A 144,179-nucleotide genomic window follows, 5' to 3' on the forward strand; every position below is an offset into this window, starting at 1 on the left:
CTAGGTCATGTGGGGCCCTAGAAACCATGCTAAGTTAAGACTTGATTCTTAGAGCAATGGCGAGCCATTCCAGGAACTTCTATTTGAAGCACGTGTATGTTATGTATATTCCCCTTGTTATCATGGGCAAGGAAGGGGAAGAGGGACAAAATTCCTTTTTGACAAATGCCATATTATCCTCGTCCTCTCATTATGCTTCTCTCTCTCTCCTCTGTGGGTGTGTGTGTGCGCGCGCGCGCACGTGCACTGGCAGAAAAGAATTTCCCATCTGGAAAACTGGGATTCTCTCTCTCCCGAAATGGTCTTCCAAAGGCCTCTCTGTCATCTTAAGTCCTCCAACTCTCTTTTCTAAAGTGTCTTCACTCATTAAAAATGTATATATTTTTAAGCACTTACTATTGTCAGTCATTGTGCTAAGTATAGGAGATAAGATGGTGGGCAAAAACAGACACGCTGCCTGCTCCGTTGGAATTTACATGTTTGTTATATTTCCTAAAGAAAATCCTAAATAAGTAAATAATGGATATTTTCCCAGTGATAAAGGAATAAAAGTTTAGAAGCAGAGAGCAACTTTTTCCCCCAAGAAGAACACTTCAGAGAATACAGATCTGGATTGAAATGAATTATTGGCTCATGTTTAAGCCCTGTTGACATGATGATAAATAAATATTTAGGCAAGTTATAAACTGATGTGTGAAGGCCACAGCAGTATCTTAACTTCCCCATCTCCTCTCCCTGCTTCACTCAGAAATGTTTTGTGAAAATGTTTCAAACTGCTGTAGTATACTGTCACACCAAAGGCAAGTTTCCAGAAAAAAAAAAAATAAGTGGCAGCAGCTTCTCTGCCACCACAGAGATTAATGTTTTTCAGTTATTTATATCCCATAGCATGTGACTCCATGGCATGCCTGAAGGTGTTAGAGAGCAGGGAAGAGCAGGGGATTAAAACACACGGCTAGAAAAAGAGGAGGCCTGAAGGTGGGAGAAAATAAAATGTATACATTTTTTCATAGGATTCAATGAGGAGGCATATTAATTAAATCAACCGCACTGGCTCAATTCACATCTCATAGGTGATATGTATTAAGGGCTGATGTAACGGGAGGCTGACTCTTTCTAAGCTTACAATAATTATTCAGTGAGTATTTATTGACTACCTCTGTACTAGATAGCGCAAGGAGATAGAAAAGAGCAGAAATCCAATGAGGATGTGAAAGAGTTTTGTTTTCTTTTAACTCCATGCCACTTGTTCTAACGTTCTGTTTGGGAAGAGCTGCTGATCTCTGGGTTGGGGGCACTGATACCGTGGTACCCTTCCCTATGGTTTCTCTGGTGCCGTGGAACTGCCTCACATTGGCCAAACCTTTAGAGGGTTGAAAAGGACATTTCTGGAATGAGGCTACAGGTGCTATCATATGGACATTCTTTAACCAGGGAACTCGTGGGATCTGGTTTCCATCTACTGGGGGCTCACCTGGCCAGTAGAAGTACCAGGGAAATTTTTACTGAATTGAAAGTGCATTTGGGACAATGTTCCCAAACCTGGCTGTATATCAGAATCCCTGTGGGGCTTTTGAAAATATGCATTCGTGGCCTAATCTTAGACCTGAGTGACTCAGAATTTTAAGACTATCAGAATCCTAAATGTTCAAAATCTTTCCGGGTGAGTCTTATGTAACCAGTCTTTGAATATATTGGGGAAACACCAAATAGCAACTCACATTAAGACTAAGTTGTTTGACTCTAAAACAGTTTCCCTTCTGAATTTCGATTGAATTCAGCAATGATAATTTAAACATCTACTAAGTATTATTTGGGAACCATTAATAAACAGGGTTGGAAGTTGTTTTTTCTTCATGTAGATTAACAGTTACAGTCATTAACCTGTTGAGCACTTCACAACTATTATCTTATTTAATGATTACAACAGCCCTAGGAGGTAAAGACTGTTATTATCTCACTTTACGATGGAGACATTCAGGGTTAGTCAGCTTAAATATCTTGACTAAGTCATGTCAGGATTTGAATCCAGGTCAAAATAACTCAAGAGTCTGAGCTCCCAACCCCTCAGCCTACTGAATCTGTCTGTGCATTTAATATGAGACTTAGAAGGAAATGCTGTTCAATACTGTGCAGTGCATTGTTTAAACAACTGAAAAAATTATCAGCTTTCTGAGTAAAATGCTTTAAGTGGACAACTTCCCTAAAGATTTTTTTAAGTTAAATTGGTCAGTGAGCAATGTGTAAACTCCACGCAAAGATAAGAATCCAAATTTAAAATACTGCCGAATTAAATATTTATGAGTATGAGTAGACTGTTACTTATTTACATAGGTAGATGTGAACATAGCCAAATATAGACGCCTGATTTTTTTCCTCAATCAAACTTTTCCTAGAATTCCTACTTTGATATATTTTAAGTGATTTATATTTACATCAATGCTGTGGTGTTTATGCATTTCGAGGTTGGCAGATGCTAAGGTATCTTCTAAATTTGCGTGTGTCCGATAAAAGCAAATAACAAAATGACCTTGATGCAAATGACAACATTTATTGAATTACAGGAAAAAATATATGTGACCTCAGACGTTCCCTCCATTATTTAATTGTGCTTTTAGAAATTATCTATTTTTGGTACATATCTATATAAAATAAGTGTTTTCATATAAGATGATGTTTGCTAACAACGCTAGTTTGGACCAGAAAAGAGGGTGTTCAAGATAAGAAAGCATTTACAACAAGCCAATAATATGTGTCACGATCTTGGGAGCTCCTTAACTTGTTTTCACCACTTTAATCACAGTGTGACTCTGAGCAATTACTTAACCTCTTTGTACTTCAGCTCCCTTATCAGTAAAAGAGGGCTGATAGTAGAACCCTCTTCTTAGAGTGGTTGAAGAATGAAACAAAATAATAAATGTAAAGCAGTTTCAACAGTACTTGGTACATAGTGAGCACCCAATACTATTGGCTTTTGTTATTAATTCAATTCAGCAAATATTTGCTGAATGCCCATCATAACAATAGCTGACCATTTTGTGGATAATAACGGTGTCCGGCATTAAGCCAAACACTTCACATGTATTATTTTACTTAATCTTCACAGTAACCCTATGGAATCAATAAATTTTTTTATCCCATTTTACAGATAAGGAGACTGAGGCTTAGAGCGGTGACACTGGTAGAAGATGCTCATGCCAGTGCTCCAACAAGCATTCTAACCCCAGAGGTGGCCCTTCTCACCACCAGGCTACAGCTCCATGCCAAGCACTGTGCCAGGCACTGGAAGGCAACGGTGAGCCAAAGAACCAGGGTCCCTTACCCTTGGTAAGGCCATGGTCTAGAAGAGAAGACAGCCATTAATCAAAGCGTTACAAAAATAATTACAGTCTGGCACCTCTCTGAGGAACTGACATTTGAACTCATTGAAGAGCCAAGCAGAGTTGGCCTGGTGAAGGAAGATGGCAATCACTGGGAGAGCGTTCCAGTCCAGAAACACAGCATAAGCAGAGGCTCCGAGATGAGAAGGAACACCGCTCATTCTAGGGAATGAGATGTTAGTTTGAAACAGCAAAACATCAAGGCAAAAGAGCAAAACACTTTTAACCCATGTGATAACCAGATGGTATTGGGAGACAGTCCACAGATGAAGAACTGAATAAGGGGAGAAGAGTTTTCCAAATCATGTCCAATCCAGAAAATACATAAAATCTAAAACTAAGAGAGTTATAAATCCCCTCTTATCATGGGTACTACAGACATTCATGGACAAAAGAAACTCACAAACTCTAACAAGAAGCAGGCGTTCTGTAGGAGGCATTTGCAGATGAATTTGCATATAAAGATCATGCCTGTAGCCCAGGGAACAGCAGATGTGGTTTGCGGGCTATATCTGGCCATCGACCTGTTCTTTTACAGCCCAGAAGCTAAGAAGGGTTTGCATATTTTTTAGTAGTTGAAAATAAATCCAATGGGGAACAATATTTCATGACACATGAAAATCACACGAAATTTACATTTCAGTGTCCATAAGTAAAATTTTAGTGGAACACAGCCATACCCATTTACTTATGTATTGTCTCTGGCTGCTTTCATGCCCCACAGACAGAGTTGCATAGTTGTGACAGGGACGGTATGGCCCACAAGACCTAAAGTATTTACTATCTAGTCCTTTAGAGGAAAAGTTCGCCTAGCCCTGCTTGAGCCTTTCATCATTGGTGGAAACTATGTAGTTGCAAAAAGGAATTAAAAAAAAACAATACTAATGCCAGAATGTTTATATTATATAAGGCAAAAAGTCTTTATATTTTAAAACCTGGAAACTTTGCAACTTTGCAGACATTGAGAGGGCAAACTCAGTGTATTTAGTGTCTAATCTTCTATCCAAGGAAACAACCAGCCCAGCATGTTCTGCTGTGGACCCACGACACAAAGCAGAGACTGTGGCTGTCTTGTTCCTTTGTATATCCGGTGACCAGCACAGGACCTAGTTCATAGTGTTATAGGTTTAGTAAATGTTTGTTGAATGATTCATTAACATGTTAAACAGATGATGCAGAATCAAGATAATGAAATTTAAGGCTTCTGGCCAGCGTTAGAATAGCAACACCAACCTACACCCTCCTAGCTGAAAGTCTCACTGATTTCCCAGTGAGGAAAGACCACGATTATACCTGCAATCAATTGTTGAACAGTCTGATGCTGACAGAGTAGAAACATCATCTCTTTTTCCCCCAGATCACAGCCTTTAACTGTAGTCTGCCAAATCCTCATTTTTCATCATTCCATAGCACTTTCAACAGTCTCTTTCAGATAAAAAGGAAAAATCCATTCTAATTGAAGTCTTTAGTTTCACATTCAATTTAGCATTCATCCATTCTTCCTTCTCCAGAAATGGCTTGGCTTCTTCTCCCACTGAGTCTCATTCTCCTCCCATAGGTTGGCACAGGGAGGAGGACAGTGGGAAAAGACAAGAATCTCTTATTTACCCGGGTGTGGCCCTGTTCCTTTCACGGCTGTCTCTGCTTGTTCGCCAAGAGTGACTGGCCATGAGGTTCTCTGGATGGCAGGTGTCTACGTGCTGTCTCTCTCAGGGGATGAAAGTGTTCCAGGCCTTCTACATGAGAGTTCTAGCTCTTTGGGAAGGCCCTGCAGGGATGTCACAACTCCCCACTGCACAGTGCCCTGACCTGGGAGGTCCACACAGCTCAATCTCCCAACCCCTCCACCTTCATCTCTAGGACTAGCCCCTGCTACCTCTTGCTTCTATGTCTTCTCACTCCAGACTTCAGCTCAGCTATCTTCTGTTGCATCTGTTTGATCCATGGGGAACTCAGCCATCCTTGCCACACCAAATGGTGGGAGTCAGGCCACTCTTCTTTAGTCCTCTCTCCTCATTCTGCCATTCTTCTCTTTTTTTTTTCTACTCAAAAAGGCACCCAGGGGCCAGCCCGGTGGCGCAAGCGGTTAAGTGCGCACGTTCCGCTGCGGCGGCCCAGGGTTCGCCGGTTTGGATCCCGGGTGCGCACCGACGCACCGCTTGTTAGGCCATGCTGTGGCGGCGTCCCATATAAAGTAGAGGAAGATGGGCATGGATGTTAGCCCAGGGCCAGTCTTCCTCAGCAAAAAAAGAGGAGGATTGGCATCAGATGTTAGCTCAGGGCTGGTCCTCCTCACAAAAAAAAAAAAAAAAAAAGGGCACCCAGAGGGGCTGGCCAGGTGGCGCAAGCGGTTGGGTGCGCGCGCTCCGCTGCGGCGGCCCGGGGTTCGCTGGTTCGGATCCCGGGAGCGCACCGACGCACTGCTTGGCAAGCCATGCTGTGGCAGCGTCCCATATAAAGTGGAGGAGGATGGGCACGAATGTTAGCCCAGGGCCGTCTTCCTCGGCAAAAAAAGAGGAGGATTGGTGGATGTTAGCACAGGGCTGATCTCCTCACAAAAAAAAAAAAAAAAAAAAGGCACCCAGAGTAGTAAGCTGCATAGTACATGTTCAACCAGAGGATGAGAGGCCAGCCTCTTCTTACAGACAACCTCAATCTCTACAAGCAATTCTCTTAAAGCCCTCCTCCTAACTTCATAGAGGAGTGGAGGGCTAGTAGGAAGGATGAAAGAAGAAAACTCACACAGCACTCCTCACTGAGCTGATGACTTCTGACTCCAAGGATCCCTTTGACTCCCCCCTCCCTGTAATAGTAAAACCAATTTAGCCAACTCTTAGCTTTGAAGAGGTGTTTGTTTCTAATTGTTTTCTGCTGTCTTTATAATATGGGGTAATTAATTCCTCTTTTGTGTCAGTCTTGGGTCCTAAATGCCAATTACAGGGGAATAAAAAAAATTTCTGATCAATATCTTGTTATATCCTACACATTTGTTGCAGTTTGCTGTTTACAGATTTATGCTATCACCTGATATTATGGGGGGGAGTGGCAAATCACAGCTTCTGGAACACAGGTCTCTCTTGTAGTTCTACAAGTCATCCATCATATACATTCGTATTCTTTCTGCTGGTATTTTTATGTGCTTATTAGTTCCAGGTGCTCCTTGGGGGCAGTGAACAAAAGAGACAAACTGGCTGCCTCCATTGAGCTTACATTCTAGTGATGGAGCAAACATTCTATATGTAAGTAGATTATTACAGATAAGAATCTGAAAGGAATTAAGTCTCACTGAATGCCTTGGGCTGTTCTAGATTCTGCTTTTTTTGCAGAGACTTCTGCTTCTCTCTCTCTCTCTCTCTCTCTCACTGATTAATCCTTAGTCTGTCTGAGCTATATTCTTGTGGCCTCCTACAATACCCTTCTTTCTAAAACTATCCTCTGCCTCTTGACTCACTCCATTGACTTTAATTTTGATCTCTTGTACCCTGAGACTAGAACATTGGGCTTCTCCTGGGTGATCCATACGTCTTCCTTATCTTTTAGAATGGATGTCTCCTCCTCTTTGCTCCCACAGTCTTTCGCTGTGCTTCCATTATAGCATTTCCACACTTGAGGGTAGAGACTAGGTCATTTCTCTTTGTAACTCTCTCCCCCTCGCAGACACACACACCCCACTGCCTCCACCTCCATCACCACCACCACCACCTCCCATGCCTCAGCTGCCAACACTACCTTCTTTGTGCCTATACAAAGTAGGAATTCAACAGAAATTGTTTGAGTTGAATTGTTTATCCATTAGCAATTAACCTGTCACAATGCCAGTGCAGTCTTTTAATAACTCTGCCTGGTCAGGCAATATAAGGGCTCCTCCACTTCTGAGCTGGCAACAGGAACAATTCATCACAGATAATTCTACAGGAAGTGAACTGACCGTCACTGCCCAGCTGTCCGTTAGCTGTGGCTATTGTAAGAATAACCAGAGGCCTTCAAATCCCATGTCCTCTCATGATCCATGAACTGCCAGAAAGATAGATACATAAAGGAGAGGTCTGTTTCAAAAAGCTTTGCAGTGTTAGCCAATCTTTAAAACCTTATTTATTGTGTTCATAATACGTCAATTTAGGACTCATGTTTGGTCAACTCTGCTGAAAAATGTTAGAACTGCAATCTGAGCTTCCTTTGTTGGTTTGAATTTTCCATAAAAGAATTTCTCCTATAATGAAAATAACCAAAAGGGCTTTCATTCATGAAAATATTTGAGGCATCCGAAAGCCTAGTACATGTAGGAGTATTTTTGTACTGGTCTTTTTGAGGAAAATTTCCTTTAACTCTTTTTTAACTGTATCAAAAATGTTATGACAGATCTTTCAGCGATTGCCTCTTCACAAACGACCATCAAATAGACACTAAGTTTTAAAAACAGATATTTTCATTGGGAATGGACAAAAGTGGAGGGTAGATCAAGGTTGGTCTCGGTCAAAGAAAATAAAGATGAAAAAGCCTCCTGGGGTAATGAGCTGGGAAAAAAAAAAAAGAATTTTCCAAGGCCATTTTAGGGCAAATTTTCTATGGCAATTGTTGATGAAACAAAAGAATAAATAAGGAGCTTTACATGTCATTTGTTCTCCATCTGACTTGGGGAAATTGTGAACCATATTTTCCCTGATTTTATCCTTTGCTACTTTGAATCTCAGCTAAAGACTTGGTCATCGAGTTAGAGCATTAGAAGAACAATTGGGCCTTTAGCCACTCAATAATTTCTAGAAAGATGGTCTTTTAGGAGATCTTGGAAGAAAAAAGTAAAATGCATCATAACAAAGGGGAATGTAAAGGAGGATTACATTGGGGATAGGAATGGATAGGATTTAGTGATTAATTTAAAATGGTTTAGAATAGAATTAGATTTTATTTGCTCTTATTTGAAACGAGAAAATAGTAGTTGATTCCCCCATTAATCCATTCAATCAACTAACAAATGTTTATTTTGCATCTACTATGTGCCATAATGAAGAATAAGAGTGGATAATTAAGGCTCATAGAAAAAAACAGCCAGGTAATAAAATTAAACTTATTTTGAAGATCCTATTATCATATTATCAGCATATCATTTACCTTGAAGCATTTCATAATCCTTTGAATTAAGGATTCCTGGAAGGTTTTTAAGTCTAATTCAGACTTAAATTCCAGCTTCCATAAAACCTTTAAAAATTCCACATTTCTGGGATTTTCTAAGAATCATGAAAGGTGAAGCAGTGAAGTTGTGCAAATGATGTTGGAACCTGCAGGTCTGGAGATTACATTCGGTATTCTATATGTGGTAAAGTTTATGTCATAAAACAAAGTATCTAATATATTGAAAAATTAAGATTTTAATATAAAATTGTTACCAGCAATAATGTATGCTAGGAGGGACATTTATTCCTTACTATCCCTAGAGAGTAAATCCAAAATAAACATAATTCATTAGTTTAGTAATTAAGAATGCAAATTAAAATAGCAATTATATATCTTTTTGTCTTCAAATCAATAAATATCATTTTATAATGCTAGTGCCTTTTGTTGGTGGGAGTTCTTGAAAATAGGCAACCTCAAATAACTGTCAATAGGAGTGTAAATTTATACAATCTTTCTGGAGGACATCAAAAACTTTTAAAAAATATTCATTCTTTTTGATCCAGGAATTCTTCTTTCAGGAATGAGAGCTACTCAAAAAGATAAATCCAAGGATATTCATTACAGCATTATTTATAATAACCAAAAATTGGAAATCATCAAACTGTCCAACAATGGAGGATTGTTGAAATTTAGGTTGCATCTATGTTTTGTTATATTTTAAAGCCATTAAAAATCACATAGTAGAATAGTTACTGCATGGAGAAATGTTCAGCATATACTGTTAAGTGAAAAAAACACAAACGATATCGCAGTGTATAATACATGTGTATTAGTCTGCTCAGACTATCATAACAGAATACCATAGACTGGGTGGTGAAACCACAGAAATTTATTTCCCACAGTTCTGGAGGCTGGGCAGTCCAAAATCAAGGTGGTGGCCAATTTGGTTCCTGGTGAGAACACTTCCTGGCTTGGAGAAGGCCATTGCCTTTTTGCTGTGTCCTCACATGGTAAGGAGAGAGAGAAGAGACTCTCCAGTGTCTCTTCTTGTGAGTATATTAATCCTATCAGATCAGAGTCCCTTGTGATCTTGTGACATCACTTAACCTTAATTATCTACTAAAGGTCATATTTCCAAATATAGTCACTTTGGGAGTTAAGCCTTCAACATATGAATGGAAGGTGGGGCACAAATATCCAGTCCGTAACAACATGTATATTTACAAATACACAACATGTATTTGTGGGGGATCAGAATTGGCCACCTCAAAACATGTCTCTTTACCTTGATTATTTTTCCCTGTAAGAAACTTTGACCTCCCCCTCACTCCCCACTATCTGCCTAAAAGAATTTAAGATAGAAGGCCTGTCCCCAGAACAGGCCATCACCATAGATAACTCTGGGTATGGATAGACTGGGAGGGTCCTTGCTAAGCCCATTCTTATCAAAGCTCTGAAAACCAAGTAAAAGTAGAAGTTACCCTTTGTAAGAAACATTTACATTCATAAGGGAAATCTCCATTTGTAAACGTACCTCCCTCTCTGTACCCAGAAGAAGGGGGAATGACCATATCTCTAGAAACTCTTATCAATGCGGAAGGCAGGATTTAAATCTGCATACTCTTGTTTACTGTGCTTTTCTGGTAATCTCCCATAGCTGACTCCCCTCACACCCAACATCCTCCTATGTCTTTACCTGAATATGCTATTTAATGTGAGAACCTCTGCCTTTTGTTGAGTTACTCAGTTTCTCTGGACTCTCTCATGTGTATATGTTATAAAGCTTTGTTTGATTTTCTCTTGCTATTCGGTCTCATGTCAATTTAATTTGTAGCCCAGCCAGAAAGGACCCAGCGTGGGTAGAGGATAGGTCTTCCTCTCCTACATATTATATATACATGGAAAGAGGCCTGAAGGATATACATGATATACATCAAAATATTAACAATGCTTGTGTTTAGGTAGTAGGATTGGGGTAATCTATATTTTTTTTTCTTTCTTTGTGAGTTCCTGTCATTTCAAAATGTTCTATTAAGAATGTATATCACTTTTGTAATCAGAAAAGCACTATAAACAGTATATGTATTTTTAATCTCATCACCATAGCACCAATCCTCAAGGAGCTGACCATGCACAGAACAGGCCATCCATTGCAGAACCACTTGGGTTCACTTGGGGCAATGTACGCACAGCACAGTAGGGAACAGACAGACTTGCTGAACTTCCAATGGAACCCATAAGACATAATACAAAGACAAAGCTTTCATGGGCTTTCAAGAAACAGCTACTTCTCCAAGAGAGCCTTATTATAAATGGAGTTTCCAAAGAATATGAAAGCCAAATAAGAATAACTAATGTTTGAGTGGCACTTTTAACTTTTCCAAAGCACTCTCACATTAATTCATTTGATCCTCATAACAACTACGCAGGCAGGGCAGCTATTAGTATTCCCATTTTAACAATGAAGACATAAAAGTAGAGAGCAATTAAGAGATAAACCCGAACCACCAATTAACAGAGCAGAGCTGCCCTGCGGACCCAGGTCTCTAGCTGTGGGTCCATAACTTCTCCTTCCCATGTACCCTCACTCACAGGACTTTTTCCGCAACAGAGCCTGGTGGAAACTCTAGGATCTTTTCAGTTCTTATTAAAAGAAAAAAATTTCCTAGTTTTTTTTGTGAAAAGAATGAAGCCAAGTAAGGCTGTAAGAAATAATATAATTCAAAAGGCAAAATACAGCCTGCTTTTACCCAGACTGAAGGCTTTGCACCTGTGGTGTATTCCATGGTTGTTTCTGGGCTTATGAAGGTGTCACTTTTTCCACTGATCATATACTATTGCTCATTTGCCTTGAGACCTAGACAGGTAACAAGTCTTTAGAAGTTAAGTGTAGCAAATACAACCATGGTAAAGTGCTTAGGGACAATGCTTATCTAATCCTGGGTTGAGTGACTAGATGTATAATATAAAATTACATAGTCCTAACCTTTATCTTCATTAAGAAAGGATTTCCTATCTAAGGCGATTGTTTTGTATACTAGACGACTTCACAGTTCTACCCAAATGCAGTGTAAGAGTATGATTTAATCCTTCTGTTTTAAACACTCAAATATGGCATTTGGGGAGATAGTGTACAACTCTATTTTTAATGAACTGACTTAACTATAGATATTATAACTGCAAATAAAACACATTTACAAAAAGCTGTTGTCTTTAGAATTGTAAATCTGGCAAGGTTTTTAGCAGTAGAGTCTCAGATAAATAAAAAGCTGCATCTTTTCAAACCGCGGGTGTTAATTGGGCTTTTCTTATCATCAAGAGAAGCAAAAGCAGATGTGATCTGAAGCAACCCCTTATCGTGTGTAGTGGTCCTAAGAGATGGCATTTTCTTTGATGCTCTTATTTTTTCTTTTTTATTATCTACCAGATTTACCTGCTGGTCACATACTTATTCTGACTTGGAAATACCAACTAATGATAAGTAATTCAGGAGATAGCTATTACTAGAGAAGAAGTATCCAACAAGAATGCCCACAAACGTGTTTTGTCAGTGGACGATAGCTGTGTCAAGTTGAGATTAAACTCATCGTTTCACCTTGACGTGCTAAATTAAGTAGTGAGAAGAAATCAGAAGACAATGGTGAATAAAATGAGCTGAGTGAATAACTTGCTATTTCCTCGCATAAATAAATTTTTTGCGATGATTAAATCTTAGTGAATAAGTTGAGGGGTGGAGGTGGGAGAGGCAATTATTCCACGTAACAGGAGAAAGCATCTATAATTATTTCATGATAACTAGTTAGAGTCAAACAGGAGAAGTTATCAGAAGGGTTGTGGCTGTGTATTTATCCAATAGGCTAGGAAAGGCAGAATTTGTCATTCTCAGAAAACCTGGATTCAAATCCATCCATTTCAAAATTAAAAAGAAATATAAATGTGGTCATTTAAGAGAGGTTCAAGTACAAAAAGAATGAATGCAAATACTGGAGGCTGCTGGGTTTCAGGCTAGTAGTTGAGGAATGAACTACAATAAGAAATCTTGCTCTCCTCTTCCTCTCTATCCTGACTTTACTCTTTCTCTCTCCCTTCTTCAGTGTATTCAAGAACAATAATTATCGGGCACCTTCTAAGTTCCAGGTCCCGTGCCCATGGGCACTGAAGATGCAGTGGAAGCAGTTCCTGCTCTCAGGGCACTTCAGAGTAGGGAGGTAATTCCATTAGGTGAGTTTCTTGCTTTAGTTGAGTGCTGCCCAATCAGAAGACTTTCCACAACAGATTGGATATGAAAAGCAGTCTCAAAGCAGCTAATAAAGGCTAAACAGGAAAAATACACATTATTAGGTAAAGTGTTAATGAGTGTCAGTCCCTTCTGGGATTGTCCAGTTTGCCTCTCCCTCAAATGCAGTGTATGCATGTACATGCATATGTGTGTACAGGTGTATAAGTGTGAGAATGTGTGCGTGCATGTGTGCATGAATATATGTACGTGTGTGTCTCTAGTAGACCGGCAGTCAACATGGCACGGGATTTTGCAAGTCTGAGGCCCTGAGTCCAGGACTTTAACAATCCTAATTTTCATTTGATTTCTCAAGTTGGTGATTTTCCGTTGCATATGTGTTCTAACCACAGAACTTCCCCAAATTTCTCTCTAACTTATATTGTTCTCACTTATGAGTTGACACATGTCTTGCTTTATAAAACTCTTTAGTTGCAACTTTTATTGCCTACCCTAACTCTTTTTGGTTTATGCTACTTTTTTACCAACCCTAATTAAGAAAATGTCTCACCAAAGCTAGTACAGGGTACATGTACTTGGAACTTTCTTGCTTTCTTACAGAGGAGCAAGCTGCTGATGTCACTAAGATTTGTATAATGCATTTTTCCACTGAAATTGGGCAAGGCAGTGTCAAATGTCAAATCGATTAGCCTCTGGTTGCTGCTTCCTAGAGTTCCAACTCAGGTTTACTGCTTAATGCGATATGATAAGAGTTATGACATGCTGTTGAGCCCAAAGGAGGGGCACTATACCAGGAGGGTATACCCAGTGCCACCAGTCCAGGGCTGCACAGTGAAGGAAGTCTTCCTGGAGGAGGTGTCATCTAAGCTGAGAACTGAAGAATGAGTAGGAGTTAGCCAGGAAAAAGACAGGGAGGAAACACATTTTAGGTTGAGGGCTGGGCAAGGGCTGTTTTAAAGGTAAGAGAAAGTGATACATTCAAGGAACATGTATGAGTTTGCTAGGGCTGCTGTAACAAAATGCCACAGATTGCGTGGCTTAAACAACAGAAATTTATTTTCTTACAGTTCTGGAAGCTGGAAGTCCCAGATCAAGGTGCTGGCAGGGTGATTTTCCTCTGAGGCCTCTCTCCTTGGCTTGCAGACGGCTGCCCTCTCATGGCCTCTTCAAGTGGTCTTTTCTCTGTGTGGGGACATCCCTGGTGTCTCTTTTCGTGCCCAAATTTCTTCTTCTTATAAGGACACCAGTCAGATTGAATTAGGGCTCCCCTAACAGCCTCACTTTAACTTAATCACTTCTTTAAAGGCCCTATCTCCAAACTCAATCACATCCTGAGAAAATGGAGGGTTAGGGCTTCAACACAAGAATTTTAGGGGCACACAGTTCAGCCCATAACAGAGCTTAAAGCAAGATTTAATATTATCAAAGCATTGATAAAAGAGAAAATACTTGTGTAAATTCTACAACCAAACTATAATGTCAAATACATAAGTATTTTGGGATAATTCAAGAGACTGCATTAATTGTCTCAAAAGGAACCATGAGGCTTTCTCTTGTCCCCTCCAAATGGAACTGAAAACAATCCTTTGCGCACATGAGTTGAAGATCTGGTCTTAAAAACATCTCAGCAACTTGATAGTAGCAGTCCCTGGAATATTTTGTTAAACAACAAACAAACAAACAAACAAAAACCCCTACCTTTTAAAAAGAACATATTCCCCTTACTCTGTTAGCACAGTGTCAGCCAATTCTCCTTTGGTAACTGGGGAAGAACTGACAACACTCCATGAATGATTCTTGTCCAGCTCCTAGAGTGACATCCTCACTAAAAGATCTGTTGACCAAGAGCAGCACTGTGTGGAATCATTTTTATTAACATGAAAGAAATTTATGCATGTATGGGGCATGTGCCTGTGTCAACTTGTAATGTAAAGGTCCTCACAAGTAAGGTTCAAGCTGTAGGGCGTTTCACTGTGGTCTACCTCTAGGAGAATACCGTAGGCTGTCAAGAGACCTGGATTCAAGTACAAGTTCTGCTGCTGACTGTGGTCCTGATGTTGCTCCTGGCGCCAGCATTCTATGATTCTCTATCCTTCGTATATCAAGTTGTGTCTGAAAGGGATCACAGCTAGAGTTAAGGCTGCACGTATTCTTTGTCCACGTCTCCAATCGTAAATGATGAGCCAGTGTCACAAAGCTGTCCTCACACGCCCTCAGCCCCGAGATCCTGAGGATGCCACTCTTAAAGGTAGGATGCCTGCTTTTCTTTTCTGGGCCTCTGGGCACTAGGCAGTGAAACTGTGCAAAACTTGGAAAGCTCTCGCCTGCATGATTTATGGCTATAGCCAGGTCCTTATTCCTTCTCTTTCATAAGCACCAAATTCCGTTAGCAAACTTGGGGGAAAATCTGCCAATCCTGGGCTATTTTGGGGTTTCTTCATCATCTCTTGACCTTTGATTTGACAAGCCAAATAACAAAATGAAAAATGGGCTCTGTAGTCTTGACCATGATTACCAACCAAGGCAGGCAGCATGAGGAAGGAGAAACAAAAAAGCCACCCCGTTCGGAGCAAAAGGTTCCGAGCTGGTGGCAAAGGAGAAACTGGAGAATTTGGACATGAAGTCCCAGTAAAGGAAAGTAAATTATTTTAAGTATGACAAATTATGTTTCTAATTCACATCTATCCTCGTGGGATGGAAATGGAAGCTTAAGGAATTGTATGCCATTTTAAGTGGCCCCCTATATCAGGTAATCTTGAAAGGTAATCTTGATGTCCTTGACTTCTATGAGAGATGGCTATAAGGTCTATCAAATCTACTTGGTATTACTAATATCCTTAAGCTATTCCACAAAATTAACATCTTAAGATTTTGCTTACCAATGATCGCGACTTTCCTGTATCATGTTGTGATTTTGTATGAACATCAAGGTATTTCAGTATTGTTGACGGTTTTCCATTCCTGCTATATATAACATGTCTAAATTTGAAAGTGAAAGCAACATAATGAGGAAATTTGCAAAGCACAGAAATATATTCCATTCGTTTCCTTCCTGAATTTTTCCTTGCAGGTAAGGAAGAAGGTGCGATGTTCAAGTTAATCTATTTAAATGAAACCATAGCTTTTTAAGCTTTGAGGGCAAATATTTTTCAGACATTTACATGCATAAACAATTGCACTATGAAAGCTAAACTTAGTCATACAATCTACCTAGATCTTTAGAACATGCGCATACATTAAATCAGCTCAAAATTAATAAAACACTCTAAATTATGCATGGTGCAGAGGGTGAAAAAGGTTGATAACAGGAAATGCTGCCTGCCTGGTGCTATGAATTTGGTAATGCACTGAGAGCAACCCGATGGCTATGCACTGAGGAAGATCATAATAAGGTATAATTGTTGCTTGCTCATTTGTTTGAACTCCAAAACTATATCAAATAACACTTAATTATACACGTAGAATACCATTACAGCAAAGAATTCGCACTTGAATAGCTCAGCATAAGTGAGGACATTTAATATTATTTGGCTCCAATAGGTGCAAAAAAGATACCGAGTAGCAGCTGTGAATTAATCTGGAGTTCTAGGTTTGCAACCTCAAAAGAAAATCCAAAGAATATTTCCTGGAGTTTGAATATGTACAGTTTTAACAGCTCCATCTGGTCCATGCCCTCTGATTACCCAGAATGTTGGCTGGCCGTTGGAGGGACGCATTTGATATCTGGCCAAGTTTAAAGGTCTGTTGGAGGTAAAACAATGCCCACCCTTTAACAAGGGCGCCATTGTTCCTTAACAATAAAGCTCTCTGGCTTATTTGAATGTCAACAATTCAGAAAAGTTGATGTTTGGAGCCATCAAATAAAATGTTTTTGTGAAACAGTTTATTATTTCAGTGGTAATTATTTGAATCATTCATGGTAAAGGATGTTTGCTAATGAGAGCTTGGCTGCTGTAAATTCCAGGGAGACTGAATGCTCTTTGTGCTGACAAAAAGACCCAAATCACTGGAGAGCGACTGACTGGACAAATCATTCATCTATGCAAATGCCAGCCGAAATGGTCAGATGCATTTATTACCCTCCTCATTATAGTAAACAAGGCAGGAATCGTGACTGGCAGTTATCAACTTGCCCTGAAGTATGATTTGTTCTCCTACCACTATTTAAATGAGAGGAAAAAAGGCATGCCACCAGGGACTTTGTTGGTTTATAAAAGAGTAAATGTCACATAGCTCAGTGCTTAAAGACTTTTGATTGACAAATGTTTTATTTGACATATCAAACAATGATGGTTTTCATATCAAATAGTCCATATTTGTTAGCAAAAATCTTAACCCCTTGAAGTTTGGCCAATGCTTTCAGCTCACTTCTGCCAATGCTTAGAAACTAGAACACAGATGGCAAGTTACATTAAAGGCAATACCAAATATCTCTACACATAATGTGCAAAGACCTAAAAATACTCTGCATTGGGTGACAGAAATGACACAGTGTTTTATCACAACACGTATAGTGTAAAATGTTCTTCTGAACTGATAATGCAAATTAAAGTGATGTTGACCTACTTGCACTTACTAAGTATTCTTCTGCTGTTTAGTGCAAGATAAGCTAAACATTAAAGAATTTATACAGCATATGTCACAGTGAAATCTAAATTGTCTGGTGTAACTCTTCTTAAATGTCACAACAGTGTCACAACACACTCAGGGTTTCAGGGCTTACAGTTAAAGCCACAGTACCCTCGTATAACCTCTCGTTCTCATATGCTCAAAACTTTTCCCTTCTTGTTTCCTGTGACTTGGGTTTTCTACGCTTCATTTCTGCCCAGTTGATATTTACAAGTGTACCTCAAAATACAGAAGCACGCCAGGCAGATAAGTGGCTTATGGAATTTGTAATTAAGGTCATGACTTGATAAACGTCACACGACAACCTGCCTTGGAGACTCTTAGGATGATGTATTCCCACATATATTCTCTTTTTCTTTGTTGCTATATTTCAGGCTGTTACCGCTGCTGGAGCTTGGTCCCTCTTCTTTCTTAAAACCAAGATGGAATCATTCGTTTTGAAAAGCCAGAAAGTAACTACAATCACTAGAAGACGTTCTAAACAAACCCAAAACTGTGCTATGTTTTTCTAGCATAGAATACAGTATGAAATTTTCACAGATTAAACTAAGGGTTAGTCAGTCCATTGTGTTTCAATCAGGTAAGGCAACATATTTTTAGGCATGTTTCTTATTACCCTAAACATAAAAACACATTTAGTCATTTTCCTTGATATAATTTAAGCATCCTAGTGAGCATTTTATCAAAAGGAATAATAGTATTCCTCCTTTAAATATATGATTGTAAACGTGGTGGTTCTCAAGTAAAATCATACCATCTTGAGCCAGCCCTGATGGTCCAGCGGTTAAAGCTTGGCACCCTCTGCTTCGGTGGCCCTGGTTCAGTTCCCTGGTGCGGAACCACACCTCTCATCTGTCAGTAGCCATACTGCAGCAGCGACTCATGTAAAAGAACCAGAAGAACCTACAACTATGTACTGGGGCTTGGGAAGGGGGAAAGGAAGAAAAAAAGGAGGAAGATTGACAACACATGTTAGCTTAGGGAGAATCTTTCCCTGCAGAAAACAAAAAGATCCTAGAAAAGAAATCATACCATCTTCAATCTAAACTTTCTCCACAGAAACATTTCCTCTTTTATAAGTTGCAATGACAAAAGAGAATATGATTATTAGGGGAGAACACTTATTTCCAATGCTGCTGTTTCCTTCCACGTGGAGGGCCATCCATTAGGAAACTCTTGTCCTGTATCTTCCTGTCACTCAGTGTCTTCTCTGGCTGATGCACTTGTGAAAAGGCTGAGCCCCTTTCTCTGCCTGTCCTTTTGGGGTGCATCTGCCTGGCTGCTGGAGAAAGCAGGAGCTCCGACCTGCCCCTGGAGTGCGAAGGTTGGATCTCCAGATCCGTCTGAGACTGAGTGATTAAATCTGCCTAATTCTGGGTGTTGCACTAGGAAGCCCATTATTGAATTCACAAATGAATGTCACCGTCTTCAGGAGCTTTATCAGAAGTTTTATCACCTTCCCCTGACCCCTTTATCTCTCAGTCAGTTCAGAACTTGGGTGATCAGGGGAAATATATTAATATTAATATAGAATGAAATTTGTTTCATTAATAAGATTCTGGGAACACATTTCTTCTGAACAAAATGATACAAATGCATAAAGAAAGGCTGGACTCAGCTAGCTCTGGTAAGGTCAGAGAGGTCAGGATTGAAGAGAGAAAGACAGGACCGCGAGAGGCAGTAACATACAACAGCTTTATTGGGGAGTGCTCGGACGGGGTTGCCTGAAAGAGGAAGCCCCTTCCAGCAAGAGACCTTCCGGAGACAGCAGCACGAGGCCACCCCCCAAAAGGAGAATAGGGCAGAGGAACTCCCAGGGCAGAAGGGGAAATTGGAGGGAGGTTTTGTGTCTAGGAGATGGTGCTCAGCAGTAAGGTGGGAGATTCTGGGTCAGAGAGTGCTGAAGGGCAACAGTGGTTCCGTGTCTTTTGTAGCTACAGGCTTTGTTTTATCTACGGTTAGCAGATATTGGGTGCGGTTTCATGGGGTATGTAAAGTAGGTAGGCTCCAAATGGCTAAAAATATGTTTATTTGGACTCTATTTAAAGCAATTGGATGTGTGAGAATTTGAGTTTGGTGAGAGCAGGCTTTGGGCTAAGGGCCTCAGCCTGCTGTGAAGTAAATAACACTGGGGCTGTTTTAGGCTGACACACAGGGGCTGTCTCTGACTCATTTACACAACTCTGGCTCCATCAATTTTTGTTACTTTTAGAGGTAAAAAATATCTTTTTAAGACTAATGCACTAGGCCTTGTTCTCTAATGCACAGAAATGTCTCTGGGGTGGGACTTTTTGGCTCAAGCAGTATGGCATATAAAAGGCCCAAAGTGAAGGCACTTTTCTGATCAAATGAAGACTTGAAGTCCTGAAAACACACTACGTACATGGCTGCCTATTTCACTTCCCATAGGGGCTGAGAAGCACATTTTTTTTTTTTTTTTTGGTGAGGAAGATCAGCCCTGAGCTAACATCCATGCCAATCCTCCTCTTGTTGTTTTTTTTGCTCTGGAAGACTGGTCCTGAGCTAACATCCGTGCCCATCTTCCTCCACTTTATGCGTGACACCGCCACAGCATGGTCTGACAAGTGGTGCATCAGTGCGCACCTGAGATCTGAACCTGGGCTGCCAGCAGCGGAGCGTGTGCGTTTAACTGCTACACCACAGGGCCGGCCCAGAAGGACATTTCTTGATGGGAAGCTTCCTGAGGGCAGGGAAGCCTCAGGGACATTTAAACAGATCTTCCCCTTCAGAGCAATGACTTTTGTCTTGGCTTTTCTAGTGACTTTGCAGTTTTTCTTTGACACTGAGATAACGTGAGTGGATTTGTCTAATCAAACCTGGGCTAGACTAGCCATGTTTCTTATGCTGTCTGTAGTCAAATCTTGCTTTTTGGTTTGGAGCTATAGTTGCTCCTTGCAAGAAATCATCATCTTTGCCACAGGGCTTTTGCCAGAGAAATTGTTCTACCTTGAACGGTAGTTGCTGTCTATTGCTATTGATGGTAAGTGTTATACGATGTTGCTGTTCTGGTTTGCTCCTCAAATATATCCCTCATTTTCCAGCTGCAAACTTATCTTCATCCAGTTGACTTTGCCAATTGAAATTCTGCCCTCTGAAATGTTAGCATGGTTATCTCTATATGATAGAATTATGGGCAGTGGGATTATTTGCTTCTTTAGCCTTGTTTATGTTGTCTTTATGCTTTGCCATGTTTGTTTTGTAATTAGAGAAAGACTATAAAGTTATCAATAGAAAATACTCAGATTCAAACAATATCATCAGTTGCTCTCTGGTTCCTCACTTTACTGTTGGACTGTGCTTTATCTCTGTTGATCTTATTCTCAGACTTGCACTCTTTTCGTGGTTGCAAGATGGCTGCCAACTGCCCTTGGGTTATAATCTTCTTGGCTCATGCCCATTGGAAAAACGGTAAGAGTATTTGTTCCAGCATTCTCATTTGAAGTCCTGACATTCACTTTCATTGGACCAAATTAGGTCATGAACCCATTTTCCAACCAATCACTGGTCATGAAATTTGACACTGATTGGCTTAGGCCTGAGTCTACCCTCTAAGGCTGGGAGAGGAGCCCCATCTCACCCCTGACAATGAGAACTGAGAGTGGAGGAGGGATGCATCACTAATCAAAAATTATCCAGGCAGGCAAACAACAAATGTCCATTCTGCCTTTCTGGCCACCTTCATGTGAAGTTACCAAGAGAATAGTTACTAAAGCCACAATGCTGATAGTATCTTATGACTCTCTGACCATATATCTGAATTACCTTTCCTGTGTTGGCTACCATGACTTTTGTCATGGAGAGTTTTGAAAGTGATTTCATTTTCCAGAAATTTCGTATTGTTTACTATATAGCACCTTGAATTCCAGTTACAGTTTTTTATTTCCTGTCAGCCTTCGAAGTATATGAACACACATATATATAGTTAGGTCAGCCTAACTTTTTTTGGAGGGCTAATTAACAATGGTAATAAACTCTTTAGAATGACTTTTCCACCTTACATATATCATCTAATGAACCATGATGGAAATTTTAGGTCACATTTGGAATATTTAGCTAAAAGTTTTGACAAGAAAAGGAAACACTCAAAATATTAATATATCAAATTTAGTGAGATTAATGCTTAGAAAAATTGGTACATGTACTCTAGATGATTCTGGAACTAAATTAAAAAAGTAGCAATTCATTAAAGCACATATAAAGTTCTATACATCATAGACATCTGGTAAATCAACTGTTGATAGATCTACATCTGAATACACAAACACATTGAATATATTAACAGGCGGACCAGGCCATATATAAAAATAAAACTCTGACCCACCATCTGCAGCAACCAGCCCAGGAAACCAATCCATTATCTGCAGTAACTAGTCCAGGAAACCAACCTGCTGTAAGTCAGACTTGTAGGAAGTCAGACTACTATCTCTAGCAACCAACCCAGAAAGCCAAACAATAACCTCTGTAACAAAATGGCCAGGACTTGATTGATAACCGGCAGCTTCCCTAATTTTCATTCCTGCTCCCCACTAAGGACCAACTAGAGAGAGCCAAATAAACACTCTTAACCAATCACATAGGATGCCCCACTTCTAGTTAGCCTGTCCACCACTTCCCCATGCCAACATTCTGCTGTCAGGGCACACCTGAATGTTCCTTGTTTCCTATTATAAAGTTTTCCCACTCCTCTGCCTGCCCTTGAGTCTCTGCCAAAGTGTAAATGATGGTGGCTGACTCCCTTGCTATAGCTAGCTCTGAATAAATAGCCTCTGTTTGTTCTCATTTGTATGGTCTTAGTTTCTTTCCACGACAGTTACTTGAGAAGTCACACAATTGTCTAATGCATGTATCCTATAGTATTTTCTATGCATGCAAGGAAAACAGTAATTCTGTTCACTTAAGTAACATTTTTCAGTTGCATAGGTTCAGACGTTTTAAAAATATTAATTAACTCTACCAGGGTCCTCATATTGGTATCTCTATTTTACAAATGGAGCAACCTAAAACTGCTAAATTGAGTAACCCATAATAAATAAAAGGCAGGGTTAGAATTTGAACTTGACATTTTCGTTTCACACCTGATCTTTAAACAAACATATAATAGGAATTGTAAGAGAAAAATATAGCTAGAACTAGATTGCATTTTTTTTTTAAATCAAGGTCTGAGGAGAGACAAGGTTGAAGTTTATAAAATAAAGAAAAGTATGTTTACCATGGGCATTCTCTAATATTTGTAAGGCAACATAAGGACAAATGAAAAATCGCTATTTTATTTGACTGGTATAAAACATATTTCTTAGTTGCTCTGTTCTTTGGACTGGGAAAGGAAAACAGGCAAGTGGAAGAATTGGGTGGTTAAATGAAAATCAAGGCCTCGTTCCTGTCCCAGGACTGACCACATCTACCTGAGTAACCATGGTCAGGAAACTCGACCTCTCCGGACCTCAACTTCCTCATCTTCTAAAATGAGGTATATAACCTCTATCTGCCACACTATTGCAGGAACTAAATGAGATGACGTGTGGCATCTAATAAATGTTGGTTCCTCTTTTCCTCTCTGTTCAGAGTGCTGTCACTCTCAGAATCATAGCTGTACATTGATCGTATAGCATCATCTTTATTGATTTGCCAGTCATTTTCTCTCCAGATTGAACTCCTCCAGGACAGAGATGGAGTCCTCTCTGTATAACTAGTGCTTGATATGACATAAACACTCTGTAAAGGCTAGTTAAATACAGATGAAATATGACATGTGAGCTAGGACTTCAGGAAGCACATACTCTTTAAGAAAGGAGTAACATGCATGATATAATAAAGGAATGACACAAGACAGCAAATTCTTAAGGGATAAAATGTGTGGCACTGAGTAAATGAAAAAAAAAAAAAACAAGTAAGGGAAAGTTAGGGAAAATATCACCAAGGATGGATGAACCATGAGGTAGACCTTAGCAAAGGAAAGGATTTTACTACCAAGAGAAAGGTACAAAATGTGGTGTGAGAGGAATGTGCACAGGCATAAAGGTAGAAACAGACCACAATGTCTTGGAGGGATGGAGAAAATATGAGCTTAACAAGCAGAAGATTCATTTGCGCGTAAAAACTGACTGCATAGTTATGGCCAGATCAAATGGGGCCTTGAGTCTTTCAACACGTGTTTCTGTGTACCTGTACATGCCTGTGCTTGCAACAGCCTACGTTTTCTGCTAAACCAAAAAAAAAAAAAAAAGAGTAAAGCCAGAGTTCTTACAATGGCTCACAAAGCCCTGCTGATCTGCACCTTTCATGGCACGGTTCTGACAGCTTCTCCTACACTGTCACCACACCTCCTGCCCTCTACACTCCACCTATACCAGCTTCCTTGCTGTTTCTGGAACACGTTAAGCCCCATCCCGCCTTAGGGTCTTTGCTTTTGCTGTCTCCTTTCCCTGGAATGCTCTTTTGCAAGATATCTTTCTGGTTATTTCCCTCACATCCTTCAAGTTTATGCTCCTATCTCACCTCCTCCAAGAGGTCCACCTTGATCTCCATACGTAATACTGCAACTCCCGCGCCCCACCCCCTCTCCTCATTCCTCCCTAGCCTGCTCTACATTTTCTTGTTCTCAGAACACTCACCTCCTCACGTACCATAGATTTACTTCCTCATTATGCTTATCGTTTTACATCCCCACTCAAGTATAAGCTTTATGAGTGAGAGGTCTTAGTTCTGTTCACTGATGTATACCAAGTATCTGCCACAGAGTATACCCTAATAAAGAATCCTCAAATAAATAAATGGAAAATATTCAGTTTTACTAAAATGAAAATAAAACTGACATTCCGAATTTAAGTAAATTCTCCGCCAGTCAGTGTTAGGATTGTTGATGTTTTAGCTTCCCAGTTTAAGACTCTGACCACTTTGGTAATACACACTCAAACCTAAACAGAGTATGGACTTGTATTTACTCAACTGAAAGTCACTTGAACTTCATAGAGGTTAGAGGAAAAAAGAGGAAATAATGGATGGAGAGCCACAGATTTCACACTGACGTTCAGTGAAGCCGAAGAGACAAATGCAGAACAGAAAGCTCTCAATCAATGAACTTGGTTTCAAATGTGTATTAAGAAAACCCGAAACCCGACGTCTTAATTCCTTTTCTCAGAGCTGTAGCAAGATCAGGAACCTCTGTGACAGAATTTTGTTTGATCTTCCAGTTGAAGTTTCTAAATGTTTTTCAGATATTTAAATGTGGATAAAAGGTCAAACATCTCAAACTAAAACTTACCATCAAGCTTTAAAACTTGGTGCGTTAAATAGTTACACAGACCCCAGATGAATCGCCATTCATCAGGGAGCAAGAGTAACACAGAAACAAAAGCTATGGCGCTTAAACATCATCAGCACAAATGGTAACTTGGCAATCAGCTTAATTCTGGGCAAGAAAACTTCTTTTCCCAGTGGGGATAATGGTTGTAAATGTAACGAGACTTTTGTGCCAAATGGAGAAAAATAATTTAGCCATATAATAAAAATTCAAATTGAAGTTTCTTACTAGAATTAATAATATTATTTATCTATGGGACTTCAGTTATGTGGAGTGCTTTAGCCAGGAATTAAGAGTTGGAAGACAGGAGGCAACATTAACTCATTTTTTTCTCCTTCATACATTGTATTCTATTAATCAATCATCAGAGCTTACGGATTTTCTTTTGAAAGTTCACTAGTGCTTATGCCTTTTCTGTTATCACTGTCACACCCTAATCGAGGTCTCTCCTGCTTTTGTTTCTCCCTTATCCAGGGCCTGTGACTTATTGTTTCCAAAATCATTTTCCTAAAATTCTACCTCCAACATTCAATTTAATAAAGACGTATTAACCCCTCCTATGTGTGGTCCACCATGCTAGGTGTTATTCCTTCCTCTGTATTCCTTACTGCAAGCCCTGGACTAATGGATTCCCTGTCCTTCTCTTATCCAAGCCAGAATATGGACATCATGCTAGATTATTTCTAGCACATGTCAGTTTTATTCTCTGAATATCTCTTATCCAAATTCTTTTCCATTCCCACGGATACTATCTTAGTTCAGCCTGTTTTTGCCTTAATTAATGCAGTAACCTCCTAAATTGGCATCCATTCTTAGTCCCTTCAATCCTCATTGTGTTCAGAACAATACTTTTAAAATATAAATCTCAATCTGCCATGGCCCATGTTAATTCCTTCAGTAGCTTCCCATTACCTCCAGGATAAATCCAACTTTCTTAACATGCCATGCACTACTTTTCTTGGTCTGGCCTTGTCTTACCTGAAATGTTGAGAGTGAGTCCTTAGGTGTCATGATGAGTGGCATCATTCTCACCTTCGTCCTTTGTGTTCCAGATCCAGACATTCTGACTATGAGAGTGATGCAGCATCGCCAATCCATGCTTCATTCCGTAGGGTCTCATCCCAGCCTCACAAAGGATTGTCTCTAAAGTAGTTTAGTTAAAGGTTAATATTTTGCTGAGTTCCAAAGCAGGTTCTTTTCCTCTAACCAAATGGATCCTTTCTCAAGAACTCCAACTCATCAAGTCCAAATCATACCCAGGCAGGCTTTAATGCTTCCTCCCACCATCCCTCGGGCCATGTGGAAGGGCAGGGGTTGCATTTCTAGCCCAAAGGACAGTAGAGGGCTTCATTTCTCATCTCTCAAGGCAGAGTACAGTGCTAGCTGGACATAAAGGTGAGAACTGGGGATTGGAGTGCTATCACCCAGGAATGATGCAAACATCCTGTCTGAGCAGAGAAGGATCAATATTTCAGACAGGGTACTTCCTGTTACTTCAGGCTGCCTGGGAGAAAGTCATGGGGCACTCTCTCTTATGATGCTAATTGGATGTAGACAGATTCTTACCAAGAGCAGCTGGGCTCTCAGGACCTGGGCTGTGGGGGCAGGAAAGGGTTAACTCAGCAGGCCTTGGTTGCTCAAATTCAAGGCCTATCTTCAGGGCTGGCCATTGGCCAACTTCTGGGAAATAGTCTCTGAGACCTTGGAACATTCTGCCTGATAAGAATGTTTTTGTGTGCCAGAGACCTTGGGTCAAGCTACACTTTTTCAACCAGGTAAGTTTACCCTAAAATTGTGATTTGTGTGTGGAGCAACAGGAACATTCATTCATTGCTGGTGGGAGTGCAAAACGGCACAGCCACTTTGGAAGATAGTTTGGCAGTTTCTTACAAAACTAAATATACTCTTACCATGTGATCCAGCAATTGAGCTCCTTGGTATTTACCTAAAGGAGCTGAAAACTTATGTCCACACAAAAACCTGCACATGGATGTTTATAGCAGCTTAATTTATAATTGCCAAAACTTGGAAGCAACCAAGATGCCCTTCAGTAGGTGAATGGATAAATATACTGTGGAACATCCAGACAGTGGAATATTATTCAGGACTAAAAAGAAATGAGCTATCAAGCCATGGAAAGACATGGAGGAAACTTAAATTCACATTACTAAGTGAAGAAACCAATCTGAAAAGGCTATATACTGAGTGATTCCAACTACATGACATTCTGGAAAAGGCAAAACTATGGAGACGGTAAAAAGATCAGTGGTTTCCAGGGTTTGGGGGAAGGGAGGGATGAATAGGCAGAGCACAGAGAACATTTGGGTCAGTGAAACTACTCTGTGTGATACTATAACGGTAGGTACATGTCACAGATTTGTTCTAACACATAGAATGTACAACACCAAGAATGAAGATTAATGTAAACTATGGACTTTGGGTAACAATAATTTGCCAATGTAGGTTCATCATTATAACAAATGTACCACTCTGGTGGGGGATGTTGGTAATGGGGGAGGCTATGCATGTGAGGAGGCAGAAGGTATATGGGCAATCTCTGTACCTTCTGTTCAGTATGGCTACGAACCTAAAACTGCCATAACAAATAAGGTCTATTTTTTTTTCAACCTGATTTATAGTGAATGCCTGTTTTTGCTCAGGGCAGGTGGGTGGAGTCTGAGTAGCTATGATCATTCAAGCAGCCCTGCGTGCCTGCGTGACCCACCTCCAGTAAAAACCTTGGACACCAAGACTCAGTTGAGTTGTTTGTTTGGGAACATTTTGTACATCGTTGCTGGGAGTATTAAGTGTGTCCCTGTGCAATTCCACTGGAAGGGGACACCTGGAGGTTTGTGCCTGGTGTGCCTGGACTTCACCTTCTGTAACTTTATCCTTTGCTAACCTTCATCTGTGTCTTCTCACTGTAATAAACCACACCCATGAGTACAACAGCTTCCTTGCATCCTATGAGTCCTTTCAGTGAACCATTCAGCCTGACGGTGGTCTTGGGACTCTTGACATAGCTGCTCATGCACACAAGCCAGCAAAGTATATTTTTAAAAGGTAATCACATACTTAGAGTTCAAACATCATCTTTTCATTTAAATTTAAATTTATTGCATTAGAAACAATTTTCATTATTTACTATTAGTTTAATGCCTATAGGCTCCACCATAAGGCTGCCTTTGCTTCATATACCAGTCTCTTCCCCAATCAGCAGTGGCTAAAGTGGCAGGTTGTTTTCATTTGAAGCTGGAGACACATGTCAGCCCAGCTTTTGAAGGGAGAAAAAATAAAACAAAACAGTTCAGGAGACTCTTCCTAGAAAGGGGCAGTGTAACCTGTAGGACCTGAGGTCTTCGTGGACTTTTGTAACATGACTAGTACATCCCTCTTTCTTTACCCTACAAGTTGTACGACGAACTTAACTATAAATAAATGTTCAAAGCTATAGCACATAGCCAGTGTGGTTCCAGGTGTGGCTATGGTAGTGGGTTCTGCCCTGCCCAGTTTGGAAGCTTTCCTTGTATTGAGCCGGATCAATGACTTTTTTCTCTGTCCCCCACTTTTCAGGTCCTCTATCATCTATGTTAAATGATCGCCTCTTCACACCAGAGCTGTGATGTCAATTTCAGAGAATGAACAGCCTTTGCATCAGCATTTGCCTCATCAGTTGTATTTCTCCCTGACTACATGCTCATTAAATGCCTGTCATGGCTGCCTACTTTCCTAGAAGTGGGGTTTTTATACCCGTGCCGTGCTCTCTGCTCCCTGCCTTGTCTCCCTGTGCTCTATCTAAACCCACTCTGCTCCAGGGCAGCTGTGGGAGCACTTTGCTTTTCACTCTCCATTTCTGGGAGGAGGAAGTACATAGAACTAGAACGGGACTGAAACAGGCTCCTCCAGTGCACGGAATGTATGGAGTTTATGATACCTTGTGGCATCTCAGGGTTTTATTGTTTAACCATTTCATACCCATTTTAAGAGTAGGTGATAGTTATGCCAAACATGGAGTATCTGTGCATTTTCCTAGTTCAAGTTTATCAAAATAAATACTTTTTTTTTTGCATTATAGGATGATAATATGGTTTTCCTCTTTTGATCTATGAATACATTTTCTACTGTTGAACTATCCTTGTATTTTTGAAATTAACTTTGCTCGGTCATTCTTTAACATTTAAAAATATTTAAGGTAATGGGCTCATCCCTTACTTAGGAGTTTTATGTCAGTTCTTTGAAGGGCGATTGGTCTTAAGTTTGTCCTCTTCTTGTTAGATAGATGCTAACTTCATATAAAGAATAGAGACTTTCTTTATCTATGTTCTGGACCAGTTTATGTAACATAGAAACAATTTGTTCCTGGAAAGTTTGAACAATTCATCTGTAAAACCATCTGGGTCCTGCACATTTTTGAGGAGTAGTTCTGTGACAACTTTATTTTTTCCATGAAAATTGATTTATTTAGATTTACTACCTCTTCAAGGGCCAATTTTGGAAATTTATGTTTTCTTAGACTACTGTTCTTTTTTTTTAGATTTTATTATTATAGAGCTGTGCAAAATGTTTTCTTGGAGTTCTTTTAATATCCTCTCTTGTTCTCTTTTTCATTTCTGACAGCATAATTGGTGCTTGTGTAATCGTTAGAAGTCAAGTCATTCTCAGACAAATTCTTTTTGTCTTATAGATACGATGTTACAAATCAGAGTTCTGGTCCTATTCATACTATAAAAATACCAATGTTAATCATAAAGTAAACACAAGGAAAATACAAAATATAATTGTTAACTAGAAGCGAATACTTATAAACTCATAAAACAAATATTTAGAATAAAAGATAAATCACAAACATCCCTTTTTGAGGATTTTCCTCTGAGTAGTTATATTAGGTAAGCTTTCTTAAAATGAATCCAGAAAGTTTGGATTGAGATTTTTTGTTCTGTTTCTTGAAAGATTCCTTGAAGCAAATAGAGATGCTCTTCATTGATCAAGTTAAGATTTTCTGCCTTGAAAACTCCATTGTGTAGTTCTTGAATGGTAAATTCTGGGAGATATGGTTATTTTCATGAAAATTCCGTATGGTTGATCATAGAGTATAAGGGGTAGAGATGAATCTGGAGAAAGAGGCAGACAGCAGATCACAATGTATCATATGTTATGTACCATCTATAGAATTTTGGGCTAGATCCTATAGAAAATGAAGAGCCACTCAAGAGTTTTAACCACTTGTGTAATATGATCATATTGCATTTTATAAATATAACTCTGACAGCAATGTGAGGCATGGATTAGAAGGAAAAAAGCATGAAGGCAGAGATACCAGTTATGAAAGGAGGGAAATGAGTTAGGACACAGAAGGGACAGGTTCGAATAATATTTAAAAGGTGAAATGGCAAGTTTTAGAGACCAATTAAGTGTGAGGGGTAAGGTAATGGGAGATGTTTAGATTGGTTTCCATGGCCTGAGTGATTGGGTGAATGATGGTATCATTAGTTAAGGTAATTTGGAACAGGAACAGGTGTTAGTGGGAAGATGATAAATTGCTTTACACATATTGAATGTTCAATGAATGTTCTAGGGAACATTCAAGAATAGCTGTGTTTGGGAGCCAGCTGTATATACTAACCTAAAGTTCAGTGGAAAGTTTTGAGCTGTGTTACGAATTTTGGCATGATTAGAATATACTAACCAAAGCCATGAGATGAGTTTGCCTAGAGAGAGTGTTCTGGAGAAAAAATGAAGAGGGCCCAGGACCAAATCCTGGGAAATATCAAAGTTTAAAAACAATTATATTTAAATAAAGTGTTTTCATCATTCCCTTTCCAAATTGGGTTCTCTCTTCTGATGAACATCTGTTCAAGCGCCCAGGCTCAAACTTTGGGGTCATATTCCTTGCTCTCCTTTTGTGCACAGTTTTCAGGTATGGCTGAGTCTCCTTTCATCAAATCTCTCATCTCTGTCCCTTACTCTCCATTCTCCCTGCCTCTGCTCTAGACCCCTAACATCACCCACCTGGCAAGAGTCCTCCCGACAAAGAAGGCTCTTTTATCTGAGATCATTGGCACCAATGGCTTGTCAATGTTGTTTTTAAATCTGTTTACATGGGGAATTATAAAAATAATGACACACATATACTTTATGAACATATAAATGTACATTCACTCACTCATCTTTTCATATAATCATAGCATTTTCATGACTATTGATCCATTTATTAGTGTTCTGCATTGTCCTTCTTTTGAAAGTCATATCCATAGTGAATAATAATAATAATAGTTAACCCTTGTTAACACTTTCTATGTAGCATATATTCTTTTATGCACTTTAAAAATTTTAACTCTATTAATCTTCACTACAAACTATGAAGTAGGTACTATTAACTCTATTTACAGATGAGGAAACTGAGGCACATACAAGTTAAGTAGGTTACTCAAAGTCACATGGATAGCAGCTGGAAAAATTGGAATTGGATTAATTATGAATTATAATTATAAATATATTTTTATATATATATAATTATAAATAATTATAAATCATTCAGTTTAGCTCTATAGGCTCTTAATCACTGTACTACACTGTCTCATCTACTCTGAAAAGTGCAAGACTCTTACAAAAAACCTGACTATAGATCTTTCTAGATGTTCATTTTTTTCCCAATCTTTTTCCCTTGTTTCACCCACCTTTAATCCTACAGCAATTATTAAACCCTATTTAGTTTCTCCCAAAGCAGACAGTTTGGCTTTTACAGAAACAACCACCGTCTTTCCTTTTGCATTCATAATTAATTTTGTCTTAAAATATTTAATGAAGTTGCAACAAAATTCATAAACAGATTTTGGAACAAACATCCTGACTCTTGGTAAGCAAGCAACTCATCTGGAAAAAGTAAGAATACTAGGGAGTGTCAGAGTGCGTCTTATTGGTCTCGGCTTCTGGAGGACCCGGCCGTCAGTCCATGGTTTTAGGGACGACACTGAGAGCAGGGACTAATGAGGCATTTCAGTCAAGAGGAAGTCAGCTCAGAGAACTTCTGTTTTCTCTCAGTTTCCAATCTCTTGCCATCCTGCCCAGAGCTTTCAGAGTGAGTCATTTTCCTAAACGATTATGTCACTCACCTGATCAAAAACATGCAGCCATTTCTCCACTGTCACAGAACAAAGTCCTGAGTCCAGCATGAAACCTAAATTCTCAGCATGGCATTTAAAGTCTTCAATGATTTATCCCAAATCATGTCTCCAATACATTTATCCTTTCCATGCTCCAGGAATATTAATCTATATTGAGTTTGAATTTTGGAAATCCATAATAAACTTTATTAATAATTTCCCGAAGCAGAGCTCAGGCTTCTTGTTAAGTCTTCTGCCTGTCTTTATTCGAGAAATTGCAACAGTTGCAAAAGTTAGAGGAAAGGGAAGGATGGGGCAGAAACAGAGAGCCGCATGGTATTTGTTCTATGAGCTCTTGGGGGCCCTGTGGCAGACTGTATTTTCCAAATATGGCTATGGCATTATTTCTGGTTCAACATGCTCTTCAGAACCTTGACATTCCTCCTGTTTTCTCGCCAAGAGATGGGGTTTCTGTTTTCTCATCTTGAGTTTGGGCAGGAGCTTGTAAGCAGTTCCGCAAGTAAAATATGACCAAAGTGTTGCTATATGACTTCCGAAGCCAGAGCACAGAAAGGGTATAGCTAGCCTACATTTGGTTCTCTCTCTTAGGATGCTTGCCCTTTGAACCCTGCCACCATATTGTGATGAAGTCAAACAGGCGTTTTTGCAGCGAGACCACATGGAGAAGCCCAAGCGGAGAGGAACTGAGTCCCCCAGCCGACAGCCAGTGTTTCCTTCAAGACGTGTGAGTGAAGGAGCCTTCAGGGGATTCCAGCCCTCAGCTTTCAAGTCTCCCAGCTGAGGCCCAGACGGTATAGTGCAAAGGCGAGCTGATTCCATCACGCTCTGTCAGAAACCTGACCCCCAGGATCTGTGAGCTTTTCTCCACTAAGTTTTGGAGTAACTTGTTATGCATTCATAGTTAGTGGAACAGGCCTTTTGGGCAAATAAGTAGATATGTAGTATGTTTAGGGGTCCTCTTCCCAGAATTTTGAGTTAGAAATGGTTAGAGAAGCCCCACCATTTTAGGATTACTTTGTCAACGATTTTATCCCACACTCTCACTTGCCTTCACTACGGAGCTTCAACTGGAATATGAAGTGATACTTGCTGCCAGGACAGTCTCAGCTGACAGACACTCACCCCAGTGGCCCCTTATGCCTTGCCGGCCATCTTCTCCATGTACTGGTCTTGTCGGATGGTTACCAATGTTGTATTACCAGATGATTCTTTTCTCCTTTTAGGTACTCATTAGGCCCCCGGTGAACGTTTACAACCTTAGTTAATATCATCCTCAGTTGTCTTGGGCAATTTGAAGCAGTGAAATTATTATATCTGTTCTCCCTCGAAAATCTCTGCTTTAGAATTTCTTCACATATCAATCTGTATTCAAAACCAATATTTTCACAGCATTGATGAAAAGGACGTAAAATTATCACAAAGTGCTGTGGGTAGAAAAGGGGTAGGAGATACTTTGCTACCCTTTTCAACTCTCTCGTCACCAGTCCCAAACCACTTCCTGCCTTTTTTATCCCTGCAGGCTTTTCTCGTTGCCTTTGCCGGGAAATCCTGGAATTCCACCTGTCTTTTTAGCTCCGTTAATCATGCCAGCTCCTTTAAGTAGCCATGCTTAGTGGCAATCTTGTCCAACTTTATGCTCACACAGAATTTTGTTTGTAATGCTTTTAAACCCTTTTCTTGTGATTAAGATATCCTTACATGGATAGTGAGGCCCTTGGTGGTCTTTATTTCCTCTACAACATTTAGTAGAATGCCTTTCACATAATAGATCCTCAGTATAAGTTTGTTGAGCTAAATTTCTAAATGAAAAGGAATGGCGAAATATTATAATAAGGCTTATATATAATGTGTATATATATACATATATATAATATGTTATAATTAGCTTCAGAAATTTAAAACTGATTAGAGGCCCTGACTTGAGTCCAAGAGGTAGGTGTGTGTGTGTGTGTGTGTGTGTGTGTGTATGGGTGTATACATATATACATAACTACACATATATATGTTTACATGTGATGTAAATTGGTATCTCATTTCCTTCAGCATTTCTATAAATTATTATTGCCACTATTTGGGCTTAACTTTGTATATAAACTCAGAAAAGGCTCTGAGGGACCTACCTGGAAGAACCAAGGAATTTTAGTGACGGCAAGTTATCACACACACCTAGTGTTTAATCTGGATAGTTAGTGGAAGTGTACCCTAATTATCCAGTTCTGATTAGAATGAATAAACACTTACAACAGCTGAATGTGAAAATTTGAACATGAAAAGTGATAGAAAACATGACAAGAAGGAGCAAGAAAGAAATTTCAGTGTTTTAACATAGCTTTACTTTAAGTTAAAAAGTGTGTTAGAAACAAAGAATAAAAACCACATGATCGTCTCAATAGACGCAGAGAAGGCATTTGACAAGATACAACATCCATTTATGATAAAAACTCTCAATAAAATGGGAATAGAAGGAAAGTACCTCAACATAATAAAGGCCATATATGACAAACCCACGGCTAACATCATACTCAACGGGGAAAGACTGAAAGCCATTCCTCTGAGAACAGGAACGAGGCAGGGCTGCCCACTCTCACCACTCCTGTTCAACATAGTACTGGAGGTTTTGGCCAGAGCAATTAGGCAAGAAAAAGGAATAAAAGGAATCCAAATAGGTAACGAAGAAGTGAAACTCTCACTATTTGCAGATGACATGATTGTATATATAGAAAACCCTAAAGAATCTGTTGGAAAACTGTTAGAAACAATCAACAACTACAGCAAAGTTGCAGGGTACAAAATCAATCTACAAAAATCAGTTGCATTTCTATATGCTAATAATGAACTAACAGAAAGAGAGCTCAAAAAGATAATACCATTTACAATTGCATCAAAAAGAATAAAATACCTAGGAATAAATCTTACTAAGGAGGTGAAGGACCTATACAATGAGAACTACAAGACATTATTGAGGGAAATCCACGATGACATAAAGAAATGGAAAGATATCCCATGCACGTGGATTGGAAGAATAAACATAGTTAAAATGTCTATATTACCTAAAGCAATCTACAGATTCAATGCAATCCCAATCAGAATCCCAATGACATTCTTCACAGAAATAGAAAAAAGAATACTAAAATTTATATGGGGCAACAAAAGACCCCGAATAGCTAAAGAAATCCTAAAGAAAAAGAACAAAGCAGGAGGCATCACAATTCCTGACTTCAAAACATACTACAAAGCAATAGTAATCAAAACAGCATGGTACTGGTACAAAAACAGACACACAGATCAATGGAACAGAATTGAAAGCCCAGAAATAAAACCACACATATACGGACAGCTAATTTTCGACAAAGGTGCTAAGGACATGCAATGGAGAAAGGAAAGTCTCTTCAATAAATGGTGTTGGGAAAACTGGACATCCACATGCAAAAGAATGAAAGTGGACCATGTGCTATCGCCATACACAAAAATTAACTCAAAATGGATCAAAGACCTGAAGGTGAGACCTGAAACTATAAAACTCATAGAAGAAAATATAGGCAACACACTATTTGACATTGGGTTTAAAGGAATCTTTTCGGATGACATGCCTACCCAGACTAGGGAAACTAAAGAAAAAATAAACAAGTGGGACTTTATCAGACTAAAGAGCTTTTATAAGACAAATGAAATCAGAATCAAGATGAACAAACAACCAACCAGCTGGGAGAGAATATTTGCAAAACATACATCTGACAAGGGGTTGATCTCCATAATATATAAAGAACTCACACAATTGAACAACAAAAAAACAAACAACCCGATCAAAAAATGGGCAGAGGAAATGAACAGACACTTCTCCAAGGAAGATATACAGATGGCCAATAGGCACATGAAAAGATGCTCAACATCACTAATCATCAGGGAAATGCAAATCAAAACAACACTAAGATACCACCTCACGCCCGTTAGAATGGCTATAATCACCAAGACAAAAAACAACAAATGTTGGAGAGGATGTGGAGAAACAGGAACCCTCATACACAGCTGGTGGGAATGCAAATTGGTGCAGCCTCTATGGAAAACGGTATGGAGATTCCTCAAAGAATTAAAAATAGAGATGCCCTATGATCCAGCCATCCCACTACTGGGAATCTATCCAACGCACCTGAAATCAACAATCCAAAGAGGCTTATGCACCCCTATGTTCATTGCAGCATTATTCACCATAGCCAAGAAGTGGAAGCAACCTAAGTGTCCCTCGACTGACGATTGGATTAAGAAAATGTGGTATATATATACAATGGAATACTACTCAGCCATAAAAAAAGACAAAATCGTCCCATTTGCAACAACATGGATGGGCCTGGAGCGTATTATGTTAAGTGAAATAAGCCAGAAAGAGAAAGACAAACACTGTATGATCTCACTCATATGTGGAATATAAACCAACACATGGACAGAGAAAACTGGACTGTGGTTACCCGGGAAGTGGTGGGGGTGGGGGGTGGGCACAAGGGGTGAAGGGAGTCATATATGGGGTGAAGGACAAACAAAAATGTACAACCCAAAATCTCACAATGTTAGAAACCATTAAAATATCAATAAAAATGTAAAAAAAAAAAAAAAAAAAAAAAAAAAAAAAAAGTGTGTTAGCATTTTTCTATTTCAAAATATTTGCTAGATATATTGAATAGCATCTACTTTGAAAGTGAGATAAACCACATAAAACAATTATTTAGAACAAGTACACATGAATGAGTTATTCTTTACTAACAATATGATATACGTCTTCCATTCAAAGATATTAATATCAATCCTTTCATTATGCAAGATTTTTTCCAGCTACAGCATTCCAATTAACATACCCATCTATTTCAGGGTATGTTATTAAATTAGCAGGGATCTGTGCTAATTTTACACTAATTCCTAAGATGAATAATTGAGATATTGGATGCAACGCCTCAAAAAACTGAATCTTGTTTGGTGCTTGAAGTAACAAGTCCTGAGCCATGAGTTAATCAAGAAAACTATACATAGGTATTCATTAAAATACCAAGAATCAGCCCACCAATAACGAAATCACTGAACATGCACATTTAATGGTGTAAAATTCAATCACACTTAACTCAGCCTGAAAATATCAGTATCTTAATAATTCCTTGTGCTTATGTAGACTACAACTTTTCCTGTGGAGAGAGCAAAGTTCTTTTGCATATCTTCTTTGATTAACCACATTTAAGAGCACAGGCCATTATCCACACTTGACAAAATATCAAAAAGGTGAAGTAACTCATCCAAGGTCACACCGCCAGAGAGAAATCTAAATCAGCTCTACACGTCTTGGCTGCAATTAGCACTCTTCTGAATCCAGAAATAAACAAGACAAAATATATTGCTGTACTTCGACACTTCCAAGATATTATAAGGTCTCAAACAATGCGTCCCCAATCGCTGCCTTCCTCCCAATGCTATATGCAATGAACGAGGAAGTGTGAAAAGAGATGGAGGAGGCACCTGATGGGAGTTTCGAGGCCTCAATTCTGGAAAAAAATATAAATGAAAACCAGAGCCACATCTATGTGTCCAACTATTGTGACCTGTGGCTTGGTCGTAAACATTCTATAGTATGGTTCAAGGGCTGTTGTAACATGAGGATTTGTGAAGATGGAATCAGGCACAAAGCACCCAGTAACAATACGAGCCCCTTTGGAAATGCTCGAGGGCAAAGGTTGCTGTGGATGAGGTTCTGGGGAGCCTCAGGTGCCGGTCAATGATGGAAGAAGGGTAGAGGAAGGTAGAGGAAATTTGAAGGTGAGGTGAGGTTGGAAGAGTTGTCCCAGTCTCTTGATGTGACCCTAATCTTTCCTCAGATATAATTTTGGGGCCGTTGGTACTTGTATCTAGGTAGAAGGTCTCAGACAATGGGAAAAAAAAGATAGAAAGAAAGAAAAGAAAAGAAAAGCATAGACTAGAAGTTAGGGTTGACACTAGATCTTGTTTGGAAAATAAAAGGCACATCTGCCCTCATTCCTCTGTCCTATGGCACTGGAAGTGACACCATTTGTCATCCTGGACTAGATGTTCTCTAGAAATCCTTCTACGTATATCATTATCTTATCCTGCTTAAGTAAAGAGCTTCTGAAAACAATAAAATTTATTTCCCACATGCTGTGTTCTGTTAATTTCCCTCCCTGCATGCAAAGAAGTGTGGTTCTTTCTTTAAAGAGATAATTTAAGGCAAGAGAACTACTACAAGGTCCTCTCAACAGCAACAGGTAAAAGAGCAAGATGTTCTCTATTTAGATATGTCAACAGCGAAGCTCACAGAGAACGTGAACTGACCGATTCAACACGTTTCCAGAAGATGGGCGTATATTAGAGTCCTGAAGAAAACAAGGCTGAGAAGACTCTGCCCATAAATCAGCAATTACTGGTGGTTAGTCAATATCACAGGTTTGATAAAGTGCCAAAGCCCACTAATGGTATGAGAACATTAAGTCTTTGGTCACAAAGTCACAGCAAGACCTTGCTCAGATTTACTTTGGAGCTGTCTGGGCCTGGAGCTGTTGCTGTGAATAACAAATTTGATGTTTTTCTTATGCCTTTATTTCTGTGCTGTGTTTGCACTTGGTGAAAACAAAGGTAGGCCAGAGCAGAGCAGCAGCTGGAGACGTGACGTTACTGGTGGAGAAATTTGACATATAGAAAATTAAACTGGTCAACCTCATGTAGTCCTGGCACATGCCAGAATTCTATCCCCAAAACTCTTCTATTATTGGCTGCTGGCTTCCTCAATTGCTTTCTAAAATGAGCCAGCCGTAGTCTTCTGAGACTAAAGGAACGCTCACTTGTGCCATCACCTCATAGATGCTTGTACTTTTCTTTTCAGTAAAACAAAAATAGAATATGGATTGCTTCCCTTTATTCCAAAGGAAACCTAAAACTACCTAAAGGAGTCAACACAGATGTTCAACAAGATTCCACCCATTTATGTTGTTCCAGTTTCCAGTCAAATTTGAGGTATTGCTTTATAATATTAGTACCTGTCCATGGTAAGTCTTCATAGTTCAGATATAATATTCTGCGAGAGAAACAGCCTAAAGCTTTCTACTCAAAGTGTAGTTCAGGGTTCAGTAGCATTCAGATCACCCGGGAGCTTGTTATAAGTTCAGAACTCAGGCTCCACCCAGAATCAGAATCTGAATTTTAACGTGATTCCCAGGAGATTCATATGCACGTTAAAGTTTTTTTTAATTGAGTAAATTTCACGTGTAACATTGTGTAAATTTAAGGTGTACAAGGCGTTACTTTGATACATTTATATACTGTAATATGATTGCCAATGTAGCAATATTTATCACATTACATAATTATAGTACAATATTATTGTGTATATTCATTATACTGTGCATTAGATTTCTATGGCTCATTTACTTCTTGTTACAAGTTTGTACCTTTAAACACCATCACTTTTATTGCCCCCCCCCATCCCCTGATAACCACCACTTTACTCTCTGTTTTTTACAGGTTTAAGTTTTTTAGGTTCCACATATAAGTGATATCATACAGTACTTGTCTTTCTCTGTCTGCCTTATCTCACTTAGCATAAGTGCTCAGGGTCCATCCACGTTGTCACAAATGGGAACATATCTTCCTTTCTCATGGCTGAATAATATTCCATTACACATTAAAGTTTAAGAAGTATTGGCATATAGGACTTCTACTATTTTTACTGCAAATGGTATGTCAGGCATTCCATGTAGAAGAATGCCTGCTTAGATTCCCATCTGTAGTTGGAGGCATAGACAAAATTGGAATTAAAAACACCGCTAAATACAATTTGTATGTGAGGTCCAAGTCTCAGTCTAAATGAACATTAAATTCTTATTAGTGGGAGAATAAAATATTGATATTGTCTTTCCAAAAAAACAGCCCTTCCTATCCTCAAAATATGACTTTCAAAGAAAGTAGCTCAAAACCCACACTTCTGAATTTCAAATACTTGTGTTGTTTTCCTAAAGAGGTACTTTTGAGTGATTGCATTAAGCTTGCTTTCTAGTTGCAGTAAAGGCTATGGAAAAATATTCATTATTAGGGAAATAGGACATACAAATATGAAATTAGCTGAAGACCTCCCATCCTATAAAACAGTCCAACACTATATGAATAGCAATCTACTTAGTAAATAGTAAATAAAGTGCTTGGTTCCATTACAGCTCCATCCCAACTGACCATCGTTAAATCTTGTCTGGCCCATCTCCAAGTTGTTTGTGCTGTCCTGGCAGCCGCAGGCGTTCTTAGGGGGCAGGAGGCCAGGAGGCGGGCGGAAGGGGGAACGCTGCCAGCAGCCCATCTTGCCTTCTCACTCTCTTCTCTTAGTGACTTGCTTTGTGAGTCATTTAATTTGGAGGAATAGACTCCTACTCTAAAGCAATCAGATCTCTCACCGTTAAAGGCTGAAATGATAAGCAAGAAAAAAACATAGCAAGAGAATAGTCTATAATAGGGAGCTTTATCTTTGGTAACATTTTGAGAAACCCATTAAAGAGGAAAGTCAATTTCTCTCAAAATTTTGGAAACCTTATATCAATTTATAACCAGAAAAAAAAAGTTAGCCTACTTTTAAATTCATTTTCTATATTTCTTTTTAAATGACTTTGAAATAGAGGAATTTTTCCCAATAAGGAACCAAGGAATATAACCAAGAAACTCCAAACACTTACAGTATCACAAAGGATGATATTTAAAGATGCGCTTTTAGGGAGCAACTTGCCAGATTACGTTTGTCCTTTCACACGCTACCCGTGAGATAGATACAGGACTGTTGGATGAAGGAAATGCACCATCAAAGGGTACTGGGTTTGGGGGAAGCTTTATAATAAAAGTTCATCAATTATTGTAAAGATTTCATTTTAAATTACTCTTAAATTATTCTTGAGTTATTTGTATTTACTATATATATTTTATTACTTATATTAACTGGATGGGGAAAACATTTACAGCTCAATAACAAAAATAGGATACACTTCTTTATGTTCCAAAGGATAAGGGTAACCCAGAAAATCGTATTTGCAATTTTTTGTTTTAAATACACCGATTATGTTACAATGGGGAAGAGACATTCACAGTTGTACAAGGGCACAAATAAATGGGTGAATATTGAGTGTTTATCTGGATAATCTAGTCCCTTCACATCTTCCATTGAGGACAAAATAACAGTGAGGGATTGAAGACTTTGAATTATATGGAACATTAATATTGAAACTCTCAGATAATCACATACCACTTTGCTTTACCTGTATGGACAGAAAATCTTCGCTTTTTTTCTATCGATTACCATGTCACTCTGTGAATAGACCACAGAGATCTGCCTAATGCAGATACACAGGAACTCTCTCAAAAGCATCTCCACTTGAAAAAGGAAAAAGTATGAAGGAAAGGGATTGTAGCCTCAATTGGGCTTACCTGAGACCCTCTTCACGAGCTTCATTTTCATGGCTGTGTGTTCCATCCCTCATAGAACCACAGGTGTGAAGTTACCTCAGGAACAGATCTATTCTGTCTAACTCTCTCCAGGTGATATTTCTACTACATTATTCTCGACCACTAACAAAATTTTATTTTTTTAATTTTTTGTTGAGGAAGATTAGCCCTGAGCTAACATCTGTTGCCAATCCCCCTCTTTTTGCTGAGGAAGATTGGCCCTGGGCTAACATCCGTGCCTGTCTGCCTCTGCTTTATATATGGGATGCCTGCCACAGCATGGCTTGACAAGCAGTGAGTAGGTCTGCGCCCGGGATTCGAACCTGCGGACCCTGGGCCCCTGAAGCTGAGCATGCGAACTTAACCACTACGCCACGGGACAGCCCCTAACAAAATTTATTAATGCTAAGTTTTTAAGTAAAAGATGCAAGCTACAGAAAAAAAAATAGTACAAATCAATATAGCACAAACAGTATGAATTAGATAAGATTTTATCTTAAAATTTATTTTTAAAGTATTTTAAAAATATTTCAGGATATCCCTTCTAGGCCTGTATAAATCCAGTCTAAAGTTTTATTAGATTATTTTAAACCATCTTACTGGTTTGTAATTAGTATTCACTTATCAAAGATATTAGAAGTTCTTCACTGGAAACTGCAAATTAGGAGACCTAGATTCAAGTCTTGGCTTTGCCAGCAAGTTGCCATACGTTTTTGGCTAAATTACCCAGTCTTTCTAGCCTTTTCTCTCCTTTGGTGACAATTGAAAGGATTAGACTAGAATGAACTTGAAGGTTCTATTCTGACATTTTGTGCTGGAAAGACTCAATTTCTGGTCTTCAACACGTTTTAATAAATATTAATAATATTCATATATTTGCATACCACTTTATAGCTCACAAAGTGCTTTCACATATAAGATCTCTTTTAAATCTCTCTAGTGCCTGTGAGTTAGGCACATTTCATAGAAGTGAGAAGTTGTAACTTATCCAAGACAGCAGAGTTACTTATAGAGCAGAGCTGGATAGACAGGTCTTCCTATACTCAACTTCAATCTTCTTTCTGCTGTATTCAGCTACTTCAAGGTTACGGTAACATGGGAGCATGATTAGTTAAGTCTTTGTTAAATCATAAAGTAATATGCTATCATTAAAAAAAGAAAACTTCTGGATTTAAAGTCAGAGAAGTAAGTTTCATTGACAGTTCTGACACTATGATTTGGGGAAGTCACTTAACTTCTCTGAGCCTCAGTTTCCTCATCTGTAAAAACAAGAGTTTGGACTTGAAGACTTTTGGGCTTATTTGCTTAAAATTCTTATTTTCTTTTTAGTGGCTGTGACTGTTTCTAGATTAATATTATGATAGATTAATATTAAAATGAAACTAAGAGCTTAAAAAAATACTCTAAGAGATGACTTCTACTGGCTATTATTCAGCTCTTTGGCCACTGGCATATTAAAAACCTTGGACTAACATTACTGACTGAACACCACTTTCCAACAAACTAGTTAACTTAAGATTTCACAGAGAGGCAAATTATTTTGGCTGAGTTACGTAGAAAATGCATGGAGTTGCATTTCCTGAAAGGTCTTGACTTGACCGAAGACCTTACTTGGGAACCAACCATAGAAAAGCTACAGGAGCTCATTGTGAACAGATTTTTGTCCCCCTCTGCAATGTGCTGAATGATATCTCTACCTCTCTGATATAGTATCTTATTGTCATGCGTACTCCTCACTCTGAAAGTTTATAATTGATAGAGATTTCGTTTTAAGATAAAAATCACTTGAAAATAGTGGAGGGTATGATGGTGACTGTTTCAAGAGTTAGAGACAAAGAAGAGTTTTGAACCTGCTGCTTCGTTGCTCGCCTCCCCGTCTGAGTAGAACATTGTAACTTTTGAAGCTCACATAGAATGGATCATAAACAGCTTGCTGAGCTGGTGACTTTATGCACAATTAAGCTTTGTTGGGACTTGCTTTATTTGTAATAGTGCTGTTACGGCGTGGGATGCTATTCAGCTCCAAACAACATTCCATTTAATAACGAGGCATTAGTCCACCCATTAAATCAGCGCCATCACTGACTGATAAGTATCGCCCTTTTCCATGACCTCACTTGGCTCTTCTGCCCAGCAAACAAAGCATCGCAACGGCGTGGCCCTTGAGATGAGAAGGTTGGAGGGAGGGTAGATTGAGCAGTGATGACAAAATATCAGCTAGTCACAGAAATGGAACTTTGCCCTAGTCTTCCCCTTTCCTTAAATATAAACTTATATACTTTCCAAGCAGCACTTTAAGCTCCTTTTAAAACAAAACTACACAACAACACTAAACAAATAACAGCACCAACTACTACATCTCTTAGACACCAAGGAGATGAAAATGTCTGGAGCAGCATGCAAAAGATATGCACCAAAAAAAAATGAATAAGAATGTCCATAGCAGCATTGTTTGCAATAATCAAAACTAAAAACAGCTCAATGTCCATCAAGAGTAGAATAGATAAATAAATTATGGTATATTTATACAACAGATACTCAAGAAACTACTACTACACCCAACAACATGAATAACTATACACAAACGTAATGCTGAGAGAAAGAAGCCAGACTCAAAAGAGTGTGTAATGTATGAATCCACCTACATAAAGGCAAAAACTTAGCAAAATTAATCTGTGGTATTAGAAGTCAGGATAATGGTTACCTGTGGGGAGGAGTAAAGGGAAGATTTAGGAGAGGAAGTAAGGGGTTTCTGAGTGCTAGTAATTATCTATTTTTTGATCTGAGTGGTGAACATGGGTGTGTTCACTTTTCATCAAACTCTGCACTCATATTTTGTGTCCTTTTCTGAACCTATTTTATACTTCAGTGAAAAGTTTATTTAGAAATTGTGTTAGAAATGAGAAACTGCTTTAGTTACACCAGGTCCAAGTGCCCTAAAGGCATCAACTCAATTAAGTCTCACTGGCAACCATAAAAAGGTCAGTTTTATTCACTTATTAATAAGTTAATTTATTATTTGTAATCCACTTTTGATTTTCCAATAGACTGAGATTTACATAAAAGTTGTAATGATGATGCAGAGGGTTCCCTTATACCACTCGTCTGTTTTCCCCTTATTGTTAACATCTTACATTACAATGGCACATTTGTTACAACTAAGAAACCAACACTGGTACATCACTATCAACTAAATGCCACTCTTTATTTTGATTTCACTAGTTTTCCCACTAACGTCTTTTTTGTGTTCCTGGTTCCCTTTCAAAATACTGTAATACATTTAGTGGTCCTGCCTCCTAAGTCCCCCTCTGGGTCTGTGACAATTTCTCAGTTTCTCCTTGTTTTTTTTCATTAGCTTGACAGTTTTTTCAGGTATTTTGTAGGATATCTGGGTTTTCTGATGTTGTTTCAAGGTTAGACTGGATTCATGGGTTTTGAAGAAGAATATCACAGAGATGAAGTGCCTTCTTCATCACACAATATTAGGGTGCATGCTATCAACTTGGCTTATAGCTGATGGTGCTAACTTTCATCTGGCCAAGGGAGTATTTACCTGGTTTCTCCACAATAGTCACTTTTCCCTCCTTTCTATATTCTTTGGAAGGAGCAAGTCACTAAGTGCTGGCCACACTCAAGGGGGATTGGGGTGGGACGCAGATTAAGCTTCAATTCCTTTTCAAAATTTTCATTTTTGTATACAATTTATACTCCATATCATGTATCAGCTCAATTCATGTATATAATTTATAAATACATATCATTACTATTTTGCCTTTTAGGGGCAATTAGATAGCAAGTAAGGTGTAGTTCAACATGTCTTCATTATTAAATGTTTTTCCATCTTAATAGAAACCTTGTAACAAGATAAAGATGATGCAAACTGAAAAAAGGGTGATATTGTATCTACTGAAAATAAATAAAAACGATTGAGTAAGGAAGACCATGAGAGCATCTTCTTCATCAGAGGTAATGATCACCGGCTTCAGAATGTTGGAAGAGAGATGAACCCGCACGGCGGATTTGTTATCTGGGGCAGAAGAGGTTTGCCAACTTGGTGATTTATGCCTTTAGAGTGCCTATAACATATTCCCCTCTTCCTCTGAGGACCTTACCACCTGTAATCCCTATGCATCACCTGACCCACCAACTCTGGATTGAAGAAGCCCTAGCAGGACTTCACTACAGGTGCCAGGCCGGTGGGAGGAAAGAACTACTCTCGCAGTAAATTTGCAACCAGTGCCCGCTGGGGAGTATCTGGCAATTTATAGGGCACGACTGGGTCTGGAAAACCAGCTGGAAGCTCCTCCCCTCGGCCTAGGAGAAGGCGGTTCTGACGCTGCGGACGGCCTCCAGCGGGGGCAGCGCCCCGCCTTCCCTCTGGCCCCGCTCCCGCCGGCCCCGCCCCACCCCGCCTTCCCTCTGGCCCCGCCCCCGCCGGACCTGCTCCGCCTCCCCGCTGGCCCCGCCCCTCCCCTCCTCGCGGCCTCTGCGTCTTCCTTCCGGGTCGCGCTGGGCCGGGCTCGCCGCCGTTGCGCCGCAGCGCGGCGTCTGGGAGCCGCCCCCGCGCCCGGGCCTCCCGCGCCGCCTGGTCTCTGGTGAAGCCCGCGGCGCGCGCCTCTCCGGGACGCTGCAGGGTACGGCCCTTCCTTTCCTTCTCCCTCCTGAGGGTCTCCCTCTTTCTCCTTCGGCGTTGGGGCGGGGCCGGGTCAGGGCGGAGCGCCGCGCTTTGGGGAGCTTGGGCGCCCAGCTGAGGTCCCTGCCGGTCGCCCCTCCCCCGAAGCCCGCGCTGCGCCGGCGGAGCTTGCTGGGGACCCTGAGGACAGCTGACGTGCCTTGGGCGCTGCTGCTCTGCACCAGCGTGTCCGCAGGGCGTGAGGCGTCGCCCCGACGTGCGCGCGGCGCGTGGGTGTTTACACGCGGTGTCTGCGGGCCCAGCTGACCCTGCTGCCCTGCGTTGGCCACCGGCCTGCCTGGGTACTTGTCGCTCCTGTGCGTGCTGCCTTGACTTCCCTCTGGCGTGGGATGGTTTTTGCCTAACCAGGCCCCTGTCCGTCTTCAGGACTGCCACAGGATACCCGGCAGCAATCTTGTTTCTATGTTTAGGGTTGTCTTGAGAGTGTAGTGTGATGATGAACATCCACTTGGCCTCCTTGTCAACATGTTGACAGTGGGAGTGGTTTTAGATTTCTTTGGTGGTTTCCCAAATGCTAACTGCTACAAAGCCTCGGGATGCATTCACTAATTGAAATATACAAATAATTAGAAAGTCGAGATGATATAAACCTGTGGTTAGGTAGGTGCGTTGGCAGGACACTGTGTCTGGCTTTATGCCCTGGGGGACTCACTGACAGCACGTCCGGGGATCTTGCTTTTTCTGGTCTCTTCGAGCACACAAGCTGTCTTGACTGCTTCCTGGCTTGCGCTCCTCGGTTTCTTTAAGTTCAGAATATAGGCACATAGTTTCCTTAAAATTCGCTTCATGCTTCTGTTGTCTTCTATTACATGTTGTACCTGGTGGTTGAACAGAGGGAGATTCTCCTGATATATCAACAATCCTATTAAGTTCTTGGGGGAAAGGGACAATGTACTTGTCTTTCTAGTGGCGATGTGTATCACCCCGCAGTAGGCACTCTGTAATTGTTCCTTGAATTGGATTCTTCTTTCCATACTTCCTTTCTGAGTACCAACTTTTTTTTTGTAACTGCTATCCCAAATTTTGGCTTTTACATTTAATGGGGGTACGTTGATTTCCTTTTTTTACCCCTTCCTTCCCCCTCCTTTAGAGTTTCTTGCCTATTCTTGTAATTTTTTTTTTTAGCTTGCCTTTCCCATAGTCAGTTGAATCATTAACCATTGTTAAATTCCTTCTCTTGCTAACTCAGAACTCGCCATGTAGAGTTGCTTCTCAGAGTTGTACATAGAGAAGCAGCTCGATTCAAAATCTGCATGCATTTTTAAATTTTGTTTTATTGAGGTCACATTGGTTTATAACATTGTGTGAATTTCAGGTGTACATCATTTTATTTTGGCTTCTGTATAGACTGCATTGTGTTTACCACCAAAACTCTAGTTTCTATCTGTCATCATACATGTGCCCCTTTACCCCTTTTGTACCCCCTACCTCTCTGGTAACCACCAATCTGTTCTCCCTATCTATGTGTGTGTTTGTTTATCTTCAACATATGAGTGAAGTCATACAGTAATTGTCTTTCTCCATCATACTTATTTTGCTTGGCATAATACCCTCAAGGTCCATCCACGTCGTCACAAATGACATGATTTTGTCTTTTTTGATAGCTGAGTAGTATTCCCTTAAATGTATATACCATATCTTCTTTATCCATTCATCCATTGATGGGCACTTAGTTTGCTTCCGAGTCTTGGCTATTGTGAATATCGCTGCAGTGAACATAAGGGTGCATATATCTTTTCGAATGAGTGTTTTCATGTTCTTTGGATAAATACGCAGCAGTGGAATAGCTGGATCATATGGTATTTCTATTTTTAGTTTTTAAAGAAATCTCCATACTGTTTTCCATGGTGGCTGCACCAGTTTGCATTCCCACCAGCAGTGTACGAGTATTTCCTTTTCTCCACATCCTCTCCAAAGCTTGTTATTTCTTATCTTTTTAATGATAGTCATTCTGATGGGTGTGAGATGATATCTCATTGTAGTTTTGATTTGCATTTCCCTAATGATTAGTGGTGTTGATCATCTTTTCATGTGGCCGTTGGCCATCTGTATATCTTCTTTGGAATCTGCAGTCTTTTGACTTGGCATTGTGTGTTAGTAAGTGTAGTGTGTCTCTCCTCATCAGCTATCACTTGGGGTATTCTTTACCTCGTTTTAGCAGCTCTACGGGATAAATGTCTATGGACGCGATCCCGGGGACAGCCTCATGTCCATTTGTATTTTACCATCCCAACTGGACATCTTAAATATAATGAATTTTCAGATGTGGCTATGATAGCTGCTTGGAAACTTTATTAGATTATAAAATAAATGTATATATTCTTTAAAAAAAAAGTCGAGTAATATAGAAATAGCCAAAGGAGAAAGTGAAAGTGTTGTGCCCACCTACCTTGTAACCTCGTTTTTGAGAGATCATCACTGTTTAATTATTTGTTCTCTTTCCTTCCAGACATTAAAAATACATGTGTACAAGTCCATATTTGTTTCATAAATGGCAGTGTATTATATAATTTTCTATAATTTCCAGTTAGTAATAATTGGTGAACATCTTTCAATGTCAGTGCATATAATATTATCTTTTTAAAGTGTTTTTGGTATTTTATTGTAGGAATAACTAGAATTTATTTAACCAATCCCCTGTTGATATTTACACTATTCCAAATTTATTTCTATTACAAACAAAACTGCAGGGATCATTTTTGTATGTATGTATCTGCATGTTTGTTAATTTCCTTAGTGTAAATGCTTAGATGTGCAATTGCTGGGTCAAAGACTATATACGTTTTAAATTATGATAGATTGTGCCATATTGCTCTTCAAAAGGTTGTTGTAAGAGTAAATTTATACCATTTATAAGAATGCTGCTGCTGCCATATCATTGCCAAGAATTGTCAAGGATCTGAGATTTTACCCTACTTGCAAGCTAACAGTTCATGGATACTGGCAGAAGATGTGCGACTCCTGGGTCAGAGACAAAGCATAGCAACAACAGTCGGTAGCCAGAGTTTCATCATTTTTTTTGTGCCACTTCCTTGAGCCCCAATTTCTGCAGGGTGATGTGACAAGGGCCAGGTGACTCTAACACATGTGGTAGATTCCATAACAGGAGAGGAACCCTGAGTTCAGAGAACCTGAGTGTTTCATAATGGGGTGCAAATAAACCTGCTTAACCTTTGCCCTGGAGAGAGACAGTATCTTTATTATGCTGGATAGTAAAAGAACCTGCCCTCTACTCCAGCGGGAAGCCTCTCTTTATCTGCCAAGGATGTTTGCTATATTAACACCCTTGAAAAGATAGTCTGGAACGAAGGCCTTCAGTGCCCCTGCTTATAAGACATGCAGAAACATGAGAGACCTGTGAAGATTGTCTCAAAAGAATCACTGCTAAGATGATACAATCAATTTTTACATTTTAGTAATTTTATAGATGAAAAATGCTATTTTATTACTGTTTTAATTTTGCCTTTTCTTTTTTGGAGTTGAATATCTGTAAATGTTTATTGGCCATTTGTATTCTTTTGTTACTTACCCGTTCATATTCTTTGCTTAATTTTCTATTGAAGTGTTCCTCTTTTTCTTATTGATTTGTAATAGCTCTTTATGTATTGTGGCTATTAATGACTTGGTACACCATTTACTAGTATTTTTTCATAGTCTGTTTTTTTACTGCTGTTACTGAGAGCTTTGCTATATGGAAATCTTAAATATATGTGATGTCAGTTCTGTTATTCTCTTCCTTTATGGTCTGAGTTTCCACCCCAAGATTATTAAAATATTCTTTGTATATATTTTCTAATTATATATTTTGTATCATATATTTAAAATTTAAAAAAATGGTTGCTACAGTAATATTCTAAATATACTTTTTTAAATGTCTGGACATTTTCCCAAAACATTTATTTTAATAAGCTGTTCTTTTCCTGTTGTTTTGATTTGAGACATTTATCATAACATACTGAAAAATGAGTAAGCAAAATATGTTAGTCTCCTGTGATTATGAATTTAGTCGGATTCATCTTTATAGATTACTGTGTGTCATTGTTTGTTCATAGTGGATTTTAATCTTAGAAAATATAAAGTATCTTTTTCTGCCCTATTTAGTAATTTTTACCTTGGAATCTACATTGTCTGATATTATTGTTGCTGTCTCTGTCAGTTTTGTGTGTACCAGATAGATCTAATTATTGTCCATATGTTTATTTTCAGTCATTCGACATCATTTTGCTTTAGTTGCCTCTCTTATAAACATCAGCATCATATAACTGGACTTTTACTTCTCCTTCCAGTTTTCCCCCCTCCCAATTTGAAAGTTTACCTTTATTTATCTATTTGCATTTTTAGAAAACTTTTTTAATGATAATTATAGATTCACATGCAATTATAAGAAATAATACAGCGAGATCTTGTGTATACTTTGCCCAGTTTCCTCCTATGGTAACATGTGGCATAACTGTGGTATAATATTACACCCAGGAAATTGACATTGTTACAGTCTATAGATTGTATTCAGATTTCACCTGTTTTACAGGCGCTTGTGTGTGTGTGTTTAGTTCTCTGCAATTTTATGTAGATCTTGTGACTACCCCTGTAGTCAAAATACAGAACAGTTCCATTACAAGGATTCCTTGTGCAAAAGGTTTTATCTTTTTTATTTTGTTTGTGAGGAAGATCAGCCCTGAGCTGACATCCATGCCAATCCTCCTCTTTTTGCTGAGGAAGACTGGCCCTGAGCTAACATTTATTGCCAATCCTCCTCCTCCTTTTTTTTTTTCCCTTTTTCTCCCCAAAACCCCAGTACATAGTTGTATGTCATAGTTACACATCCTTCTAGCTACTGTATGTGGGATGCCACCTCAGCATGGCCGGACAAGCAGTGCGTCGCCCGTGCCAGGGATCTGAACCCAGGCCATCAGTAGTGGAGCGTGCGCACTTAACCACTGAGCCACGGGGCTGGACCCCAAAAGGTTTTATCTTTTAAGAGGAAACTTTAACCTATTCATATTTACTTTTTTCTCCCCGCTCTGCAAGTTCGGAAATTTTGAAACCATCTGTAACTGACTTTCTGTTGTCCTCACACTTCCATTTAATAAGGTGAGACCTTGACTCCTTGCCTTCCCCACATTCTTGGTCTTATTGATTTGATTTCTTTTTTATATTACTTATCTTCTGTTTTGTCCCCTAATCATCCTTTTCAACTTTACCAGTACTGTATCTGTAATGATTTAGATTTAACTATAAGGTTGCTGGTACTGGAACATTATGTCTTCCTCTTTTTAAAATTATTTTAACTCATTTGTGTTTTTGACTGAAATACTTTCTTGAGTAATGTTTTTAAAAAGAGTTATGGGAGGTATACCTGCATGTCTAGAAATATTTTTCATTTTGTTTTTGTTTTTCTATGTGAATAAGAGTTTGAGTCAGTTTTTTTTTTTAGAATTTCTAAAATATTACATATCTTCTAGCATTTGCTTGAATTTTCATTAGCTTCAATCTCTTCTTGAATTCATTTTATATAGGTATTAGGTTTCTTGCATCTGTGTTTTAGGTCACTAATCATTATTTTCATTTTCATTTTTAATTTATTTCGATCACCATGTTTTTAATTTCTAAGAACTTAAAAAATTAAAAAAAAATTAGCTTGTACTTGTTTTGTGGATCCTATACCCTATTAATTTACACTAACAATAATTATATTTTAAAACAATTCTCCTATTTTTTTGCATTAACCTTTATTGGAGACCATTTGTTCTAATTGCCGAACTTTTTTTTTTTTTTTTTTTAATTTTTTGGTTATTGCAGTAACATTGGTTTATAACATTGTAAAAATTTCAGGTGTACATCATTGTACTTCTATTTCTGCATAGATTACATCATGTTCACCACCAAAATACTAATTACAACCCATCACCACACACATGTACCGAATTATCCCTTTCACCCTCCTCCCTCCCCCGTTCCCCTCTGGTAACCACCAATCCAATCTCTGTCCCTATGTGTTTGTTTATTGTTGTTATTATCTACTACTTAATGAAGCAAATCATATGGTATTTGACCTTCTCCCTCTGACTTATTTCACTTTGCATTATACCCTCAGTGTCCATCCATGTTGTCACAAATGGCTGGATTTCATCGTTTCTTATGGCTGAGTAGTATTCTATTGTGTATATATACCACATCTTCTTTATCCATTCGTCCCTTGATGGGCACTTAGATTGCTTCCAAGTCTTGGCTATTGTGAATAACGCTGCAATGAACACAGGGGTGCATGTACCTTTACAAATTGATGTTTTCAAGTTCTTTGGATAAACACCCAACAGTGGAATAGCTGGATCATATGGTAGTTCTATCCTTGATTTTTTGAGGAATCTCCATACTGTTTTCCATAGTGGCTGCACCAGTTTGCACTCCCACCAGCAGTATATGAGAGTTCCCTTCTCTCCACCTCCTCTCCAACACATGTTGTTTCCTGTCTTGTTAATTATAGCCATTCTGATGGGCATGAGGTGATATCTCATTGTAGTTTTGATTTGCATTTCCCTGATAGTTAGTGATTTTGAACATCTTTTCATGTGTCTGTTGGCCATCTGTATATCTTCTTTGGAGAAATGTCTGTTCAGGTCTTTTGCCCATTTTTTAATTGGGTTGGTAGTTTTTTTGTTGTTGAGATGCATGAGTTCTTTATATATTTTGGAGATTAAGCCCTTATCAGATGTATGGTTTGCAAATATCTTTTCCCAATTATTAGGTTGTCTTTTCGTTTTGCTGATGGTTTCCTTTGCTGTGCAGAAGCTTTTTAGTTTGATGTAGTCCCATTTGTTTATTTTTTCTATTGTTTCTCTTGCCCGTTCAGACGTGGTCTTTGAAAAGATGTTGCTAAGACCGATGTCGAAGAGCGTACTGCCTATGTTTTCTTCTAGAAGTTTCACAGTTTCAGGTCTTACATTCAAGTCTTTAATCCATTTGGAGTTAATTTTTGTGTATGGTGTAAGGTAAGGGTCTACTTTCATTTTTTTGCATATGGCTATGCAGTTTTCCCAACACCATCTGTTGAAGAGACTTTCTTTTCCCCATTGTATGTTCTTGGCTCCTTTGTCAAAGATTAGCTGTCCATAGATGTGTGGGTTTATTTCTGGGCTTTCGATTCTATTCCATTGATCTGTGTGTCTGTTTTTGTGCCAGTAGCATGCTGTTTTGGTTACTATAGCTTTGTAGTATATTTTGAAATCAGGGAGTGTGATACTTCCAGCTTGTTCTTTTTTCTCAGGATTCCTTTAGCTATTCGGGGTCTTTTGTTGTTCCATATAAATTTTAGGATTCTTTGTTCTATTTCTGTGAAAAATGTTGTTGGAACTTTGATAGGGATTGCATTGAATCTATAGATGGCTTTAGCAAGTATGGACATGTTAACTATGTTAATTCTTCCAATCCAGGAGCACGGAATATCTTTCCATTTCTTTGTGTCTTCTTCAATTTCTTTCAGAAATGTTTTATAGTTTTCGGTGTACAGATCTTTCACCTCTTTGGTTAAGTTTATTCCTAGGTATTTTATTCTTTTTGGTGCAATTGTAAATGGGATGGTATTCTTAATTTCTCTTTCTGCTACTTCGTTGTTAGTGTACAGAAATGCAACTGATTTTTGTATGTTGATGTTATATCCTGCAACTTTATCATATTCGTTTATTACTTCTAAAAGTTTTCTGGTGGATTCTTTAGGGTTTTCTATATCTAAAATCATGTCATCTGCAAATAGTGACAGTTTCACTTCTTCCTTTCCAATTTGGATCCCTTTTATTTCTTTCTCTTGCCTGATTGCTCTGGCTAGGACTTCCAGTATTATGTTAAATAGGAGTGGTGAGAGTGGGCATCCTTGTCTGGTTCCTGTTCTTAGAGGGATAGCTTTCAGTTTTTCACCATTGAGGATGATATTAGCTGTGGGTTTCTCATATATGGTCTTTATTATGTTGAGGTACTTTCCTTCTATACCCATTTTATTCAGAGTTTTTATCATAAAGGGATGCTGTATCTTGTCAAATGCTTTCTCTGCATCTATTGAGATGATCATGTGATTTTTCTTCTTCATTTTATTAATGTGGTGTATTACGTTGACTGATTTGCGAATGTTAAACCATCCCTGCATCCCTGGAATAAATCCCACTTGATCATGGTGTATAATCTTTTTAACGTATTGTTGTATGCGATTTGCTAGTATTTTGTTGAGGATTTTTGCATCGATGTTCATCAGTGATATTGGCCTGTAATTTTCTTTTTTTTGTGTTGTCCTTGTCTGGTTTTGGTATCAGGGTAATGTCAGCTTCGTAGAATGAGTTAGGGAGCTTCCCCCCCTCCTCAATTTTTTGGAAGAGTTTGAGAAGGATAGGTATTAAGTCGTCTTTGAATGTTTGGTAGAATTCACCAGGGAAGCCGTCTGGTCCTGGACTTTTATTTTTGGGGGAGGTTTGTGATTACTGTTTTGATCTCCTTACTGGTGATTGGTCTATTCAAATTCTCTACTTCTTGATCCAGTTTTGCAAGGTTGTATGATTCTAAGAATTTATCCATTTCTTCCAGATTGTCGAATTGGTTGGCATATAGCTTTTCATAGTATTCTCTTATAATCTTTTGTATTTCTGAGGTGTCTGTTGTAACCTCTCCTCTTTCATTTCTGATTTTACTTATTTGTGCCTTCTCTCTTTTTTTCTTAGTGAGTCTGGCTAAAGGTTTGTCAATTTTGTTGATCTTTTCAAAGAACCAGCTCTTGGTTTTATTAATTTTTTCTATTGTTTTTTTGGTCTCTATTTCATTTATTTCTGCTCTGATTTTTATTATTTCCCTTCTTCTACTGATTTTGGGCTTTGTTTCTTCTTCTTTTTCCAGTTCCTTTAGGTGCATTGTTAGATTGTTTATTTGAGATTTTTCTTGTTTGTTGAGATAGGCCTGTATTGCTATAAACTTCCCTCTTAGAACCGCTTTTGCTGTATCCCATAAATTCTGGCATGTCGTATTTTCATTTTCATTTGTCTCCAGGTATTTTTTGATTTCTTCTTTGATTTTTTCGTTAACCCAGTCGTTGTTCAGTAGCATTTTGTTTAATCTCACGTATTTGTGGCTTTTCTGATTTTCTTCCTATAGTTGATTTCTAGTTTCATACCGTTGTGGTCAGAAAAGATGCTTGGTATTATTTCAATCTTCTTAAATTTATGGAGACTTGTTTTGTGGCCTAATATGTGATCAGTCCTGGAGAATGTTCCATGTGCATTTGAAAAGAACGTGTATTCTTCGGTTGTTGGATGGAATGCTCTGTATATATCTACTAGGTCCGTCTGTTCTAGTGTGTCGTTTAAGGCCAGTGTGTCCTTATTGATCTTCTGTTTGGATGATCTATCTGTTGGTGTAAGTGGAGTGTTAAAGTCCCCTACTATTATTGTTAATTGCCCAACTCTTTTCTCGGTCTTTAAGATGGCTGGTTCTACTCCTATATATAAATGCAGAGCTCTATTGACTGATTTGTTCCTGGGTGAGAGTCGCTCTGAAGTCGTGAAGGTCACTGTTCTCTTTTCTGCACAGGTATTCCGTAAGGCCGGGTGAGTGGTTGGGGCTCTGTGATCAGGCTTTGCTCTGGGCACAATGAATGGGCAGGACTTGGCAACTAGTAGCTCTCTCTCAGGGAGTGCTGGTCAAGAACAGACTAATAAGCTAGGAGGCCTGTAAACAAGGTGATGCCAGAGTTTCAAATCTTCTACTTGACTTATTTTGTTCTAAAACAAAGACTGAATACAAAAGCGTATAGAACAGTTCCATCACCCTAAGAATTCCTTTGTGTAACCCCTTTCTGGTCGTTGGAATTCACCCCTGTCTTCTCCCCTAACTCCCTGGCAACCATGATCTGTTTGCCTTCCCTGGAGTTTTGTCTTTTCCAGAGTATCTTATACATGAAATTGTATACTATGTAGCTTTTCGGTGTGGCTTTGTTCTCATACAGAATGCATTGTCAGATTCATCTGCACTATTGCCTGAATCAATGGTTCATTCCTTTTTTATTACTGAGTAGTATTTCATTGTATGGATGGACCACTGTTTATCCAGTCATTTGTTGAAGGACATATTAGATGTTTCCAGGTTGGGGTGATTATGAATAGATCTTCTGTAAACATTTGTGTACAGATTTTTGTTTGAATATAGGTTTTCAATACACTTGAGTAAATATCCAGGAGAAGGATTGCTGGATGGTTTGGTAAGGGTATGTTGAACTTTATAATAAACTGCCAGACTTTTCCAAAGTGGCTATACCGTTTTGCATTCCCACTGGAAGTGTTTGCAGTATCCAATTTGGTATTGTCTTAAAATTTGATGAATCTGTAATTAACTGTTCCAAGATGTAAGATATTAAATACTATCCATCCCAGGGTTTACCTTTTGGAAACTATGCTTGATACTGCTCTTAAGTAAAATGTTTGCTGGGACACACAAAAATATGCCATAAAACGATGAAGAATTGGACTTAATAAAAAACTGAAAACTTTTCTTCTTAAAAGATATTATCAAGTAAATGAAAAGGCAAGCACAGACTGGGAGAAAATATTTGCAAAACATATATCTGATAAAGGGCTTGTATCTAGAATATATAAGGAACTCCTACAACTCAAGGGAAAAAAAAACATCTGATTTAAAAAATGGTCAAAATAGACGTTTCACTAAAGAAGATACAAATGGCAGGTAAGGGCATGAAAGGAAGCTGCACATCATTATTAGTCGATTGAGAAATGTGAACTAATACCACAAGATACCACTACCCACCCACTGGAATGGCTAAAGACTGACAGTATTAACTATTGGTGAGGATGTGGAGCAACTAGAACTCTCATATATTGCTGAGGGAAATGCAAAATGCTACAACCATTTTGAAAACATTTTTGCACTAGAAACAATCCAAATGTCTATCAACAGGTGAATGGATGTCCGTATAATGGGTATGATTCAGCAATAAAACAGAACAAACCACTAATACACATGACGACAGGGATAAATCTCAAAGATATGCTGAGCAGGATAAACTAGACACAAAGTACATACATATTGCACTTCTATGTAACTTAAGAATAAAGGACAATCTGATTTATAGTGACAGCAAGCAGACCAGTTTTTTCCTGGCACAGGGAGTGGTTGGGTGATTAGGAGGATGGCCATATTCTATATCTATATCTTGGTTCTGGTGGTGGTTACATTGGTATATATTTTTGTCAGAACTCATTGAACTGTACTCTTAAAATGGAATACATGTTTTGGAATGTAAATTATATCCCAAAGTTAATTTCGCAGTATTAGACCATTTTAGTTAATTGCTCTTTTAGCTTGAATGGCTGGCAGTGGCATACCTATAATCTTGTACTTGGATTTTCGTTGGGAAGGCTAACTAAATTCAGTCTATTTTTATTAGGTAAAATGCTTTTTATTTTAATGTACAAAAATGTATAGCTATAATTTGGCTAAAGTAAATTAACTTTTACTTTATGGTTTTTAGCTAGAGGAGAGATTTTTTTCTCTCTTTAGTGAGTCCATTAAAATAGTCCTCAGTCTTAGATTTTAGTTAAATATATATTGTATATCTGCTAAAGATTTAGGGTTATTCTAAATTTACAATCTTCCCATTCAGATGGCTTATTCTCACCCATGGTAAAATATAGATAATATTAGCATAGTGGCATTTTATCTAAGGTACTTTATATTATCATACCTGTGTAATTAGAAACATGTCCTTCCTTGTCACTTTGTGAGATAGTACCTTGGGCAGGAAGAGTGTTTCTAGATCCATTTTATCAGAAAATCACCATTCACTTATTCTACAACTGCTTTTTTTTTAAACATTGATTCCTTATAATTTCTTTTTCTTGCTACTAAAGGTTGCTTACGAGGTATTTCATAAGTTTAGATATGCTTGTTGAAGTCTAGGAAAGAAAGAGGAGAGAGAACATTCTGCAGAATTAACATTATCAATTCCTAGTTTAAATTGTTTCTCTGTCTCATCCCTTGTTTTCTGACAAATTCATTCCTAGCTTGACTTCTTAGGCACTTCTTGCTTAGTCCTTGCTGTTTGTTCATTAACTCAGCAGAAGTTTTGAAGAGCCCACTGGGTTCCATATTTTTTGTGTTTTTGAGACCTATTTGATTCCTGGACGAGAGAGCGGTACTGCTTACCTCTTTGGTTTTCAAGATTTTTCCTTGGCCTTTTGGTTTTTCTTCCTGGTTGCTTCCTCTGCGTTCTCCCTCTGCTTTATTTGCCTGAATTTTCAAGAAGCTTTGAAGCTGGATAGGAGGCTGTCTTCTCCCTGTTCATCGGCTTGCTTCAGTGAAGAACTGTACCTGTTTATTCTGTATTGGGGCCTTGTTGATTAAAAAGTATAATCATAATAGAAATGTTTTCATTAGAGGAGAATTTACTTAGAGGAAGAGAGGCACATCAGGTTGTACTATTCCATCCCCAGGAGTCTCCTCACTGACACTGTTAAATTTTGTCAGTATAGTACATTGGAATGTAGATAATTATGATGAAGCAAAAGGGATGCTTTTGCTAACACTTGGCCTTTGCGCCTCCCCAGCATATCTAATACCAGAACAGTATCAACCTGTCTTTTTACCCCTCCTCTTATATTATTGCCTCTCTTGGCCTCTCTCTTCCCTCTTGCTCTCTTAGGTTATCCTTTTTTTTAAGAACTTCTTTTCATCCATAGTTTTTCCAAGTTTCCCATAATCACCCTGTGGTCTTGACGTAGATTTGAAGTGTTAAAAAAAAAAAACATTGCGTTTGAGAAAATAGCTTTCTTTTACCTCTCCAATCATCTCTTTCATGAATCTTTTTTTAATTTCAATCAGAGTTTCTTTGTGGCCAAGGTCAAGTCTCTTTTATGTCTTCAGGGGCTGCTTTTGTACTAACAGAAGTTACTACTTTTTTACATTCTCTTTGAACAGTGAAATTTCAATATGTATCATATTCCTTATTGGATGGCTTCAAAGAATGTCGTATCTTTGATTCTTACCTATTGTGTTTCGGTTTTTATTATCCCTTTTTTTCCCTCTTTTTCTCTATATCAAGACATGCAAGTTTTTTTGCCTCATTTTTTTGGTCTGCATGTGCCTTATCTTGAAGAATTACTGGTTTCATTTCTGTGTTTATTTGAATTTTCTCCTCCAATCTACTCTGCCAATTTTCAAAAAACAGAACAAATGTTTATTGAGCATATATTAGCATGTGCTAGGCCTTTAGGGTGTAGTTATAATTAAGACACATTCTCTGAACTTGAGGAATTCATAGTCTATTAGGGTAGAAAAATATCTTAGCATGCAAGAAATGGCAAACGAAATGTAAGAGCAAAGAAAAAGTGGGTGGTGGATAAGGTCTGAACCTGACCTTAAAGGATGAGTAAGAGGGTGGGTGCCAAGCAGAGGAAGAGCGAGGGTATTCCGGAGCAACCTAGCCTCGGGGGGGGGCAGACTTGAAGTTGCTGAGGTGTGAAAGCACAAGTGTAATTGAGGGTGAGGTAGATGTTTTGGTGGGTCTACAGCGAGGGTGGAGGGTGTGTGGAAGTGGAGGGAGGAGAGGGCCAGTGCCAAGGCAGGTGGAATGTTCTTATGCATCATTTTATCAAAAGACAGCCTTCCTTCAGTGGTACCTCTATATATTTGATAATGAGGAGGAAGAAGACCTCAGGAGGAGACTGAGAAGAGGTTATCAGAGAGGTGGAAGGAGATAGAAGAGCCTGTGGTGGCATAGAAGCCTAGAGGGGACAGGCCAGGAAAGAGGGCTGGTTATGAGTGTCAGCTGCTGCACCAAATTGGAATATAATTCCACTCTTCTTGATTGATATTTTCCTCCATGCCGCCACGACTTAATTTCTAAACTCAACCAGAAAAGTCTTTTCCTCAAAATAGTGTCTCTCGATCAGTTTCAGCAGGATTCAGAAATGGTAACATTTCAAGTTCAGCCTCTTTTCCTGATTGGTTACCACATTATTCACTCTGTTACGTTTTGGTCCTATGCTGCAAAGCAGCCTAAGCCCTCGATTTTTCTATCACTTCATTGACTTGCCTCTGTGGGCTATTTTGCAAGTATGTATTGTGTTATGACTCGCCTTCAGTGTATGACTGTGCCTTATTGCTTGTCCTTTTTATCTTTTTCTATATCTTTTCACTTTAAAAGTTGAAAGTCCTCTTTTGAGTTTTAAACTTGTTTTCCAGGTTCTTTCATCACACTATGACTCTAGCCTTTGTGTTGTCCTGGCTCGAGTTCATTCCGACTGCTTCCTTTTGTTTATTTCATAAAAAGTCCTTTTCCTTGCTCCTTGTTCCTCAGCCCAAGCACAAGCCGTCTTCTCTGCGGTTCCTGCCATCCTGCTTCTCTCCACCTCATCGACTCCCCATCTCACTTCAAATCTCAGTAGTAAACATGTGTTCTCCCTTGTCTGTTCCTCTTAATTTCTCTTTTCCACTGTTATTGCTTTCTCTGTAATTGTATTATTTAACTTTGTTCAGCATTTTATAATATGAAAGATGTGGTTGAAAGTAAAGTTGTATTATAATACAATCATGTCATATAAAGCAAGTTGTTTCCCAAGGAGTCTGAAAGTCTCATGAGACAAGTTAAAATGGCTGTTGTTTTATATTCCTTGATTGTGCTAGTATAAAAGTTCAGCGTGTTGTGGAGAATTTCTCACTTCATAACCGTTGTTGATAAGTGATTGGATTAAACAACTACTAAAATAAAGATCACCCTATTTCTAATTCTGACTTTTTGTTAAATGGAAGATAATATTTTTATATGTTGTACGAGTCTTTACAATTAAAGTAGTGTTTTGAATGAACTGGAAAAGAAAATGTCTCCTGAAAGGCATATTTTATAATCACCCTTTTGGACAAATTTAGTGTACCAGACTAATATTTATTTATTTGTACCAGATGGGAAAAATCATTTTGTCTTTCAATCCCATTCTCCTCATCAAATGGAGTTATTGTATCTTTTGTGTTTGGTTCACTGCCCGTTGGGATATTCATTGGTTATCATGGATTGCCTCCATGCCTTGGCAAAAGTCCAGGCAGTACATGGACAATTTGGACTTCTCATTGGTCATTGCTGCCCACATGAGTCCTGAGACTATGGCTCTATTCCCTTTTTCAGCTTCATTTCCCAGGGAATGGAAGAGTGAGCTATGCTTTCTTCTCCATGTGTGCTTCCCCACCCCAAAACACTTTTATGTGTCACCTTAGTTGACTGGAAGGGAGTTCAGAATCAATGAAGGATGTTAACAGTGGGTGCACATTTCCGTTTTTTATTTCTATGCCTTGTTTATTTTCAAAAACAGGTTTTAACTTTATTACATTTTTCCTAATAGTATTACTGGGAAACGAATAAATATATTGCCTTTTTCAGTTTACTATACACTGCTTTTCCTTCCTGCGAAAATTTCTTGTGTTGTTTTTAGCTTTATCTCACAAAAAGTGAACTCTAAAGATTATTGTTATCCATAGCTTGAAAAAATAAAGCATCTATTTACATTTCTACAGTGAAGAAATTTGAACTTGTAATATATATGTCTACAGTTTATAACTCACTTTTACATATGTTGCCTCATTGCAAAATTTTTCTTAACTTTAAAACAGCTTAAAAATGACATTGCACATATGACAGTCTTGCCACTTTTGATATTATCCCATAATCTACAATGGTAAAAGCTAGCTGGGAAACAGTTATAAAGTTTGTGGCTTGGTGTGTCAAATAGAATTTGACGTTCACAATTTGTCTCTCAGTCTTTTTGCCGAGAATGACTGTGCAAGTTCGCATGAATGATGATGTCTTACTTTGGGGATGTTTCTTTGGTTTTATAAAACTTTTACTTTTTGATAAATGCAGTTTTATAAAGAAAGTAAAAGGCACTTAGTTGAAGCCATTTATAGACTGTGGAGTGAGAAGTGATGATTATACAGTCCAACTCCTCCGTTCACCTTGGCAGGTGGTTTTCTGTCCTTCCCTTGAAGATTTCCAGGAATAAAACATCCACAGTCTTCCAGATTAGCTGATCTGTTCATTGAGTTGGATACTTGTACAGTGTTGTTTATTCCTGAGTTTTATTTTTGCTATTTAAATGTATTTCGTTAATTCTGTTAAGAAAGAGGAGGAGGAAGTAACCTCTGTGGAAAATTACACCTCTTAATTAGCTTATGAGCCTATTTTGAAATAAAGTATATATGGTAAAAGAAAGGGCTGTATCATTTCAGAATTTTGGTGTTAAAGATTTGAGATTGCAGTTGTAAAATATTTTTTATTTGGCAGATTTATATTTATGGTAGGTGAAATGTTTGAATAGAAGTGATATACTAGATAATTATTTTTTCCCATGTTTATAACATGACCTATACTTCAGCACTCGGTGTTATACTTCCTGAGGTGAATCTAATCCATTGATTCATGATACATCAGCGCTAGGAATGTGTGCTGCAGAAGCACCTTATTTATTTTAGTACATGCTTTGTTACTCTTCTCTAACAAAAGTCTTATTCAGATTGTTCCATTATTTCTTATTCATGGGGTGCAAATTCCTCCACAATCTACCTACTGACTGTCGCTCATCGTGGGTGCTGTTCTCTTGTGGTCTGAAAGTTTTCACTGTGAGGCGTCTTTACTGTAACTTTCCTGTGTAACTTGACTGTGATGTAACGATATAGTCTGTTCAGCGCTGTGGAAGCATCCCTGCAAAGAGGTTTCACATCTGCCCCTACCAGGTCCTAAAGTTTTACCAGTTCAGGACTACTTTTTTTTTTTTTTTACATTTTTTGGCTTGGAGATGGAGTGGGGATTCTAAAGCACAGGGTAGTGTGAATTTAGGCCCACACTTCACGCATGGTACATGCCTAATAGGGTTCTGATTTCTTCTGGTGACTTTCCCCCATTGCCTACGTTGACGTCATGTCTCCCTGGGCTTCCTGGCCAGTGAGCTGAGTTTTCATATTCCTGGTTTCACAGATAGGGTGATCTTTCTTAAGTTTTGGCTTTATGCGGGTCCTTCCAGATGTGACCTATGGCTTGAAATAACCTCTCTGCATGGTTGTTAGGAAGTCCCCTGATAACCATTACGGCCTGTAACTGGTTGCATGAGTCGTATCAGCTTCAGCTCCTGCTCTCTGCTCTTTGACTTTCCTCTTGGTTTCTCACACCTGTGAATTTTCCTCATTTGTTTCAAGCTCAGCTCTTTACTGTTTTACTGGTTATATTTTGTCATTCATTTCAGTGTGTTTGGATCTGGCTGAGATTGAGAGGCAGAAGGATGCTGTTATGTAATTTTAAATTATTTTAGGCCTTTATAAATTTTTTTTGTTTGTTCACCACCTCTTTGTCAACATGTCAAATATTGTGTGCCTACTGTGTATTGAGTACTTTGAGAAATGAAGATATTTGGCTACATTCCCTCCTTCAATAAACTTAGTCCTGATGTAGACCGTTGTGAAGCTAGGGTATAAATCGGACACAAAGATGGTGCTAGTAGGTGCCAGAGAATAAGCCTGTTTGTGTGGAATAAAGTGTTAGAAAAAGAATGATAGAGGTAGTGAGACAAAGTAAAACATGAAGAGTTTTTAGAAGTTGACTGAGTTTACTGGGTGTGACAAGAGGAGATGGGACTAGCTTGAGGAGAGCCTTGAAACGTCAAACCAAGGAATTTGGATTATATCTTGTGATAAGAAAAAACCATTAGAGATTTTTGAGTGTGAGGGACGTTTCATGTTTTGTAATCTTCGTGCTAAAGTTTTGAAAGGCTAGCACATTGCTTTATAAAGAAAACTTGGTACATTCTCCTTCTTTACTTAGGAGAAGTTAAACTCAAGACTTTACAGGTACAAAAATAAGTATGTTGATTTCCCTGTTTGTGTAGACAAGAGGTTACCTACTTAATGCAGACAGGGGTCAGGCCTGTATTATAAACTAGTAGAGCTGGCTGGGAACTAAAGCGGCCACCAGAAGAGCTCAGGCCTCGTCTAACAGGGGTAGAAGGTTATAGGTTGTAAACTAGTCCAAATTTTAAAAAACGCTGTTTGGTCCCCATAAAATATGTCTGCCAGCATAGTATGACCCATAAGCTATGGGTCTGCAACCTCTATATAGAAATGGTTCATTATTATATTTCTATTACATTCTGTCATAAAATTTAAAAAGTATATTAATTATTCAGAATTGTCCACAAAATTCGGAAAAATGTGACCTGTTCAATTTGAAAGTTCTGTGTCTAACATGTAGCTGCTTATCTATGATAATAATCTTTTTGGGATATTTGACTTCCTAAGTTAGAAATAAATTATTTTCTAAAACTCTTGTCTTACAGGTAGAAGAATGTCACGTTTCAACTTTGGTACCTGAAATCATGCAATTTCAATATATGCAATTTTCACGCCACATGGATGCATGCCAACTTTTGCATTTCCTGTGTATATCCTGTGACCATTCTATCTGGGGTAAGTGATTTCTAAGGGTAGCTGGCAACAAACGAGATGTCAGCCAGCCGTGGACTGCCCTAACAAATAATGCTACGAGTTATAAATTAAACACTGTCCGGTGATCTGTGATGTGTAAGGCAGTTAATTTAGTTGGTCTGGATTAACTGTCAACTCCAGAAAACTATATTCCCAAAATGTGAACTCTGTACTTAGTGTGTTTGGAAGTAATAATTAACAATAGGGTATTATTTGTTAAAATGTGAAATTATAAAATGCCCATGGTTTCTTTTGAATTTACGGTATTTTAGTGGTTCACTATATAGTTTAAATAATTTTAGTTTTAAAAGTTCAAGGACTTTCTTGAAGGATGGTTATAATTTTGTATAAAATAAGATTTTTTGCATTATGCTTCTTTCATTGCCTTATAATATCAGTTTTGCTTCCCATATAGCATAAAATTGTATACATTTTCAATATGTAGTTTTCTTAAAAATACATTAGATAAATTATACCAGAGATTCACATTTACAATGAATTTTGTTTTTTCAGTTTCATTCTGGGAAATTACATTGGGTAAAAAGCCTGTGTATTACCTTCTTCGTGCAATTTTCTGCTTATTTAAATTATTTTACTTCACCAAGCCATTCATTTTTTTAGAACATCCTTCAAAGACTTCATGCGTCTTACTGAGGACACCTGACCTTTTGAAGCTTCATAATTCACATCTAGATGTCACCAGTCTTTCCCATGTTAACAGTTCTGACTATGTTTTATTATATGTGCCTTCGGCACCGAGCCAGGACAGCTACAAGAGGAGAAATGATGAACAGCCACAGAACTATAGAATCAAACAGCCGGACTTCCCCTCTCAATGCAGAGGTGGTCCAGTATGCCAAAGAAGTAGTGGATTTCAGTTCCCATTATGGAAGTGAGAATAGTATGTCCTATACCATGTGGAATTTGGCAGGTGTACCAAATGTATTCCCGAGTTCTGGTGACTTCACTCAGACAGCTGTGTTTCGAACTTATGGAACATGGTGGGATCAGTGTCCTAGTGCTTCCTTGCCATTCGAGAGGACACCACCTAATTTTCAGAGCCAAGACTATGTGGAACTTACTTTTGAACATCAGGTGTATCCTACAGCTGTTCATGTTCTGGAAACCTATCATCCTGGAGCAGTCATTAGAATTCTGGCTTGTTCTGCAAACCCCTGTTCCCCAAGCCCACCCACTGAAGTAAGGTAAGATTCATTTTTTAATGACCAAGTTATATGGCTGGAAGATTTTGGTTGTTTTGATATTGGATGTCTTTTTTTATTGGAAGCATTTTCATTAAGTATTAAACAAACTTGATTTTTAAACAAATCTGATCATATTATTTGCCCATTTTTCTATTACTTGTTGATATTATCAGTTTTTAGGTCTTAATTAATTAATTAATTCATTAAATATTTGTGTGTGTACCATATGCTAAGCATTGTTCTAGGTATTGGGAATACATCAGTGAACACTGAACAAAATAGACAAAACTCGCTGCGCTTATGAGCTTATTCTAGCCCCAGAGCAGTTTGTGGGCACCCGTTAAACTATAGGACCCTGGCTGCCACTGGAGGAGGAGTGGGGGCAAAGATCAGCTGCCACCTGATACACTGCTTCCTTGAAGTCCCTGTCCCCTCAGCTCTAAGGGAACACCTCCCCAGCCTACCAGGAAACCAATGCAGAGTACAGCTCAACTCAAGCTGGAGAATGCTGGTGTAATCTTTATTTGTTCTTTTCAAAACTACCTTGATAATTCATTGTGAACAATGTTATTAATGAATCAGTTTTTTTAAAACACAGAAAACCAGCATCCTTTAATATACAGATTTTATTTTTTTCTCAGAGAAAAAAAGTACTTTGGATAGGATCCTTTCTTATGTGAGAATTGTTTTATTGGACTCTGTCATTCTTTACCTCTTTCTTACCAAGTTATCTACTTTTTTCCTAAAAAGCTGAACAAATCTGGGGCTGAGATCTAAGAAACGTGTAATGTCTTTCTGCTAATCTAAAATATAATGTCTCCATAACTGATTTTGACTATAAATCATGCTCATGGGTTCCTAGCTGAGAGTTGCAGTGTGTGATTGGGATTAAAGTGACAGCTTTATTTACAGATGTGTCTCTAATTTACTTAACTAATTTTTAGCTTTATTCCACAGAAAATACCATTAGATTTTAAGAGAAAAAGAATCTTACCATGTATATTATTGCAGAATAAAAAAGGACTTTTTAAATTTTACTGATTATGGAATCAATAGATGTTTCATTGTTTAAAAAACTTGTTATAAAATACCAAAAAAGAAAATATACAGGAAAAACAAAAACCACAATTCTTCCACTCAGATTCAGTAACTGTTAATATTTTGGTGAATTTCTTTAGGCAGTCAAAAAAATTAACACCTTCTCTACCAGTTCACTGCTGGGAACAAAACAGAGCCAGACAAACGTGGCTTTTGTTCTTTGAGTTCATAGGCCAGCCTGGAAGAGGACCGTGAGATTGCAGGGAACATGTACTGTGCAGGGAAAGCCTAATCTCTGGGGCTTAGAGAGGTCTTCCCTGAGGAGGTGACAACTGAGACCTGCAGGTTGAGGGAGGCTTTAGTTTGGATAGGAAAGGTGGAGAGAGAAAGCACATGCAGAGGTGAGATCATGAGGTGAGATCTTGGTGTTTGAAGATGTGAGACAAGTCGAAGAGTGTAAGAACAAGCTGTTGAAGGGGTGCAAGCACAGGAGTGGCCTTCTTAAGATCCACACTAGTGGTTTCCAGACTTCGAGATTTCACAGAGCTCTGGGATCCTGTTTCCGAGAAGCAGACCTTGAGAGGACTGTTCCTATGCAAATGATTTGTTATGGAAGTGTTCCTGGAGAAACCGGGCAGGGAGTGGAGAAAGCGCTGTAGGGAAGGGGAGAAGTCAGGCAAGGATGCAATTTCACATCAAGTCCCAGTCTGCCTGGAAGCAAAGTTGCTAGGGAGCTGGGCTCTTACTCTCTTGCACCCATCTGCCTTGAGTTATGGGCTGGGGGAATAGGAAGAGGAATGGAAATCTTCCAGGCACATTCCACTCTGGATGCAGAGCCTCCAAGAGCCCAGGTAGTTCTCTGAAGAAGGCTGCATGTGGAAGTGCTTAGGAGAAAGCACGCAGATCTGGAGGATGGGCACCCACAACCCACCAGGAGATCTAAGTGGAGCACAGGTAGGGAAAGTTGCCTACAATAAACTAGAAAATGTAATAATAATGATAATAAAAATTAGAGGACTGATATAGGATTCTCAGATTATTTACTTTGCTAAGTAAGCACACATTAAAAAGATGAACAAATGAAATACCAACATCATTTATCATCACCATTATTTCATTAAAGAAACCTCAGTTTATACTGAGAAATGAGCAGGATTAGGATCTTGAATAAAGAACAGTTGGCGATTTTACATGTATACGTGTGCATATTTTTATATACACCAGTGTGTTCCTTATTTTTCACAGTCATGGAAAGCTCCGTCGCACACTATTGTTTGGGAACCGCTGCACTATACTGCCTGTTATTTTAATTGAGCACGTGGTTTTATGCCCACCTTAGGAGTTAGCAAACAAGAGAGTGTGTTGGAGTAGCTCAGGAATTTCTTTGCAGGAAATGGACTTGTGGTTCCAGAACATTCAAAGTTTAAAAACAATCTTTCCCCATTTCATTTGTTCAATGAGTGAAGTAGAAAAGTTATAGGTAGTTCTATAAGATCTGAAAGTCTTCTGACATCTTGCCCAGTGCTATATTAAGAGAAAAGAAAAAAGGAAATAGAGTGTCCTGGTGCTGAGGATAAGATCTTAATGGATGCTTGTGTAAGAGTCAGAAAATAGGCTAGTGCAGGGTTATGTGTTGGAAGAGAGAGACAATGAAAAGAGGAGGAAGACAATGACAAATTCAGGTCAAATTGAAGACTGATTGGAATAAAGTTATTTGGGGCTAAAATTTAGTGGTATGGATCTTTTTTTTTTGGGTGTTAAAAGCATTGTAACTATATAGTATTGAAGTGAAGAAAGCAGGGAGAAAGTGGCTGTCACAGAGAAAATTTGCTGCCAAAGGGAGTTGCTTAAGTAACGATTTCACAAATTCGTCTTGGTCGGGTCCCCTTGACTTTGTGGGCCAAGAAGCGTGATTGTATCATTTAAATCAGAATTGACCACAGCTTTTACTGGTTGATTCTTTTTAAAGCAGATGCCGGTTTGTTAGTTCCAATTAAAGATGGGCTGGGAGGCAAGGAGTGAGTAGGTACACCTATCAGAATACTTTTCTTTTATTCGCGTTTGGTTTTCTGTTCTGTCCCTTCACTTGCAGCTGGTGAAATGGAACAGTGTTGGCAAGAGAACTTGCTTTGCACTGGCTACTAAATGTGCTTACTAACCAGGAGAATTTTGGTTGTTGGGAAGCTTTTTGCATCCATGTGCCTGGCTTCCAACCTGAATAGGTTAGAAAACATATTTTCTCCGGTTTCCATTGATGAACATCTCTCTTCCTCTCTTGTCTACCTGCTGCTTCCTGGGATACCTAGAGACACTTTCTTGGTGAGGTAACAACAGGTCAACAGTCACAGAGACAAGTGGTTTGTTTCTTTGTTTCCAGGCACTGGACACACAGTAGGCATTCAGTACAATCAACAGAAAGAGAAATAAGTGGGCTGGTGAAGAGAATGCTGTTGGTCACCATCCCAGAATTAAGTGCTCCAAGTGCAGACTGAAGCACAGCCTGAAAGGGATTCCAAGCTGAATTTTGCACCTGTGATACTATATACTTAAAATACTTACATAGGACGTTAGATTTGTCAGATTTGTCCAGTAGATAAATATAGTGTGTGAGCATATATAGTAAACACATAAATGTACGGACTACAAAGGCCGTGACTTAAAGTAGTTTAATCACATCAACACTGCCCTGGGTCTAGAGGATTAAAAGAGTTCTAGCTGTGTCACAGAAAAGTGTGTGTGTGTACACATGCACATACATGCATATGTGCATTTGTTTGTATTTGCTTGTTTTCACTAACTAGTTTTTAAGATTCTAGCTTTAGTTTTCCAGAATAAAAAGACATTGGCATATTCTCTTGTTGGATAAAATAGATACCCTTCTCTTTCTACCTTGAAATAATATATTCTAGTTCTATTAGGGAATTTTAAACAAGAATTCACCTTCATGTAGATATCCCCAAATCAATATGTGTTGGTCTCCTAGTTAATGTTAACTTAATTCAAATGGCCACAGACCTATAAAATAATTTTTGTCTTTTTATCGTTTTTTCTTTGTTACTTTTTAGGTTATCAAGAAAAATCAAAATAAAATATAGATAAACTAATGATACTTGAGAGTTTAAAATTTAGACATTTTTAAATGTTTCTAAAAACTAAGATACTGATATTGTTTTAAGTATGCTATCATATTTACAACTTATGATATACATAACTAAATATATAATGTTCATGCTATGTAGAAGTCAGAAGCGAAAATGATGCTAAAATAGCATTAAATCTGGTATGTTTAAACATAACGGAAATGTTAAGGAAATCAATTTAAAGCATCATCTTAACCTTGTCCATTCTGCAAGATAGAGAGGATTTGAGTAGATTAACACATTATTAAAATAAAATATTTCTACTCTAACCAATTCTCTTCTTTAAGCTTACATTTGTAATTTTATAATGTAATTTACATTATAGTGAAATTCGAGCTATACATGAAGAACAAACATATGGTGTCTGTTTATGTATTGCAAAGGACCTGGCAGAGATGATTTCTGTATTACATTTTCAGTGTTTCTGTTAAGCCTCATAAAAACCCCTCATTGAAGCTAAACAATAAAATAGGCTGGTTTAGTCCACATGTGTTGTGAACCAGTACAGGCAGCTATTTCACAGGGGCCTGAACGGTCCCTGTTTCTCAGACGTGAAACGTTCCTCCAGTACATCTGACATCATTTTGTAGTAGCAACAAAAATGAGTAAAACTGAAGTTTGAATTTTCTCATGCATTCCACCATTTACCCCATGATTCTTGGAAATAGACTGTCCAAAATTAGGAATGTATTTTCCCACCAACATAGTTCAAATGTTTCATCCTTCTGTTTCCCTGTACCTGTATGGCTAGCTCTACTTAACTGCATAGATTTATATTAGAACATTCAAATCACTTCCATTGTTAGGAACTCTCAAGATTTTTGCAGTTAAGCTCTAGGGGCTCTTCTTAGGTCTAGGATGGCATTCCAGATTTGCTTTTCTGCCTTGTCACAAGAAGAAGAAGATGCCCAGCCTGCTTTCCTTTCCTCCATAAACCTACCACAACCTGCTCTGTCCTTTGGAACTCTTCCCCTGCCTCCCAGGATTGGTTATAGAGTGGGACCAATCTCTCCATTCCTACTTGTATTTTGTCTCGGAATACAGATACTCACAGGCTCAAATTTATGTTTGATGGGTTTTCTTCCTAATTTTCAGGAGAGAATCATTAAAACTGGCAAACATTGAGTGGCTGTAAAGCTTCTAGGAACTGCAAAAGTGCCCACTGTTATGTTTAATGATATGTTTACTAGAATCTCCATTGAGCTTCTGCCTTTTGCTTTTATTCCCAAAGATAGAAATTACCATACTTTCCTTCTCCATTCTCCTAAGATTGGTGCTATATGCCCTTCTTGCTCCCATGTTGGCCTAAAGACCATTAGGGTACCTGTATGTTGATGACTTCTATAGTTTGGGCTCAGATTTCTCCCGAGTTTCACACTCTTTTGTCTATTTCAGTTTCCTATATACCTTGCCGTGATCAGTTTTTACTTAGATCTCAGGAGGTCATTGGGCCAAGGAAATGAACTGACAATATATTGGAGGGAGAAAAACCCTCATATGATTAATAAGTGTATGAAAACATTTTAAGTGTTATTAGTATAAATCAGTGAATTATAAATTGTGTCATATGGAGATATAGCTACCTGTGAAATTAGAGATTATTTTAAAAAATAAATAATGCTTTCAGTGGTCATTCTTATATACTATTGGCATAAGCTTTGAAAGCAGTTTGTAGTATGTGTTGAGAAACGTAAAAATATTCTTAGTCTTGGACATAAAATCTTTATTAAAATTCTAAATAATTAGAAATAAAAAAAGCTGTTTATTAAAGTACTTTTTATGTTTCTAATTTCTCTATATTAGGAAATTTCCTATATTAGGAAACATATTAGAAATGGTTACTTATGACATATATATGAGAATATTATATATCTAATGATCCTATGTTATGAAGAATCTAAATAATTTAGGAAAATAGTTTTATAAGAAGACTTATATGAAGAGATGGAATATGAGTTGGGCCTTAAAGAATAGTTGGGCAGGTAATTGTTGGTTAGGCATTTCATTGGGGGGAGACAACGTGAAAAAAGACACAAAGGTGGAAATAAGTTTATTATCTGGAAAGTAATGGTTAATCTGGCTGGAAAATGGGAGTTCATTTTGGAGGAACAGGAGAAAACGTTATTCACCTGTTATGTGTTCGATACTTGCTAGGTACAAGGATGACTACAAGATGACAATAATGGAAATTTAGGAGAAGGGCATATATGGAGAAAACTTCATGAAAAATTTGACAAAACTTACTGGCTGGATAAAAGAAAATCAAAGATAATGAAAGTTTTGAGTTTTTATGATGCCAGTAACAGAAATGGAAAAGCTGGAAAAGGAGACCTTTGTGAGGCAAGATGATGAATTTAGTTTCCACAGCTGGTTTAGGAGAGGCATGCAGGAGAGCTTGACCTGTGAGCTTTATTCTTACTTAGGGTTTACTTTTTCTATAAAGCCAAATGTTACTCTTCATGTACCTCTGTCTCCCTATTCCAGTTTTTAACTGACTAATGTGAAATCTGCCAAAAAGGACTTTCTAGGAAGTGTCAAAATAATTTAAGTAGTAAAAATATCTTAAGTAACAAGGTCGGTGACATTTAGTTTTTAAAACTTTTTCACGTCCTTGAAACAATACTTGTGTTTAATTGTATTCACCTTATGCCTTTGCTTCGCACTGTCATGTATTGGGCATGGGGCCATAACCGTAAGGTAACAGCAAATCTCATTCTAAACTGTATTATAGGGAAGTTTCTTTCTTTGGCAGATGGGAGATTCTTTGGTCAGAGAGACCTACGAAGGTGAATGCTTCCCAGGCTCGCCAGTTTAAACCTTGTATTAAGCAGATAAACTTTCCTACAAATCTTATACGGCTGGAAGTAAATAGTTCTCTTCTGGATTATTACACTGAATTAGATGCAGTTGTATTACATGGTATGAAGGACAAGCCAGTGCTTTCTCTCAAGACTTCACTCATTGACATGAATGATCTAGAAGAAGATGACTATGAAGAAGAGGATGGTTGTGGAATGGACAATCTTAACAAAAAGTTTAGCAGTACTGCCCTCAGGGAAGGGCCAAGTAATGGATATTTTGATAAACTACCTTATGAGGTAAGCCAAAGATAGTCAGTAGCAATATTGGACATACATTATAATTTTAAAATTTTTAGGTATTAATGATTTTTTTGCTAGATATCTGAGAGATAGAAGCGTTGGTAAGATGTGTATAATCTGATGTATTGTTTATTTTGATTTTGGAAAAACTGGACAAAATTATGTTGAGTAATTTCACCACTTTTGTTCTCTGCTGACTTTAGTGATTCTGGATAAACTATTAAATATATGTTATTATATTGCTGACTAACAATAACCAAAATACAGAAACCACTTATAAATTACACTCCACTTTAATTCATAATTATGCAATGTAAATATGGGCAATATGTGCTTAACTTTATACCAGTTATGTTAAAGATGATTTGCTGTTAAAAATGAGTATTAATAAGATTGTGAGAGAAATGCTTATTCTATTTAAAAGTCCACAGTTTCTCCAAGTGTCATTTATTCTTCTGTACTAACTCTATTCTATATTCTTCTAACTAGAAATAATTTTTGGTCCAGGCAGGTGCAGAGTGCCTTTACCTAATGTCTTTTTTCAGTGTGTGCCCACAGGGGCGTTTCTGCAGCAAATTTAGCCTCCTTGGCTCCAGGCATCAAATGCCAGTAACACCCCAGGGGGTGGGGTAGGGGTAGGACCAGCTATTTCTGTCCCCTGCTGAGAACTGCTGTGTGTGGTTAAAAATAATATAATCAGATCTTTTTAAGAAAAATTTATAAAGTCAAATTTTAACCAATTCAGACTATCCCCTCTTCCAAATTAGTGGGTATTTCAGGTTTCATTGTAATAACACAGGTAGCCTTAACTTGCATGGAACAATAAGATAGCCTTCTGAATGCCTAACAGTAACTGTAATGCCTGTACAACATTTTACTGTTAAAATGCTATGGTACATCCTGTGAAGTAGCTAAAGTTGCCACATAAAGTTGAATTTAAGGATCCAAGGTAATTCAGTCAGTAAGCCATGGGAGCAGGATCCAACCCCGGCCTTCTCGGTCAGTTCTTGTGATATGGAAAGGAAGCTTCACAGATGGGAGAAGACCCTCTGGCCCTTAGTGGGAGGAGGGAGAAAAGATGCAGGAAGAGCTGAGTTGGGGAAAGAGGAGCATGGGATAGTGACAGTGTTCCGAGGCAGATCTGTCCTGGCAGCAGTAGGAGCAGTTCATCTGGAGGAAACTAAATCCCTTTGATTCTTACCCATTTCCTAAAACTACAAAATAGAAATTTAAATTCAGCAAATATATATATTTTAAACAGTTTATTGAATTTTATCCAGACCCGATAAAATGCTTGACACATAGCATTCAAGTGAGTAACTGAGGGGGACTTCAGGCAGAGGGAAGAGATTGTACAAAGGCAAGAAGAAGTGAACCTCTGTGACCTGTTTGGGAACTCCAGTATTTCAGTATGAATGGAACAAGATTTGACAGCAGAAGCTACAAGAGATGAAACTGGATGGAGGCTCAGGGAGGCCTCAGTGCGTAACTCCACAAGACACCATCCACATAGATGATAGTGATTGGGACATCCTAGCATTGGCAGTGCACAGCCTACTCTGCTGCATCATAGAGGGCCCTGTGGCCCTCTATAAAATCCTACAAGAGGATTTTATCCCTTTAGCCAGTGGCCCTCAGGGTGCTGTGTTTCTCCAGTATATTCAGCAAATTCAGTTGGGGGGAGTCATAGGTACTTCAGACTTTATAAATAACTTACTTTTGGTAAAAAATTAGAGCAGATTCAAGATTATACTTCTAATAATTTCACACTCTCTTGTGTTCTCTTGTGTTCTTCACATGCTTTTTTTGAGTGGGAGAGAAAGGTGTGGAACAATAGCTAACATTCTGGAAATTATCCATAATATGCAGGCATTTTTGCACATGCTTTGGCTCATAATTAGCATAATTGTCCAGGTGTTTGGCCTCATGTAAATTTTGTCTTTCAAGTGTGTCGTGGTATAAAAAAGATTGTGAGGGCCAGCCCCAGTGGCCTAGTGGTTAAGTTTGGCGTGCTCTGCTTCAGCGGCCCCGGTTTGGTTCCTGGGCGCGGGCCTACCCAACTTGTCTGTCAGTGGCCGTGCTGTGGCGGCGGCTCACATATGAAAAGAGGAAGATTGGCAGTGAATGTTAGCTCAGGGTGAATCTTCCTCAGCAAAAAAAGAAAGATTGTGAACCTTTTCTGTAGTTAGTAGGGAAACATTGAGGGTTTCATTTTATTTATTTTAAAAAGGAGAATAACAAAATGAGATTTCTGTCTTAGATTACTCTGTTGGTAAATGAAGAAGAGACCAAAAGGAGGTCAGGGTGGGAGGCAGAGACACCAGTTAGGAAACTACTACAGTAATTTAGTCAAGAAATGATGAAGCCCTGGATACTGGAAGGTTTGGAAAGGAAATGAGTGGGAGAAATATTTCAGAGATGCAGAAGGTTGCAATCAAAAGTAACTAGTGAATGTGGAGATGAAGCAGAACATCAGAGGGACTTTCAGGTTTCAGGTTGAAATGACTTGGTGGATGGACATGCCATTAACCAGAAAACAGTGGGGGAAAGTGGGAAGGGCGTTTTGACTTTGAGGTGCCTGTGATTCATCAAAGCAGACCTGTCTGGTTGAGGACAGTAGGCAGTAGCTATTTGAGTTTGAAACTCAGAAGGAAGGTCTAAGTTTATGTTTGAGTGAGTCTACTTGAAAGGGAGAGGGGCACCATGGAGATGAAATTGATAGGTGAAAACTCTGTGGAGTGTGAATAAGGGTCAAGAATAGAATTCTGGAAATACTAACATCTAAGAGTACCATAGAGGAAGACAAGTCAGAAAAGGCACTTAGGACAAAGATGAGAGTCTTAAAAGCAAAGCAATAGGAAACTAAAGAGGTATAAAAAACGTAAAAAGGATGTAGTCAGCCACATTGCTGCAGAGAGCCAAGTAACGAGTGCCCACTCGTTTTGGTCTTTGGGAGATCTTTGATAATTCTTTACTATTATCAGTTCGACAGAGCCATGAACATAGGGGGAGGGATGAGAAAACCTTACTGTATTTTGTTAAGGCATCAAGGAAGGGGGAGGAAGCAGAGACAAAAAGTGTTTACTCTCTGAGTATGGGAAGAAAAATACTTCTGATAATATACTCTAATTATGGGCTCTAACGTGGATAAGACTGTCCACCAATAAGGAGTAACACCTGGCATCCTGACTAACACTCCACCCCTTTGTGTCGCACTCAAAAAAAAAGGCATGTCAAAATGAGGGAGAGTATGAAATTATTACAGGTATTATCTGTTCTAACTTACCATTTAAAGGGCGAAAAGACAAGTGAGTGGTGGAGGATACAGCAGAGTGGGAAGATTTCTGTTTGTGATGCAGGTTGGGAGAGATTTCAGCACGTTTGTATGCTGAAGGGAAGGAGCTACTAGAGAGGGAAAGTGTCCAGTACACGCAGGGGGTTTAATCAGTGCAACAAAGTCACAATAGAAGAAACCAGGAGATAGAATCCGAAGTCCTGGAGGACGTTAATTAGCCATGATGAAAGCAGAGTACCACGCATAAAGAGTTAATACTGCAAAAAGCTGAATGATTTCACAATGAGTAAAAAAAGAAACTCCTTTAAAAAAAAGTTACCCAAATTATTTAAAGGAATAAAACCCAACACATTTAAATATGTCAAGTGATATAAAGTTTCCAGAGTTGAAAATAAAATATTATGAGTAAGAGTAGGTTTTGAGTAGATAAAACAGATACAACAACTTTGGTTTGGGAGTCCTTCCCAACACATCACATCCTACATTCACTGTGGTGTCAAATGGTACTTTATGCTAGGATGCCCCCATATAAAAACATGTTTTGACAGACACTAGATACTAGATGAGTAATGATTAATGGATATTGTCTTGTAGGCCTGAAACCTATCTTTTATTTAATCAAAATCCAAAAGTACTCTTTCACATGTCAATGTCATGGTCTCAGTGACTTTTCATTGTTCTTTTTCTATTTTGATATTTGCTTAAAATATAGTATTAAGTATCATAGAATGTTTTCACACATTATACATCTTTTAATATTGGTGACTTTTGTTTGGAATGATGCCAGAAATTGCTGAGCGTTATTTAAATTACAAATCACCTGGAAAAAGTAAATTATTTATCCTTTGATACAGGGATATATTTAACTTTTAATGCTTCTTTGCACTAACTGCTTAAAAATTCTACTGAAATAACTATTAATATTGTAGTTAAAATGACAAATTTTTAATTCATTCTACAAATATTTAAGGTCCTACTGTTGCCAAGCCCAGATGGCTCATAGGTTCTTTCAAACATTTAAGAAAGATAAATCCTATATTATTTAAACTCTTTCATAGCATAGAGAAAAGGAAGGTTTTCAACTTTTTTATGAAGCCAGTGTAATACTATATAGCACATAAAAAGAAAACTAGTGATGGGGCTGGCCCGGTGGTGCAGCGGTTAAGTGCGTGCACTCCACTTCGGCGGCCCGGGGTTCACAGGTTCGGATCCCAGGCGTGCACCAATGCACCACTTGTCAAGCCATGCTGTGGTGGCATCCCATATGAAATAGAGGAAGGTGGGCATGGATGTTAGCCCAGGGTCAGATCTTCCTCAGCAAAAAGAGGAGGATTGGCATTGGATGTTAGCTCAGGGCTAATCTTCCTCACAAAAAAGAAATGAAAAGAAAACTACTGACTAATTTTACTTCTGCAAACAAAATATAGTAATAGCATTATTTTAAAAGATAATACAATAGAATCATTCAGGATGTATTCCTGGAATTCAAGGGTGTTTTAGTATCAGAGAATCTGTATAATAATATACCGTAGTACTAGGTCAAAAGGAGAAAAATCCTAGGATTATCTCAGTAGATGTGCAAAATTGGTTGACAAATGACAGCTAGATAGATATCCAAATTTTTATCCATCTCTGTTAAAAAGTAAATACCTTATTAAGCTATCTACTAATTGTCTACTACCAAATATTATTAACCAAAAGCTAGCATCATATTTAACTTTCAAATACCAGAAATGCATCATTCAATATGGTAGCCACTAGCCACATGTACTGTGGAGCACTTGAAAAATGGCCAGTCTGAAGTGAGATGTACTGAAAGTGTAAAATATAGGATTTCAAAGATTTAATACAAAAAAAAGAATAAAATATCTCAGTAATAATTTTTATATTGATTACATGTTGAAATAATTTTTAATATATCTCATTAAATAAAATATATTAAAATTAATATCACTGGTTTCTTTTGACCTTATTTTATTTTTTTATACTTCACTGAGGAATAATTGACAAATATAATTGTATATATTTAAAGTCTACAACGTGATGATTTGATATACATGTACACCGTGGAATGATTATCAAGATCAAGATAATTAACACGTACATTGCCTGCTATCATTAACTCTTTTGTTTGTGTGTGTGGTAAGAATGCTCAAGTCTATTCTCAGCACCTTTCAAGTTTACAGTACTGTATTCATTAACTATAGACTTTTTGACTTTTTAAGAAATGTAGTTACTAAGAAATTTGAAATTACATATGTGCCTCCCATTTGTGGCTTACATTCAAATTAAAGCCAGGAACAAGGCAGCAGTGTTACTTAATGTTGTTCTGGAAATACTAGCCAGTGTTGGAAGATGTGAGAAAGAAAGAAAAGGCACAGTTTTTGGAAAGGAGGCTGTAAAATCATCATCATGTCCAGACAATATGATTATGTATTAGAATACTCAGAAGAATAGACCAAAAACCATTAGGAACAATAAGTAAGTTGGCAGGTTACAAAGTTAACAAAAATCAATAGATTTAGGAACTCTAGGAACATAAATGATCATTAAATGATAAAGCATACCATGCCCTTGAGTAGGAAGACACAAGAAGGGTGTCAGTTTTCCTTAAAGTAATCTATGTATTCAGTGAAGTCCCAGTTAAAATGCAATTTTTTGGTCTTTTTTTTTAACTGAAAAGTTCACCTAAAAAAACCATGAAAATTCTGGAAAAGAAGAGTGATGGCAGGGGCACTATCCCACCAGATAATAAAGCATATTATGAAGCTATAGTGCTGATATTCGTGGGTCGACAATGAAGATGGATTCTCATTTTCACCCAATCTAGTGCATTCCAACTCATAAACTTTAAAAATTTAGAACAAAACTTATTTATTTGATCCAGAGGGCTACTGATATGGGAGAAATAATGGATAAATAAATGGAATAGAATACAGTCCAGAAACAGACCACAGGAAAGAAGGAAACGTTGGCAACTCCCTTGGCAAAGAGTTACATTTCTGTAGTTTAAAAAAAAGAAGAACTGCTAATAAAAACAACAGCACCATATTGTTCTTTTGTTTTTGTTTTTTTTCTTTTTCTGCCTTTCAGAATGGCAAAATATAAAGTATTGATATCAATGCTGGCTAGGATATAAGTGAATGAGTACTTTTATACACTGTGGTAAATTGATGCAAACATTCTGAAGGGCAATTTTGGGCTTATATCAAAACTTTTAAATGCGTGAAATTTACCCTAAAGTATATTTGCTAAGTTTGCCAAGATGTACATACGTACATACATACGATGATATTGCAGTATTATTTGCAGTAGGAAAAAAGAAACGGGAAATACATCAATGAGAAATTAGTTGAATTAGTATGTCACATCTGTAAAATGGAGTGGGGTGGATTTGTATGTGCAGATATAGAAATATCTACAAGATATATCATTAAATGAGAAAACCAAGGTACAGAACATTGTATATAGTATCATTCTGATAATGCAAATCTAAGAATAGAATTTCACACACATTTATCTGGAAGAGATCAGAAAAACCATTAACAGGGCTTACCAATGGGGAGAGAGACTGTTAGATTTGAGAATAGAGGGAGAAACTTTTCATTTTCTACGTTTCTTCAATGTTTGGGTTTTCTAATGTTTTACCTGAATCTTCTTTTGCTTGTGTAGTATTTTACATGTCAACAGTTTACATATTATCCGGATGATGAGATTTTAGACGAATTTTTAATTTCCTTGTATTTCCTTCTTTTTATAACGCACATATACACCTTAATGGTATTTTTTAAAAGTGCAGTTCAAGTATTAAAAATAAATAGCAGAAACACCCCAAGCCTTACTATACTCAATATATGTGTTAGCAATGCTCATATTTTATATACACTCTTTAAACTTATTTTAAATATCAGGTTGTTGTCACTCTTTATTTTGTAATATTTCTGCCTAAAACAGTGAAATTCTGACCTGAAATCAATAGTGGGCCTACACAGTCAAATAAATTAAAGAAAAGCATTTAGGTTAAAGGGCGTATTTGCCAAACAAAAACTGTAGCTAGAGAAATACACTGCATTAAGTAAAAAACTCCACCTTCTCTGTTATCTAAAAGTTTTTACCATTTAGCAAATATTTGATCTTTTTTTTTTTGCTTTATGTTTCTTGGTTCAGACTAGGATATTTAGCAGTAGTTCTTTGAAAATTAGTTTAGAAGGCCCCAACTATTCACCATTAAGAAAACACAAATCTTGGACTAGTTCAAGGAAACTGTTTTAATTAGAGAGAGAAATCTTTTTGATTCCTCCTCCTCAATACTTGTTTGTGTCTCTTTACTACTCCATCATCACTGCCAGCTGCCCTATGCAGGCCTCTGTGTTCTCGTTCCTAGAATGCTGCAGTAGCCTCCTGGCTGGTTTCCTTTCCTGTGTCCCTGCCTCCAGTAGTACCTCCTGCAGTGATTTTCTAAATCTGACCCTGTCACTGTGCAGTTTAAATCCTTTCAAGACTCCTCATTGCTTTTGGGATAAATCCAAGATCCTCCCTGAGGCTCTTTGTAACCAATCTTTACTACTAACTAGTCTTTCCTTTCACCTAATTAGCCTCTCACCCTTTAAAGCTGAGCCTTCCTGGCACAAGTGCACCTGCACTTTGGGGTTAGGCCTGTGTTTTGTTTGAGGCTCTAGTAGCATTTTATGCTTCTCTTTATCAAAGCTATGAAAACATTGTACTTATCGTCATTGTACTTACCAATCCCCAAGGGAGTCTGAAAATGGAAACTCGTTTCTCTCTGTCATCAGTGTTTGGTGTGTAGTAGATGTTCAGGAAATGTTGAGTATTTGAAAAATTGTATTATTCAACAGATTACCAAAATATATCTTTGCACTGTAAAAAAAAAAATGAGTAGTTAACATGAGCTGAGTATACTTTGAACACTTTCGAAATGTCATGTGGTCCTATGTATGTCTGGTTTCTTCTGATTTGGATAGTTCTGTTGAATGTTGATTTATTTAGTGTGTGAAAATATTGTTATAAAATATATGATAGAATTAATAGACCATATTCTATGCTTACTAAAGTGATACTGTTTTTCGATCTTGATGATCTGGGTTTCTCTGTTTTATATAGCTCATTCAACTGATTCTGAATCATCTTACACTACCTGACCTATGTAGATTAGCACAGACTTGCAAACTACTGAACCAGCATTGCTGTGATCCTCTGCAATACATCCACCTCAATCTGCAACCGTACTGGGCAAAACTCAATGACACCTCGCTGGAATTTCTACAGGCTCGCTGCACTCTTGTCCAGTGGCTTAATTTATCCTGGACTGGCAATAGGGGCTTCATCTCTGTTGCAGGATTTAGCAGGTTAGTACTAAGCCTTGCTGAGGTTATTTCACCAGCAGGCTGTACTTACTATCTAGTAGTTTCCATAATAAAAGTTTGAAATTATATACCATGTACTATACAGAAATGAAAAAGAAATACATTTTGTGTATCATCGTGTTCAGAATGCTTCTGCTTATAAAAGTGAATGAGTTTCACCATGCTCTTCAGCTAAACTTCATAATAATGGGAAGGGAAGCTATGTCCTTTACTTCATATTTTTAAAATCCCAAGTAACTTTCAACAGAGCTCTTTCTTTTTTCTTTCTCATATTTTCAGCACAGATGATTAACACATTTTAAAAACTATTTCCAAATCAAAATCTACTTCTGTAATGTGATTTGTCAGAAATGGAAAACAATTTATTATAGAACATTTTTAATTAAATCTTAATTACATGTGCAATACATCACCCAAATTTAGAAGCTCATTTAAACTAATTATGTTGGAAATGCAATGCTAAATTGCATGGAATTGCATGCTAAATAGGAGACCACACTTGCAGACCTGCCCAGGTGTTTCTGCTCCTTTCTATTTAAGCATTTAGTTTCCTTACTATTAAATGTCACCTGTTAAACATTTGAAAGCTTGCACAAGTGCGTATTCATTAGTGACACCATAGTAATTTGTCTTATGATACAAACAGGTGTTCTTCTCTTAACCTTGATGATGGTTATTCTCATTGTATGTTACAGTATAATCCCATCATTTCGTTGTTAAATAATGAAGAGTAGAAACTTTGGAGAAATTATCTGTTATGTTTGATAAATGAATAATCTTCTATTCTGTTTTTAGAAGTTAAACATGAACTCTCTCTACACACATCCCCAGTGGATACATTCCTGAACAGTGGTTTATGAATTAGAAATTTGTATATTGAGCCTTGTTTCTCCTTGACTCAGATTATAAAAATAAAGTTGCAGGTCCAGAAATAAATATTTGATACCATTAGATTCGGATGAAATAATGTTTAAATAGTAATAATGTGTTCAAAATGCTAATATTGATAGCTCATGCACCAAAGTAAAAAATAAACACAGGCAGTAATGGCTTATAGCACATGTTGAAACCATGGATGCACTGAGTTTCTTTCTTTTTTGCCAGAAATAGAACCAGGGGAAGGGGTTCTTAGATAAAACATTGTGTGTTGTGGGTCAGAGAGTCTAAAGATTTTATAACAAACTATGTATACAAAATTCTTTTTCATTATGTAAATTTGCTTCGGGGGGATATCTATAGCTTAAAAATGAGGCATTTCTTTTTGGCAGTGTGATTTCAGTGAATTTTTATAGAATCCACATTTTAAAAATTGCTGGACGTTTGACAGCTATCCAGTGAAACACAGCTTAGTCCTTTCTACTTCCCCTTGTCCCAAACACACACACTTCATTTGCAAATTTTCCTCTCTGCTAATAGGACCAGGAAGAACTGAAGCTAATGATGACTGTGGGTGTTTAGAGCATGCACTATGGATGATAAACTGAGACTAACTGAAAACTCTGAAAGCAGATAGAACAATGGGTGTCAGTAAGCATTTTACATTACAAGGACCTTTGTTGGTATTTTAATTACTCCTAAGTATTCGTTTTCACCCTTTGTCTGTAAGGCATTATAGTGAGCGTTGTTGACCACGTGAAGAGATGTGTAATATAGTTCCTGCCTTCAGGCAACAGAAGAGATAAAGGTATAAAGGCAAACATAAATATATCCTTCCTATGTGTTTATAAATAAAATAACAGGGGGTAACTATGGAGTATAGGCGTTAAAGAAAACATTGGTAGCGAATGGCTCAAGCCCAGCTTCTTTGGTGAAGTGTTGTGTATAACCGTAATATAATGAAAAAAATGTAAAGGTAATAAAAAATCAGTGTTTTAGAACTCTCTTTAGCTCATTTGGGTGCATGAGAAGAAACAAGTTCTGAGAAGAAAACTTAGCAGTGCTGTTTTTAAATTTTAGGCTTATAATGGATAAAGATCTTCTTTTGCAACGTTAAATCCTCAGTCTGCTGTCTCACCAGCAATTTCTCTTCCATTGTCAGTTCGACCATGTTAGTTGCTGTGGGGCTGTTTGAATAATCACAAAGTACATACATAAATTTAAAAGTTTTTCATATTTTACTGTAGTATTTCAGCTAGTAAAATCATAAATCTTGATAGCATTCCTTTAAGCATAGTGATTGTTCCCATTAGGAAAAGAAAAAGTTTAAAGAAGAGGGAGAGAGACTTTTTTGGGGTGGGAGATGTTGGAGTTTTGCCTGCTGATTGCTGTTGGCCCCTTGACTTGACTGCTGAATTGATAGTCATTATGGCTTGTAGGCAGCATTCCCAGAATAAACAATAAATATTCATGGCTTGATTATTAATGAATAATCTATGAATAAGTATGGTCTATTTATGCTCATTACTGTGACGAAGATTTATTTATAATACCTTAAAGGAAAAAAGTACATTTTTAAACTGGAGACCAATGATGATGAGTTGCTTTTTGAGCAAGTCTTTGGGAAAAGTTTGATATAGTTTATTTTTGTTGCCTAAAAATCTTATGCTCACAAGTTGGAACTGTTTAACTGGATTTTAAAGAATTTTTTAGGAATTTATATGATTCAGCATAGCAGGGAGATAAGTTAAATTGGAATAACGAGAACTTAAAACTTTTAATCAGTTATTAAAATCCTATTCTATCTACAGATTTGTGATTTGCAACTTCAAGTACTGCTCATGCATATCATTACTCATTAAAATCACATCTATGATAATTCCACTTTTCTTTTATAATACAGTCCCCTAAAGTCTTGGCTATTCCTTTGCCTTCCTGCCTGTATGTGCTTTGAGGCTTAATCATATCATTCTGATGTTCAAAATGCCTCAGCTTCATTTTTCCACTAGCGTTTTTCTTCAGATAGTTGCCCAAATTAATCACCTTGATCTCCACCTCAGTTACGTAGAGATCTTTACCCCTAACCCCTCTACTTGTTTCCTTCAGAAAACATTCTTGGATGCTTTCTAGATTCAAGAACTTTATTAGATGTTTTGACACAGAGCTACGGTTTTATGGGATAAAGAGCTTATTGCCTATTCATATATTTGTTTATTCCATTGCCTGCCTGTGCTTTATACAGTGTCTTTTATAGATTGTCAATTCCTAGAGAATAGAGACAATTTTAAGACTTTCTTTCCTCTTCCTTCTACCATTGCTGGATAATACCATACATAGTTAAGCAGAACATTTTGTTTTTAATGGCTTTATTTTGGATCAGATGTGTCAAATAATGTTCCAAGTTATTTGGATTAAAAATTATCTTAAATATTCTGTTTTATAAAACTCAGTGGAGGGTCAGCTAACAAAACATAAGATTAGGAATCAGAAGCCATGGATATTTATATCTAATTGCCCCTTTATACATCAGGCAGGTTGTGAGGATTAGTGCCTTTTATTTTGTGGTGAGTAAACTCAGATTAAATCATTCATTCATGTGACATTAATTATTTTAGGGTGCAAGTTACCATTTAGTAAATTACTTCTTATGTACTTATATTATTTTGGACAAATTAATTCACTTTGTAAGGATAAGCAATTTATTTCTCTCTCCAGAGACTCCTTTATCTCAGCAGGAGAGGTAGTTTGGGATTGTTTGTCTGAACTTAGATCTTCTCATAATACCCTCAATGTCAAGAAATACTTTATAAGAATTCATAGCATGGAATGAATAAGCTTAGGAAATAAAGAAGCTGTGTTTCTCCTTTCAGGTGACCAGTATACAATTGAGATGAATAAATAGATGACCAAGACAAAAACGTATATGTAATTATGCATTAAAATAAAAACTTACATGAGGAGCATTCAGGAAAGAAACAAGTGTTGTGTTCAGCTAATTTATTGAGTCTGCTGCTACTTCTGCCTTGTTGGAATGGAGATGTTATGAAGAAGTAGGTGGTGTAGACCTTGTAGTTGTAGGAAGAGAGAATATGGTGATATTAACCAGATAGTTTGCTCAGAGTAAAAATATGCAATATAGAAAGAAAGGGAGAGAGTCAGAAAGGTAGTATAGAGATGATGATCATTTATTGTGCTTTCAAATTCTACCATTCATTAAATCAATTTGGGAAGTTTTCTAGTCTGTTAACAGTTGGTTTTCTGGTGATTGGCTTGACATCACTCTATAAATTCTTTAGAGGAGAAAAGTCCAAAAATGAGAGGGAGGAGAAAAGGGATGTCAAAGTATTCCAACTCCAATATGAGAAAGAATTGTAGAACAAAGTGCTTTGCCAAATAATACAGACCTTCAAGAGGTAAGATGCCTAAAGACTTTAATATTGAGAGAATTAGTATACTCATTTAACTTTTGTAATCTGCAAATAATTTTAGAAATATCAGATCAAAATAGGATACTCTTTAGTTGTCTGAAACCCTGCATCCGTTTCTAGATTGCTAGCTTATAAATAATGAAGGAGTACCCATAACTACTATGTATACTCAAAGTAAGGTTAAAAATGTTAATTTCATCATATTTCTTGGGTATAGTTTGACCCTGTTAAGGGAAAAATACCCTGAGTCCAGAGAATTTAGTCTGTTCCAGAATAGAGGAAACTTAAATTCTTCAAGTGAATTTTCATAATTGGAAGATTCATTCAGCAAACTCTCAGCAAATGTTTTTGACATGCCTGACATTGTGCTAAGTACCGGGTACACCAGGAATCTGTTTCAGTTGCCAAAGGATTTGAGGCAGCTTATAAAACTCAATATAAACAAATTAGTAAGTAAGAAAATTGTGGTTAAGAGAAATATAAATAGTGATTGAGAAATAGGTGAGCCTGAGTTCAATTCAGTATGCAGAAGGTATGTCATAATTTAGTATCCATTGCCTACCTTTGAAATAGATCCAGCATCTGAATATTGACCACCAGATTCAGTGCTACCACTTGGATCCAGTGCACCATCCTCTCTTCCCTGAATATTGTAGTGGTGTCCTGGAGGTCCCCCTGTTTTTACCCCTGTGCCCCTTCAGTCTCTTCTCCACACAAAAACCAGAGTGATCCTATTAAAACACAAGCAGGTGTGTCACTCCTCTGCTCAAAACGCTCTGATGATCAGAATCTCATCTCCCTCGAAACAAAAGCCCAAGTCTTTACAGGACACATGCTATATGAACTGCCCGTTACCTCCCTATCTGCCCCTCATCTCCCTCTCACCTGTGCCTCTCACATTAGCCTCCTTCCAGTTCCTCACTCTACATGTTATCCTGCCCCAGAGCCCTTGTGCTTGCCCTTCCCTTTGCCTGGAAGGCTCTCCAGGAATCTGTTTCCCTCACCCCCTCACTTCCTTTGGGTCTTGACTCACCTTCTCATGAGACTTTCCTGACCACCCTGTCCACCCTTGATACTTCCTATTGCCTTTCCCTGCTTTTCTTTCCTCCTTGGCACTTTTCACTCTCTAAAATACTATTTATTTTACTCATTTGTTTGTTTGTAGTCTACCTCTCTGGCCAGAATGTCAGGAAGCTCCGTGAGAGCAGGGACTTCGTTGTGTCTACTGCGAACTCCCCAGTGCTGAGAGGGATGCCTGGGTCGTAGCAGGAGCTCAGTAAATATTTGTTGAATGAATGAATGAACGTGCTTGATGCACGCTGCAGTTTAACTAAGGTAACAGTAGTGAGAGGGGTTGGGGGAAGTCCAGGAGAGGGAGTAGCTTGAGGGGGTCAGGGAATTTCCAAGGAGGAGTGGGCAGTTGTGTGAAATGCCACGATAAGGAACATAAGGGCGGAAAACAAAGGCCATCCAATTTGCCATTTAAAAGGCAAGGGTGAATTTAGGGAAAGTAGAACACGTATTGCCATGGATTAAGAATAATGAGTGTTCAGGTATAAATAAGATATATAGGCTACTGAGTTATTTGCAATATTTACAATAAATTTATAGCTACTGAATTTTTTTATCGTTGTTGGAATGTGACTTGGCCAAGATTTAACTTTTATTTTAATGTTTGTAGGGTACTTTGACCTTTATAAACTGCTTTCACATACTGTTTGATGTTCAAAACCGCGAGGCAGCGTGGTGAGGGCTGTTATACCTTCTAGTCTGGCAGTTACAGCTGAGGAAATGCTGGGACTTGGGTAAACGCCTTTTCCAAGGTCACATGCTAGGAAGCAGTGGAACTGGGCAAAAAATCCATCTTTTGATTTAGAAGTCCAGTGTTACTTCCTTTATTTACATAAGTGATTGATTTAGTCAATTTTATTTTGCATAATTATTTGTAAACTAATTAAATCATTTAGGGAAAAGATGTGGCGTAAATAAACTAACAGCATGTTACTGATGTGACACTAAGGCAAGAAAATGTCAAGAGACCTGGACAGGGATGATTGGTGCACTCAGTTAAGGGTTCAAGTTGCTTAGCTGATAAAGTTTCATGCATGAAAATACTCCTAGACTCACATTTACTTTTAGATTATTTTCAGATGATGATGATGGACAGGACTGGTTTCCCCCCATCTGTAATGTAATTTAGATAAATATTGTTATTCCTACTCTGATAAGGAATTTTGTGTTCTCCACATTGAATTATATCTGAGTATTTTATATAAAGCTGCAATTGTATATCTTGTGATGATTTCAACATCAGTCTAGCTGCTAAATGGTAACAGTTACAAGGGACGTATCAAAACAGTACAGTGAAACCAACCCAGAAATTTTCTGAGTTGAGAGAAGGCTACTCTGATTTGTTCTAAGGTAATTTAATTAAAGCGGTCACTTTGTGTGCCACGTTCAAAATAAATTATCCAGTACTGAAGGGGTACTGTTTAGGGGGAATATCTTCCAAGAGTTTAGAGTTTGGTTATGTTGCGTTTTTTGGCTCTACCAACTTAGGTGTGAAGTACAGGTAAGGAGGAGAAATACACCCTCTGCTTTCTTAGTTTTCCACTTAGCGTGAGCTGACTTCTTATATGATGTGAATCCATTTTATCTCCCAGGTTGACTTATTTTAGCCTAACCACGCCTATTTCAGTAAGCGGTAAATGAAAATTTAAGTGAAACAAGTTTTATATTTTCCCTAATAGAAATGCATTCTTCTGAATGTATCTGCTTAGAGTTGATATAATTCCAAAGAACTTGCAAAAATACCTTTTAGTTTTATGAAATTCACACGGAACGTTGTCTTTACAGGTTTCTGAAAGTTTGTGGATCTGAATTAGTGCGCCTTGAATTATCTTGCAGTCACTTTCTTAACGAAACATGCTTGGAGATTATTTCTGAGATGTGTCCACATCTACAGGACTTAAACCTCTCATCCTGTGATAAACTGCCACCTCAGGCTTTCAACCATATCGCCAAACTATGCGGCCTTCAACGACTCGTTCTCTACCGCACAAAAGTAGAGGTAGGAATAACTCATCATTCACATCTGTGCTAGTGTAACAGCCAACTGGATACTTAGTTGCCTATAATTGCTCATAATAATGTGATTTCTGATTTTTAAATAGATTAAGTTTAGGACGCCACCTGACTATTCTAAAATCGTTAGAGGTGATTCAGTCATTTCAAAATTATTTAGAGTCTATTGTGTTGTTTTTTTAATTATAAGACAATTTCTTCTCTCTGCTCTTAAAATTTTTGTAATGCTGTTCATACGTCCAGGTAAAGGAACAAGCAGTGGGCTGAGGTGAGCTGAAATGCTGGCAGGGAATGAATTGGAGAACGAGGTAGGAGTATAGTATGCAGGAGGGCATTTGCTTGGAGGGGGAGGAAGCAAAGTGGAATTTGTTCAGGACCAGATTTGGGAGTTAAAAATCCTGATACCATACTTTAGGAATCTCATTAAAGAAAAATGGAATCACGTCATATATATCATTCTATCTGCTTTTTTCACGTACTATCTCTAGGACCTCTTTCCAGGTCATTACATACACCACCTGACTGTCTTCATTAACTGTGTAGTGTATGTTATACGATAATCTATTCAACATTTCCCCAAATGATCAACATTTAGGTTTTTCCAGTTGTCTTCCTTTTACAAATTATTCAACATTTAGGTTTTTCCAGTTGTTTTCCTTTTACAAATTATCTCACAAAAATGCTCGTTTGTGCAGGTTTACATATGCATGCTGTTATTGCTGTAGGATAGAGTCTTGTAAGTAGTAGTGCTGGGTCAAAAAGTATGTGCCTGGGCCCCTGTAGTAAACGCCCGCTCATTGTCATATACTTTTTCCCTAGACTCCAGTTGTGTTGGCCTTCTTTCTGTTCCTTGCACATTCTGATCTGGTCCCAGCTCATGGCTTTTTCTCTTCTGCCTGTCTGGTGAATTCTTTCAGCTTGTTACACAGCTGCCCTCCTCTCAGCTCAATGTTGAACTTAAATATTTTTTTTCAGAGATGGCTTCTTGGACATTGATAAAAGGTAGCCCTCCTTCTAGTTCTAGAAACCCAGTTTCTTTCCTTTTTAGAATCTTTGTCAATCTGAAATTGTCTTATTTGTTTGTTTTCTTGCTATGATATGTCTTCCTAAACTGGTATGTAAGTTTCATGAAGGTAGGAGCCTTGTCTGTCTTTTTCATTGCCATGTTTCCAGCATCTAGAATAGTACTTGGTAAAAATTGACCATTCAATAAATATTTATTAAATGAATGAATCAGATAACCAAATTACTTTTCCTAAATGATATACCAATTGCTTTTCCACTATAGTGAACCCTTGCCTGTCTTGAATGTTACCTTGATCAAGGTATTCAGCCTCTCAGTATTTCAGTTTCCTCATCTCTAGAACGGAGATAATAAACTACAGCTCTCATAGGGTCATTGTGAGAGTTAAATTACGTGTAAAGTGCTTAGAGGGTGCCTAGAACATAGTAAACTCTGAATAAATATTAGCTGCTAATAACAGTAGTAGTAATAATATCATCATGGCAGTTTTGTAGTGTGTTGTATTATGCGGTAGGGGAAGTCTCCTCTCTCTATTCCTTTTAAACATTTTGGTTTTTTTGTAAATCCTTGTATATTATTCTTCCAGATGTATTTTTCAGCAAGGATTTTATTAGAAGCGCATTCATTATATTTCATTTTGCTCTTTAATAAGGCTTCCCATCTGTTCATGTAGGTCTTGTTTTATGTCCAAGAGCATGTTATAGTTTTCCTCAATCAGGTTTTATATCTTTCTGGTTAAATATTTCCCTTGCATTTTATAGTCTCAGATACGATTTTTTCTTCTATTTAATTTTAATTGGTTATTGTTTGTATAAAGGAAAATTTGGCTTTTGTATATTTATCTTCTGTCTGCTCACCTTATTGAATGCTTATAATTGTTCTAATAATTTTTTACTTATGTCTTTTGGATTTTCTAATGATACAATTATATAATTTGGGCATTAAAATACTTTTTCTTTCTTTTCCAATACAGTCAGCCCTCTGTATCCGGCGGGTTCTGCATTGTGGATTCAAAGGCCTGTGATAGTTGCATCTGTACTAAACATGTACAGACTTTTTTTCTTGTCATTATTCCCTAAACAATACAGTATAACATACAGTATTACATAGGATTTACATTGTATTAGGTATTATAAGTAATCTAAAGATGATTTAAAGTATATGGAAGTATGTGTGTAGGTTGTATGCTGATACTACGCCATTTTATATAAAAGACGTGAGCATCCATGGATTTTGGTATTTGTGGGAGTCCTGGAACCAATCCCCAATGGATACTGAGGGAAAGCTGTATTTAAAGCGTTGCTACATTAGATAGAACTTTGTAAATAATGCAGAATAATAGAGTCACAACAGGTATACCAGTCTTATTTCTAATATAGTGGGAATGTCTTTAATGTTTCATTTTTTTAATATTTATACAACAAATATTTGAGTACCTATTATGTGCCAGGCGCTGTTCTAAGCACTGGGACTTGAATAGTGAACTAAACAGACAACTCCTCATGCGGCTTACTAATTTTATGTGTTGTTTGATGTTGCTTTCTGATAGTTCATCTTTATCATCCTTGTTTGATTAAGAATATTTTATCAAAAATGTGTATTATAAGTTTCTAAGCATCCATTAACACACTCTTTTTTTCTTCTTTTTTTATTAATACACTGATTTATGTTGAACAGTCCTTACATTCCTGGAGTAATCCCTACGTGTTTTAAATTTAATGCATAACTAGGTTAATTTCCTAATATTTTGGAGCCAAGCTGCCTGGATTTGAATTCTAGCTTTATCACTTACTAATTGTGTTGGTTTGAGGACGTTTCTTGACCTGTGCTTCAGCTTTCCCTTCTACAAAGTGCAGATGATAATAGCACGCACCTCAAAGAGTTGTGAGGATTAAATGATTTAATATACACAATAGTGCCTGGTTCATAGGAAATATTCTTTAAGGGTTAACACTTAGAAATACTTTTTACGTCTGCTTTTTAAGTGAGATTGAGCTGTGGTTTTCAGGCTGTTCTATCAAGTTTGGGCTAGGATTATGTTAGCTTAGCAAAATGATTTGGGAAACTTCCACCTTTTTCTTTGATCTGGAATAACTTGAATAAATGGGAATTATCTATTAGATAGAATTTACCTATGAAACCATCTGAGTGTATAGCCTTTTTTATTCGTAGATCAGAGTAGATACCTCTTTCTAGACAGAGCTTTTTTCCTACCCTGTGGAAGCCTGACAGCATGTGAGTATGCGAGCTTCTGTTTAATTCAGCATTCTGGATTTGGGGCAAAATGTTTAGCTAGAGTTTAACTTGTGACCTGGTATGGTGGAAAGGAGACTTTGATTCTAGTTCTGGCCCTACCAGCGACAGCTTAGTGATCCAGGTTAAGTCACACAGTCTCTCAAATTCCTAGATTCTTTATTTGTAAAATGAGAGGACTAGCGTCCTTGAATGCCACTTTAAAGACTATGTTAGCCCATGTTTTCATGGTCTGTGGTGAAATGACTCACCATTTGTGTGGGTATAAAGTTGTCAGCTATCTTTTCTTGGGTAGGCCTGTCCATTCTGAAATTATGCCATACCTGCTTTTTACTGGCATATTTACTATTTTATTGGCCTATAGTATTACGTCTGAGATTCTCTGAGCAAGATAATGCCTCATTTAAAAATTTTCTGATTAAATTTAACTTTAAGAAGAAATATAGCACAGTTAATTATGAAATGAACCTTTGGGAAAAAAATAGGGTAAAAACTAAGAAATCATATTAACTTGCTAGTTAGTATAATCTGTGACAATTTATAAAAATATATCCCATATATTAACATGATCTAATTGTCAGGGAATCATTAAGTAGTCCACAGTTTTCTTCAGTTTACTTCAAGAAACTGGTAAAATATGATTATATTTTTTAAAAGTATGATTTATAGGATTGAGATTTCATATCTCAAGAGTGGAGATCTATATATATGTATCTAAGTCTAGGTAGCATCAGCTGCAGTTTCCCTTAGTTACTTAAATTTAGATGTAAAATCACTGTGTGAACACATTAAATAAAATTTGGGTTGTATCCTATGTTACTACCTATTAAAGTTTGTTTTTATTAGTCCATTTGCTAAAATACCATGAAAATAATTTATAAATTTATCCTATACAATTTTTATGACATTGAGTATGTAGAAAAATTTATAAAATTGATTTTCATTGATCTACAGTTGACTTACAATAAAATAAAAAATGTCATTTTAGTGATATAAATGGCAAAATTTAAAATTATGAAAAACTTACCCAGTGTTCACTTTTACTGCTTCCCACCTCTGGATTCAGTGCTCTCTATCTGTACTTTACTCACTTCTATTATCTTCTCATTTGTGAAATCTATATCAGACTCCCATGTGCGCACTAAGTAACTCAGAGGAATCAAGGGAGAAGGCAACACAATCAGCTGGTCTCTTTTAAAACAAGCAGATGCCACAGCACTGATATTCATATCAATCTGTATACACCTCCTTTGTCACTTAAGCAAAGCCTTATGTCACCCCCTTCGGCCTTCCATACACACGCCTCCTTTCCATACACCCAGTCCTGCACTCGATGATGTTGGTGGATGAGAGCAAATGGGGAACGAGAAGACGAGCTTTAGGGGACTGGCGTCTCTCTCAACCTTCCACATAATCACTGGCAGTACATTCAGATGTTATAAACTGTTTTATTTATTCATTTATTTTTTATTTATTTATTTATTTTTTCTGTGAGGAAGATCAGCCCTGAGCTAACATCCATGCCAATCCTCCTCTTTTTGCTGAGGAAGACTGGCCCTGAGCTAACATCCACGCCCATCTTCCTCCACTTTATATGGGACGCCGCCACAGCATGGCCTGACAAGTGATGTGTCAGTGCGCGCCCGGGGTTCCGAACCCCGGCCGCCAGCAGCGGAGCATGTACACTTAACCGCTACGCCGCGGGGCCGACCCTATAAACTGTTTGGAAAAGAAGGAATAGCATTTGATTTCAAATGCCTATGTTTGCTCTAAAGAAATATATGAGAAGAAAAGAAGATACGAATTTGAACTTCCTGGGGGGGGTTTTTTTACTTTTAAAAGGAGTACAAATTATCTAGTGCCACTTTTACCCCTCTTTTTCTAAACTCTACAAAATTCTAAAATAAAAATTAGTATTATAAATATTGACTTTATTATAGTATATTAACTTCAGAGAGGTCAGACTTATGATTTAATGGAGTTATATTTTTTGTGCCTATATATAATTTACATTAATAAATATAATACATTTAAGCCATTTTATAAGACTTAAGTAAGCCTATGTGCATAGCGAATAAAGCTTTAGAGGATATTGGAGACCTAGGTTTTAGTGCCAAAGTTTGGGAAAACTTACTGAATACATTGTTTGCTGTCCTATACATTTTGCATATTATCTAATTCTTTACACTAGTCTAATGAGTGTGGGTGCTGCTTTCACTCTACACCTGATGAAATGAAGGTCCCAAAAGATAAATAAGTTTCCCCATGGCACATAGTGGCAAGTTAGATTCAGGTTTTGAACCCAAGCTTGGTGCCCACAGTGTCATAGATAAAATTGTAAGATATATAAAAGCATTCAATAGTAGTTACTCTAATAGTCTGGCTGCCTCTGTCTAAAATAGAGATTTTTCTTTACCACTTATTCCTTTTCTAATTTGCAATGGGTAAGGAAATATAACATTGTGACTAAGATACACAACATTAGGATCCAGTGTAAAACACAAACTATAAAGTTATATTCTATAAATATTTCCTAGTTTAAAATATCTACTACAGGGAAATGGAATTTTTGTCTTTTATTTTTATTGTGAACAAACTTAATTTTGAAGTCTTAGTTGTTCTGAATTTATAAATAACAGTTATTCAAATTACATTTAGAAACATTTAAGTGATAGTTTGTAGAATCAATATATAATGAACTACTTCAAGTGAAAGGTTTATATAGACCAACTCTTAATTTTATACCATAGTGGAAAGCAGCATTGGGACATATAATCCCCAAAATAATTTTAGTGTGTAAAATAATGTGTTGTTGATGTCTCGGTAGTGTGTTCTTAAGTGGTTAGGCATAGCCAGACGTGTTGTAGGCCTGATAACTCAATAAGAATCAGAACCCAGGAGTATGAAGCTAGAGTAGGGTCAGAATTGCTTTATAAGCTGGTAGGTAGATGCCGGCATGCTGATGTGGCCCCTCCCTGAGCCAGTGGTGAAACAGGCAGTGGGCGCAGGGCACTGGGCTTCTCTCCACCTGACAGATCTTACCAACAAGGCTGCCGCATTGACCACTGAGCCTCATGTGTAACCTTGTCAGGAGCCGGGGTGGTATCCCAGCGCATGTCCTTTGTACGGCTTGATTGCTGTTCTGGTTGTAAACTAAAACGAAAGCAACCTTAAAACAAGTCCCAGCTGTCACTGTCACCAATTTTTGAGCCCAGCCTTCTATGGTCTGGCCTAGCTCATTAAGATTTTTCTCTCCAGCTCCATTGCTTTGGCCAATACTATGGCTAACACCCTACGGCGAGAGAAAGCAGCAATAGGATCTTGTTAAGACTTTAGCTATGATTGAAACTGCTAAGCAGTGAGGTTCGGGTATCTGATTCACACATAATTTGATCATTAAAAACTGGGAAGATATTTGTTATTGAGTCTGTATCATGGACCCAAGTCATAAACTCAGTCCTTATCTTGGCTTCCCCACTTGAGAGATTTATGTGCTTGGGTAAGTCACTTATACTAAGCTAAAAGTTATTAATCTATTAAAAATAGCCCTATCACATAGGCTATTGAGAAGACCAAATTAGGCCATACATGTAAAAAAAACTCACACTTTATGAATTAGATTGACTCATGTAAATGTGAAAATGATAGGATAGGTTTACTCAGCATAGTCCTACACATTATTCCCACGTTTATGAAGTAGTCCTATAAATCTGCCTAAATAGGAGTACCTTTTCCATCATATGCTAAGAGAGACTTAGACTGAATTATCTCTTTCAGCCTTATGATTTGTTTCTGGTAAAAGGAATGTATCTTCCTAACTTGTAAACTCCATAATGGGAGGGACCTTGTTTGACTGTTTACTTCAGTAACAGTGTCTTGTATTCACTGTAGTGAATATATATAGTAGGTATTCAGTAAACTTGTGTCAAAAAAATGAGTGATAGCTATCTCTTATCAATTCATTTTTTTGTTATTAGATAGCATAAGATGACTCTGTCTTTCTACAGAATACTAAACAGATGGATGAGTGGATCTGCAACTTGAAAAACATAAGAAAATGTTTGAACTGTATTTGTTTAGAATTTTTAGCCCTAAAAGATAGTGAAATATAGTTTAATTTGTTTTGTTAATTTATTTCATGAGATCTTTTTCTTTCTTTAGATGTGTTTAGGATTGCAATGAAAAATCGCTTCATCAGAGAAATGACAAATGTCTTCTTTTAACACCAGCAACAAAAAAAAATAAGCTACTCGGAGAGTTAGTGGTATACATTTGTTGAATATCAGTAGATGCAGAGCAGTAAATATATGCCTAATAAAGAATAAGATACTACTATGTTGAAGAGAGACAGAGTGGACTGGTATACAATAAGTCCAAATGTGTGCTAACAGTGCCACAGGTTTGTGCTTGGTTGGAGAATGGGCTGTGTTGGGAAACCTTTTGAGAGGAAATGACCCTCAAGCTGAGATTTAGGCCCTATTTACTGTGTGATCCCAGAATAATTAATGAAATGGCTTGGTAAATAGGGTAATTTCCTTTTTACTGAATTTGGTGGCCCTTTTAGGGTTACACAGACAACACTTTATGCAAAAGCAAAAGATGGGAACTTAGAACAGAAGGGAAAGAAACTTTAGTTGTAGTGTACTTAGTTTCTTCTACCATCCATGACACGGGAGTAATTATAGTAGAGTTAGATATATAATGATTGGAAGGACTTTGTTTCAGTCCTTTTGGTCCCTTTCTTCTCCGTTCACAAGATTCTTATTATGTATGATAAACATTGATTGCAGGCACTTCTTTAGCCATACATGATGATGTATTTTCTTGACAGGAGGGCTGTGAAAATTTAGCTCATTAAATAGATTTTTAAATACTTAGGAGGAAAAACCTTTTATATTGAAATAGTTTCAGACTTACAGAAAAGTTGCATAAAAAGTAAATTCCCCTATTATATGCATACTTTTTTTCCCTGAACCATTTGAAAATAAGTAGAAGATATAATTCTCCTTTACGCCTAAAGGGCTGTATATCTGTAACCTACTCTTAAATTCTTGTGTAATAGGCTGAATTGTGTCTCCCCAAAATTCATATGTTGACGTTCTAACCCCCAGTTCCTCATAATGTGACTGCATTTGGAGCTAGGGCCTTTAAAGAGGTAATTAAGGTTAAATGAGGTGATTAGCGTGGGTCCTAATGCAATATGACTGGTATCCTTATAAGAAGATGAGATTAGGATACAGACACACACAGAGGGAAGACCATGTGAAGACACCAGAAGAAGATGGCTAGTTTCAAGCCAAGAAGAGAGGCCTAAGAAGAAACTAACCCTGCTGACACCTTAATCTCAGACTTCTAGCCTCCAGAATTGTGAAAAAATCAGTGTCTATTGTTTAAGCTACCTAGTCTATGGTACTTTGTTATGGCAGCCCTAGCAAACTAATACAACTTCCAAAGATGGCATAAGAATAACTTTTTAGCGTAGTGCCTAAAAAGTGTCTTTAAGAGAAGTCCTGTGCATATACTAAAACAATCTTGATTAGTCTTTGAAGTTTGAGCCTGTTAACCTTTTCTTTGTTTGGAAAAAAAATATCTGGAGTTGGGGGTGAGATGGGACATGAAAGGTTGCTCAGTAAGAATGTCATTCTGTTGCTTAGCAGCAGACAAGAAACCAAGAGTGTTTTTTAAAAGTTGGAGTTATAAATGGAACACCTGCATCCAGTTTTGATTGCCTCACTTCAAGAATGATAGAGCATAAATTGAAAGAATCTGAAGAAGTGAAAAAACTGATTATAGGTATTGTGGGAGACTAGTATATGACAGTAATCCGTAAGTATGGTTCAGCAACAGTTTACTTGGCCTACTAGGCTGGGACGACAGTTTCAAGGACCCCGCTGCCTTAATCCTCATGAACTAGAAGACAACAAAAGTAGTTGATCTTTACTCCTGCTGGATATCAACTCTCTTCCTATTTTTTTTTCCTGTGCCAGTTTATTTGGCAGAGTAATTCAGCAGAGGATATATAAGTAAAAATTCATACCATCCTGTTGGTTGATGAATGCACCTGGACTTTCCTACAAGAGATATATAAACTGTCTTTTGAAAACAGTATGATTTGATTTAGTGCCATGAATTTCCTTTCCGACACAGAGATAATGGTGATCTTCTTACTGCATTCTTATTTGATTTAAAGAACACATTATTGTACATTGGTAAGAAGAAGCAGAGATGGCCTTTCCTTTAATAGAGCCAGTAGAGCTAACAAACTCAAATGAAGGGGATGGCCTCTCCCTTAACAGAGCCAGTGCTGGTAATTAGCTAAGACCAAGAGGAGAAATTGAAATAGGAAGAACCTACTTTGGTCGCCTAAATTGACTAATGCAGGCTGTCATTAGCTGTCGCCTAAAATGCAGTCAATTTCGGACAGATTAATTTAGCTAGATAACATATAAAACAAAAGGGTATTAATAATTGCTTTATTCTTAAGCAGAATCAAGAGTTAAGATTTTTAATAACTTTTAATATATTTAACTTATTAACTATCATATACTAAAACTAACAAACTTTAAAAAGTCTTTGATATGTCTCCAGGCAAGAAGGTGTCTATACTTCTCTCTATCCTGATTGGCTTTATAGAAGTTCCAAAGGGACTATGAGGCTTTTGGTGGGGTTGGGTGTGTGTGACCTGAATGTGTGGTTCAGTCAGGGTCAAAAAGCCTGACTTGTCAGTGCAGTGGGGTGGTGGTTGTTGGGGGGGGGGGAGTGGTCATCTCTTGGGGGTCAGACTCGTTATCCACATTCCAGTAAACCAGGTGTAAGAAATATACCTGGAAAGGACACCATTCATTAGAGATAGCTGATGAGCACATTCTCTTACTGTTAGCATGTCACAAGGGAAACCAAATTAGTTATAAGACTTGTTTGGTGAATTTAGAATGAGAACACTGAGAATCAGTTATGTGACTTAAATGCTTAAAGGCATCAGCACAGAACAGGTTGACAGTTTCATCTTAACAGGAAGGAAAGAAGTACTTTTGGAAGAAGATAGAGTCTTTGGACCAGTGCACTCTCTTAGCTGGGCATCATTTAGAAGAACAGTGTCAACCACTGTATGCCTCCGACTCCTCTTATGTGTTGACTCTTCAACCCTTTACCCCTCTGATCAAAACATTCTTTAGATAGTCAATAAAGTTACTGTCAAGTCTAGCTGGTGTGCAAACTGCCATGACTTTTTGACTGCAGATCTCTGCCATCATCCGTTATGGGTTGATGTGGAAATTGATCAGTTTAGTCATCTGTGAGCAAAGATGTATTTGACTGTATTTGAACCTTATTTGAAGTTATTTGAACCTTATACTGAAACTCATACTATACAGCAAAATTTCTAAGTCTGTGATCTCGGGTAGCTTTAACCATTTGCAGTTAGGTTTAGAGAACTTTCGTTTTTTTCCTCAAAGACATGTGTAAGAGCTTTATATTAATTTATGTCATTTATTATCTTTAACCTTTTCTTTTTAGGGATCAATCAGAAGTCTAGCTTTTCCAGCACAATGTTGATCTTAAAGTTTAACCTATAGAAGACAATATTATTTTCAAGTTGTGATTGTGTATCAGCACATAACCTATACCATATTATATATTTAAACGGTATAAGAGAACAATTTGTAGTACATGGTTCATAGCAAATCTCTGTAAAGTAATTGAATTTAAATATTCTGGAATGGTGATTGTTTATTTCTATATAAAGTTAGTTTCAAGTACTTTAAATAGTTCTCAAAATACTTCAACTTTTATTCTATATTCCCCTTCCTCAAATTTATTGAGATTGGAACACTGGGGCCAAAAAAAAATTAGATAAATTCATACATATATATTTTTTAAGTTCCAATAATTGAGTGATTGTGTTCTTAGGATTTGACCACAAATGGTATTGTGGTATTGTTACGTAAATTTATGAATTTTCATTTAGTAAATATACTTTTATAAAATCCTATTTCATTACTTGTAGATATTGCTCTGATGTGTTTGAAATATATCACAATGAGTGAAACTACATTTGTTTGTGATCAGGTGATGTCTCTAGTCTCTATATTTTAGCTAATGTTATGTCTGCAATATATAGACTTGTTATATGTTCCTTTAATATGCTTTCTAGGAATCATGTTTTAGAGTGGCGAATACTGATTTGGAATCCTACCTTCCTGTATTAAAAGTGTTATAATTAAGGGTTGCATTCTTTATTAAAGATAAGCAACAATTAATTTTTAACTGAGCAAAAAAGTCATAAACTAGTTATAACAACTATAAACCTGTATTACTGTAAAATAGTGAACACAGTACTTCATACGTTGATTATACAAGGTCTTACTATATTATAAAATGTACATGGTATGCATAAATATACCTCTACTAAGCCATAAATCTGGACTGTCTAAACTTATATGTGAGTATAATAAACATCAGTTATCATTTTATTAAGTATTTTTGCTTAGCTCTTTAGAAGTCTGGAGGATGGGAGGTTATGAAGTTTATGGGTAGCATCTCTTAAAAAGCTGTTAATGAAAATTTGAATTCCTGCCTTCTCTTACCTCTTAATAAATTTCCTTGTAACAAGTAGAGGCATTAGTAATAATTCTGTATAACTTGTAGTTATTCATTGGATTTTGAAGTGGCTTAACAGGGTTAGGAGGTAGATTTCAGGTGGAGTACAAAAGGATTCTTTCTTTATGAACATATATTCTACTTCTAGATGCCAGCATTCACCTAGGGTATGTTTTGATAATTCTATAGAAGAAAGTAACCTGGATCCAGTCACTCCTTAGTGAATTCCTTTCCACAGAGATTTAAATAAGATTGGCCTTTGTTTAAAAATTACAAACTCATTTGAAAATCAATCTGCTGCTTTGCATTATTAGAGCTTCTGACTATTTAAATTGTATTTTAATTTATATATAATTTTATTATATATATATTCTAGTACTTCTATTGAATTTTAGAGAACAAACCAGCAGAATTTGTGGACTTGGGGATCTAAAAGATATCTTAAATCTTAAATAAGAGGTTCATAAAATTTTTCACTTTATTTCAAATACCTCTTTCATAGTGCACTTAATAAAGTAACTTTAATCCACCCATTTGTGTGTTCTAGATGTGTAGAAGTGCTACAAGTAGTCATTATGGTAGAATTATTCGCTTAAGTAGGGGTGGGCAGACTTTGTTTTTTTTGTGTGTGTGTGAGGAAGATTCGCCCTGAGCTAACATCTGATGCCAATCCTCCTCTTTTTTTGCTGAGGAAGATTGGCCTTGGGCTAGCATCCATGCTCATCTTCCTCTGCTTTGGGATGCCACCACAGCATGGCTTGACAAGCGCGCCCAGGATCCCGTGAACCCCTGGCTGCCGAAGCGCAGCATGTGCACTTAACCGCTACGCCACGGGCCGGCCCCTGGGCAAACTTTTTCTGTGAAAGGCCAGATAGTAAATATTACAGGCCTTGCAGGCCATATGGGCTTTGTCACAACTACTCCACCCTGCTGTTGTAGTGTGAAAACAGCCATAGAGAGTACATAAATGAATGGGTTTACCTTTGTTCCGGTAAAACTTCATTTACAAAAACAGGACATGAGCTGGATTTGGCCCATGGGCAGTAGTTTGCCAACTCCTGCTCTAAACCACCGAGTCTGTGGTCTCTGCAAAATCAGGCCCTTTTATGTCTGGAAATGAAGAGTTAGTTTCTCCTCTATGCCTTAGTATCAAGAGGAGTACTTTAATTCTGAATACTAACAGCATAGAGAAAGAATATCCTAAAGATATTCTAGGAGGAAACTGGGTAAATGGTTTTAGACAGATTGCAAACCCATCTATAGAAGTGTTCTCCAAACCTGTTACACCCACAGTCTCTGGCTTATCATGAGCTCTGCTGGAGAAGGTCATGTAACCTATACTTGCTCACCTCAGTCCTTCCTGTCAGCCCTTTTATTTATCTCTATTTGACTCCTTGTCACATTCCTCATAGCATCTCTTCCGAGGTCATCCTTGTTGTCACCTTTAGCCATCATCTCCATCCCCTTACATCTTGGTCTCTGCATTTGATCTCACATCTCTTATTTAGCAAAGATGTATGGTATTGTTCAACATGAATCTCTTTGTTTATGTTAGTTCCTTTTTTAAGGTGGCGATGAAAAATGATAGTTCTCTCTATTAAATGAATTTTAATTTCCAATTTAATGTGCAGGTTGTAGTTATTATAAAATATTTGCCTGAATAAGTATAGTATACCATGAATTCTTCTACTACTTGAAATTCCTCCAAAATGCATCTACACTTACACAAAATGTTGTCTAGATATATAATTATGAGAATCTTAATTCAAAAGTGAGTTAAGTCTGTGCCTTAAAGTTACATACAATCTTTAAGAGAGACAGTAAGCAATAGATACAGCTCCTCTAAGGAACAGTCCAGCAAGGTTAATATGGTATTCTCGATGAACAAGTATTTTTTGTCTCACTCTTATTTTAATTAGAAGAACTGATTCAACATGGAATAAATGTCAAACTGTTTCAAGAAAATCTTACTGTCCCAGCATGGGGTAGTTGATTAGAGCTAGAGTGACTGTGTTAGATGGCTGTCCAAGCCACCCCAGAGGTTGGATGGAAATCTTAGAGAAAGGAGGGATTTGGGCCTGGGCAGATATACCAAAAAGTATATAGTGACCTGGCATTGACTACACCTCATGTTCAGAACTGGGCAAAGCCTCCTCCTGGTTCTGCAGCATCCCCAGTACCACTGCAGAGCAGGACCACTGCACTTTCAATAGAAGTCCAGTTCTGGATGGGGGCAATCTGCAAGACCCTTAGGGAAGAATAAACAGAATGAGGTCAGGAGATGGAAGTTCAAAGAAGTAAATGAAAGCATCTTTTTAAACAGAACAAGAAATTATGGAACATAAATAGGCTAAAACAGCAAGAACAAGTAGTTGTGAAAAAGAACTGATTAGAAATCTAGGAAGTAAGTGACAGTCATTGTAATAAAAAATAAGTTGATAAATTCTAAATTGGCCACCAAGAGAGAACTGCTCAATTAGAAGAGAGGTCTGAGGAATGTACTTACATTTGTAAAAGTTTTAAATGTCCTGCACTGCTGTAAGTAGTTTATGTGTTATTTATATATAAACTCAATCCTCATAGCAAACGCAATCCTCATAGAAACCCTGTTCATTCCTTTAAGAAATAGATATTGTGCCTACTATGTGCCAGTCACTGTATTATTTATCTATTGTTGTATATCAATTACCCTGAAACTTAGTGGCTTAAAACAACCTACGTTCGCGATCTCACATGGTTTCTGTAGGTCAGGATTCTGGAAGCAATTTGGCTGGGTAATTTTGGCTCAGGGTCTCTAATAAGGTTGCAGCCAAGTTGTTGCTGGGGCTGCAGTCATCTCAGGGCCTGACTTCAGCTGGAGGATCAGCTTCTAAGCTCACTTGAAGCTATTGGCAGACTTGCTCTTTAGCGTTGGCTAGAGGCCTCTGTTTCTACATAGGCCTCCCCATTGGCTGCCTGAGTGTCTTCATGACATGGCAGCTGGCTTTTCCTGAGTGAGCATTGGAGAAGAGAGGAACCCAAGAGGAGCCACAGCCCTTTTGTAACTGTATTAGGGTTCTGCAGAGAAACAGACATGAGTGTGTGTATTTATTATAAGGAACTGGCTCATGTGATTACAGAGGCTAGGAAGTCCCGAGTCCTGCAGGGTGAGTCGGCAAACTGGAGACCCCAGACAGCCAATGATGTGGTTCAGTCCAACTCTGAAGGCGTGAGAACCAGTAGAGCCAATGGTGTGGTTCCAGTTTGAAGACTGGCGGACCTGAGAACCAGGAAGAGCTGATGTTTCAGTTCCAGTTTGAAGTCAGGAATAAACCGATGTCCCAGTTTGAAGGCTGTCACACAAGAAGAATTCTCTCTTACTTGGGAGAGAGTCAGCCTTTTGTTCTATTTAGGTCTTTGACTGATTGGATGAGGCCCACCTACATTACGGAGTAATCTCCTTTACTCAGTCTACTGATTTAAGTATTAATTTCATCTCAAAACACCCTCATAGAAACACCCAGAATAATGTTTGAACAAATATGTGGGCACCCCATGGCTTGGTCAAGTGAGCTGTGATAGTCAAGACACATGAAATTAATCATCACAATAACCTAATATATCGTCACTTCTGCTATGTTCTGTTTGTTGGAAATAAGTCACTAAGTCCAGCCTACCCTCAAAGGGAGAGGAACTAAGCTCCACCTCTGGAAAGAAGTATAGAATAATTTGTGGACATATTTTTTAAACTACTGTAGGCACTGGTACTTGGGAGACTCCAATGTTCATTTAGTAGGAGTTCCCAGAACTCCAGAAGAAAAAAATGGAAGGAATGATAGAGAAGCAATATTTGAAGAGAGAAAAGTTAAGAATCTTCGTCTTTGATGACGAATGATGCAAGTCTTCAAATCAAATGTTCACTCAGGATACTAAACAGAATAAATGAAAATAAACCCTTATCTAAACATATTGTGATGAAATTGCAGAATATAAGATAAAGGGATAAGAGCTGTGAGAGAGAAAAGACATTACCTACAGAGGAAGACCATTAGACTGAGAGTAGACTTCTTATCAAAACAATAGATACTAATAGGTAATGGAGTGATACTTTCAAAGTGATGAAAGAAGGTACTGTTATGCTAAAATTTTAAACCTGGCTCAACTTTCATTCAAGATTTGGGGGAAATATAAAGACTAAATAAGTTATTTAACATCCTGTGACTCAGATTCCTTACGTATAGTGGGAATAATGATATCTACCTTATAGGTTATTATGTGCTCTATTTACTGATATATCCCAAGTGCCTAAACAGTGCCTAACACATAGTAGGCATTCAGTAAAGACTTATTAAATGAGTAAATGAGTGACTAGGGTTGTTATATGTGAAACATATAAACAATAGGGTTGTGAGGATTAACATATATGTATAAAGAATTTACGGGGCCGGCCCCGTGGCGTAGTGGTTAAGTTCCACATGTTCTGCTTCAGGGGCCCGGGTTCGTGGGTTCGGATCCCGGGTGCAGACCTACACCACTCATCAAGCCATGCTGTGGCAGTGACCCAAATACAAAATAGAGGAGGAGTGGCACAGATGTTAGCTCAGGGCCAGTCTTTCTCAAGCAAAAAAAGGAAGATTGGCAATAGATGTTAGCTCAGGGCCAATCTCCCTCACACAAATAAATGAATGAATGAATGAATGAATTTACAGCAGTACCTGACATGTTAATAGCTACTCAGTAAATGTCTGTTGTTAAGATTTTACCACTCACAGATACTCGGTAAGGGAACTATTGAAAATATTCTTCAAGAAGAAGAAAAATTCAGTGAGAAGCTATCAGATATAATAAATAATTATGACACAGAAATTGATAAAATTCCAGTGAATTAAATAATTACCATGGGGGAAGAAGAAAAAACTAATCTTTTTGTATTATTTTTAAAAAGATAAACTAAAATCTTTAATGTGATTCTAAAATTCATATGAAAGCACAAAAGGCCAGGGAAAGCTAAGAGAGTTTTGAAGAATGAGGAAAGGGGATTTTTCTTACTAGATTTATAGATTTATTACAAACTATAGTAATTAAGAAGGATTGATGCAGGGAAAGGCAAATAGACCAGTGAAACAAAATGACCCAGAAATAGACCCACACATATATGGAAACTTGATATATGACAGAAAGCATCACACATCAGTGGATAAGGTAGAATCTTCACTAAATTGAATGGGGACCAGTGGTTATTCTTAAGGGAAAAAAATGAAATTTGATATCCTACCATGTATAAAAATCAATTCCAGTTGGGTTAAAAACCTAAGTGCAAAAAAGAAAAACTTTAAAGCTGTCATTAAAAAAAAAATAGAAGAATATTCTTCTTTGGGTAAAGAGGGACATTTTTAGAAAAGACAACAGAATACAAACATAAAGGGAAAAAAGATTGATGTGACTATATTAAAATTTAAAGTTTCATGTCTCAGAAGATTCTGTAAACAAAGCAAAAAGACAAGTCTCAGATTTAGAGAAGATATTTATAATGGATATAACTGACAAAGATTGGTATCCAGAATAAAACAAGACTTCCTACAGGTCAAGAAGGAAGGAACAACCTAATGGAAAAATCAGCAAAGCACATGATTAAGCAATTTCTAGGGCAGGAAATACAAGTGGCTCATAAACATTTGAAAAGATCTTCAACCTCACTAGTAATCATACTAATACATATTATACCATTCCATATTCATCAGACAGGCAGACGTTAAAAAGCATGAAGAGACTGTACGTTGGCAAAGATGTGGGGACCCAGCACTCTTACATGGTGGTGGGAGCACCAGTTGACACAAGCTCTCGGGAGAGCTATTTTGCAAAATCTAATAAAGTCAGAGCATACCTAAACACCTGGAAATTCTTCCTCTGGTGCGTGCTCTAGAGAAATACTCCTATAAATGCACAGGAAGCACATATAAGAATGTTTAGTCTAACATTCTTTGTTATGGTAAAACTCGTAAACAACGTAAAGATTCATCAAATGAGAGTGTATGTTGTATATTTGCATAATGGAATAGTATACAACAGTTAAAAAGTCAGTAGACTAAAGCTGTATCAACATGGACAAATCCCTCACAAATAACTGTTGAGGAAGATACGGAAGTATATGCACATTATAATACCATTCATGTAAAAACCATGTGGAACAATATTATATGCTATTTATAGATCCATAATGTATAGTAATATTGCATAATTTTCAAGCATGTTTTTAAACCATGAGTCAAGATAAAGGGTACACCTGAGGAGGTATGTGAGTGGCTGGAGGCATACACAAATAGAGAAGGATAAGCAAAGAAGGCAAAATGTTAAGATTTGATAAATCTGAGTTATGGCTACATAGATGTTCATTATTTTGGACTCTATACTTGTATGTATGTTTGAGATTCTGCACTGTAAATAATTTAAAAATAAATTACCAAACAAGTTCCATGAATGAAGTGTGCGTGTATATATTTTTTTAAATTTAATTCTCTAATATGTTCTGGGTCTTGCTCATGGGGAAATCTTATAAAACAACCTTGTTATAAGGATCTAGTACTTTAATAAAAACAAACCTAATGTCATTTTCCCATCTGGTAGTAGGTTAGAATACCTAAGTATTATGGAGAATCTGAAAATTAACTTTATCTTCATATACCTCTTGTAATGTCACTGTTCTGAGAGCTACATGAGATTGTCTTGTAAATGTTGTAAGTTGTGTTGAAACTCAAGCATAAAATCAATGTAAACATATTTTTTTGCTTAAATTTAAAGAAATGCAACAGTGAAACAATTAGTCTTAAATCTAATATTGCTCTAGCATTGCCTATTATAGCTATTATTATTTTATTTTTGCCTTAACTAAGTTTATCTGAAATACTTCGTTACTTTATTTTCTCAATGAGATTCTTATCTGAGGTTTGAACAAATGTTTTGTATTGTCATTGACACCTTCTTCATCCCCTCTCCAGCTGATATTTTTCAGTTTCTGAACACTTAGAACAGATTAAACAGAGTTTGTATGATGTCGTAATTTTGTTGATATGATTTAGCTCAAATGTTTAGAAAGAAATTTTGCCACATAAGTTTGAGTAGTTTTGTTCTTAATTTACAAAAGAGAAACTAGAGATGTGAATATTTTGCATTGTTTGTTTTTTATAATTTTTCATGGCAGGAACATTATCAAATGAAATTACGACGGTGTAGAGATATTTTATGTTCTATCATTGTGTAGCAGTCTAGCATACCTTTCAGTTTCTTTAGTGGTGAGACCGTTTTCATTACACAGGATAGATGGGCTTAAATGGCAGGAACATGACTAGAAAGTGCACATTATATATGTTTCAGTCAGCATGTTGCTAGTGACAGGTGCTCAATGGTTGTTGGTATCCTTGTCAGCAGAGAGAATCCTTTGACATTAAAGTCACCAGCTCAGCCCTGATTTGGGGTGACTCTATTGGCAGTTCCATCAGGCTGCAGCTGATCAGTGAATGTCAGAGCTGCCTCTGTTCTTCAGAGTGTCACCAGCGCTTTGTGGGGTTTTTTTGGAGGGATGGTTTGTTTAGCTTGTCTTGTTGTTCAGTCTTAACCAGACTTTCAAATTGCTTACCTTCAGGAAATGAACTGAGAGGTCCTAGGGAATATAGGTGTCTTTAGGGCAGGCAAAACCATATACAAAGTGACGACTTACATGGGGACTAGTAATGATTACCTTGACTCTGAGCCAATCAATGGCGGGAGCACTGGGGACTCATTAAATGGCATTTGTGGTGTCTGTAACCTAGGTTTTGAGCTCTATTTCAGGAAAAGCAGTGACAGCCTTTAATGTCTAATTGACCTCTTCTCTTTGTTTCACTTTCTTTCACTTTCCGCATTTGCCTCTGATGTGGTCCCTGATGGCAGCAAACCGCTCTGCTCAGCATTTTGAACTTCTGTTCAGAGCTTCAGCACCTCAGTTTGGGTAGTTGTGTCATGGTAAGTATTTAAAAATCCTTTACACTCACTCACTTTTTCTCTTTCTTTCCGTGGGTGAATTTAATCCTGACCCAGACCCACCCACAACTTTTCAGATACTGTGTATCCCACCTTCAAACATTTTTCTTAAATCGGAGAGTATGTCTTTGAAACATCGACATTATTTGTCTATGAGAGCAAGGAAAGACATATAGTGTGGTGGAAAGAGTTCAGTTCTGCCTGAAGGCAGATGTTATCTCAGACAAGCTATTTACCTCTCTGGGTTTACCGAGTAAGATCTCAGTCATACCCAAATGCCAGCAGTTCAGTAAGTTTTTCACAAAGCTAATTTTAGTTTTTAAATTCTGAGATTATTTCCTGGAAACGTTGATGATAGTAGTTAGGTTTATTTTGTTTGTTTTACTGTTCTTACTGGGTAAGATAAAAATATGGACATCCTATGTCAGAACTCAGATTTTTTTGAAATGTTACTGGTCTGTGAAATCCAAAAGCCCAGGGACTGTTGAACTACATAGTCTTTAAAGTCCTTCCAGATTTAAAATTATGATTTTATGTGCCATCGAAAGAGCTCATGAGAGGAGTTAAATCTTTTTTACATGGCTTTTAAATACTACTGAGACTCAAGAAACAATAGAACTCTGGGTGTTTGTGTGTGTGTGTACGTGCACATGTGTATATGCACGCTTACAGGAAACACATCTCCCAGTATAACTGACTGCAGAGCAGTCCATTCCTCTTCACTTCCTCATCCCCTCAAAGCAGATTCAGGAGATCCCAAACCATTCCAGTTTTGCATCCTCTTTTTAGGAAGACCTGAATAAGCAGGGTGGTTGCAAGATCAGGAAGTTCTCCTGGTGCCCTAGGCTTGGATTCGACCTAAAAGAGATCCCATCGGAACACCTTTTGAAGTCAGCAGTGGCTTCAGAGATGCCCCAAGATTTGGCAATGTAGGCTAGAGAGGCCTCCTATAATGATGTATTTATCTCCATGTCTCCATGGTTTTTAATTCTGGTAGTGAGGCCTGATTAAACCCCAGGTATGGGCTCAGGCCTGTCTCTGGAAACAATCTTGGGAGCCCACTAACTTAACATTAGGTTTTCCTTACTTCTGGTCAAATTCTTACCGTAGTAAGCCATTTCATGGTCTTCTGTTGGGTCCCTCTAGTGGCTCTTCTAGATGCGCCCAGTGACATTTGATGGTGCTTTCTGTGACAACAAACCAGCGAATTACTGCCACTTGGATCTTTGCTTCTTGCTAGCCTGCCCTGTTTAGATTGGTAGGGACCCTTTTTAACTTTGGCTAGAGGTACCTTATTCTGCCAAGTCAGCATTTTCCAAAGTTGACCCATAGATCATTAGTCCTAAAAGATATTCACTTAATTTAATGTGTGTATGGGGAGGGGAAGTAGGGATTCCTGGTCAAAATTAGGAAATGATGCTACTATATCCTCCTCCTGGAGTTTTCAATGGTATGTCCTACAGCAAAGGAGCTATTTGCCTTTGCGTAAACCAGTGTTTTCCAACTTTACTTGACTATTGAACTCATTTTTTCATATTACATCTATTAATATGTCATATATTATGGGAAATGCTACTTTAGATAAATGGGCTGTTTTTAAGTTAAAATATGTAGTTACTGGTAAAATATTTTTACTATTGGTAATTATTTGCCAGGAAATGAAGTTTTAAGGACTTGACATTGAAGTTCAGAAATGCTGCTAATATTACTGATACTGCCACTAACGTCATGATTGGAACATTCCATACTTGTCCTAGAAATACTTACTTCATAGCAGGTCCAGGCTTCACCAGGACAGTAACACAGATAGCTCTTGGTTGATACTTTAATACCATGTTTATTTCAGTTTCCTTTCTGTTACTTGACCAAAAAGCAGGATGATTCATTTGATATTTTATTTTTGACTATCAAAATAATAGCAATCAGAATCGTGGTTATGTGATTTTTATGTAAAGTTTTTAAATTGCTTCTTTCTAAAGAAGCTCATTGGCTGCACTGATTATCGAAGCTATGGCTTTGTGTTGTTCAGGTACACTCACTCAGATAGTTACGTTCCCCCAAATCTGTTTCTCGTGGTCTTTTACATGCTTCTGCATACACAGTTGCTGAAGACCAGAACCTTAGAAATCATCACCACTGTATCTAATCCATCAGCCTTTGGTTCTGACTCAAAATATAGCTCCCAATGTGTCCATTTCTTCAATTCCACTACTACCTTAATCCAAGCCCCATCATCTCTGAGCTGGTGCAGGCCTATTCACTGGGCTTCCTCCTCCGCTGTAACCCACCATAGACCATCCTCCAGACAGAAGCCAGGGGGGTTTTTGTTTTTGTTTTAATGTAAATCCTATGTTTCAAACCTTCCATTGATTTCCTTAGTACTTAAAATAAAAATTCAAACTCCTTCATGGCCTACTGGCCTGGCGCCCGCATAGCCCTCTGCCCTCACAGCCTTTCCTCTCCCTCACTGCCTTGGGCCATACCCATCTTATTCCTGTTCCTTGAATGCGCCACGCCCTTTCCTGGAGATCCCAACAACCACACTCCCTCCCTCAACTCCTGACACTCTGATTGCTCTCCCATCACCCTGTTTTGTTATTGTCACACCACTTATCACTCTGAATTTATTTGGCTCATTTATTTGTATGTCTTTCCCAAAATGTAAACGAAGATTTTTTTGGTTCCCTGTTGTTCCTGGCATCTGGAGTGGTGCTGGCACATGGTAGTTGAAAATATGAACAATCAAATGAACTAAGGAAATGATCACTGGAAATGGTGGCTATTTTGTTTCCTTTTGACTTCTGATGTAGTTTGGATACCTGATTGTAACAAAATCAAATGAAACTCTTAACCTGTTTAAAGAAACACTGTTGAAGCATATCAAGCCCATGAACTGAAATGGTTAATCCTTGATTAAGAGGCTTATCCTGTGATCATGAGGTAAATCATGGGGCACCTCCGATAACTGACAACGATGAACACATCATAATCTAAATTATTTTCGTGTTGTATATTCAGTCCCCAACTGCCTCATTTAACCCAAAACTAGATCCTTATTAGTACTGTCAGCATATTCACATGCTATTTTAGAGCCTAACAAAGTGCACACCTTTATCAGGGAGATCTTCTATACCTACCAAAGTTTATTAATCATATATAAAGCAGCAGAGACCAGGCCCTGTCAGTAAGTAGCAGCAGCAAGGGCAGAATGGGAGGCACACAAGAACAGCACGTAATCCTCAGAGTCCTCGTGAGGGACTGAGGCGTTCCGACTGCTTTGGGATTCAATTCATTAACGTCCTCTGTCTGGAGCTCTGTTAAATGGATTTTTAAGTAAGTGATTACTCTTGATGTTTTATGAAACAGTGGCAGATCTGTGACATGAGTGGGCAGATCTGTATTAATGAGAATGTGGGTATGTTTACATGGAAACAAACAATAGGAGATGATTAAGAATGTCTTAATTTGCTCTAAGCAGTTTGTATTTCTGAGCATAATATGTAAGATTGGCATTACTTGATTTCCAGATTGAAGAGTATGATGTGATAGCTAGCATGATAGGAGCCAAGTGCAAAAAACTCCGTACGCTGGATCTGTGGCGGTGTAAGAACATCACTGAGAATGGGATAGCAGAGCTGGCGTCTGGGTGTCCGCTTCTGGAGGAGCTCGACCTCGGCTGGTGCCCTACGCTGCAGAGCAGCACCGGATGCTTCGCCAGACTGGCACGCCAGCTCCCAAACTTGCAGAAACTCTTCCTTACAGCCAACCGGTCTGTGTGTGACACAGACATTGAAGAGCTGGCATGTAATTGTACCAGATTACGGCAACTGGATATATTAGGTAAGGATGCAATATATAAATTTGTTATAAAATCTATTTCTTTGACGTAAAAGCTAATCTCAGACTTTTTGCAAGGAAAAAAAAACTTCTTAGATGCAATAAAAATTTTGTCTTCCTAAGACTGCTTGGTAAGACTGCTTTGATAGAAAGTGCAAGACAGGTCAGCTGATACAGAGAGTAATTATATATGTATGTAAGTACAAGAGTGAGAACACTAACAGAATTTTATAGTCAAACCTATCAGAAAGCTCTAAATAACCATTAATTCTTGGTGTAATAAGAAGAGTGAGAACTTATATGAGCTGTGTTCTCCCTTTTTATCAAGGTCAGGTAAGAAGTTAATCCATTTGTAAAATGAATTCAGGTTCATTCTTGATGTTAAACTTGATGAGGGAATATTGTAAAATCTCCATCCCTGATAATTCTAGTTTTTAGGAATAGTTCTACCCCAAGGCAGATATATTGAAAATCCTTTCTAGTTCTGGGATTTCTTGTGTCCGTACTGTAGTTTATCAGCCAGGAACCCTGTAAGATTTTGTTACTTCTTACCTTAGCCTTCAGAAATTCTAGCAATGCCACAGTTCACAGTTGACCACACTATTGGTACTTGGTGAACCCACAGAGCACTTGCACTGTGTTCTCTGGTAATCTATTGCCAGTGGATTATTACTAATGCTAATAATTGCTAATTACTAATAGATTAGTCTGTGAAGTGCTAATTATATCTGTTCCTGTTTATTAAACATTGAACAATAGGAAAACTTGAAGATTTTCAACACCTGTTTTTGTGGTTTTGGTTAAAATCGCTCCACAGACCAGGTTGTTGATACATTTATAGATGTTGCTAGTATAGTTGCATGTTACTTATTCAAGCTAAAAATTTAGGGAGAAATTCTTGCCTATTATATGCATACGTTGGGCCAATTACTTCATTTGTGTTGTATTTTCCTTAATCTTCATAGCTCAGGGAGCTGGACATCATTGTCTTTTCATAGATGAGGGTACTGGAGCCCAGCCGTTAATATGTGGCAGAGCAAGGGTTCAAATCCAAGGGTTTTGGCCCCACAGTCAGTACTGTGTTTTCATAACACCACATCCACTTACCTTGCTTCTTTTCTTTCCTCACCACCTTCTCCCAGAATTAGCCTAGGTCTTTTATAAGAGAAATATTTGGAAAAGTTCAAGAAGTCATGAATTCACAGGGAGAATGAGGAAAGGCAGCCAGGGCCTTTTAAAATGGATCACTAATTGCATCAGGCTTCACTTGAGAGGATGGTGCTATTGTTGGTTAAAATCTATTTCACAACTCTCCCCCTCCAAAAAAAGAAAAAAGCCAAACGCATACACTAGAGATGAAGAGTAGCTAGTGTCTGAAAGAGATACTACAGAACCACAGAGACGTCAGTAACGCTGATCCTAAAACACAAGCACAGTTGTGAGGAACAGTGGGGTCACTTGTCAGGTGGCCTAACTTCAGCCTATAAATGTATGAATTGCTTGACAGAGACATAAAAGAAAAATAGGTAAGAAGTATAAGGACTTATTTTTGAAAACATTCGTAACTAATTATATATGGAAGACAGCCATCATGCAAATATATTGGAATATCTTATCCCAAATATGAAGAGCACAGTGAAAAATAATATAAATAATAATCAATAATTAATAATAATGTTAATAGCAACGTTATTGTGTACTTTATAGTGTTCTAAGCATATGTTAACTGATTTAACCCTCATGACAACCTTTTGAGGTAGTTATTATTATTAGCCACAGATGAGGAGACAGCCTGAAACAGGTTAAGTGATTTGCCCAGGGTCTCATGGCTAGAAAGGAATCTGGATTTAAACCAGAATCTATGCTCCTAACCACTATGCTATATTTTCTTTATTTTTGGTTTCCTTTCATCCTTAAGTGTTGGAATCCTTTTTTTTCTTTAAAGGATTCTTAGTTAAACCAAGTTGATAGTTATTATTTTATTTGTCATTTTGTGATGAGCACATTTGAGGGTTAAGTGGCATTCCTTCTTCATACTGAAAATACTTACTGATCAGTTAAAAGCTAAGATACAGCCCCTACCTTTAGAGAGTTTATTACCTAGCAAGAAAGAGTAAAACAAGTATATAAATAACCATAATGCAAGCCAGAAGCAAGTCCATTTTGGTGGGGCTCAAAGAAAAGAGAGTATATATGATTAGAGAAATAAGGAAAAGCTTAATTAAAAAGGTTAATAGGTATTTGAAAGATATCCTTTAAAAGTGAATAAAGAGTAGGGCGAGGAGGGCATTTTAGGCAGAATGAATAGAATGAAACAAAAGCATAGGAGTTAAAAATACAGAATATCTTCAGAGAATAGGCAATCTAATTTGACTTAGAATGTTAGTATAATGGAGTATTCATGGAGCGTTTTGAACACCAAGATGAGAAATCTGCACAAAATTAAACAAGGAAGAGCTATTATCGGATTTAATTAGGGGCGTGAATGATATATTTAGAGCTGTGTTTTAGGAATATTAATCTGGAAACAAGCAGTAGGTGAATTGGAGAAGGAAGAGATCAAAATCAGAGAGATTAGCTGCAATAATCCATCTAATGAGGGTCCAAACCAGAGTGATAGTATTAGGAAATTAACCATCATCCCTTCATTCTTTCATTCCTTACACACTCATTGATCATATACTGTGTAGGCATTGTTTTAAACACTGGTGATGTGTCAGTGAACAAGCTATGCGTGGCCCCTGCCCTGAAGGAGTGAGCAGACTGGAGACATAACTGTCATAAGTGCGTAACACAACAAAAGCTTGACAAAGTACTCTGGAAGCACAGGACGGGGACCCTAGCCTAGTTAAATTTTCAGTCCCCAGCTTCCTCCCCTGGCATTCTCTCAGGTTTCAGAACTCCTAATTCATCAGGAAACTCAGATTCTAAAGACCAAGACTGGCAAATAGAAAACAATCACAACCCTAGGTAAAAAACACCACACAGCCAAGTGTCTTAGTGGAGGGTCTCTGATCTTATATAACAGAAACCCATTCAAGGTAACTTAAGCGTAAGAAAAGAAAATTATTATGAAGATACAGGTGTCTCTCAGATCCCCTGGCTAGGAGCTAGCTATGGTCGAACCTCAGGAGGGACTGGAAAACCATCAAAAGGCAAGGAAGCTATTTTCTCTTTCCTTCCTTTTCCTATCCTGCGTGCTCAGGCACCTGTCCCCTACCCCCGCCCACAGCCCCCTGTACACTCACAAAGACCTTAATGTTTGCTGCTCCCTGTGGTTTTGCCTTGTTCTCTTCTTATCATGTTGGCCATCTCTGCAACTCTGGGTACCATGGCCAAATATAACAGTCCCAACCCACTTGTCCATGTTTTTGGTTCAAAGGATCTATGGACACTGAAGCTTTACTGAATTCCGGTTCTGAATTCCTGGGAGAATCTGTATTGGTTTGGCGTGGGGCCAGTCACAGCAGTTTAGGGTAACAGTATAGTTACAGCTTCTGGAGCCCATGGCAGGGAGGGGAATAGAAAGGAGTTCTCAGGGAAAGAGGCATAGGTTAACATTTCAGAAATATTGCTCCCCATCCCAGTAGATGTGTATATGTAATAAAATTTCGATTTTTTTTCTCCCTAGAAAAGCTGTAGTTAAAGCAAGTATGTTTTACAACAGATATCATCTTAGAGCCTAGTGATATTTGCTATTTATTGAGTGCCTGCCATGTATGAGGTGCTTTACATAATTTATATAATTTAACTTCCATCTGAATATCTCATAATCACTTCAGATTTAACATGGGCTAAATAGTACTCGTCCATCTTTCAGTAATGCCATTTCATACCCACCACTTACTGTAAAACTGATCACATCATGTTGTAGTCATTTGCTTTCAACTCTGGTCAATGAGTTCCTTAAGGCAGACGTGTGTCTTATTCATCTTTGCATCTTGGGTGCTTGAAATAGAAGTTTCTACAGGATCGTTGCTCAGTAATTGCATTGCACGGAATTTAGAGGTTGAATCGTTGTAGCATTGCTGCCTGATTTGACCCATGGGTTGAGGAAAATGAGATGTGCAAATAGTTTTGAACTGAGGTGACAGAAATAGGAAAATCTGGAAGAAGAACTGATTGGAAGGGGTGGGAGGCAGGAATGAAGATAGTGGGTAGAGGATTGTGACAAAATTTGGGTCCTAGATGCCAAATTCACTGGGAAAACTCAATTTGTATTTTTTTTACAGGACTATTTCAATACGAAGTCTTTTGTTTTAAGAAATGTTTTTAATTTTTAAAAGGCAACTTATTTTAAATTTATTTTAAACAATAAATAATGAAGTAACAGTTTATCAGGACGTTATATAAGTGGCATATTTAAACTGTTTTGTTTGGTTTTGTTTTTTTAAACAGGAACAAGAATGGTAGGTCCAGCATCCTTAAGAAAACTTCTGGAATCTTGTAAAGATCTCTCCTTACTTGATGTGTCCTTCTGTTCACAGATTGATAGTAGAGCTGTGGTAGAACTCAGTGTGAGCTTTCCAAAAGTGTTCATAAAGAAGAGCTTTACTCAGTGACTTAATGTGTAGTCTATAATAAAATTAATGTGCTTTTGTAGGGTTTTATTTAGGGGTTTTGTTTTTTGTTTTGTTTAGTTTTTATAATGGTGGGAATTAAGACATTTGTAGATTTTAAAGAAAAATATGAATTTGTCCATTAAATCAAGTAAAAATGTAAACAAATGTTTTCACAAAATATTGCAAGCACTTTTCTTCAAGAATGTGTGAGTAGCTCATATTATTTTTACCTTATGTCAATCAGTGATATTATACTTTAGTCAATAATTATATGTTTAGTAAAATAGTACGATGGAAACATTTTAAATTATTTTTAAAGGAACACTTGGAGCAATAAAGTATCATGATATTTATGCAAAAATAAAATTAATTTTTCACACCTCCATGTAAGGGTGCCTTATTAATAAGCCTTATGATCTGGCCAGTATTGTGTTTGGTACGTACAAAATTGTCAGAGTTGGTTGGAGAAAGAGTCTTATTTTTTCATCTGTTAAGACGATTGTTTTAAGCTGACGCATTAATTCTTCAACTTGAAAATTTTTAGTTTTTCTACTTTTCTTCTGATATATTTATCTCTTTTACTACTGGATAATACCAGTATAACAATATGGGCATAATCAAGAACAAGAGGTAAACTACTAAACAAAATAGCTTTCCAACTGTTAAGCAGATGCCTTAAAAATTTGCCAGAGGGAAAGGTTTAAGACTTCTGAATTATATGTGGATTTTATGGGGTTTTTTTTTCTGTGCCCAGCACCTTAAATAATTAGAAGTCAGCTATAGTGGAGGAAAAAACAAACATTGTTTTGTTAAATAGTGAATTGATTTAGTTCTTTTGCCAAGAAAGTAGACAGAATATTTTGTGGCATGAAAAGGCAGGGCTGCTTTGAATAGCAAACTAATATTAAGTGTGTAGTGTAACAAAATTTATTTTCCCACAGAGGGCAAAGTGTTCTAACATCTGCACATCCTAGAGTGATCCTGTAGAACTTTGCTGTCCAGTATGGCAGCCGCTAGCCATGTGTGGCTGTTTTAATTTCACTTAACTTAAATGTAATTAAAAATTCTGTTCCTCAATTGTTCTAGCCACATTTCAAGTGTTCAGTAGTCACCTGAGGCTACAGGTTATCATATTGGACAGAATTACTCTAGAATTTCTTGTGTTAGAAGATGTAGTCTTTTAAGAAAAAGCACATTTAGTTAAAAAATTAGCAGGGTTAATATATATATCTCTAGGCAATTTTTGAGGGTATTCTCAACAGTACATATATGAAAGCATTTTCCCCCAAAGTTATTAAGCCAGTGAATTTATACATATGGCACATAGTAGGCATTCAGTGAATATTTGTTGAATAAATAAGAATATATTGAGTTAAGCCATATAATATGTCAAATTTTAAAAATGTGTTATAAATTATTACTAGTAGTACTGTGTCTATTCTTTTATAGACTGTAAAGAAGGTAATATTGTGACATTTAAAATATTAAAATGGTCTCCTCCATATAAGAAACATCTGTATGAGAATTGCTGTCCTGGTGGTATGCGCCACCCCATTTTCTATTTCATGCCAGAAGCAAGGGGCAGTTGGAAAAGGCCTTGGTTATCCTCCATTGTTATCTTCGTGCACTTGGATTTTCTTTTCACTCATAAATGTGTGTAAGCATTTTAAATGTTTTATTCAGTGGACCTTTTAGAAGGATAAGATTTTTAACTTGACAACCAACTGGGAGAAGTATTACTTTTATCTTAAATTAGCAGCTGACATTGAGTTAATGCTTACTGTGTGCCAGGCACGGTCTCTTGTGCTTTGCGTTTACTAACTCACTTAATTCTCACAACAACCCTCTAAGATAGATACCATCACTTACTCGCATTTACAGATGAGGACACTGAGGCAAAGAAAGATTGAAGAACTTACCCATGATCACATAGCTGCTAGTGGCAGAGCCAGCATACATACCCAGGACTTCAGGCTTTAGAGGCAGTGCATTCAACCTATGGTTTAAGTATCGAGGTGGCTTCTGGTTCTAGAGCAGAGGTCAGCAAGTGTTCTGTAAAGGGCCAGAGAGTATATATTGGAGGGTTTTAGGGCTAAAAGACAATATTGAGATTCAATTATTATGTAGGTACTTACATAAATAGAAACGAATTTCCACAAAATTTTTGTTGACAAAATTCAAAACATAACAATAATTGAGAACAATTTTTTGTAATATGGTTCTACTAACAAGAAGAATGAAACACTCTTGGGGAGGATAATATTTCACTTAATTGGAATTCAAAGTTAGTATTTCCTCTCATCAAAATTGATTATAAGTATTCATCTGTTAGTGTTGATCTCTAGTAAGATTTTACATATTTTGTCTTTGAAAATGTCTTTTCCTCCAGATAGGTATTGCCAAATACATACGTTACTCCATAAGAATATGATTTTCATTGAGCATATTTATCACTTGGAAGCATTGGTAGAGAACTGTTAGATTCTTCTCTTGATATTTTCCTTTTAGCATGTTATTACATTGCAGATTAATCACTTCCAAGTGAAGTTTAGGTGGAAACTCCTCAACTGCACAATTGAAAGGATTTTGAAAAATGGAAATTTCCTTTACACTTGCATCAGGGTCCAAAAACCCTAGGGTTGGAGCTCAGAGAATATGTCTGCTGCAAATTCACGTGAGAATGGAGATCCTGCTTCTTGTCCTCCCTTTCGATGGCGAAGGAAGTACAGAAAGCAGCTTGAGGTTGTTTCGTGAGTCACACACTCTTAGTTGTCGTCAAAATGACTTTAGTATGTTTTACATATAAACACTTCTGCTGGCTTCACCTCCAGAGCTTCTGATTCAGCAGAATTTGCATTTCATTTTTTTTTAATATAATTTTTATTTATTTCCCCCCAAAGCCCCAGTAGATAGTTGTATGTCATAGCTGCACATCCTTCTAGTTGCTGTATGTGGGACGCGGCCTCAGCATGGCCAGAGAAGCGGTGTGTCGGTGCGCGCCCGGGATCCGAACCCGGGCCACCAGCAGCAGAGCGCGCGCACTTAACCGCTAAGCCACGGGGCTGGCCCTGAGAATTTGCATTTCTAATGAGTAATCATTTGATGCCGATGCTGCTGGTCCAAGGGCCACCCTTTGAGAAGCTCTAGAACTCTCCTTGAGTCTGGACCTTTTCCTGAATCCCAGTGAATCCTACATACAGTGGGAATAACTCTTTGTGTTGTTTTGCACTGTTTTCTATTTTTGATTGAATTGATTACAAAACATTATCAAGTCTACAACAAAAGCTGAATTCCAGAGCCATCAGTATTCTGTTGATAGCGGTTGAGGGTATTTCTTTTCGTTCAGAAAAATTTCAATATCAACTCTGAGCTCAAAAACTCACAATAAAACTACCACTGCTAAGCCAACAAACTGCTGTGTGATGGGGCACATCTGGAAATTCAGCTTCTATACCTGACGAAAGATAACTGATAGTGGTTAAATGAAGTTCACTGTCGACACTGCTGCTTCAATAACACGAGATTGAGTCAGATATAGTCCACAGAGTACCTGCTGATGGATGAAGCAGTAAATAACCGTAGGTTTTAAACTCTTTATATTTTCACAAGCTTGGTAAATTTGACCAACTAAGCCTCTTTTTGCTCCACGTGTATTTTTACCACCACCCAGTTGTAGCACATCTTAGCAGATTCTACTTCAGGTTTTACTGAATTCACGTTTTCTTAACTTCTTAGAAAATATTCTTGCTTGTAATTGTTCCACTCAGACTATTCATAGACACTAACTCTTAAGTCACCTCAACCTTGGCATTGACTTATCAAATAAACAATAACTAGGCAGTATCAGTAACATCTGATGACTCATCAAGAGCCGAGGAAAACCACTCAGAATCATTTGCCTTGTTTTTTTATTGACTATTGATGTTGTTCCCAATGTTCACAATTCTTTGAGCAACTGTTCTTGCCAAAAGGCTAATTTACACAGTCTTAAGCACATTTACTTTGGACACATTTCTTCATCTGATGAATCAAAAACAGTTGAATTAACTCACCATTGATAAAAGGCCTTCCTTGCTTAGCTAATCAATGAGCCACTCAGAAACTTACTTTGGCTGCAGCTTTAGTTTCATTTTTTATTTTTGTGAAGAAATTCTGCTGTGGTGAGATAGCTTGTTTTAAATTTTCTAACTTTTCTGCCCTCTGCATTCCTATGAATTGAGAATATTGTGATGAGTACTTCATCTGGTAATTCCAGCATAGATATAGTATTCTTTCAGAACAGCTGCAGTGTCATTTAAACACAATGCTTTGCCATCTAATTCAATAACAAAAGAATCCATACTCCACTGTGCTTTAAACACATGACATTTGAAGTCCACTTTTTTTGTTGTTATGACATGGGTATGCACTGATGATAAAAAATAAAAACAACAATACTGTGGTATGACAATATGTGTGGCATTCAAAATGCTGGTAGTTATAACTGCAGTTTCAATGTGTAATGTGTCAAGCAGCAGTGCAAACAATGAGAGCACCAGGTAGGTCTCTGTTGCAACTACTCAAGTCTGCCATTGTGTGGAAACAGCCATAGACAATACGTAAATGAATGAGTGTGGACATGTTCCAATAAAACTATTTACTTACGGACACTGAAAGTTAAATTGCATGTAATTTTCGTGTGTCACAAAATAGTCGTCGTCTTTTGATTTTTTTTAGCCAGTAGAAAATGTGTAAAACCCATTTTTAAGTGGCATTCTGGATTTGGTCCACTTTTAAGTGGACCAGATTTGCAACCCCTGTTCTAGGATATTGAATCAGTTAGTAAATCTGGGTTTGCCCATTCCTAATTTTATAAACCACATTGAAACCTGTTCTCAGCCTTTATCTTTCTCATTTTACCTTTTAGATTTTAAAATGAAGAACAATATTTTATGGAGTTAAAACAAAACTTTTCACTGTAACGAGAATTTTGGATTTTTTTCTTTGTTATTGAGGTATATTTGACAGTTAAGAATTGTATATATTTAAGGTATACAATTTGATTTGATGTACATTGTGAAATAATCACCACATTCAAGCTAATTAACATATCAATCTCTTCAGCTAGTTAACACTTTTTTTTGGTGGTGACACTTAGGATCTACCCTCTTGGCAAATTACAAGTATACAATAAAGTGTTGTTAACCAGAGTCACATTGTTATACATTAGATCTCCAGAACTTACTCATCTTGCATGACTGAAACTTTGTACCTTTGACCACCATCTCCCCATTTCCCTTCCCCTAGTCCCTGGTAACCACCATTACTCTCAGCTTCTATGAATTTGACTATTTTAGATTCCACCTGTAAGTGAAATTATGCAGTATTTGTCTTTCTGTGTCTGGTTTATTTCACTTGACAAAGTGTCCTCCAGGTTCATCCATGTTGTTGCAAATGGCAGTATTTCCTACTTTTTAAAGCTGAATAATATTCCATTTATATATAATGGTGTATATGTATATAATTGTGTATATATATGTATATAATTGTGTATATATGTGTATGTATAGATATATATACACACACCTATGCACACACACACAGACACACACACATTCACCACATTTCCTTTATCCATTCATCTGCTGACATATATTTAGGTTGTCTCCATATCTTGGTTATTGTGAATAATGCTAAAATGAATGTGGGAGTACAGATCTCTCTCTGAGATCCTCGTTTCATTTCCTTTGGATATATATCCAGGAGTGGGATTGCTGGATCATATATTTATGTTTTTAAGTTTTTGAGGAAGCTCCATACTGTTTTTCATAACAGCTGTACCAATTTACATCCCACCAACAGTGTGCAAGGGTTTTCTTAACAAGAGAGAATATGTAGACTACCATTAAAGTTTGAAGACAAATGACCCATTGTTATTAACATTGTCAGCTGGCTTAAAATTTTTTATAATCATTTATCTTAGCATTTTGGTAAGATAAATTATCTTCTCATTGGCTAGTAATAGTAAAGATATATCCCTGACTCTCTGAGGATAATTAAAGGATCCTCTCAACTTAAATTGCTGTGAAATAAGACCCTAAAAATATATAATATGTAGCAAAACATTTAGACAGTTAATATTCTTCCTTTCCTTTGGAGTGATTAGTTTTGAACCAATAGGTGGCAAAGAAAAACTGATTTCTTTGCTGAGGTATTTTTAGTTTTTGCTATTTCCCAGGAATTAACTAAAGACTGAAAGCTCATATTTGAAAGTGTAATAACACTAACCAAGGAGACTCAATAAAAATTACATTTGGTTGCCATGTATATTAATAACGAATGTTTGGCTTTTCATTTTTTACTGTAAGGTATTAAAGGATGCCTCTTACAGAGTATTTTTCATTTTTAAAGCCATTTACACCGATTTATCAGTGTTGTATCTAGTTTTTCGCCCTTTTAGCACATTTAATATTGATACTTCAGAATGATTTTTCTTTTCAGCCACTCTGAAAATTTTGTCAATGACCCTTAACAGAATGTTAGCTATTGCCAAAAAACTATTCTAGCAGCCATGGTTTTATACTTGCAGCCTAGTTCTCTAGTGGTGCATTAATATCGATAAGCAAATGAGGTGATGATTGGCAGCAGTAGCTACAAGTCAAAGGGAAAAGATACTTTAATCAGAGATCATGGTTTATTATATATTTTTTATAAACATGGATAGAGGCCAAGATTTTACCTTTGGAACAGCAGAAAGTGTATTTAAGATTTTTGCCTATAAGTCTGAGATTTTGGCTTAAATTTTTGTACATATGAATACTATTAATGGTTTATTTGATTACATTTTTTGTGTGTGTGTGAGGAAGATCAGCCCTGAGCTAACATCCATGCGAATCCTCCTCTTTTTTTTTTTTTTTTGCTGAGGAAGACTGGCTCTGGGCTAACATCCACGCCCATCTTCCTGTACTTTATATGGGACGCCGCCACAGCATGGCCTGACAAGCGGTGCTTCAGTGCGTGCCTGGGATCCGAACCCAAGGCACCAGCAGCGATCACGAGCGCTTAACTGCTACGCCATGGGGCTGGACCTTTATTTGATTACATTTTGAAAGGAAAAGAGTAATTATGTCGAAATTCACATTTTCAGAGGAAGGAAGATTTGTATCAATGTATTTGGTAAAAAGTAAATTAGTGCAGTCTTAGCTATAAAATTTTTAAGGAAAAATTTAAAAGGAAAGCAGTCATATGATCAGATGAGTAGATTTCACCAAAGATAAAACAGCTTTTTCTGTTATGAGAATCTGTATAGGCAACTGACCAAGATGTTTTAAATTTTATTTGTATAAAAATGCTGTTCAGTGTCTAATGATTTTTATTGCTTGTATTATTCTGTACTTTAGAATAATAAGATAAGCTTGAGTATCTCATTAGCTCACTTTCAAAATTGATCATTTCAGGACACTGCTGAATGTAATGGAAAGTCTGGGTAAATAGGTTTGTGTCACAGCCTCTGTGAGATTAGACGAGGCTAAGCCTGTCAAATGAGCCGTCATCTATATGCTGAACACTAACAGTCCATCCTCACACTGTGAAATGACATCAGCTCAGGTGCATTTGAAACTCTGAAATTACACGAGTCTGCAATTAAACTGTAAACTGCATTCACACTGTTATTTACTTCTTTCTACTTTCTCAGTAATTTCCCCAAATAAGATTTATTAAAGTTTGTTTGGTTTGTTACTTAAAACAAACCAAAGTTTGATACAGTATTTTCCTACCTTTACTTATAAGTTATCATATAATGTGGTATTTGCTTTTTGTGGAAGCCAATTCCTTCATTATTAATTAACTCCCAAATTGTTCAACAGTTCTTAGTCATCCCCAAACACAAGACACATTCATTCATCCATTTAGTCAATAATATATACTGACAACAAATATATACTGACATGTGTGTGCCTGGCACAGATTGGGGTAGGAGGGCTGGGTTGACAGGATGCATATACATAACCACAGAGCAATTTTCAAAAATGGTCATATGCCAAGAAAAAATTCTATGGTGAAATAAACACGGGATACAATGAATTCAACAGTTAGGTAGGTTTTTTACTGCTGAACTTCAGAACCTTTGCTATGTAATGAACACTGTGAAGGTGGATGAGTTAAGGTTTGTAGTGGTTTCCGATTTTCCGTGGAAACCAGTTTCTCAGCACGGTTTGGACAATGTTGCTAAGCAGCGTTATAAAAGCATAATTACTTTTTATTTTGGCCCACAATTTTAACTCAATTTTAGTTCATATATTAGATTTTCAGAATATGTGTTTACTTTCAGTATCCTAAAATTCTGTGAAATGTGAATTAGTCATTGGGAATGGCTAAAGGGGCCACTATACTATCTGATGATTTTTAATTCTTGTATGTAGGATTTCACTGTCAGGCTACTTTATTTAGATATTGTGCTAGTCCATTAACTATTTTAATCTGTTCTATAGTAATAGAAAAAATTACAAATTTTAGATTAACTTATGGTCAGTGACTATTTAAAAAATGTATAATCTGTAATAATTTTTTTTTAAAAAAGATAGTAACAATTCACTACTAGCATCTGTTTTGCTAAAGTCTGTGAATGAAGCTGGTGATTTATTACAAGAATCATTTCTTCCCAAATAGATACTTTTATATGAACATATGTATGTACATATATTCATTTCATTCTCTCAAGTAAATATGTGTTTATTTTGTTAAACTTTGTTTTTAGTGGGAAGTTACATTTCTGCAAGGCTTTCTATAGAATATTTATAAATTGCTGCTAAGATGATAACAACAAAAGCTAGAGAATTAATACTAATGCAAATTCTGGCACACCGTTGTTCTTACTTGAGATGTTTCTGCTCACAGATACCCCAAATAAAGAATTGATAGTGTTGAAGCCCTGTTTACTTTGTGCAAAAGTCCTAAACCTCATTTCGCCTAGTAAAACCTAAAACGAATATTTGTAAGTCCTTATAATCAGAAATATTTGTAAAATTGAGAGACCTTAAAATGTGTATTCCTAGCATATGTTGCCTTCCCGTTTGTCAGCTTTGTGTCTGACCATGGATATCTCCACAGAAAAGAAAAACTGTTAGACTATTAGACCATTGATCTGCTTCTGTCTTTCAAAATGTCTCCTGATTTCCCATCTGTGGCCAGAGTCAAGGTCTCATTTCCTCCTCCCTGGGCATCAGTTTTACCAGGGCCTAGAGTCGGAGCAGAAGTGTTCCTGGAGAATTATCAGGCCTCATTCCTTACCGCCTTCAATCCTTCTAAACCTCTGTAACAAGCCACTAGCTTCAGTTTTAACTCTGTAGCTTCAAGTCCTCTCTCATAAATTAGGCCACCTAATTTTTAATGTTTTGAACATGAAAGTAGCAAATGTTAAAGAAGATAAATTTTTAAGCCTAGTGGTACATGGATAAATGTTTTAACCACCAACTCTCTGGTGGGGGAAAACAAAGCCCTGATTTGTAGTGCTTTCCAATTTTTGTCATGTAAATATGTACTCCCTGTGTCCCGCCTGAGGCATAGTGGTTAAGTTTGGTGCATTCTGCTTAGGAGGCCAGGGTTCGTGGTTTTAGATCCCTGGTGTGGACTTCCACCACTCGTCAGCCAGGCTGTGGCAGTGACCCACATATAAAGTAGAGGAGGATTGGCACAGATGTTAGCTCAGGGCTAATCTTCCTCAGCAAAAAAAAAAAAGAAGAAGAAAAAAAGAAAAAAGTACTCCCACTGTGACTGATTTCAGGTTATCAGTGTGAAGTCACTCAATGCTGACTTGGGATGAGATGCATACACTTTGCTCTTTTGAGTTGATATGAACCAGCTCCAGCTCACCACAGCCAGATGAAGTTATTAAACATTGATCTCATAATTTCTGAAAAATAGGCATAATAAACCATAGTTAGTTTTCCCCCAGAGGTAATAATATCTGTAGTCAAGTGGTCCTTCAAAATCTGTGAAATTCTTCCTTGCCACTGAATACATTGAAAGAATAAAATTAAAATGAATTTTCCTAAACTAATATCCAATAATCATTAGGAGGAGAATTAAGAATATGAAGAAGAAAAACTTTGAAGAAACTTATAAAGAGAAGCAAATTGTTTTTGCTGATGTAAATCTGACATTGGTCATGTAAATTGATAGGGCATTGTGTGTTTGTGGGATTATAATTTTAAAAAACATTCCCCTATATTTCCATGGACTTGGAAAATTATATCCCCAGATAAATTGTGACATTTCCTTTCTGCATGTTGGTGCAATTTTATATTATGAAATTGTCATGTAGATTCATTACACCTATTTTCCAAACGCAAATGACCATAACTCAAATATGTACTTATCCTATACAGAACTCTGAACCGCATAAAAACACTCTACCACTGATGTATATGCAGGCACACTGATAAGATATTTACACATTTTTATAACAAAGATTCTTAGCTTAGGAACCTCAGAATTTTTACTTTTGATATCTTTCTGCCTCAGGTACCAGATTTTTGGTCCAGATTTGGAAGCATTTATATGTTAGCTTTTGTCAGGCTGCAATAAATAACAATCTCAAAAATTACAGTGGCTTTCCATAATGTATATTTCTCATTCATGTGGCATGTCAGCTCCTGCGGGTGGGTTGCTGTGGCTGTCCTCCAGGCTGTGGTTCAGGTTCAGGTCTGCTCCATCCAAGACCCAGGTGGAAAGAGATGACCCTACCTGGGATGTGCCCTTCTAGTGGCAGAGGGCACAGATGCAGGAGAACTGGCAGCAGTGTGAAATGCATCTGAAAGTGTCTAAGTGGACATACTGCTCATCAAGTCTGTTCACATTCTGTTGGCCAAAGCAAGTCATGTGGCCAACCCCAGTCGTCGGGCAGCAAGACTCCTCTTCCTACAGGGAGCCATCATAAGTCACAGCCCAAGATGCTGGGAGCTAATAATTCTGAACAACAGTAGCCCAGATACCACAGTGTCCCGCAAATACCTGAGCTCACTGTGAGGAGCCAAAGGATGTTAAAATAATATAAAAGGGAATAACATCTTAGTTTTTAAAAAAGAAATGTATTACTGATTATGCTGGTTTAGGATCAGAATTTTCAGAAGGATCCTCACTCTTTTTACTTTGTTTTTGGAAAATAAAAAGATTTTCCCAACTATCACTATCACCTAATTCTGTAGGAAATAAAAAATAGGGTAAGCTAGTAGACACGTTCCTCGATAGTTGATGGTGTAGTAACGGAAATGATAGAGAGGAAACGGGAGTCAGGAGGCGTCCACGATCTGGACTGTGCTGCTTTTCGGCTCAATTTACTTAACTTTCTGTGTCTCAATTTCCTCATCTGTAAAATAAGAAAGTTGTTCCACAAGCTTCCTAAGGTCATTCTTACTCTAAAGCTCTCATTCTAATGCTTTTTTATTGTCATTTAATTAACAAAGCATGTACTTCTGCAATTTTTATTATAGTTTAACTCATTGTTTTTCTTAGAATTACAGCAGAGCAATGGAATATGAATTTTCTTTGGTTCGTATACTGCCCTATTCAAAAACGGATTTGAGATAAAGTAATAGAATACAATCGTCCTTGTTGTTAATCTTAATATTCAAACCAATACTCTTCCGTTACTCTGAGATTTGCTGGTTTAAACATTATTATATATAAGAATCATCTGGGAGCTTGTTTAAAATGTAAATTTGCAGTCCCAAACCCCTGGAGATTCTGAGACTAGCTAGAACCCAGAAAACTACATTTTTAACAAGCACCCCAGGTGTGCAAACTAGTCTAAGCAATACAAACCCTATAAATTATTTTGGTAATAATAATAATAATAAAACCTCACATACTGAGATCCTATATACTTAGCATAATAATTTAAAATTAGTTGTTAATAATAGCCTGCTTCTCAATTATACATTCTTTATTGGGTGTTTGTATTTTGTCTTCATGAATTTAATTTTTTTTGTTACCACATTTAGTCTCTTGGACCTCTGTAAGTGACGGAATTATGTTCATATATAAATTTTAGAAATGTGGAAACCAAAATATCCTAATATTCCTTTGAAGTGAAAGTTCTTTGATTGGTATTAGCATTCTCCAAATGCATACAGGGTAGATTCATCTCAGAATGAAATGCTACGAAATGAGACTACTGTTGGGTTATTACATCCAAACAATGTTCCTCCCTTGTTTCCTTACAATCGAATCTCTGCAGCCAGAGTACGCCTTTTAAAACATATTCAGATCGTGTGATTTCTCTGCTTAAAAGCCTCCAGAATAAAAACCAAAGCCCTTATCCTGGCCACCTGTAGGGTCTTACCTCCCCCACGCCCCGCTCTCCCTCTGCACCTTGCTCCTTGATGAAATGCTCTTCTCCATGTATCTTCACCAGCCACTGCTCACTTCCTTCAGGTCTCTGCTCAAATATTACCTATGCAGAGAGGCCCTTATGACCATCCAGAATAAAATAGCATATTCCCTTCCATCCATCAAGCACTACCCTTTAGACTCTGCTATATTTTTGTTTATAGCACTTATAACTATTTGACATATTATGTATTAATTTATATCCACCCCTCTATAATTTTAGTTCTATAAGCACAAGGACTGTTTTGTTCACTGCTACGTCTCCAGGGCTTAGAATAATACCTGGCACATAGTAGGTACTCAATAAATATTTTTCGAACAAATTTTAGAGATTATCCGCAGTTTGGCCTCTCTCCAAGGCAAGACTATTGAGATACAAGTTTTGTAAAGTAGGCAATGTTTTAAACGCTGTTTTATTTTCTCTTAATTTCCCATCTATTTTGAAAGTCATTTTAATTTATTACTTTCAGATTTATCATCCCTTTTGCAAACTCTCTTCTTTCCATCTTTTTCTAGTCTACTTTTTAATTATGTGTGATACTTTATTTTGAATTATGGCAATTTAACGTTGATATTTCATTTCAACAAGTTTTAGTTACTTAATTGAAATATGAAACTCCAACTATGAATTCAGTGTTGATGAAAGGCGCCAGATTTACATTCACATAAAACTGAGCACTTACCTTTATGTGATACATATCTGGGGTAGGTATATGGACGGGTAATAGCATTCAGGATTTCCTCTGAAAACTAGAAATCTTCTTGATTAAAAAACAAACTAACTAACTAAAAGGGTAATTTATTCCTTAGCATCCTCTGATACACGCCCTTTAAACCCAGCATATGTGTTGGTAGAGGTTTTTACGCCATAAAAATATACCTGACTAAAACAGAACTGAGGTTATTTGTGCAATAGGTCCAAAGCACTTGGAAAACTAAAGGAAAAAAAGTCGCCATTGCAATGTTTACAACATTTCTAGTAAAATAAGATTAAAATAGTCCACCTATTTGGACATTTTCCCCACCCGGACCCAGACTTGCCTGCGTGTTACTTACTGCCTGGTCTGGTGCCTAGAAATGCCCTATGTGCCAGCAAACTGTCAGAAATGAAGGGTGGGGTCACCTTACTAGATGAAGACGCAGGACCAGCAGAGGTGCTTGCTAAAGGCAAAGGGAACAGGGAATGGTTGGTGGAAGGAGGTCATCCTGAACACCAGCTACAGCCGCGTGAGCACTGTCAGAAATAAGGACGGTAACTGTCATGAGTATTTCCTCCTTATTGTGTTATGAACATGTGTGTGTGTTTGTATAGCAAATATCTTTGTTTTCTTCCCTCTCTTATCTCCTTGTCATGTAATATAAGATGTACTGACTTTGTATCATAGTATTTCAGTATTGTTAACCTTACATCATAGTATTTAAGTTACGGGATATCAAGAAGAGTAATCATCATCTAAGGGCTTTGCATCCTCTTCTGGGGAAGGGGTTAGTGGGTTTTTGGTTGTATGCAGAATGGTTGTATCATGTTAGGTGGTATTATGACCTTCTTATTCTCTTTATTTGTTGAGTAAGTATGGTTTCAGAGATATGGGGATGCCAAGTTGACAAGAGATACAACTGTGATGGTTAATTTTATGTGTCAACTTGTTCACAACAGAGTGCCCAGACATTTGGTCAAACGTTATTCTGGGTGTGTTCTGTGTTTGGATGAGATTAGCATTTAAATTGGTGGACTTTTGAGTAAAGCTTAATGCCCTCCCTACTGGAGGTGGGCCTTTCCCAGTCAGTTGAAGGCCTTAATAGACCAAAAAGCTTGGCCTCTCCCAAGCAAGAGAGAATTCTCCAGCAGACTGCCTTTGGACTTCATCTGCAACATTGCCTCTTCCTGGTTCTACAGCAGACTGCTTTTGGACTCAAACTGGAACCTTGGTTCTCCTGGGTCTCCAGCCTGTCAGCCTACCTTGCAGACATTTGGACTTGCCAGCATCCATAATCCCATGAGCCAATTCCTGCTACTGTTGTATAAATATATATACACACATGCATACATACATATCCTGTTGGTTCCATTTCTCTAGGGAACCCTGACTAATACACATCCCAACAAGGACAAAAAAGTCTGTGACCTACAAATTGTATACAAGGAAATAAAGACATTTTATTAGCTGGATTCAAAACATTTTGTATGTACTAATGACCATGTCATATGATCACTCAAAGGTAGCAGAAGTTTGCATTGGACATACTTTATTGGAGAGATCTAGTCATTCACTGGGCTTTCAGTGTGTAGACTTTTCTATCACCATGATCTTGCCTACCTTACAAACATCTACTTTATTTTTAATAAGCATCATTTTTGTAGGAAATTTGCTTTTTTATGAACTTGAGACCCAGAATATTTAAATTACACTTTATCACTGCAGACATTTTTTGTAAATTCTCTAAGTTAACATAACACTGATATACAATGAACTTTATTTTCAACTTTATGTATTAACAATAATGGCAACTTAATTTATTTCTTATAAAATAGTAGAAAATTTTTTTGTTGTATATGGTGCTATCTAATATCTGTGAGATGAATACAAGCTAGGAAGGAAAATAAAAATCAGATTCAAATATGTTGGCTACTACATTCATTAAATCAATTACATATGAAATCAAGCCATAGCAAAAAGTACAAAATTATGGGATATATTTTCAGAATCATTTCAGAAACTTCTGTGAGATATTGAGACTCTGTAGAACAATTTACAAAACAACATACAAGAAATTAGAGTGTAGCATTTGTAGGCTTCCTATAAGGAAAAAAAAAGCAATTTTTGAAGTTCCTTCAAGGACGAAAGATAATGGATGTTTTTATAGTTTGCATCTGGACTAACTCTATTAGCATCATTAGTGGTAATGTATTCCAGAAGCCATTTAATGTAATTATGCAGATAATATTTTTTTCATTAAGAATGTTGTGGAATTTAAAATAAGTACATTTTTTAGCTGAAATCTTTTAATCTTCTAAGAGTAGTTTCCTAGAAAGGTCTATTACCTCCACAGTAAAAAATAGGGAAACCATGGGTTGAGAGATTCATAATCTTAACTTTTGTAACTCACTTAAATATTGATATAACCTATTTCTTTTAGATGCTAAGTCAAGATAGAGAAGAAAAGAGCTCTCCAAGTACCCTTACTTTTAAGTCTTAATCTGGAGATGTTTAAAATATAGCAATCACTGTATTGAAAGTACATTGATTATAGTAGACACTTTTCATTTTTCTTTACTCTATATTTTTTTTTTTTTTTTTTGGCTACTCAGCCATCTTTTGACCCTTCTTGAACCGCCACTCTGACTTTCTTTGGGGAAAACCTATCTCTGACTCTCAGGACATGTGGTTTGGATGGAGCTGATTCCTTGGTTTTAGAAGTTAGCATGTGAACTCAGAACTGGCCAGTCAGAGCATTGCAACTCCTTTATACACAGGTATCCACACGACAGGCACACCCATGCACGCGCACACACAGACACTGATTGTTTAAAAAGATGGGCAATAAGACTCATTCCGGGCCTTAGGTGGAACTCTTCAAGCTGGGGCTCCTTGTAGTACAGGATACAAACCCAACTTATATCATCAAGCCAGCATTTCTAGTCACCAGGATGAGTTCACCTGCCAGGAGATGAAGAGAGCCCGACTCGGTCCTGTTAGTGCTCTTGTCCCCCAGGATTGAGCCATTTCGGAAGTTTTATGTTGTGTGAACCAACAATTTCTTTTTTGTTTGTTTGTTAAATGTTTGATTTAGTTTCAGTTACTTGCAAATGAAAGAGTCCTACTAGTCATATACCACTATTTTGAAGAAAATATTTTTATAATCCTCCCACCCATTTCCTATAAAGGGCAAGTTACCTTTGTCTTTGTTTTTTCCAGTGGTTGCCTCTGTTAAGTACCATCCCACTTCTTCCTGCCAAATCACATCCCTCATTTTATTAAACATTGCTAAATCATTTTCTTATATTACCCTTCCTAGCTTTGAAGTCTCCTCCAACTAAGAATTGTAATTGAGTCAGCTTACACATAACATTTATATGCTTCTGCTGTTCTAGAAATTGGTATCTGTGTACTTGGATTATAAACTCCTGTGCCATTTATAAATAATACTGATATCAGAGTAGTTCAGGGTTCCTCACACACTTAGCAACAAGTATAGTGTCATTTGGACTGGTTGGCTGAAAATTTGCATCTAGTGTAAAGTCCTTCACTCACATTTGACGTACCTCGGAGGACTGTGAGCTGGGCAGGAATGACACTCAAGAACCTTTAAATGTTGAGTGTTACCGTGATGTAGAACTAGGAAGACTTCCTTTTGTGAACATTTTCTTATGGCTTCACCTTACACCGAAAATATGCTAGATGTATATAGCACAAACTCATTCTCATCTCATTCTTTCTTTCAGTTATTTATTGCTACATTGTAACCACCTCAAAATGTACAGCTTAAAACAAAAATGATTTATTATTTCCCATGATTCTGTGGATTGTTTGGGCAATTCTTCTGTTCCTGCCCAACCTCACTTGTGGTGCATTCACCTAGTTGATTGGCTAGGCGTGGGTTCTTCCAGGTTCTTGGCTGGGGCACATCTCTCGTTTTGCCTCAGCAGTTCCGAGAGTGCAAAAATAGAAGTTTCAAGGTCTCTTGAAGCTTAACCTTGCAATCTACATAGAGTCGTTTGTAAGGTCACATTTTTTTTCTTTTTTGGTGAGGAAGATTGGCCCTGAGCTAACATCTGTTGCCAATCTTCCTCTATTTTATATGTGGGGTGCTGCCACAGCATGGCTTAATGAGTGGTGTGTAGGTCTGCATCCAGGATCTGAACCCACAAACCCCGGGCCACTGAAGCGGAGCGCGTGACCTTAACCACTACACCACCAGGCCAGCCCCAAGGTCACATTTTCTTTTTCATGTGTGTGTGTGAGGAAGATTGGCCCTGGGCTAACATCCGTGCCCATCTTCCTCTACTTTATGTGGCACGCCTGCCACAGTATGGCTTGATAAGCAGTGCATAGGTCCGCTCCTGGGATCCAAACCTGCAAACCTCAGGCTGCCAGAAGCAGAGTGTGCAAACTTAACCAGTCTGCCACCTGGCTGGCCCCAACATTTTCTTGATCAAAACAAGGACCAGCTCAGCTCAGGTAGGAGTGGTGGTCGCGGGAGTAACTCTACCAGTTGACGAGAGGAGTGGCAAAATCTCATGGCAGAAAGTGTGCAGGATGGGGGCTATTGTTGTGACCATCTTTGGGAACACTGTTGTTTTTATTTATATTTGCAGAAAGAAACTAGTACACCGTTTTATTTCCAAATCCTCTTGATGCATACAGCAGAATCCTTCCTGAACCATCTAATACTTACCAAAGCACTCAAAATGAAAAATAATGCTTTTCATTGGGAAGTAAATATTTCTGAAGTGGGAAGTATTAGGACATACAGTTATTTATAAGTACACACATATGCTAGTCTATTTTCTTTGGCTTATATACACAACTAAGCTGATAATTTGTAAAAAAAGATAGCTTCTGTTCTTGTTCAAAAAGGCAAAACATAAATATTGTAATTACTATCTATTCTGCTTTCACTCTGCTCTGTAGAGCTTTAACTTTTGAAAACATAACTGGTTTGAAAGAGCCATACAGACCTTTGAGCCAATATATTGCATTATGTAAGTCTGAGAACTGTAGCAGTGTTTCCAAGATGCCTGTCATTTGCATTTGAGATACGTAACATTTTTTCTATGAAGTGTGGTTTATTCAAAAGTTTTATATAATTTATATAAAGTTGTAATACATGAGAAACTCTGAAGAATAAAAATATTTGTGTAAAAATATAAAGAAATTCATGGATGGCAAACAATAAAATCAGGATCAGAGGTCGTTACCTCTGGTGGGCAACTGAGGAGAAGACCGTCAAGGAGCCATAAATGAGGGGTGAATAACATGGGCAACGTTTTATTTCTTAAATAGTGTGGTAGGTATGCAGGTGTTTGTGATATGTTTCTTTAGATATTTCTATATGAAATACTGCAAAATTATAAAGAGAATTTAATACTTCATATTTATCATCTAAGACACCATTCAAATCTATGCTACCTGAAACCCTTTCAGAAATAATTTTTTATTGGTTTCTAAAATGTTGCCTCACTATACAGATAATTCTGATAATTCAGCCCCTATGCAGTACCATTCCATAATACCTTTTCCTCTTCTTTCCAAATTAATTATGGTAACAAGAAGCAGAGAGGCAGGTAGCATCTGGCAGCTCCTCTACCATACACATACATCTTCTAATTCAGAGCCAAGAGCCTCTTCAGACCACCGAGTAGCACCTGAAAGTTTTTTTTATATGCTACATTTTGTGAAATATGGGAGGGGGTGGGGTGGGCTGGGAGTAGTATGTCTACGTCTGAAAAAAATGCTTGCAAAATGACTCCAGAAAACTTTAATTCCCTTAACAAATTAGGGCTAAATCTTATTCTGACACATATTGCTGACAATAGTTTCTCATTTTTTCTCCAGGATCCCCAAAATATTAATTTCTAACAAACATTTTCAGGTGAAAAGTTCTTTTCTGAGCACTATTTAGGAAGCTTTCAAAAAAAAAAAATTAAGTTCCCCTGGTTAGCTTGATTTTAAATAAGAAGTGGAAAATAGAAGCAATGTAGTGTTGACTGACTATCCGTGGCATAGAAAAGAGGAAGGGAAATGATATGGAAGTCAGTTCATGCTCTGTCCTTTAAGCCCGGTGGTCTCAAGTTACTATATTCAAGAGAATATTGACATGCTTGTACGGCACTGGCCTCTGTTCAGATTGCCTTCCTTTCTTCCTAACTCAGAGTAATCCAGTATACGATCCCTATCTTTTAAAGGCTAGGAAATCTTAGAGAGGTGGGTTTTGCACTTTAATTGGTAAATAATATTAAATATAAACAAATATATTATCCCCAAATCTAACCCTTCATAGTTTTAGTTGACATGTTAAATAAGGAAAGTTTAATGTATATCTAAATTTCTTTACAATAGACTCCTTTCTTTAACTCCCTTAGAAGCAAAGATTTGGATGATAATACGTGGTAGAAGATACATGAAAAAAGAAGTGATGTGGCTCAAGCAGGCCTCCTTCTGGGAAGTTGCTAGAAGCCTGGTTGGGGTCGTTCTGGAAAGGTTTCTCAGCAGGGTGGATAGTGCCTACTGTGTATGAAAAATGTGTAGTCTCTTATTTAAGTCCACTTTTTCTTCCTTCCTATTCTCTCCAGCTCAGTTACAGACACATAATTTAGGACAGGGCCTATCATATGGTAGGTACTTAATAAAAATTTCCTGAATTGAAATTAAGTTGATTTTACTCGGACCAGCCTTAGAGGTAGGTTCAATATAAGGTAAATGTTGCTGAAAAATCTGCTATCCTGATGGCTTCATGATACTATGTGCGTGCGTGTGTGTGTGTGTGTGTGTGTGTGTGTGTGTGTGTGAGAGAGAGAGAGAGAGAGAGAGAGGGAGAGAGGGAGAGAGGGAGAGAGGGAGAGAGGGAGAGAGGGAGAGGGAGAGGGAGAGGGAGAGAGGAAGTGAAACTAGCACATCTGAAACTGGACACAATTTCTACAATTCTCCTTGGTCCCATCCCTCTATCCTTGTCCATCTGATTCCCCAAGAATGAATCACGGTCTCACCTTTCTTCATCTCTCCTTTTTAGCCCCTACAGCCATTCCGGCACCATTACCTGACTCTCTTTTTCAGACTTCTCTGACCACTCAGCGTCGGGGCTCCTCCCGCAGTCTCCCAGCTACCTCCGTGCTTTTCATCCTCTCCAACCCATCCCATGCACTGCGCCAGCTCTCTCTCTTCCTGAAGCCTTATCTTCATCGGATCACTCCTCTACGATGGCTCTTAATTGACTCTGAATCTAATTAAAACTTCTTCAAGACTCTCTACCAATTAACTCCATACGCAGGCTCCCTCAGTAGCCTTCTCACGCCGGGCGCCGGCTCCTGATCTCCGGCCCAGCCGACCCAGCCTGCTCCCCTCTGCCCTTGCCCGCTTCCCTGCTCACACTGCGCCGGTTGCCCCCTACCTGGAGTGCTCACTCCACTTCCTCCTTCTTTCTGCCAAAGCTCCCTCTCTTTCTCAAAAAATAAAAAGATTGCCCAATTACCTTTCCCTTCCAGCTTTGATTATTCCACCTAAGACTCCTACTGGCTTAAACTTGGGTCTGTGCGTTTGGAAACGCGTGTGTGTTCCTGTACCTGCATTATCACGCCTGTTGCGGGATGCAGCGCCCACAGGTCTTGCTTCAGGGACTCCACGCCCTTGGCAGAAGTCCTGCTGACCTCGGGCTAGTGCTTTGGCTTTTCCCATAACCAGGTGAAGGTCCTGGGCTCGCGCCGGATAGGCGGGCTCGGAGACAGTCTCGGTGCCTTCCCACTTCCTTTCTCCGCGGGCAAGGCGCGCTGCCCTCGGGGCCTTCAGCAGCCTTGGCGGCCCGCTCCCCTGACCCCCGTGCGATGGGACGGGGGGAGCCTCAGGGGCCTCCCGGGGTTCAGAAGGAAACATCTAGGCGAGAGCCCCTGGAGCGCGCCTGGCTGCCGGGAGGAGCGGGCCGTAGGCCGGGGGTCATTTCCCGGCCCGGTCACCTCCTTGTCCGCGCGAGGCGGCTTTGCCAGCTCCCACGGGTGTCGCGATGCTGGAGCCCCGCTGCTCCGCTCCGGGTGGCGGCTCTGGTCCCCGACCGCCTCTCGTCCCCCAACCCAGAACTCCTGTTTGTAAAACTTGGCCCTGGCACAGCACCGGCCCCCGCGTTGCCAAGGAGGAGAGGAGGGAGGCAGCCCCGGAGCGGCCAGGGCGAAACCATCCTCCGCCTGCTCTTCGGGCGCGCGGAGCCGCCCGCGCCGTCGGGTCGCCACGCGGGGACAGAAACGCAGACTCCGCCTCGTCTGCGCCCGACCCGCAGGGGGATCCTCGGCTTCCGCGCCGGCGGAGAAACGCCCAGAACCTCTTCTTCCCACCCCCGCCCTGCTGGGCGCCCCGACGGGCGCAGGCAAAGGGAAGGATTGGCCGCACCACTTCTCCTCCTCCGAAGTGGTGGAGGCACCCCCGGAAGGCACTTGGGGGTGGTGGAAGGAGGCTCTGAGTGAGATAGGACCCCTGAGTGGCAGAGGGGACCACAGAGTTGGGGACTGGCTTCCACCACACTGCCCCGCCGGGCAACTCCGGGGTGTCGCGGAGCGCCTTTTGGATCCAAACTGTATTTATTTCCAAGCCCAGGGATTGGATGTGGCTCTCGCCCGCTGGAGCTCTCCACAGGTGGGAGGCCTGTATCGATTCACGATAAGCTGCTGGTGGTTAGTGCTGCTGTTGCTGCTGCTGCTTTCTGTGTGTGTGTTTGGTTTTAAGTGTATGATCCCAGTATCCCTTTCTTGACTAATGCAGGCTGCTATAAATGAGCAGGATGCTATAAACGTCAAGCGTTTGTAAGATGGTAAAGAAATGGAGTGGTTTGCAGGAGTACTGGGCTAGCCCTCGCATCGCAGTGGAGCTACCATCGCTGCGATTACTGGCGTGTGGCGCTGGAGGCACTAATGATGGTTTTAGCTCCAAGCCAGGGCTTGAACATCCTAAATACAAAAAATCCCATGCAGTGGCAGCCCTGATTTAAAGCTCGTCAGAATCAGTGGTGCTTTTCCTGGATAATGCAATTGAGATGGCTGTCCCTGCATTTGTCTTTCCCCGCACTGATAGACATAAGGCTGCATAATTATTTTTAAGTTAAAAACATATCTTGTTGGACAGTCAAAGCAGAGGCCTCCGGTGGAGCGAGCCACAACAGCACTGCACGTTGGCCTTGCAGTTTATATGCTTTCATGGACATTGTTTCATCTGCGCCTTACTTAAATCCTGTTGGAAAGAAAGAAGTGGTATTATTCACATTCTGCACGTGAAGAAAGTGAGATTTGGAGGGGTCAACTGACTTCCTCCAGGTTGCCCACACGTAGGTGCAGAGCTGGTACACAAATGCAGGGTTCTGATGCAGGCCCCTTTCCAGCTCCATTAGGTCCTCTGGGTGCTGCCCCGGGGCCTTGGTCTCCTCTTCCTCCTCCTCCTCATGTTACTTGGGATAAAGGCAGAAGGAGAAATCACCAATCATGGTGAAAATGGCCTATAGTGTGGGAGAAGGACTAATTCACGTGGCTCTGAAGGAAGCAAAGTTCAGCTCCACATGCTGAATTGGTATCTTTGGTGGTTGTATCTGGGAGTGGGGGGATGTTTTCCCTATTCTGGAAAGTTCTTCCATGGATAGGTCTCTGTTCAAGTTGGAAACTCACTTTTGAACCCTAAAACCGATGAACAAACGTACTGTATGGGAAGAAGTCACAGGTGAGACCTGGCTGAGTTAAAATGGCATTCACCCCCCTCCCTTTTTCCTGCTGAAGCATCCTACCTGTTACTAAGCATTGCTTCTAACCTGGTGTTCTGGTCTTGATGTCCCTGAAAAGCTGGGGCTTCTCTGAGAGACTGAAGACTTGCCCACCACAGTCCAAACATGTAGGAACCAAGGATTGGGGGAGCGCTTCTTTCTTCTTACCTGTGGGAACTTTTCTGGTATAGAATGTATGGTCTTCCCAGACGAAGCTTTTCAAATCCCTACTCGGGAACTACCTAGAACTGGATGTTTAGAAACTTTTATATGAGTCATATGCATAGAGTCACCTTCATAAGTGTGTGGCTAGGAGGACTGGAGGGAAGGAATGTCGAGTGAGGAGGGAGAGGAAGAGGAGGGGAAAGAAGCACTAGATCTGAAACAAAACATTTGAACACATTGGAAGGCTGTAAAATCAAGAGTAATTCCGAGCGATGCCACTGTGGGGCGCCAAAGCTCTACTCGGCTAAGGCCTGCGGCCGTCTTGGGTGCAAGGACGGACGTCCTGGAGAACAGATGCACTGGGGGAAGAGAGGAGAGAGGAAAGAGGGAAGGGAAAGGAAAGGAGGGGTGGGGCTGGGGTGTCCTTTTTTCTCCAGTTAAACTCTCCTAGGAGACTTTGTTACATAACAAGTCTGTGCGTGAAGGAAGATTTTGTTAGAAGGAAAGAAGGGGAGGGGGGAGCTCTTAGAAAAGAAGAAAATCGGGGACCACTGAGCTGACCAAGGAGCACAGACGCTCCTCTCCGCGTCAGAAATTCTTGGGCTTCTTCTCAAACTGAGGCCACGACCTCTTTTAAAGGGGGTGTTGAGGAGGGGAGTTAGATTGGGAGAGGATCAGCTCTCCACAAACACACCAGCTACCCCGCCCCACCTCCCCGCCCCCCAGCTCCCTTTGGGGGCTGCTGCCTCCGGGACGCCGGGCTCTTTCTCCTCCTGGGCGCCCCGGGGTTGTCCTACTCCATCTGCAGCCCCCGAGGACTCCTCAGCAGGGATAAAGGGCGGCCTCCCCCCAGCCTGCGAGCGCCCTGGATGCTCAGCCGTCAGCTGCCGGGAGGCGCTGATTTCATCCCGGCGCGGCTTTCGCTGCGGGCGGCGAGGGGCGGAGGGCGGGGGCCGGCGGGGCGGGGTGGAGGCGGGAGCGGCAGGCGGCGGCGGCGACCAGGGGAGGCTGCACGCCCGGGCCCCGCCAGGGTTTATTACATCCCAGCCACCGGCAAAGGTTAGGGACGCGCATTTAGAGATGGGATAATCCGAGTTTAAATATTAACGGTAAAAGCAGGACCGGTGGAATATTTACCTAGAAACTGAGCAGATCTCCTTTTGCCAGGAGAGAGGAGCGCGGAGGAGGCCCGGCTCCTAGGCCCGCGCCTCTGGCGCGGCGCATCCCCCAGGCATCACCGCAGCCCGCCAAGACCCACCTCGGGAGCTTCCTCGGATTGTGGGTCAGGGGGGAGGGCCGCGGACCCCCTCACTTTGCCAAGTCGATCCGAGTCTGCGGGGCTCGGTCCAAATCTTCTGCTTTGTCATAGTCTCCTTTTTAAGGGCCTCCTCGACCAACACAAAAGGTAGCGGAAAGTACGTTGGATCAATAGCAAAGATTGTTATTTAGATAACGAATTAATCTCCCTGTTATAATACTTTTTATAGTGAACTTTGCACCCCTTCCATAAGGAAAAGGAATTTAAAGGAAAAAAGTCTCAAACAGGATTAAGGTTTTAATTACAATTCCCTATCGAAATAGTATGTTTGATGAGCTGATCTTATCAATTAATAGTAACATTAAAGCTCAAGAAACAGATTCACGGAAAATATGCTTAAGGGCGTCTTTTAAAAGTAATCGCACCCGGGGAACTCGCGGGGCAGCAGGCCAGCGATGCGGCGTCCGAGCAAGTTTCGGATCCGCGTCTGCTCGGACGCGGCCTGCACAGGGCGCGCATCTGGGGCTCAGGATGGGGCGGGGGGGGGGGCCCCACTCCGGGAGACGCGGCCGCGCGGGGTGGCGGGGGGGGGGGGCAGGAAAATAACAAATAACAGACGCCTCTTCCAAGCCGAGGCCCACATCAAAGTCGGGGCCCCACAAGGGCCGTGCAGTTCACTGCGTTTGGGTCAGCGTTATATTCCAGGGGCAAATAAAGTAATTTGAACATGCACCAACAGTTTTCCATAAAATACGAGTTAAAAGAAGTAATAGAACTAATCACTGTCTCCTCAAATCAAGTAGAAAACATTTCAATGCACTAATTAGAGTAATTAGAATAATAAGCCTCTGCCTATATGTGGTAAGACAATGTGTACAAACAACTTTATTTAATGTATACTGGTAATCAGCGATGCGTGCCTGCTTGAATGCTTAGCGCAATAAAACTACCCTCCGTCCGCCCAAACAATCAAATACAAATTAGTTTAATGATTGTGCCTGCTGAATGTCTTAGAAATCCACAGGCAGAGGCGAGTAAATAGAAGCATCGTTGTTTGCGTGCGTCCCCGCCCGGGCTGGCCGCGGGGCCGGGTGAGTGGCCGCGAGCGGGCGCGGCGGGAGCGAACAGGAGGCCCCGGCGCGCCGGGCGGAGGCCGGGCCGGGCGCCAGCACAGATGTGCGCCTCGCCAGGGCCCCTGGTTCTGCCCCTGGCCGCCTTCCTACCCCTCCTCCGCCGGCCTCCAGCCTCAGTGGCCCCGCTGCTCACCCCAGGCCCCAAGAGCCCCTTGTCTCCCGCCGGGCCTCACTTCCTCCGGAGGCGAAAGGCCTTGTTAGAACTCCCAGCGCGCATTTAGGAGGATTTTAAGAACTGAGTGATTTCCTCCCACCAGGCGACTCCTCCCAGGGTCCTTGGAGGGCTAAGAGGGGTGTCCGCTCGTGCTGCGAGTGCCCAGGCCCGGAGGAGAACCCCAGGCTCGGGTCGTGGGGCGCGGCCCCTTCCTGCTCGCTGCCCTCAGCTCTAACTTGGGATGATGGGGTGCCCAGAGGGGCTCCCAGATTCCCTTTGCTGGGGAACTGACTTTCCCTCTGTGCAGAGAGAAGAGCGACTTTAGGCCCAGCAGGGAGTGGTCGGTTTCCTCCATGCTTCAGCGCTTGGAGAGTGTGTTCGTCTCCACTGGAGGCAGGGAGCTGAGGGCAGGAGCAGAAAGAAGTTTGACGGGTGTGAGCTGGAGGCAGTAGCTTCAGAACTTCTTTTGCCAGCCCTCGGCTCCCTTGCTCCATCCATTGGCCCTCCCCACCTCCCACCCCCTCCCACCCCCAGAACAAACAGGAAAAGGCCAAATTACTGCACTTCACAGGCAGCTGATTCCTTTTTCCTCCCCAGGTTTCCTGCAGTTGCCTCCCCTACCTTCTCCTCTTGGGCCACATTTTCCCACGATTGCCTCTGCTGCAGAAAGCATGAGGCCTTTCGCCTTTCGCCTCCTGGGCCCAACTTTGCAGAGTCAAGTGGAAAAGCCACGCAAGCAGAAAGCTAGGAGATTCACTCGCCCCTGGATCCCCGACCCGCAGTCACCTCTGCGCCCCATCGCATCTCTGCTCCTGCCACGCGCGCCCCCAGAGAGGCCCAGCCAACTCGCCGCGACTGTAACCAACTTCCCCAGGGGCGGCGGCCGAACCTAAGACATCAGCCCTGTTCCTCCTAACACCACCTCTAGCCTCAGCTTCGGGTGGGCGAACCCACCAATCGTCGACGCCCCCCACCTCCGGGGTCTCCCTGGAGAGGGAGAGTGATGGAATGGCCCTCGACGTCTGGGCTGTCGACCCTCCCTCTAAGGGTTCGGGCGTCCGAGCCCGGCGGCGCAGAGAATCCCGTTCCCGGCAAACACTCCGGGGCTCTCTAGCGTCCCGGAGCGGAGGCCCGGGCTGGAGGACAGGGAATGCCCGGCTCCTCTCACTTCTCTCCTGTCCCTGCCGGCAAGCGGGGCGGGCTGGGCCTTCCTTTCAGCAGCCTGAGCTCCCCCGAGGTGGGGGGCACACGGCGAGGCTGCGGCGCCTCCCTTGTGCCCGGGCGCCGAGCAGATGCCGGCCGGCAGCACCCTCGCCCGCCTGGCCCAGGCGCTGTAACAACTTGGAAGGAATATTTTGTTAGA

At 38.5% G+C, this 144,179-nt stretch overlaps 2 protein-coding genes across 2 annotated transcripts; one reads left to right on the forward strand and one right to left on the reverse strand.

The window, feature by feature from the left end:
- The first annotated feature begins 45,831 nt into the window (after positions 1–45,831).
- On the forward strand, positions 45,832–117,673 carry FBXL4 (F-box and leucine rich repeat protein 4). The gene is made up of 9 exons (XM_058566594.1): positions 45,832–45,902; positions 64,321–64,450; positions 65,090–65,673; positions 72,604–72,949; positions 81,369–81,613; positions 88,792–89,005; positions 108,800–108,871; positions 112,417–112,729; positions 117,125–117,673. Exons 3-9 carry the CDS (start codon positions 65,162–65,164, stop codon positions 117,286–117,288), a joined length of 1,866 nt encoding a protein of 621 aa, XP_058422577.1. The 5' UTR covers positions 45,832–45,902; positions 64,321–64,450; positions 65,090–65,161; the 3' UTR covers positions 117,289–117,673.
- A 23,272-nt stretch (positions 117,674–140,945) lies between these two features.
- Positions 140,946–143,310, reverse strand: LOC131420620 (proline-rich proteoglycan 2-like). The gene is made up of 3 exons (XM_058566807.1): positions 142,917–143,310; positions 141,955–142,048; positions 140,946–141,279 (listed from the first exon to the last, which is right to left on the reverse strand). The coding sequence occupies exons 1-3, from the start codon at positions 143,308–143,310 to the stop codon at positions 140,946–140,948; spliced, it is 822 nt and encodes a 273-aa protein (XP_058422790.1).
- Positions 143,311–144,179: the final 869 nt, after the last annotated feature.

Source organism: Diceros bicornis, chromosome 23, assembly GCF_020826845.1.
Source record: "Diceros bicornis minor isolate mBicDic1 chromosome 23, mDicBic1.mat.cur, whole genome shotgun sequence".
Classification (NCBI taxonomy): Eukaryota; Metazoa; Chordata; class Mammalia; order Perissodactyla; family Rhinocerotidae; genus Diceros; species Diceros bicornis.

What these genes read in the sequence shown, in the direction of transcription:
- LOC131420620 (XM_058566807.1), bottom strand. Translation starts at nt 143,310, where the DNA reads ATGGAGCAAGGGAGCCGAGGGCTGGCAAAAGAAGTTCTGAAGCTACTG. An exon ending in ACCCTGGGAGGAGTCGCCTG is followed by an intron (nt 142,049 to 142,916) that starts GTGGGAGGAAAT and finishes CCTGAGCCCCAG; the next exon opens with ATGCGCGCCCTGTGCAGGCC. An exon ending in CTGCCCCGCGAGTTCCCCGG is followed by an intron (nt 141,280 to 141,954) that starts GTGCGATTACTT and finishes CCGGGCGTGCAG; the next exon opens with CCTCCCCTGGTCGCCGCCGC.
- FBXL4 (XM_058566594.1), top strand. Translation starts at nt 65,162, where the DNA reads ATGTCACCAGTCTTTCCCATGTTAACAGTTCTGACTATGTTTTATTAT. An exon ending in AGCCCACCCACTGAAGTAAG is followed by an intron (nt 65,674 to 72,603) that starts GTAAGATTCATT and finishes TTTCTTTGGCAG; the next exon opens with ATGGGAGATTCTTTGGTCAG. An exon ending in GTTTGGGTAGTTGTGTCATG is followed by an intron (nt 108,872 to 112,416) that starts GTAAGTATTTAA and finishes CTTGATTTCCAG; the next exon opens with ATTGAAGAGTATGATGTGAT.